This window comes from Misgurnus anguillicaudatus, chromosome 21 (assembly GCF_027580225.2).
Source record: "Misgurnus anguillicaudatus chromosome 21, ASM2758022v2, whole genome shotgun sequence".
Taxonomy (NCBI): domain Eukaryota; kingdom Metazoa; phylum Chordata; class Actinopteri; order Cypriniformes; family Cobitidae; genus Misgurnus; species Misgurnus anguillicaudatus.
This window is the reverse complement of record NC_073357.2, coordinates 35,432,784-35,551,711: the sequence shown is the minus strand read 5'-3', so window position 1 is coordinate 35,551,711 and position 118,928 is coordinate 35,432,784. Positions and strand designations below refer to the sequence as shown.

At 38.1% G+C, this 118,928-nt stretch overlaps 4 protein-coding genes across 10 annotated transcripts; 1 reads left to right on the top strand and 3 right to left on the bottom strand.

The window, feature by feature from the left end:
* The first annotated feature begins 698 nt into the window (after positions 1 to 698).
* Positions 699 to 83,423, top strand: nfatc3a (nuclear factor of activated T cells 3a). 2 transcript variants are annotated; one of them, XM_055205203.2, is made up of 10 exons: positions 699 to 1,125; positions 26,506 to 27,679; positions 33,093 to 33,255; positions 48,277 to 48,476; positions 49,256 to 49,428; positions 49,531 to 49,671; positions 59,322 to 59,377; positions 59,638 to 59,764; positions 67,964 to 68,965; positions 81,102 to 83,423. In XM_055205203.2, the coding sequence occupies exons 1-10, from the start codon at positions 1,035 to 1,037 to the stop codon at positions 81,179 to 81,181; spliced, it is 3,207 nt and encodes a 1,068-aa protein (XP_055061178.2). In that variant the 5' UTR covers positions 699 to 1,034; the 3' UTR covers positions 81,182 to 83,423. The 2 variants fall into 2 exon arrangements, with proteins under 2 accessions (XP_055061178.2, XP_055061183.2); XM_055205208.2 differs by lacking the exon at positions 699 to 1,125 and adding an exon at positions 6,121 to 6,298.
* A 3,459-nt stretch (positions 83,424 to 86,882) lies between these two features.
* esrp2 (epithelial splicing regulatory protein 2) lies at positions 86,883 to 111,692 on the bottom strand. 6 transcript variants are annotated; one of them, XM_055205189.2, is made up of 17 exons: positions 111,520 to 111,691; positions 111,204 to 111,356; positions 110,565 to 110,693; positions 101,870 to 101,983; positions 101,389 to 101,503; positions 98,954 to 99,049; positions 98,809 to 98,863; positions 98,502 to 98,612; positions 98,106 to 98,238; positions 97,931 to 97,973; positions 97,102 to 97,403; positions 95,511 to 95,744; positions 92,842 to 93,040; positions 91,977 to 92,181; positions 91,713 to 91,893; positions 88,592 to 88,693; positions 87,949 to 88,088 (listed from the first exon to the last, which is right to left on the bottom strand). In XM_055205189.2, the coding sequence occupies exons 2-16, from the start codon at positions 111,333 to 111,335 to the stop codon at positions 88,607 to 88,609; spliced, it is 2,136 nt and encodes a 711-aa protein (XP_055061164.2). In that variant the 5' UTR covers positions 111,336 to 111,356; positions 111,520 to 111,691; the 3' UTR covers positions 87,949 to 88,088; positions 88,592 to 88,606. The 6 variants fall into 6 exon arrangements, with proteins under 6 accessions (XP_055061161.2, XP_055061156.2, XP_055061159.2 ...); XM_055205196.2 differs by lacking the exon at positions 88,592 to 88,693 and adding an exon at positions 91,417 to 91,450 and having other exon boundaries at positions 87,967 to 88,088; XM_055205198.2 differs by lacking the exon at positions 87,949 to 88,088 and adding an exon at positions 91,417 to 91,450.
* Positions 111,693 to 114,717: 3,025 nt separating this feature from the next.
* LOC129444457 (leukotriene B4 receptor 1) lies at positions 114,718 to 116,619 on the bottom strand. Its single transcript, XM_055205171.2, has one exon. It carries the CDS (start codon positions 116,200 to 116,202, stop codon positions 115,147 to 115,149), a length of 1,056 nt encoding a protein of 351 aa, XP_055061146.2. The 5' UTR covers positions 116,203 to 116,619; the 3' UTR covers positions 114,718 to 115,146.
* A 663-nt stretch (positions 116,620 to 117,282) lies between these two features.
* LOC129446850 (leukotriene B4 receptor 1) lies at positions 117,283 to 118,558 on the bottom strand. The gene has a single exon (XM_055208270.2). It carries the CDS (start codon positions 118,368 to 118,370, stop codon positions 117,336 to 117,338), a length of 1,035 nt encoding a protein of 344 aa, XP_055064245.2. The 5' UTR covers positions 118,371 to 118,558; the 3' UTR covers positions 117,283 to 117,335.
* Positions 118,559 to 118,928: the final 370 nt, after the last annotated feature.

Sequence of the window (118,928 nt, the reverse complement as noted above, 5' to 3'; positions counted from 1 at the left end):
TTTTCATTAGCTTGGCTTCTTTTGTGTATTTTAACATACATTTTGTGTTGTTTAAACAATGATAAAACAAATATCAACAGGTAAAATAGAAACAAAATTAAAAAAAAAAGGTTTTGAGTAGACTATCAAAAATGTAGCCCTCCACGTTTTATCAAAAAGGTTGGAGACACCTGCTCTATATAATATTACTAATAATATTATTACCAAAATGTAGGATTTATGCTTTTGTTGTTTTATTGTGTTTACCCTGTGTTACTATTACAAAATATAATAATTATTTTATTAGAATTTAAAAAAAAAACCCTCAGAAACATTATTCTAATGTTAGAGTTTTTGAACCATCTGAGCTTTAAAACCAAATCTAGAACCACCGAGAAGAAAAAGCACATGTTTTATCTCACTTTTTGTATAGTTGCAAAGATAGTCTATAGCCCTTGTGTCAACTTTCTCTTGTGACAACTACCCCGGTTTGGGTTTCTTTATTTATTTATTTTTATTACCTGCATTGAATTCACACATTTATATTTTAATTACATTTACAACAAACGTGGCTATACGTTATTAAGTACAGTACGACCGGCACAAACTAGAACTACAAAACCCATAAACCCTATCCAAAATATACTAACAGCCGTGTTTGTGTGTTTTACGTGTGCGCGGGAGCGCGCGCTTGTGTTGTCTGCCGACTCTTCTGACGTCATCGCTGGAACAGCCCTGTCACGCGCTGTTAGTAAAAGTTGGGATAGGAGGCTCGAGACGGAGAACCGCGGCGAACTCGATCAACGGTCTTGCTGACGCACGAGGCTCACCTCCCCTTTCACACCACAGGCGAAAACCCTAAAACTCTGTGTAAGCTCGAGCGGTGTGGATTATTTTAAGAGTGAAGCTTCATGCAATAATATTATTCTGCTCGGAGTTAGAGAGATATAGCTCGGAGGAAAAGTTAAAAAGTTTTACATTTATCTTTAGTCAATGTAGTGAGTTTATTCAAGAGTCGGCGTACGTAGACGGGTGAGCCCGAGCTGTCAAACCCGATGACTACTGCAAACTGCCCCGGGAATGAAGAGCTGGATTTCAGACTGATCTTCGGGGAAGACGGGCAGCAGCCGCCGCTAGGCCCCGCAGGTTAGTGCTTTACTCCGGGATACTTACACACACTTCATCGGTATAGATTAACTCATGAATAATGCATCAAAAAGTGATGAGGTCGATAACAAATGCAAAACAAGTATACACAAATGCATTAGAGACCGCGCTGTGTAATTGACAGTGTTCGCCGGCTTTTTGCTTTACAACAACTGCTGTATTTGTGGTTTCATGTGTAGTCGTGAATTCAGCCAATGGAAGCGAGAAGCGGTAAGTTTAGGCGATGTGGCGGTGTGTGTGTGCGTTAACCGGCGAGTTAATGTAATCAATGAGATTCGCACCGCAAATTTACTGAAGAGTTTAAACCTAACAGCGGCTATGAACCTAGTGAGCTGTCTAGGCAGACTTTTCGGGTTAAAGTTGTTTGAGTCAGAGCCACCATGTCTTATGCAGCTGAATCTGACAGCTGGTGCACAGAGAGAAATGCTATAAAAGTTTCTGAAATCCCTTGCCCATGCTTTCAACTTTAGCACATGGAAAAGGTTTCAGCCCAAAAGTTTCCATTAATACTTTGTGTTGTTACAAAGTTAATCAGCCATAGTTAGTTTTGTTACTGACCTTTGTTGTGCTTTAAATAATTATATTGTTGTATGTGAAGAAATAAATGACTCTTAAAAGAGATAACTGTAACTGTTTTTTTTTTACTAAATAGTATTCCTGTATAGCTCAGTGGTAGTGCATTGCGTTTGTTGCGTAAAAGGTTGTGGGTTCAAACCCAGGGAATACACATACTGATTAAAACGTATACCTTGTAATGCACTGTAATTTGCTTTGGATAAAAGTGTCTGTCAAATGCATAAATAAAAGTAAATAAATAAAATTGCACATTCTTGGGTTACCATAACATTCATTAGCATATCGACAAATCTGAAATTGAAAATATAAACATCCCTGTTATGTACAACTCAACCAACATTTTATAACTTAATTCATTTTGCTTTGCTTATACATGCTGTATTGGTATTTGCTAATATTGAATACTAACAGCTCTTATAATGCTCTCACAAAGAGTTAAAAAAAGTTAAAGTGGATTGTGAATAGTAATTTGATAAGTCTGTTCTTAAACTTATGTATGTATTAATTGTGAAATCAGCTGCACAATCGGCACTGCAGATCCAGAGTTTGAGACTACCAGACATGGCAACAAGCATGGCTTGTGTATATGTGTGTGTGTGTGTGTGTGTGTGTGTGTGTGTGTGTGTGTGTGTGTGTGTGTGTGTGTGTGTGTGTGTGTGTGTGTGTGTGTGTGTGTGTGTGTGTGTAATGGCCTAATGAAAAATGTGTGTGAGAAGTAGCAACCATATCTGCATCTGTCAGTGTGCTCGAGTGTGTCGTGAAGGAAAGAGATTTGGGTATAGTGAAAGCAGAATGCCTGTGTGGGTGGACCTCTGTGTTTTTTGTTTAAGTTTTGCATGAGTTTTTTTTTTGTATTGCATAGTCAGGAATTGAGTTCTCTGGTATATTTACAAAATGCCCACCATGTTTTGTTTTATGTTTTGAAACCTAATAAAGACAGGAGGCTTTGCTAGTTTATAAACTACAGGAATCCGTTTAACCATAACTGCTGTGCTGGCATTGAAGCACAAAAGCGATTTCATGTCTAACGTGACAACCACCTGAGAGTCTTTACGTAAATCAACAAAACAAATAGAAAAAGCATAATTTGAGACAGAAGGTGGGTGGATATATTTGGACGAACAGTTGGAAATAAAAGATCTTCTGTGTGCAAGTGTTGTTTTTAGCGTATTGCGCTGCATAACTCACCCCATGTGTATAGGGTTTGCACACGCTCATACGTCAGGTGTTATGAATCATAATACGCAGAATTATATGAATTTATATTGTCATTGTGTGATTTCTTATTCCCCCTTATTGATAGAAATTTAGAGAATGAAATATAAAAAATAATAGAACTGAAGCTTGATGAAAAAGTAATGAATAAAATTGTTTCATTTCTGACCTGCAACTCAGTGTTTTGCGTTATTAAAGGCCTTGGCTAAAAATGAAACAATGTTTTATTAGAAAGAAATTGGAAATGCTTTCTAAATGTCTTTGTCAAATCCTAATAAAGCAGCAGTATTTCAGGTAGATAATTGAATTAGTTTTTTGGTTGTTTAGCAGGTTTGTTTTTAAGTCATGTTTTGAGTCATCATGATTTTAATGCAGTAAGAGGGCAGGGCTGTTGTTACTATACACACACATCACATGTCTCTCAATGCTGCCTTAATCTCTGGCTGTTAACAGTCACAAAAATAAGATGACTGGCCAGTTTTTGTGATTTTTATGTACACAAGACAAGGCAAAATTAATAACTGATTTTTCGTTTCCAAAGCACAAAATCACATATCAACTTTTTTAGGGATGCACCGATATGAAAATTTTGGCCGATAACTCTTTATATTTGGGGGCCGATAACCGATATATATCGGCCGATAAATATTCAGATTATTTTCACAATGAAAAACTCCCAGACCGCGGACATCTTGTCTTTGCGCTAGACTAGCATACTCTTCTTAAGCCCGCAACACGTGTCATCTTTGTGCTATGTCACAGAAAGCACCAATCAAAACTTCACATGGCCAGCAATGAGCAAGTGAAGTGGTTCAACAAACCAAAATAATCCATCATTTACCGGCTTTCATTTATCTGCCTAATTTTGCTATCAGACCGATAATATTAAAAATAAGCAGTTATCGGCCGATAACGATATGTCGGCCGATATATTGTGCATCTCTAAACTTTTTGTATAATTCTGTTATGTTGTTAGCACTGATCTATATAAATGACTGCATTGCTCATGATGTCACAATTGTGAAGCCACCGCGCTGCCATATTGGTATGCCCAAACATTCTATTAAATCAATGGACGTTATCAGATTTTAATTACAAAACATCACTTTACTAGTCTCCGTTTTTATATCTGAAGCCTCCCTGTACATTATTACGACGCAAACGTCCTACACATACATACATATTTACTGAAAGTTGTACATTTTGCTTTTTAAACAGTAAGTTAATATACATTCATCTTCTTTACAGTATCAGATCAGCGGACAGACCGCAGCATATTTAGTATTAATGACAAATGTGCTCATTCTGAAATCTAAATAAATAATCATGCTTTGTAGTGTAGACTAAGTGCATGCAATAATTAGGTGGTTTTGTAATTATGTTACAAGTTACCTAAACTTAGGTTTAGATTTAAAAGAAGAACTATATTTTATGGCGTAATAGCACTTTATGAGAGTGAGAAGGGGAGCGGACTTTTCAGAGGAGTCGAAGTACTCCCAAAAGTGCTATTACGCCATAAAATATAGTTATTCTTTTAAATCCGCTTAGAAAAGCGCTACATTTTTATTTTGTACCACCAAACTTGCTCGTATAACTACTCGTCTTAAATAGGAAAAACGTTGATGTGTTTGGTCACTTCTAACTTTATCTCTAAATGGTACCATTGAATGAATGGGGCTAAGCTAAATGCTATCGAAGTGTCGCAGCGCGCTCCGGTGCTTACGTGCACGCACACAGATGATAGAGGGATGTATCAACAATTCTTAGTTAAGGTAATAACATATTTTAATATTGAAAATGAGTAGACTATTTCTTTAACAGAAAATGCAGCAGACACACTCACCTTAACGTTTTTTATAAATCCTTTATCCTGCATGATTAAAACATAAATATTGCAAATAACATCAGAAGTAACAATTAATCTACGTACACACATCCTAAAAATTAATCTTGTCTGATACGCTGTAAACTGGGTGAATTTAGATCATGATTTTGAATGTTAGTCAATGATACCCTCTGCCGGTTGGGCATACCAAGATGGCCGCTCGAACTCTGCGATGGATTCACCTCACGCTGTTACGTTAAGCGTTCTATGTGCAATCCAGTCATTTATATAGATCAATGGTTGTTACCCACTATTTAACATTCAGCTAGTAAATGCCACTCATTTGATAGATGATGTAGAAAGTTAATTTTAAACTCCATAACATTCCAGTGACTTTTTTATTGAAATGGTCAAAATGAATATGGTGGTCCCATAAGACTGTAGCCAATTTATATAACAATATAACTTTTATATAATATTTGACATGTTTCTACAGGATTCTTCAGTGTACCAAAATAAATGGTGGTAGTTGATATTCTTGTTAGCGATCAGTAGTTCACAGTCAACTTCACTTTAAACAACACTGAACAAACAAAACCAAATCCTCGCTGAATTCTTGCAGCATGACGGTCTGTTCGTTTGGTTAACCTGTGAATATTTGCATAATTGTCATCGTCACCTTGGATGACCCACGTCAGACTTAAGCACATGTGCTGCGGCAACTTTCATTTGTGACATTTTTACTCATGAAGAGAAATGACACAATTTGTGTATTAATCTTGTATGGAGCTTAATAGGAACCAAATACATTTACTACAAATGTTTAGTTCCTTAATTTCATACCTGTATACAACCGAGGTTGAGTGTGCAGCAAAAGTGGCCTCTTCCCCTTGTAGAGGTGACTGTAGTAGGGGCAGAAGGTGCTCTCTCAGGACTGTGTAGAGTCAGATAGTATGGAGCTGTCTGGCATAGTGCCCAGGCACAGCATGTGGTTTTGAGATGGCAGTGGAATTCAATGGGAGGGGCACAGGACCCTGCTGCCTAAACAGAAACAGGAAAGACGGTACTCTCTTTTTCTCTTTTTTAGTTTTCTTCTCTTGATCTTTTTTATCAGGATGGAACTGGCAGCGTTGATCAGTACAATCTGTCTCATCCCATGGCTCTGAAAATTTAGGTCAGCAGAGTCCATGAAGCCAGCGTAGAGTTAGTATACAAGTCAGTTGCCAAATGTTGATGAAAAAATCAGAGGATGCAGTGTTTAGCATCTGCTAGCTTGTGTCTGCTCATCTGGCTGGCTGGCTGTCTCGGTCGTGGGAACGACTGAAATTACATCGCTCTCAGGGTGGGTTATTTTGAGCCACGGCAAAAGTGGCAGGGGGCAGGCTGCAGGTTCGCTGGTCTCGTCAGAGACGGACTCCCCCTTAGCCAGCAAGTGCCACCAGACGAATTGTTGGACTATTCAGCCGCACGCTGCCTCGCTCTGTGTGTCCCGAGATCAGAGGAAAACTGTTACAATGCTGTGTGCTACGTCCCCAGGTGAGGTCACAGACTCAGGTGTAGCAGGCCTAGCTGCTTGTAGGTCAGCGGATGGTTGTTGGTGTAGCTCAGACAGGGAGCTTTATTTAGAGCACAACAGCTAACAGCAAGCCATGCTAGTGTGAAGAGACGGTGACCATGGCCGATCCTCCAATAGGCCTAATAACTATTTAAAATATTGTTTTTGCTGTAAAAATTCTTGGGGGGTTTTATTTTAGTGGTAAATGCCAATGTGTAACTCATCCTGCACCAATAAAGAAGTGATACCGCACATCGTGTGACTTGTTGAGGAGAGCTATGCTATTACGTTTCTAAGCAGTTAGACCTAAAAGGGCGAAAAAATCCCAGACTTGTAGGAACCTAGGACAGGATTATGGGGTAGACTTGACTTGGGTCTGTAACACCTTTGCAACCACCTAGAACATTATAGAAATCATATAGCAGTGCATTATAAGCACTTAGAACCATTTTATCAACCTATCTGAAACATGAAACTTTTAAAAGGTTGCTCAAACATGCACGTGTTTACTGGTGTTCATGAAGTCCTACACCGAGCAGAAAATATACTGAAGAGCGATTTGTCAGTGATGCCGTCTATGGTCAATGATACATTCAAAATTTCCGGTTCTGCTTGGGGTTTGAGGAAAGGCCAAAGTGCTGACTCTTGAATCTACAGTACCGTGTCAACATACAACGTCAGTGTGTGATTAGCTACTTATGGGCAATCCATGAGGCCATATTCCATGAGGAGATATTCTGCACAATGTAGCTAAAGAAAGTTGTTGAACTCCAGCATGAATGTGTAAACGGAATTGCCATAAGATGGGGCACACTGAATTGGTCCATGCATAAAAAAAAAATGCTGGATTGTTTCAATACATGCTTGGGTAAAATATGGACCTATGCTGGGTTGTTTTTTCCCAAAATTCCAAATAGTTTAAACCTATGGTTGGGTCAAATACAGACATTTTCAAGGTTAACCATTTCAGCCATGAGTTTTGAGTTTTCTTTGCACGTGTCAGAAGTAGGAAGAGCATGCTGCTTCGGGGAGCTGAAAAATGTAGCGCTGATAACATTATATCCATCAGGACATGTTTTAGAAACAAGTTGATATAGCGTTGATAATCTGTTCTAACAGTTCGTGGCAGTAAGTGTGCTGTTTAGATTGCTCTATTTAACTAAATAAAACTATGAACAGATAAGCCAAGTTGTTTTGACAATCTGGTTCTGGTCCAACCAATTTATTTTTTCAAATCAGTATTGTAAAAACTACAGCAAAATTGTTGTCTATGGTGATTCTGTTCTTATTTTGCCATGTGCCATCTTCATTTGCTGGGAATATTGATTGATCTTGACAGAGAATTAGCTTTACATGCATTCTTGGGACTTGGGACAAAAAGCTGTCATAGGTTCATGTCTCAAAGGTGGTTTCCAGGGCTTAGGTACGATGTGTACCCATTAGCTGTCTCAAGTGATTGGGCCACAGAGAAGGTGTATTTTCTTGTTAGAGGATATGAACAATGTGTTCAAGGGCTCTGAATGTGAGAGAAGGTCTTTAAGGTGGTGGGTGCTAGGGGCTTGTTTCCTGGGGCGAGGCACGAGCAGATAGAGTATGTGTGGCATTTGTCTAGTTTAAATTTAGTGTAACTGAAACCAGTAAACAGGCGTATGCGGCTATTAAACAGGGAGCATTCTTAAACTTTCATATAGTTTGGCATTAGTGCCAGATAGTGACCGACGCATCGTGTATCAGACACAGGTGGGAGTTGTGTCTGAGTTGAGTCTTAGCTGTCTCAGTCAGAACGGATGAGCTTCTGTATGATGCTTTAATGAAAAACAACATTGATTGAGTGAGCACTTTAACGCCGTGCATAGTTTTTTAACTGGTAAACAGCTTCCCACATATTTCTGTAAAATTTATTTGTGATCCTACAAGTTTTCATTTGTGTACTTTTATTTTGTATTATTTAAAACTAGAAATAACCAGAAATAGTCCATAATTAAGCATAAGTAAACTAAAAGTGTTTTAGCAGTGCTTTTCACGCCTCTGATTGAAAAGGGGCTTTGCTCACTGGGTAGTGGCGTAACGATACCAATGTCATGGTTTGGTTCACATGATGGTTTTAGAGCCACGGTTTGGTTCAGGAAGTTTATATAACCAAGGATGCAGATTGTATAACTTTGTTTTATTTGTTTCTCTGAGGGTGATGATGAGAGATCAGTACAGGATGCGAGTGACACCAAGATGCAATCTTTTTTCCATCACACATGCAATATAGCATTAACATGATGTTTATTTTGTGGTTTAATGATAAAATATGTTTTTAGGATAAAATCATTCCAATAATGTCTTTAAATATTTAACAAATGCTTTTATTGTAAACCTTTTTTTAAAGCGTTAATCAATGTATATTTTGGCCAGTAACAATGCACTGTCACTTTCACTGAAGCCCTTTTCACTCCGAGATTATGGAAAATACAGGGAAAATGCATCCGGGATTTGTCCGGGATCGTTTGATTTTGGTTCATTCACACTGCCAATGATTTGTGATTGATTTGGAGTCTGTGGATGCATTCACACACATTCCGTAAATTTAAATTCCTGCACTTAGTAGTTTTTTTTCACAGCATCTAAAATTTGCTTATAATCCGTCATTTTCTTTCGCTAAACCACATGTGTGCATCTTTGTTCAAGTTAGATAAGATCATAAGAAGCATGTGATGGGCTAGTATGCTGGTGAATGATCTTGGCTTCAGCGCGGACAGTAAGGAGCTCCTGAAACTCGGCTTCAGTCCAGTTTGCAGACATTTCTTGTTGTAAATGTTAATTTTATTTAATTCCCCCCATGTGTCAAAGAGCTGAACGATAACTTCGTGTTACGGTTACACGACACCCTCACTACAGCACGCCCCTTACGGCATTTTTTTTTGTTGCCATTTGATCACACAGCATTGTTCCTGCCATTTCTTCCCACCGAATGTTTTCCATAAATGTTATGGCAATTTTACTAGGTCCCCTTTACAGAAGCGATCCCAGAACATATACGTAATGTATTTGTGTTCACACAGAAGGTTCTCTGCCAATTTTACGGAAATTTTCTGGGACCAAAGTGCTGTGTAAATGAGGTTTGAGCATGGCCGGGCCAGCAGGGGCATTCGGTATGCCTGAGAATATAGCAAAACATAGCAAGGGGATTGTATTATGGGTTTTCAGCTCGGTTCTGAGTATTGTTACACCCCTTGCCCATTGGCCTACTAATCATCCCTCATACTAATTGGTTATATCACTCTGTCTCCTCTCCACTAATAAGCTGGTGTGTGGTGGGCGTTCTGCCGCAATATGGCTGCCATCGCATCATCCAGGTGGATGCTGCACATTGGTGGTGGTTGAGGAGAATCCCCCTTTCATATGTAAAGCGCTTTGAGTACTGAGAAAAGCGCTATAAATGTAACAAATTATTATTATTATTATTATTATTATAACTGGTGGAAAGGTGTGATGGTGTGAAAAAAGGCAGATATTGTATAAAAGGGTGTTCCAATAAGTGAATAAGTACTGCTAATTTGCACACCAACAATGTTAACATACACACACACATAGATGGACAGCGATGCAGAGAACAGCAGCTACACCAGTACTGGCAGCTATGAAAAAGTGGAGGACTTCCTCACCAGAATTACAGAACACTTATTAAACAGTTTATCAATACAAACTTCAAAAGAAGACTATTTGCGAAACCGGATTGAACTAGTCACCAATTCACAAAACTGTCCAGTAAAAATAATTTCCTTACAAACATACTTTTTGTGTGCGTTTGTAGGCCACCGCAAACTAGCAGCATGCACCCAAACTTCAGCTCTGGCTGCGTTGTGGGAAAACTAAAACAACACTTTTGTGTTGTTGCTCTGAACAATGCACACAAACATGAGCCATGACCCTAAACAGCAACGAGTGATCAAAAAGCAGTGATGTGCATTCATAATTAGAGCTGCAAAACGATGAATCGTGACTAATCGTTTACAGAATAAATGTTTTTGTTTACATATATGTGTTTGTACTATGTATAATAATTACCTGAGGTTCGCCGTTGGAAGTCAACAGACATTGGACTGAAATGGTCACAATGTAGAAATGATGATAAAAGGCAAAACTGAAGTGGTCTCTTAATTTTTCTGGTGGCTGTATTAAAAAAGATTTTTACTTGTACACATGCACTGCAGTGAATTAAAATGCATCTTTATTTGACACATAAGTCAAACAACTAAAAGTTTCTTGCATGTCAAAAAATTATTTGAAAGGGGGAAACCCGAGCCTCAAAAAGTGATGCAAAATGCTCGTCAAAAAGTGTCGGTACAGTAGGGAATACCGTCCTGTGTGCGTTTAAAATTTACCAAGGGGTAAAGATTTTTCTTCTTTTCGGTATTGTACACCAGAGTCACAGCGGAGTGCTGTTGGCAGCTATTGTAAATGCCGCCAGTGTGTTCGACTTTTAAATGATGCACAACGCGGACGTGCTGTTTACGACCTCCTTCACATAGTGTTACTGCATCTAAATGAACATACGTTCTATCTAGGGGTGTGCATTGGCACTGCCCTCACAATTCGATTCAATTTCGATTCACCAGGTAACGATTTAATTTAATTCGATTCTACTATGCATTGCGGAAGTAATTGAAACTTCACAACTTTATTGTCCACTCAAGGCCTGAAAATAAACAGTGACATAATCGATTATGGCACTTTGGTGAATCGATGCTGAATCGTGCATGCGTGCATTGCGATGCATCGCCTAATCGATTATTGTTGGCACCCCTAGTTCTATCTGATGTGACTGGTGTTGCGATATTCAAACATAAATTGGCTTTTAGATCATGCATCTTGAATGAGCATTTTTATTCGTATAAATTCATAAGAAAAATTTGATACGAATATCAAGATTTATAAAAAAAAACTATTGTCAGTAGTCTACCACTGCCTAGACAGCACACCAGATGATGCTCCGAGGACCACTGGTGGGCCATGGCAAACCGGTTGAGAATCATTGGTGTAGTTGACGAAAAGAGTATACAAATATTTGTGTCATAAGGGTCAATTTTTTAAATTGAGATTTATACATCATCTAAAAGCTAAATTAATAAACTTTCCATTGATATATAGTTAGGATAGGACAATATTTTGCCACGATACAACGGTTTAAAAATCTGGAGTCTGTGCAAAAATCTAAATATTGAGAAAATCGCATTTAAAGATCAAGGTCCAAATGAAGTCTTAGCAACACATTTTATAAACAAAAAAGTTTGTTTTAGCACTCTCTACTTAATTACAACTGTAATGGCATTGTGGACCCAATTGGGAAATTGGAAGCTTGACTGGAAACCAAACTTGAATGGGAAGTCCCTAAAGAGCGGTAGGAACGAGTGCAAGTTTGTAGGCGGGTTTCTGGCCAATTTTGTTAGATTTTGCAGCATCCACTCATAAAGTTTTGATATATTTATGGTAGAAAAAATTTACAAAATATTTTCATGGAACATGGTCTTTAAATAATATACTAATGATTTTTGGCATAAAAAACAGTCAATCATTTAACCCATCCAGTGTATATATTTTTTTCTTTTTCTACAAATATACCCAAACGGCTTATAACTGATTTTGTTGTCCAGGGTCACATTTTGTATAAAGTATCACAGATTTTTAAAAATCCCATACAGAATTAATGGATGTTTCTTTTTATGTTTCTTTACCTTACACTTGTTTATTAGCTTGTACCTAAGGTCCTCTTGTTCTCCTTTGGGTCACTGCTTTACTTCCTTCCCCTTATTTCAGTCCTCAGGGCATTGTTACACAATTTACCCTCTGGGCCGTTGTGTAATTAAAAGTGTGTCTGACAGCTGGATGGTTAAAGGTGTGTGTGTGCGTGTGTTAGTTGTGGTATATTGCAGATGAGGCTCTGAGACTTTTGGTGGCCAAGTTGATGAGTGTATTTTGATTAACCGCAACAATTTAGTTTCATTCATCCATAACAGGTTTAATGCCTGCTTCCTCTACTTATAAAATGCAGTTTGAGCTGCAAAAACTCAGCCAGTGCAAATGTCGACTAAGTTTGCTGTTGATTCTGCCTGATTCATGTTCTTGCTTCATCTTTTTCTTGCAATTATTTTTGTCAAGACTTTGTTTGCAAATTTTTAAGGCACAACAGTAAGTTTCTGGCCAGTCGATGAAAGTCTTGTTTTAATGTGTTAATAAACTTTCTAGAATAAATTGATTATGTTGGTAACATTGTCTTGCTTGCTGACAGGTTTTTACAAAAATGCAAGCATGACTTGTCTTTGTAAGAATGTACTGAAAATTACAAACCAATTAGTAATGTCTTCTAGTTAAATACAGGTACATGATCAAGATGGAAAGACATGTCACTTTGTAAGCGCACTGTGCTTCTGCATGCAGCATATCACCCTGTAGCCCAAGACTGGTTGCCCACTGAAGCAAGTAGGGTTGAACCTGGTCAGTACTTGGATGGGAGACCTTGTAGGAAAACCAAGTTGCTGCTGGTTGAGGTATTAGTGAAACGAGCAGAAGGTGCTCACCCTGTGGTCTGTGTGGGTCCTCCTAACACCCCAGAAAAGTGATGGTGACACCATACTGTCAAAAAGCAAAATAATTTTGGATGATACGTTAAACCGAGGTCCTGACTCTTTGTGGTCGTTAAAAATCCCAGGATTTAGGGGTGTGCCCTGGCATCCTGGCCAAACTTGCCCATTGGCCTACTAATCATCCCCTCATATACTGATTGGCTAAATTACTCTGTGTCTCTCCATTACTAGGCTGATGTGTGGTGGGCTATCTGGCGCAATTTGGCTGCTGTCGCATCATCTAGGTGGATGCTGCCCATTGGTGGTGGATGAGAAGAATCCCCCTTTCATATGTAAAGTGCTTTGAGTGCTGCAAAATAACACCAAAGCAATCAGCCAGATCAAACACGGAGACGTGTATCAGTGTATATGTATAAATTTTTTATTGTATTGGCGTTTCATCCACACGGATCCGGCGTTTTGGGAGACTGAAACCGCTATTTTTTGAAACCGGGTCCTAAAGTGGATAAATCTGAAATCGACACCCTTGTGGTTTCGTGTGTACAGCCAATCTGTATATTTTGTGAAGCGAAAACGTCATCACATCACGTGTCGGAAGCGTCACATGTAACAGCAACAACAATAATGGCGGACTACGTGATTGTGTTCGTGCTACAGAAGCTACTAAGCCTACTAGCTTTATTACAGCAAAATCTATTGCTTCTATGCAATTGTGGTGAGCAACAAGCGATAATGGACGAAACCATACGTTGGTTATGCGCATGCTCAAAGTCTTCTTCTCCGTTTATAGTGTATACAGTATCTGTGGCAGAATTACAGCGCCCCATTCTGGTCCGGCATATACTTCACTGCTTTCAGTCGGTTTCAGTGGTTTCGTGTGTGCGCAGATATTTCTTGAGACGACGCCGTGTTTACGGATTATTTTTTTAGAACAAGGAAAAAATGATCGGATAGGGAATGCACCGGCTTCGTGTGGACAAAGCCTAAAAGTCTGCAAGTCTAATGGGGGGCTTCTCTGACAGGGTACGTCCGTGCAAGGTGTTTTTAAATGTTTTTTCAAACGTGCATTTTAGTCTGGCACTAGGTTAAGCCCTGTCCAGGAAACCGCCCTAAAAGTTTAATAAGCCAATAAATAAAATATACAATTATATGTTCATTCAATGATTCAGAGATCACACGTTGGTGTCTGCTACTACCAGAGTTGTTCCATTGTTCATTTACTACCTGGTAAAATCACCTTTCATTCCAGGTAAGTATGAGCAGACAGCAACACTAAGCAATATTTAGGATTCATTATGATTCAGAGGTTGCCGATAAGTTTAAGGGAATTGTAAGCCTTTCTGTAGCATGAATGGGCCAGACATAAGATCTGAAACCAGCTCTATGGCATTGGCAATTTCAGCAGTGATAGACAAGGTTGGGACTAAATGAACCTGAGGCGTTCCCTCTGCCGGCTGAGCTTTGTTTATCCTGTAATGTTATCACAGCGTGAGATGGTTTAATTAGCGAGCTTTATTTAGAAAGCAAACATACGTTCATGTTGGCTTAGGCTCCCATCACCTAGCACAGCGGACATCCGCAGCTTGTTGGTGATGTAACTGGCTAAAAAACTGGAGGCAGTGCAGTGCCTCCCCTGGACTGGGAAAAGTTGCACTATATCCAGAAAATTGTCGTTAAGGGGAATAACGGATGTTGTTTGGAGCTGTAAAAACTAGAAAATATATTATGCTTTGTTAGTAGATTAATAGGCCAGTTATTAAACTATGATTATAACAAAGCAAAGCCTTGGCGGTTTCTTTTTTTATTAAAGACAGGCTTTGCATTAAAGCCTATAAATACATCACCAGCAGGCACAGTAAGGGAGGCAGAGCAGGCTATTTCATCATTTTAAAGCCTTCATGGTATAATCTGGGAACAAAGGATGTTAGTCATGTTTAATATTTAGGCTACTTTTTTTCTCACTAGGGCTGTGTAGTGGCAAGGGCCTGACAAAGAAAAAACATATTGCGATAAATTGGTCAGGATACAATATAACCTGGTATATTACAGTGCAATACATATGTTGATATATTCCACTGCTTTGAATAAAAACGTAAAAAGAGCTTAAAATACAGAGTGCTGTGTAGCACATGAAGTATTCGGGTGTGTATCACATTATATTGATAACTGAAAAAATAAAAACTTTCTATCTATTCTTTTAATCTTTCAATTTATAAGCAAATGTTATTTGCATTGCACAGTGTCACTGAACAGTGAACAGAATAACTAATAAAAAATAAATAATTATAACAATCAGTACATTCTTGTCTTAAACCAGAAAAGTGATTTTCTCTTTCCGTTTAGTTGTTTGATTGCCATTAGGGTGCACCGATAAATGCTGATATACACTAATAGTACGTGACCATAACTGTTCTGAATCGCACAACCAATATTATTCACAGCTATTTTATGTACAACGGCTTTTATCACCGTAATTAATTGAGAAGCATAGCAAGCATCATCGGCCGATATATTGGTGCACCCCATTTGCCATTATTGAAACAGACTGCAGCAGGTTACAGGTTAATGTCGCTTTAAGACTTAATGCACCAATCCATTATATTAATACACATCCTGTTTCTTTCACAGCTGTTTTGTTCATTACGTAAAGAATTGTGTTCATGACTTATGAGTAAACTTGCTGACACCGTGATATTTTGAGGTAATTTTGTGTTTATGTGTCTGGTCAAGCACAGGGAGATATAAAAGATAATTATATTTTGTCTGAAACGGGTCTCTCTGTGTGCACGCTTTGACAAGTGTGTGCAGCTGCGTGTGCATGCTTTTAGTGTGCGTGCACTTATAAAGCTGCTAGTACAGAACTGTACTCAATCCAAACATCTGATATCAGGGTTATATTTGTTGTAGCAATCATTGACAATCATATTTGAGTTTAGCGGTCCAAACATTTGGAGCAGAATCCAGCTCATAAAATGTATTGATACTGGAGTTTGAAATATCTCTAAATATTCTGTCAGGATAGTCAGTGGTTGCAAAACCATGAAGTGGTTTATCAATTTTAGGTATTTTACAGATGTATAGTACACACTTGCTTCTTAGAAGGATGACTATTCACTGTCTCTTATACGTCCTAAAGTGACAGTCTAATATCTTAATCTGTTTTTTAAAGTAATCTATGCTTTGAAAAGACTTTGAAGTGCTATACAAAAAAAAAAAACAGTAGGCTACTTATATGTGATAACAAATTTTGCTGGACAGTATATCTGTTCATTGATATAATTATCAAGTTTTCAATTACTTTCAAGATCTGTCCATATAATATTTTATTTGTACGCTCTCATAAATAAAAGTACAAAGGTTGTCACAGTGCCCTTTTAAAAAGGTACACATTTGTACCCAAAGAGTGCATATTAGTACTTCAAATGTACATTTTGGCACCTAAATGTACTTAAGTGTATTTTAATTTCTATATGTATAGCATTTTTTCACATGTTGCATGGCTGCAACATGTTGGATACATTTTTACGTGTTAAAAACAAAACCTAAAAAAATCATATTTTGCTTAAAAAAAGAAAAGTCTTAAAATCCTGTAGCAATTTCAAAGTAATAAACAGAGTAAATAAGCTCTGATTTAAAAATAAGTTTAAAAAGGGGTCACCGTGAGTGTGAGAAAAATGACCCTCGATCCCAGCTGCCCTCATTTAGCTCTGTGTGGTTGACTGAGAGCATCCAGTATATCGACTAATGAGACACACATATGCACACACACACACGTACTGTATGCAAGCTTAGGTTGAAGCGTGCAGCCACAAGCATTCACACACACACACACACACACTTTTTGTTATCCGCACGGCAGCAGTTGTGCACTACAGCGATTGTGGTGCTACAGGTGTGGGCTGAACTATGCGGCTTACGTCAAAGACTCAGTCTTTAGTCGTGACGGCACACTGCCAACAGTTCTTAGAAACAAACAGCTTGTTCAGTTAATCTAAATCTCTATTTTATTATCATGTGTGCAGTCAACTGTATTAATTGCTTATATTATTAGCATTTAAATCTCAATCATTCACTTTTGTTGTGCTCTGAATTATATTTGAGTTGTTATTTCTGCTGGTTGTTGCAAATGGAGGCGTTTGTTGTGTTTGAACTGTAAGATAAGCCTGCAGCTCATGAGAGTGCATTTTACATAGGGAACTCCGGATTAGGTTACACCCGTCTCTACAGACGATATGCACGTGGTTCAGGATATTGTGTAAGCAAGTCAGAAATTTACCCTTTTTGAGGAAGGTACACAGGCACATCTTATAGCACAGAGTTCACACAGTCTGTGCAGTGAATGAAGCTGGGGAGAGGAATGATTTTGTAATGTTTTTTTTTATGATGGTGCATGCTTTTCACACAGCATCAGCAAAACAAATTATTTGGCAAAAAAACTGAGGAAAGCCAAACATCACGTGTATGTATAGGAAAATGATGTGACGCAAGACATGAAAATCAGTTCAAAGTGGAAAGGCAAAAAATCCAAGCTCTTAAATTGAGCTTGAGTGTTTCTGTTATTGGTACATCCTTAAGTTATCTCCTCTAAAATACTACACACATTGTCACATGTGATTGTAGGTAGTGTTGGGTGATATTCCTCATACTGAGGTCCTCCAATCATCTGCCTGTATGATCACCAGTACACGATAGTATCAAAGGGTAGGGCAACAGTTTCTCTTGCTCATATTTTTACTCACGTATGCATGACAAGCCACTGAATTTGGTGGACAAAAACAGGAGCTGCTTCACTTTGGGCAGCTGGCAACACTGTAATGACAGCGTAACCTTCTTAAACATCATGCCATAATTCAAGCACGTCTTTGATGCCCAGGCACGCTGTAAATAATTTGTGTGCCAGGGAAGGTGAACAACTACGTCACTGATTTCAAACACCTGCATGCATAACAACCTCTTTAGTGCGAGGAAAAATCAAAGCCGCTTGCAGTGCAGGTTATGCGTGAATGTGAAACTGAAAATACTGCTGACATAATAATTTAAAACATTCATGGGCAAAATAGCCAACTATTGTTATGAAGGCTGTCGCTATCTGCCATAGGTCTAATTATCGACACAATCTTAGTTGTAAGTACATTCCTCAATCAATTACCCAGACATCAATGCTAAATTGAACTCAAAGCATAGCAGAAATAATTGCAGTTTGATTCATCTACCGCAGGGACAAGGCCATCCCTGGCTTATAGATCCTTACTACAGCATCTGCTCATCTTTCATCAGTGGTCGATGGGTTCAAACAGTTGTTGTGTACAACAGGTGTCTGTCGAAAATATGTTCTGGATGTTTGGAGAGGTCCATCCTGCTTCTGTGCTTAATCGAATTATGTGGACGTCATTACTAATGGAATAATGTGTTGTTGACTGTAATAATTTTTTCATGAATTTGAGTTCCTGTTGACTATTTTAATCCTGATTTAGCTCATGCAACAACAACAGTTTAACTGTGTGTGTGCGTGCGTGCGTGCGTGTGTGCTTGTGTATATACGTGCATGCTGACACACAACCACACACTCCTTCACAACTGTTGTTTCATACTCCGCACTGCCTGATCCGATAACCAGAACCATTGTGTGATGTAACACACACAGATGCACTGGACCAGGTGGAGACCAGGAGAGTTGGTTTCACCTGTGGGTCACTTTACCAAGTATTACTAGGCCCATGTATTACTATTGTCATGGACCGGGTAAGGTATTGAGTGCTTCTCAGCACACTGCAGCGATTTCCCACTATTATTAGCTTAGGCACAGCAAAGCCTCTTAGGGCTCTTTATTTAACCAGATAGCCAGTCTGATGTGAAGCTGAACTGTGTCTGATGTAAACAGGCAGACACTGGGACTCCATGCTGCATACGATCGGTTTTACTTTGCTCATCATAGATTATAACGCTAAAGTATTACTGACCCAGGATCGGTGGCCCTTCTCTGCTTTGGTGCTTTGAAGCTGGATAAAAGGTTTCTGTTAACCACAACCACTTATAGAGGGCTGCAACATTGTTTAAGTGGTAAATTAGAACTTGCTTCAGTAACTAAACCGTATAGTACTGTATATTAAGCTTTTATAGCTCGCTGAATCCTTCAGCAGATGATTCTGGTCACAGAGTCAGGCTTTCTCTTACCGATGCTTTTAGCAGACATAAGGTAACAAGAACTTAAAAATCTGCTTTATAATAATTTTCGTTTATGAGGCAGAGATGAAAGGAAATGATGCACAAAATGAACTGTAAATATATGATTTGAAAAATATATCACCAGCAATACGTTAAAACACTTCTGCTAGTCTTTAACAAGTCCTTATTTTTTTATTTCCACTTTTATTAAAGATGAGGCAGAAGTCACATCACAATAATTGCTTTTCATCATGTGAACTAATGGCCATTAGATGGCCAACCTGCTTCCAACATGGCAGTATAGGTGATTTTTTTTAGGGGAACAGGCTGTTCTTGGAGAGCTTGCTGTGGTAATCTAACCTCATTTTCTGTTTTCCATTCTTTCTTTCTTTCTTTCTCTCATGGTATCATTCTGTTTTTCCATTCCTTATTTCATTTCTTTATTCTGTGCGTTAAAGCTGCAGTATGTCATTTCTGCAGTGTTAGTGGGACCAGACAGCACTGCGAGACTAATTATAAAGATAGTGTGTGTGGTTCCAGTCTGCCATTGTTTGGACAAACATATGCACTGTTGTGTCCTCATGCACACCGTTCTCATTTTCAGTAACAATGTGAGGGCGTTTGTATGCTTCTTTACACTAACTACTTAAAGGACATAAAGTGTACTTTGAGGCATTTGTTGTTACCTGCAACCCATGAGTGTCCCACTGCCAAGGGGGTCTCACTGAGGTTACCCTTAGCATTAGGGCTGTGATGATGCATCACATTTCCCATTAAAAATAACTGTCTGAAATCGATTCTGAATCGCAAGACTCCGATTCTGTGTTTTATGCTCAGCTTGTGCGTGTGCTACAGGTCTTTGATCATTAGAAAGTCCTTATCAGTCTAAAATCATTATGAGTCTGAGTCGTTTATAACGTGCATTTAAAAAAGCAACACTCGTCAAACACAATCATTCAAAATATTCATAATATTATTATTATGAAAATACCTAAAACTATTTGAAGAATAGATATGTAAATATATGCTCATAGACATTTCCTGGAATAGTGGCTGCCTTAGGGGCCAGTCACACCAAAAGCGCTTTAAACGATTGCAAACGCAAGGCGCGACGCACTGCCTTTTTTAAAAAAAGAGCAGTGCGACGCGGCTTTTCATATTGCTAAGCAACCACAGAGTCAGCTGTCTTGTCAATCAAATATTGAAGCGTGAGCGCTTTTTTGCTGTTAACTGTCATATTAGCAGAAACTTTAAAAAGAGGGCGCTGGCTCTGACCTTGTTTGAGGGGGAGAGGTGCACAAACACGCAGGAGAGAGTGAGCGAGTGGCGTCCGGTTCTTCAAAGCAACTGTAAACTTCCCTCGCCACAACGTAAGGCCGCCTCTCCCCTCATTCGATTGGACAATGGAAAGACAAGAATGACATCGGGCGCTTCTCTGCTCTCAGCGCTCCTTCAAAAACGCGTGCGCGACAGGCGGCAAAAACCCGCACGGCGCTCGGCGCACATAACCCGCGCCCAACCGCGCCCCGCCCATATAATATCATTAAAAAAAGGCGCGGGCAACTGCCATAAACGCTTTGGGTGTGACTGGCCCCTTATGCGGTAACATTCCAAGGCAGGAAGGCATCAAGGCATGTCTGAATCCAATGTTAGGTTTACTTCCTGACTCCTGAGATCTTGTCCCACAATTCTTTGCGTGTGCACTCATGGGGAATGTGATTGGTCGAGCCTGGCCAAGAAAGCGGCTGGAGCACAAATTTGGTGTAAATAAATGTATATTTTCACTTTTTACAAATTTTAATTGCATTTCTAGTGAGAAATTAGTATTGTAGTTTTCAAATATGTGATTAGCTATCACAAAGGCGCTCTCTGTTTATATTTCAAACACGCTGCCTTTGAAATATGTCCGAAAGTGTTTCTCTTAGCTGCCTTCATGCCTCCGAAGTCATTGCCTCATGAGGCAGTGAGGCAAGAGGTCAGCTGCCTAATGCTGCTTCCGAAACTGACTTTTTCCATACTATATAGTAGGCGAAAAGCAGTAGGCAAGGCGAGTACTATGTCAGAATACGTAGTATTCCAAAAACAGTATGGGAAAAGTACCCGGATGACCTACTAGTTCCGGTTAGATTTCGGAGTGTGCATACGATGGACACTTCACTATCCCACGATGCCCCAGGAGCGGAGTTATGAAACAAAGAAGAAAGGCGAAAGCAGCGATGCGGCCGTTTCCGCGCTGGTATGACATGACGTGATGACGACGTATGTCACGTGATGTATCAACATGGCTGATGTAGTATGTCTGAATCGCATTCATACACTAGCATTCATACTATACAGTACCTACTGTTTTAACAGTCAGCAAGTACTTAATCTCATTCAGTACCTACTGAACAGTATGCAGTTTCGGACGCAGCCTAAGTTTTCAGACGCAGCCAATATTTGTAATGGTTGTTCTTCTGTGGCACAAGTGGAGTTTCTGCACGAGAGCGCCCTCTGGCTTTTGGATGTGGTGGCATTTCACCGTAATTCATTAAAATTCATTAATTCAGAAAACGTGCATTTGCACGATTAATCGTCCCAGCCTTACTTAGCATTACACTGGGTGTCTGAATATAGCCTGAAATCATTAGGATTCAAAATATCAGCAGTGCTTTTCCTGTCTCTCATCTGTGCCTTTATTCTTTCTCACCATCATTGTATTTATTCATAGCTCTATGCTAATGTGCTGACAGCGAGTGTTTTAATCAAGTCTTCTTCTGCCTTATTAATGAAGTAATCCATGGAATTGTGGGTAAAAAACAAAACAGCGTCTTTGTCCTACCCGATTAAGGGCAGCTACACACTAGAGAAAACTCCTAGGAAAAAAGGAACCCCTAAGATCGGTGTAGACATCACGCCAGTTTGACATTTCTGGCAAGACAGTGATTTGTGCTGCAAAGTTACTGTATTAAAAGAGTGTGTGAGAGAGAGAAAGTGAGTCAAACTGATTGTGTGCATGCTCATGGTCTTTTTCCTTGGGGTCAGAGTTCACATTTGGTTTGACATGTTGAGTCTTGTGGGATGTAGGTTAAGTTTGTCTCTCTTCCTGTCTGTCAAGCTCTGTCGTCACGCATAGGCATGTCTTATGACAGGGAGTGCGTGGCGCATCGAAATGAAGCAATCAGCATAAGATGAGGACAGAGAGATAAAAATAGAAAGCAAGCAATGATGGAGAGAATGACTAAGATTAATTAAAGCTGAAGAATTCAGTCAGAGGAGATTTAATGAGAGAGAAGCAGTTCATTCTGTCTTTTTGTCATACAGATGCTTTTACAAAAAAAGAGTATTATAAAATCACAATATTGTTCTTTTAGTCCTTTACTATAGGTGTGATTTCATAAATTGTCCAGTTCATGCAAAAATTTACAGGGGAATTTAAGTTTACATTCAAGGTCAGTGTATGCCCTGGGAATCAAACTCATGACCTCACATACACAAAAAGCAACACTCGTCAAACACAATCATTCAAAATATTCTTTATTATTATGAAAATACCTGAAACTATTTGAAGAACAGTGATGTAAATATTCTTATAGACATTTCCTGGAATAGAGGGTATGCACGTGACGTCACCTTCTGCGAAATTGACTGTGGTTACGCCCACCGAGTGGCAAAAGAGAGACCTCTGTCCTCTCTTCTGTCTTTCCTGTCTAAGTGAGGAATTAAATAGGAGTTTCCTCTAAGTATTTAACCTGTTAGGGTGCACTCACCCTAAACCAAACTGTGCCCCAGCGCGATTGTTCCCCCTCCCTACTCAACCAGAAGTGTACACTCACTCTGTACTTGAGTGATCCAAGCCCAGGGGCGCTTTCGTCATTAGGATGCGATTGTTTTGAAGAAAACAGGAAGTAAAGTCAGTGTTTTTTTATTCTGAGTTGTTGGGATGCGATTTCCCGCAGCCCTCTCATATCATATTGCCGAGTTGATCTGTTGCGTGTGCAGCTCAGACATTCACCTAACCCTGCTGCGCACATCAGAAGGTTTTTACAAGGCAGATGAAGGTGAGTGGTCGCGCAATTGATATCTCTCCTTTTGGACCACGCTGTGGCGCGATTTACGATCACACCTGAGCCCAAGTGAACCACGCTCGAGTCAAGCCGGCCAGGGCATGATTAACCAAACCGCACCCAGGCACGGTACAGAGCAATCACACTAGTCAAACGAACCAGGCTTGGGAGGTCAAACGTCCAGTGGCGGCTTGTGACTGCTCATCCTAGGGTTGCAAATTCAAAATAAGTGTTCAGAGTGTCATGTGTCTTGCTTGTGTTTTCAAAATATGTGTTTGCTGCGTCATGTGAACCATGTGCATCACGTATTTTGTCACAGTAAGTGCCTGCTGCACACGTGTCAAAACCGTTTATGATAAAAGAGACGCTCACGTTCGCAAAATACATGCAAGACACTCCCTTAACAGTAAACTCTGATTACACATGAGATTATGCGAGTATCTGGCAAACGCGAGTGTCTCTTTCATCATAAACCCTATAGACGCGTCTGCAGCAGGCACTTATTTTGACAAGATACATGATGCACATAGGATCACTCTACGCGCAGAACACATATTTTGAAATTACGAACCACACACATGACGGGTTGTGACAACTTCACATCGAGCGCCCTCGAAAAAAGAAGTCACCGGCTGCCACTGCAAACGTGCCTGGCCGCGGTTTGGTTTGGATAGTGCGAGTGCGCTCTTTGTTTTCAAAGCTGGAGGGCATTTCTTCACCCTAACTTCTACTAGGTGGTTGTTCAGGACAGTTCATGGTTGCACAGGCTGGGTGCAATCTTCCTCCGTGACTTTAAAATCATGGTTAAGCTGTTACCTACCAAACTGTGTTTGAGTGTGATCGTATTTAACATTGTCTGCTGCCTCTGCCCAGTCACTGGAAGCTCATCAATAACCTTTAATAGAGCACAGCCAAAAATCCTCTGTGGGTGTGTCTGTATACTGTATTAGTTTATAATAGCCATCTGTGTGTCTGTGAGTGTGAGTTTCTTTATTAATAGGGTCGGTCTCTATGTGGTGACAGGATAAAGCATGTGCGTAAGTGCAAATTTGTTTCCCGTTTTTTCGGACGTCTTGAGAAGGATGTGCGCGGGATATTCTTATCTGGATTTGAGCCCATCTGTTGCCCCACCCATTGACTAACCCACCGGTTCGGTCTCATTATATCCTCTTGTCTCTCTCTCTCTCTCTCACTTTGAGATATCATACTGAGATATCAGTATTGTTTGTGCTATATTGCTTCTGTTGTTAACCTGTTGCTATTGTTATAGCATCTACAGATTCCCCAGTGGCTTGTTTGAAGCCAGTCTTTCCTATTCATGGCTATCAGAACAGCTCTCCAATAAAGGAGAGAGCGAGAACAGAGAGAATTGCCTGTTCTCATTCATCTCTTTTATCAGTGGACCAAGACACAGACCTTGAATTGCATGACAGTAATTATTTATGTATTATTTATATAGTGCAAGCAATTATGCTATGAACTTTATTGTGTGGTTTACAGTTTCTATAAATGACTGATTGTATGCACCTGTTCTCTCTATCATTTCACTTAACCTTATAAACTGATTTTACGCACAGTCGTCCTTGGAAATCAAGCTATTCCAGAATGCCCAGGCGTTTTGAAGTTTCTCAAACACGTGTTTACTGTCACACTAGATCTTGCCACTCTGATTCATTGATAGTATATGGAAATAAGCTTTTTATTCATTCCGATGTTGCAAATGCGAAGTAACAAATGAAGTAATCTTGTAACTGCCAAGTAGTACCATTACTTGATTTAGTATTTTGTGATCAGTGAATATTCATTGCACACATTATTATGAAAGATGGTCAGATTTTTGTTATCTCTCTAACAGACAAGAATTAACACTCAGGGTAAATGCATCTTCACATTATCTTGTTATTTATGGCGACTAGGGCTGGGATAAACAATTATTTTTTAAACGATTAATCTAGCGAGTACTTTTTCGACGCATCGATTAATCTAACGATTCATTTTATCAGTCCGATACGACTTCGATTGGATTCTCGATTATCTCCCCATTAATTAACTTATAGTAATTCATGTTGATTTACATATCTGAATGTATACATTTCAATATATGTTTATTGCTCTTAAAATTTCTAAATAAAAAAGACAATACAAGTGCAAAATAATGCATTCTTAGTCAGATGTAGCATTTAATAAAGTGTGTGCAATTTAGTAACAGTATAAAAATTTCAAGTTCAAATTACTTTATTTTACATGCATTTATGAGCAAAATCTCTTTAATGTGCCTTTTGATGGTCAGTGTATTTATAACTTGATTGGTTTAACCCACATTGTTTTCCTGCTGTTCAAGTCCATTTAATGACAGATATAAACACAATTATAGACTTAAGAAGCACATACATTATTAAATCTCTTTCTCTTACATTTGTTAAGATAGATTAGGACTCATTTACTCCTGGACAGAGAGTGAATGCGCAGTCTTCTGGCAACAGTGACATATTTCATTGCTTTCTGTTAAATTGCTCCAAGTCATGACTGTTTAAAACACACTTGGCAATCACATTCATGATTTTATGATAAAATGACACTTTTTCGCATCAATCCACGAGCATTTAAACCATAAACAAAGCACTTTCACTTTAATTGAGCGTGAGCAGCGCAGCAGAAACGATTGCAGCACTGTTGCTACAGAGCCGCGAGCTCGCGCTGTTTATGTGGCAGGGTGCATGCTTGTTAACATGGGCGCTGAAAAAAACATGAGCCGCTTACCCACTTCTCATACTTGCTGTGTGAAACCGGCGTGGACTGAAGCCACTCGCGTTGCTACTACTATACCTTTTTTTGGCTCTGACGAATCGACGCGTATATTTTTCTGATAGCAGGTAGGGCTGGAAAATGATTCAGATGATCCCGATCAATTCGATTTCGATTCATAAGCTATCGATTCGATTCCGATTCTCTGTTCGATTCCGATTTTCGGACCGATTTTTATACTCGATTCTTGATTCAACTACTTAACAAATACTTTAATTAATAAAAAAAAAAAAATTAAGAGCCACCAACCTGTATATTACACTTTTTTATTTTAGGTACACTTGGGTGCATTAAAACAGAACCCATCTCTAATTTTCAAATGCATTCAATTATGTTAAATACAATACAATTTTGATGCAAGATGAAAAATGTATGCTGAAAGAAGTCAAAACAGTCGCTTGATCAAACAGGATCAGGTTATTTCATAAAAAAATCGAGAGAATAGATTTTTAATCGTCCACGTAAAAAAAACGATTAATCGAAAAATCTATTTTTTTGCCCAGCCCTAATAGCATGCTGAAAGTATTTAGGAATTCTGTTATGTGCTTTGTAAATGCTTATTCTCTCTTCCTAAATTTTCTGTCCTTGTTTTGTTTTTAGATCTAGAACCGGATGATAACACCTCATTTTACATCTTAAATTTGGGCCAGACTCCATCAGTGGTCAGCCAATCACACAGTCTTCAACGGCATGGAGGTCCACCCCCAGCCCAACTCATTGCCACCTCTCCCTCCCTGCAGGGCCACCACAAGGCCTATGAGCCCAGCTACCAACCTCAGGACTCTAAATACACACCCACAGGGGTGGGGGGAGGAGGGAGCGGCCCACCTAAAGCCTTTGAATGTCCCAGCATCCAGATAACCTCCATCTCTCCAAGCTGCCAGCAGGAAATGGAAACCAGTGAGGAAGAGATGAGAGCGAAGGGTCCGGACAGAGACTACCATGACAGACCCCTGTCCCGCGATCACCTGTACCTGCCTCTGGATCACTCATACCGGGATTCGTCCCTGAGCCCAAGTCCATGCAGCAGCCTATCCTCTCGTAGCTGGTTCTCCGACGCGTCATCATGCGAGTCCATCTCCCATGTGTACGATGACGTGGAATCTGAGCTAAACGAAGCAGCGGCCCGATTTACCCTTGGTTCACCGCTCACCTCGCCAGGCTGTTCTCCGCAGGCCGGAGCGCAGGAGGACGTATGGCAACAGCAGCAGCATCATCACCCCGCCTTTACACACTCTTTGTCTCATTCACACGCCCATTCGCTCTCTCCCCGACAATCACCATGCCACTCACCCCGTACGAGCATCACAGATGAAAACTGGCTGAGCCCTCGCTCACCCTCTCGTCCCTCTTCGCGCCCGACATCACCCTGTGGGAAGAGACGCCATTCCAGCGCTGACATATGCTACCTGGGCTCTTTATCACCCCATCACTCCCCAACCGCAACACCCGGTCCCTCACCCAGGGGCAGCGTGACCGAAGACACCTGGATAGGAAGCCCATCGATGGGTATGTCACCTTTCCAGTGTTGTCCCTCCGAGGCCGACATACCCTCCAAAACAAGGAAGACCTCCCAGGACTGTACAGCAGCAATCCAGCCAGCGAAGGGCGACCTTGGCATGGATGATCCTGGGAATGTATCTCCCTTACTAGACTCTCCTGTTGAGGATGGCATGCATGGATTAAAGAAGGACGGACCTGGAGAACAGTTTCTCTCTGTCCCATCACACTTTACATGGAACAAACCCAAACCAGGACACACACCTATTTTCAGGTAAACCCTCGCTTCAGCAGCAACTATAGAACTGAATTACTAGCCACATTATTGGTTCATTATTTGTCCAAGGTGTACATGTGGGTAAAGTTCTGTAATACTTCTCATTAAACTGTTTAATACAAGGGTTCATGCCTGCGTAAAATACAATAAAAAGTGAGGTTCCTAGAAGCAGAATAGCGGCATAGCAATACAGTACAGTTTTTATTACATTTTGCTATGTTCATTTTAATTTTTGCTAGGCAGTAAAAAACATGCACCATCTTTAAGTTTCTGTAGCTCAACTTTGATCACAGGAAAAACACATACTGATAAAACATTCAGCTTGAATGCCTTGTAAGTGGCCTTGGATAAAAGCAAATGTCAAATGCATAAATGTGAATATTAATCTGATACTGTCTAGGTAGGTAGCTCATTTGGTTTTGAAACACAGATACTAATGTGTATTGAGTGAGCTGGTGAACAGAAAAGGTTAAAAGTGTGTCTGCTCTCCATATCTGTGTATCAGATAGTATGTATGTATGTGTGTGTGTGTGTATGTGTGTGTCCTGGTCTCTATCACCATAAATCTGTAAAGAGAGCGTGTGGCTGTGGGCCACAAACATTTCCCTACCCACAGTGATTCTGTTATGGGCCTCACCAGCACACACACACTTCAAGTCTGTCAGGCCCTATTAATAATCCACAATATATATTTAGCACATTTGCTTCTTTACTTGTCACATAAGAAATAAACACAATTCCCCTTTTAACCATCTCACACTCTTTCTAACAAACACATCAAGAAACCTTCAGCACAAACAACATGCAGCAGTGTTGACTAACATCTTTACAGCCGTACCCTAATACAACAGAGACATGATACCTGATCCCTGTTATATGATCCTACAGCTCCTGCTGTCTGCCATCGGACCTGCGTGTGTGTGTGTGTGTGTGTGTGTGTGTGTGTGTGTGTGTGTGTGTGTGTGTGTGTGTGTGTGTGCGTGTGTGTGCGTGTGTGTGTGCGTGTGCTGTGTTATCTATCAACAGCAACAGAAAGAACTAGAAGCTTGTCTGGTTTGACAGATGTGTGTGCCATGACAGGGTGGGTAAAGTATTGGCTCTGCAAAATGCTGTAATGTATAGTGGGTAGAGCCAGCTAAACATAACACACTTTCAGATGAAGGCACATCGACAGGCTGGACGATATCAAATATTCATGATGTGTTTGCTATGATTTTACTGGGATGTCAAGCTAAGCAATAATCGCAATGGTTTTAAAGTGCCCATATTATGACTGCTTTTTCACAAGTTAAATAGGTGTATGAGTTCCATAAAACATGTTTCAAAAGTTGTTTGCTTGAAATAGCTTCTGTAGGAAAAGATTGTTACCTATCTCTAGTAGCCTCTGTTTCCGTGCATTTCAGATTGTGCCGTTTTGAGGTGGTATTACATATTTATGAGCTGCTGCTCCTTTGATCACGCCCCACTACTAACGTCATGTGCGCGTGCTCAGTGGTATCGTGAGCAGTACAGACCATACTGTGTTATTATTTTATATATTATTATTATTATTAACGGTTTATGTTGCCAACAGACCAATCAAGCAAAAAAGTATCACTAATAAGTATACTCCAGGATAAGAAACCCATGACACACAATGATTCCAGAGTAAATTGTGATGACGCAGTCTCAACAATACACTCGTTTTCCCTGGACAATGCTAACATATTCCCGTTATAAAACTTTTTCAAACGCATTATATTCGCTAATGACAGAAATTTAGACCCGGCGGGGGATGTATACTGCTTGTGGACCGCGTGCTAATTGCTATAAGCTAGCGGGAGGTCCGGACCGTAAAGTTATAAGAGACTTGGGGGGGGGTACGTAAGCCTCGTCAGAAAAGCCGGGTCGGTAAGGCTCGGTTTCAGTTAGTTTGGCAAAACACTTAGTTTGGCAAAGCACTATTACTTAGTTCATGTAGAATTGTAAAATAAAGCCGTTACATTTTTTTTTTTACTTTCGTAACCACGCTGTAAACTATCTAGCCTGCAAAAAAGTATCTATATAGGCTACGGTCTACATTACAAACAATTATTCACGTTACTATACATTTAAAAGGTATAATTTAAGGGATTAGCATCAATGTATGGTCTCTGTTTTGAGATACAGATGCTCTAGCATCGTAAATGTAGTATTTTGTGACAGAAAACCTTTTGTGTTTGACATAACGATCGCGAATCAAGTCTGTTTCAGATGTGTGAATGATCCATGAAAGTCCAATAAAATCCAATGACCATTTTTGTCCACAGATGCGTATAATCCATGAAATATAGATACATAGTCTTACATTAGATTTTGCATGAACGTCTTCTCGCCTACAATCTGATGACTATTTGCATCGTTACACACTGTATATTACTTTTTAGGTTCCAATAAACACGCGTTTAAACTTTGTTTTTAAAAAAGTAGGCGGGAGTATAATCCGTAATATCCAAATAGCGCTGTTATTTCCGTGAGACATGATAACAGCATAGAGGGTATCAGCGAAGTGACTGCTCTGTGCTTTCTAGCTACCTGGTGGGTGGAGACCTGCGAGTGGGGTGGTGGGCGGGAAAATTCAAACGGAATGTGACGAAATGGCTAGTTACAACACAACGGCGCTGAGAAAAATAATGTCAGGAAAACATAAAGGCACATTGTCCAAATAATGTAAATGCATTTTGTGTTCATAATTGTGTTTTGGTGGCTACATGTAAGATCTATTCCAACCCATGAAGTTTGGGAGATAAAACTAGGTATCCTAAATAAATGTCTGATAGTAAATTTTAAAGGTCATGTTCTTTCTGATCTCATGTTTTAAACTCTAGTTAGTGTGTAATGTTGCTATAATAGCATAAATGAAGAGTTTGGTTCCAAAACGCAATAAATCCATTTTGACAAATTTTGGTAAAAACGTGTTTTCTATACCAAGAAAGTGACAAGATGAAAACAACTATTTTCTGTTACAAACTTTCACATAGCATCTTTAGGTTATAAAAACATAAAAAATTCAAATCCATAACTTGATTTTCAAAGATTTATTATAAAAACGGATAATTTTTTCCACAAAATGCAATAAATCCATGACAAGTTTTTATTCAAAATGCTATATATCTATTGAATCAATAGCCTATATAAATGTGCATTCATCTTTGCCATGTTATATTCATTTAGTTGACTAGTTGTACACACTAATTAAAAATATAAACATTAATGTCATTAATCAAAACACTTACTTTGTCATATTAAGATCACTGTCATTGCGGTTACTTGACGTCCTCGCTTAACGTCTTTCACAGAGATCAGCTGTAAAATGTTTTTGGTCCTGCTCGATTTTCGTTGACTTTGAGTAAAATAATGTAAAGTTTTTCATAAGATCCTCTGGGGTCAATGTGTTAGCATTAGAGAAGCTTGATGCTGTCGGGAGAACAAGCACCCGTCTCCCGAGTGCCTCTCAGGAAATAATAGATGCTGATGGCTTACGTTTCTTTCCCATCACAGAAAACCATCACAGGTTTAGCAATGCAATTAAAGTATTATTTTGTTTTGTTTGTTGATCACGAAGTACAAAGTAGATGAGGAAAACTAGGACTCCGTGGACTCAGCGCGTCCGCCATTGTTTGTTTACATTGTGTGAATGGTCCGCTGTAATATCAGAAATGGATTTATTGCGTTCTGTAAACAAGCAGGAGTGGCGTTTGTCGCATTTTGGGAAAAAAGGGAGAAAAGATGACAGAATAACACGGCGGATATTGGATTTTGCGTAAAATTAAGAATTTACTTATAACTACTGACCTGATATAATACTGATTTTGGCAGTAACCCATTTTTTTTAAAAATGGCGTTTATCGCGTTTTGGAACCAAACTCTTCAAATAATACCTGTAAAATGATAAAGCTCAAAGTTCACTGCCAGGCGATATGTTTTCTATAACAGAATTCGCCTTGCAAAGCCTACAGCGAACGTCAGGTTTGGACTACAGCCCTCTACTTCGTGCTTTAATGACTTCAGTAGAACAGTTTTCTGACAAAACTCCACCCACAGGAATACGTCAGTCGCCAAGCTAAGCTAATGGCAAGCTAAGCTGCTATCTAATCACAACACGCTAAACAAACTACACAATCAGAACTCGATACTTATTTCTGAAGGAGGGACTTCATAGAACAAGGAAGACATCATCCTGTTTTGAGGACAGTGAAAACAGTGCTATAGAAATAAGTCAATTGTGTGAAAAATACAGCGTTTTTTTTTACACGTGAAACATGAACACATGTCAAAGCTTCAAAAACACAGAAAGAACGGGACCTTTAAGATAGATCTTTCGCTGGTAGATGTTTTTATATTTGATTTGGTCACGTCATTTAATCTACATCAGCTAGATTCAGATTAGCCTCCTTATTTAAAGTTCATATTGTACCATGTATTATGTTGCAGTTCCTATTCCTAATAAAGTTACCAGCCAGTAAGCAAAGTAACATAATATTTTAAGAACAAGCCGACGCCTCTAACATTCGGTTGCTTCTGTAGTTAACTAAACAAATGTACAGGCAGTGAATGTTGTGTGGCTATCATGTGTGTGGTGCCTCCCTTTGTGCCACCTTAAAAGAAATTGAAAGACATATAAGCCATTCCAAAACTTAAAATTTGAATGAAACAAAACATATTAAATTATACAATGTAGTGCTGTTGGATAGTACCCTTATTTTTTTAGGTTTAATTACAAAGACTTTATGATAAAATCATGTATTTTTTTAAAAATTGCATCAAACTAGGGTCCCCCTGGCATCATCTAAGGGCCCCCCATAGTATAGAATCACTATACTATGGTATTAATTTTCTGGCTTTTAGCAAGGATTAATTGTTGACGTTACGTCACATAATACTTATGCTTAACGTAATACTAATTAATATTAATGAGCCAAGGTTAATTTTGTACAAATGTTCTGTGCATTCATTTGCCCTGTAAGGTAAGCATACAAAGCCACCAAATAAAGCAATTGGATGTTGTCAGACTTAGGCCACAAGGTGACAAAGGTCTCAGATTCAACTATCTCAGGTTTCTCCTGGTGATACTGTTCATGTCACTGTGACAGCAGGGCATGTATATGTCACCTCCAGGAAAAGTAGAGGAAGCTTTAAAAAATTAAGAAAATAAAACCGATCAGATGTGACACTGAAGTATAGTTCACCTAAAATTTGGCCTGTATTATCCTGTCTGAGCGGATGCATAGTTGTTTTTCGCAATTTTAACATCTTTGTCTTAAGGTAAGGTACAACAAGGTAATCTAGGATCTACATTTCTAAATAAAATGACAGCGCTTCACAATTCTGTGCTTTTCACTATGCACTGTGTATTTGCTCTCTGTTTATGTTGTTTCTGGTTTACACACAGGGCATCATCTCTGCCTCCTCTGGACTGGCCCTTGCCAAGTCAGTATGGACAGTACGAGCTAAAGATCGAAGTTCACCCAAAAGCTCATCACAGAGCCCATTATGAGACCGAAGGTAGCCGAGGGGCCATAAAAGCTACTTCCGGTGGACACCCTATTGTCAAGGTGAGCAGGCCCTTCTACTAATAGTACTGCCTGTGTTTCTATATACTTGACCAAACATGCTTGTTTTACAGTACTACCCTGATGGTACAAGATGTTTAACTTGGTTTAGCTTATAGTTGAAATTTTTATGGCCTTGATTTCTCAGTACCTATTATGCTGGCCACAAAAAGCAGGAACGGAGCATAAGGCCACACGTTCCTTCACAGGAAGCAAAACTTGACGAAAGACCACACAGAAAGAGTCTGCCGTGTGGCCTAGTAACCTCATTACTGGTCGTAAAAATTCTTTTTACTGGTTGAACGAGTGTTATGGCGTCAGCTAGGTCTAAGTAAACAGTGTAGCAATCTGATTAAAGATTTATATGGTACTGACTGCTTCTGTGCAACTTGCCCCAGTGGGTTACCTGTGTGCTTCAGTGATGGTGATGCCATCATTTATGTAAAATGAAGCCCAATTAGTGTGTTGCTGTATCATGTGGTTGTCCTGATCAGATAGGTAAGCTTACCTGGCACTCTGCTGAGTCTAGTTCTCTTATAGAGCCTGAGAGAGAAAGAGCTTGTTGATAAATATTTCATGGTCTTGGAGGCAGTGGCCTCTTTTGTGGAGACCGTAATGAAGCACATGCACAACTTTGAAACCGAGATCAATATACAGGTAAGGAAGAAAAGGCCTTTCCTCTAAATCGTAACCTTTGGCTTTGAATGGTCCAGTAGACAATCACAATTACACTCTCAGAAATAAAGGTACAAAAGTTGTCACTGGGACAGTACCCTTTCAAAAAGGTACACCTTTGCACCCAAAGAGTGCATATTGGTGTTCAAAGATACATATTTGTACCTAAATGGTACATATTAGGACCTTTTTTAAAGTGAACTGCCCCAGTGACAGCTTATTTTTGACAGTGTACTGCAACTTCTGCCACATCACTCAGCGTAGCATCTGGGGAGGCATTCATTGGCCATCATTTTTGTTTAAGACCTTAAGGTTACCTATGTTATCAGTTTTTGTGACTGGCTTTATAGTGTCTATTTTGTCTTGCCTGATCAATGGTTCTTGATTAGCATTTGTGGGTTTTTTGGACTTCAACTATTCCACTACATAGCCAGGAATATGAAAATTATCTCAGCAAATCACATCAGCAGCACTATCCACAATTTTATTAAAGTATTCCAAATGTTGGAGTGATACAAATCTCTCTATTGTAGTCTGTTATTTGTTTGTGGTTGGCATGTTTTTAAATGTGCACACTGTGCTATAGTACTGTAGAATTAAAAGTAGTACATTATATTGTTCAATAATTATAATAATCAATTATTGAATTTTTATTATTGTTAATAATAATAATGTTAATCAGTGCATTATTAGATTACACTGGAATTTTAACTGGTGTTTTATATTTATATATAATATTTGTTTAGATAGCTGATTATGTAAAGGTTGTTATGGTGATCCATGATATATTTAAATATGCATATAAAATACAAGAATTGTTCTTAGAAACAAAACCACAGGATGTTGAATTAGAATGGCAGGAAGTGAAATTTACTGAATTGCAAAAAATAAAGTCATACAACAGAGACAAAAATTATAATTATACTGAATAAAAATGAAATATAATGAAATCATTATAATTTAATATGAATCTTTAGATTTTTTTTACATTTCTTTTTACAGCTAATATGCTGTGTAATTAACATTTGTGGATAATTTTAGCTGAAAATTGTCATTTTTTAAAAAACACCGTAGACTGAGGTTTTCTGTGTTTGTCAAGTGTTTATTCTGCTTAAATTCGTTTTTCTAAGAAATAGGTAAAATGTAAAACTTCAGAATAGAGCCAAAAGTTTCATATCAAAGATGTTTTATGCTCAATCATTAAGTACACAAAAACATGAAAAGCATTAGATGGTTACTAGGAAGTTTTTTAATAAGATGTTTTTTTTTTCAGAAGCTTATATGTAAAAAATATTTGTATGCACATATTATAAAGGAATGTTGCCATATTTATAAAAATATTATATAAAATCTATAAAAGTTTATTGATATATTTTTTTTGTAAAATATTCTAATTTAATTTTTAATTTTAATTTCTCTTTGTGAAAAATATTTTTTAAAATCCTCTTATGAACTGGAAGCAACTTGTTTTAATTTCAGTATGGTTTGTCAGAGTGAGTTTTATTTTTAAGAGACAGGTGTTGATGTTCTAAAAAAATCCTTATTAATATGCTTAGTCAGATGCTTGATTTTAGTAAACTAATTAAAATAAATATGTCAGATGTTTTATTTAAAAATCTATATATTTCTGCATATTAACAGAATAAATGTTGCTTCATGGTCAATTATGGAAAAAATGTTATAAGATTCAGGAAAAAAATGTGTTGTCATTTCCAAAAAATATTTTTTAAGTCTAGTTCGCTTTGAGTTTTTCCCAATCTTTCATGCATCAAACCATGAGAACCAATGTTGTGTAAGCGTGCCTTCTTTTTATAACTTCAGAGTATTAATGACTAACTCTTTAACATTGTGGCCCCACTTCCCCTCACACTATGACTGAGGATGCATAATTGCCTTGCATCAATGATGTCTGCTCTGCATTACACACACTAACCAATCTACATAAAAATACTTAGCTAGAAAACCTGGATATTGCTGTAGACATAGACAGGAGTGTACATACAGTAGTTGACTTGGGTACAGAAATAAAGGTTCAGCCAAAGTACTGCTATCCCATGATTGCAGCAAGAAGAATCAGCTGACCAGTCTAAATTTGTGTCCCAATTTGAATATCCAGTCGATACAGGCGCGCAATGGTTAAACGTGCATATTTTAAAAAAGATCCTTTTGTAACTGTTTTACTACTTATGCTGTTTTAGCCTGAGGAAAGAATGACGCATTTAAGGCTGCATTTTGAGGAGCCTTCAAATTGGACCGACCTTACTAACCTTTAGTCGCACTGCGGTGACAGTCGGTCTTGGAATGCAGCCTTCGGAGGATGCAGCTATTTAATTCGTACGCAGCTTATGAGTATGTGATCTTCACACAATGTGAATTTTTGCAGCCCCAAAATATTTCAAATGCTAGATTTAGCTGCGTTGTTCACTTTGGTTGCACTCATTTTGACTACTTTAATTTTTCGATAGCTGCAACCACCTAATTCAATTTGGAAAAATCTGTGCACATAAAATCTTCCAAACCTTCAGATCTTTTAGCTAACAGCTGTTTACCATAATGTTTCCCATGATGCTTCCTGGAGCTAGTGCTGCTGGAGCCCTAAGCTGCTACTGTGGAGTATCTGTTGTTAGTGACGTCAGTGGGCGACACCACAGACTCCATCTGTCCCGGGAGTGGGGCTCTCTGCGGTGACTGGATCTAAGAGACAGAGAACAGACTCATCGAGCCATAATGCCGTCAGCAGCACTTAACGCTGCCAATTAGCCGAGACTCATACACCTGTATGTCAGGTGTTTTTATGTGTCTGTAACTATGTAACTCTGTGAGAAAGAATCACACGAAGAGGTCATTTTTTATGGACGTGTATTATCTCTCTTTTTTTATCTAGTACATGCAATGGGATAAAATTGGGGTCGAATATTGATATTGACTGAGGTGGCGTTTGTATTTGTGATATTGACTGAGGCGGGGTTTGTATTTGTACACTTAGTGAGAAATACCTCAAGCCGGTTAAGCCGTTTACATGTGACCTGAAATCGGGGTAATGAAGAGCAAGAAACTACCTGTGTCAATCGTTTTTTGCTAATGCTGTGTAAGGCTTTCCCTGATGAAAGAAAATCACTTTACACATTTACATGACCTTACACATTGTCAAGTTAAGTAATCATAAACGCGCACTGTGGCTGGTTGTGTTTCAGCTGTTCTGCATGTGTTCATGATGGAGAAATGATACTTATCCCACATGCTTGTTTGCTAAAACAGTTAAATGCTTTACTTTTGACATTTAGTGGATAGATCTGAAATAAAGATAACTCTTTACGCTACTTATTTATTTACTCTACTAGGCATCTGAAACTCCTGAATAGTTTTTTTCAAATTTTCAGCCTCAGTTTCAGTAAATTCATTGACTACTTTAGTACTTTTAATTTAAACTACATTTTATTGCAACTTGTTTCGTGGTGGGTTGATAAAAGTCTGCACATGGCTGCCTAAATTGCATAAAGCCAGCCAATCAGATTTGATCTTATTGTTTTTAAGATGGTATTTTTGTGGGCAGTGTGTATCAGACAGTTTGTGGGTGGTCCGTAGGTGGTTTGTCTTATAGTGATCCCGCAGACAGAGCGTTACATGCGAAAAACGTGTGTTTGCTTGAGTAAAAGCGAGCAAGTGTGTGAGAGTGTGCATGGGGGTGTTGTGACTGGATGCATTTGTCTTGTTCACCTGCAGCTTATTTGCTGTTATTTGTTGAAGTGTACCAATCTTCATCCTAGAGCAAAAGAATCTGCCCCAGTTGGCACAGTGTCTACACTTTCTTTAACTGCGTAATGTTTGTGTGTATAATAAAGAATGGGTCAGTTAAGCGCATGGTGGATCAAACACAGCAAGGTCATAAGGTTGAGTTGAGGGAAGGTCATGGAATTTGTAATGAAAGGGGCATAAACAACCTATTCTTACAACTAGAAACACACACACACACACACACACCAGCACTTCACCACTCCAGGTAATACATAAGATGTGAGAGAGAGAAAGCATACGATAAAAATACGAGGAACGTGTGTATGTGTCAGTGGATTGTAAGTCAAGCTGCCATAACAGAAGACTGAGGTTTGAAGTGTACAGTAGCCAGACAAACACCAGCAAAACAATGTGACAGTGTTTACTGCTAGTGTTTGGACTGGGCTTATTCACAGAACGGAGATCTGCGAGCAAGGCAATGCCCTACAAACCTTGCTCCGGCCTCTCTCTCTCAGTACACCTGTTGTTGTTGCTGGGAGACATGCACGTTCTGAGCCCATCTGGCATAAACTTTCTAAATGTGTGTATGTGTGTTTATTTGCCGTAGGATCTGTTCATGTATTTTATTGTTAGAGAAAGTGACTCGTACGTGGATTAAATGGCTCAGTGTGTTCAACACAAGGTGAAAAATAAATTAGGATGTTTTTAAAAGAGAGATGTTAAAAAATATATTCTAGGTTAGGTGCAGCTTAATCTTTGTCGAAAGCATCTGTGGCTTGCTGTTAGTTACCGAAAAAAGGTAGGGGGTAATACCCTTTAAGAGGGGCTAAAGCCAACTTTCAAAACAAGTGAAGTAGAATTTTTACTTTCAAAATTAGAAATGCAACATAAAAAGCAGACTAACATGCAGTGTTAAGTAATATCATATCATGCTTTGCAAAGTGAAGCCATTTAGTTTCTATTTGACACGTACATGGCTCACAAGTTTATAATGGATGTGTCTGAAGGGCTCCCGCGGTGGTGAATCAGTATACCGTGTATGCAGGTTCGGGACCCTATCTCATTTCACATTGGAACACTGTTCACTTATTTTCCTGTGATGAAGCTGCTTAAGTGCGTTGTGATAATTCACAGCTGTTATTCATCAACAACCAACATCTCTCTGACTTGATTTTTAAACACTTGTTAAAGTATATTGTGAAAAATGCTTTCATTATTCTCTTACATATCTGTGCATAAATTTGAAGGGCACATTTAAATATTAAGAAGATTGTGGTCCTTTCCTGTCTAGCGATGTGTGTTTATTTTAAAACTAAAACAAATGCATTTCGATTTCATGCAGTTTATTGAGCTGGCTCGCACAATTTTCGGTTGGAGAGCTTCATAAAATGTCACGTCATTTCCAGTAAGGGAACATAGGGACCGTCAATGCTGACTGGTTTTTGTGTTTCATTGTGGGAATTTTAGGGAATGAATGCCTTATTGCACTGTAAGGATTATGCAATTGAGACATTAAAATGAGTCCCTGATCAGTGCCCAGTAGGGCTGGGTAAAAATGTCGATTCATCAATGCATTGCAATTATTTGTTTCTCAATTCAATATCGATTCATCAAATCCTATGAATCGAATCCAAGCCTCAAGAATCGAATCCAATTGTGAAATTCCTAACAATACCCAGCCCTAGTGCCCAGACTACTGAACAAGGGAGCTGATTGAGACACAGCCAATGTTTATATTTGTGCCACTGTGAGATTTGCAAACTGTGAGCAGTGATTTTAAATGGAGTTCTCATGACAAACAGCATGAGAAACTTTACCTGTCGAGTAGAAACTTTGCGTGGGAAGCTCAACCTGTGCTTTTATAGTAGCGCACCCCAGCATGTGAAATAGTCTCCCAAAAACACTCTTGTCTTGTTTCTTTCTTCAGAGACCTTTCTCTTCTTGTCATACAATTCATAGACACTTTTTCTCTTGCGACCCTCAGACATTTTGAAAAAACACTGAAAGTGCGCATGTGCAGAAAGCGAACCTAGGGACGAGCACGTACGACAGCCTTGCGTCAACATATCATCAGAATGATCGACAACTGGGGTGACCAATAGTCTAGATCAGTGGTTTTCAAACTGGGGGCCCAGGGGGGCCGGGAGATGGTGCCAGGTGGCCCCAGTTTTATGACATTTTATGAAATACATTAATTTATCATGAATTCTGTGTAATTAAACCTAAAGAAATAAGGCTACTAACCAAAAGCACTACTTTTTTGTATAATTATAATTTTTTAATTAAAATGTTGAGTTTTAGAACAGTTTTTGTCACAAATTTTCTTTGAGGGGCCGCAAAGGAATGCGCCGTACACAAGGGGGGCCACACGCTGAAAAAGTTTGGGAACCACTGGTCTAGATGATCCACCCGGAAAAAGAAAATCTTCCACTATACCTTTAATAAAATAAGAAGAAATAATTAAATTATGAGCAATAGCACAAATAAATATAATTCAACAGTCTTCACTGTATAAATTAAATTTAGATAGATCCTTATTAAGATACAAAAGTTAATCAGTCACCTTAAGTGTGTGGCTAGTTGTTTTTTTTCTGTGTCAGTTATTGTTTGATTAACAATTAAAAAGGCAAGTTTATTTGTGCAGCTACCCGGTTTATATGGGGTCCTGTCACTATAAGACCTTATGCAGGGATTATATGTATTTTTATTATATTTGTTTCATTTCAGAACTATTTACATTTATTTAAGACATAACAGACTATGTTTTTATGAAGGTTTTATGCTGTCTAAACTTTTGTAAGATAAATATATATAAATATTAACATTTGAATATTTTTTAACACATACCGGTACATCCTTACCAACAAAGAACAACAACCTTTTATCCTGAATTATGTGTGTTGTCATCAAATGCAAAAGCAATGGATCAAACTGATACTACACATTCTCTGCTTTTTATGTGTAAAGAGTTAATGCGTCAGGACACAGCTCATCACAACACTTTTTAGTCAATTGTCTCAATATGACCACATTAGATAGAAGTATTAAAATCTAAATGTGTTGCTTCGTTGAGTTGGTAAAATTATGTTTAGACATTTCTGGATTCCACAGCAAAACTTGTTGTTTTTTTGTACTTTTTATTTGCGTGCTTTTTGAATCATTGTGTGTAATTGATCGCTGTCTAAAGCATTAGATGTGGCTTTCCCAGTGCAGCTTCAGAAGTGCACACATGTAAAGCTTCTCAAAAAGCCTGAGAGTAGCTCATTGGGATCACTTGTGCTTAAATATTTAAATTGGCAATGTCCAAAACACGTGCAAATAAAAAAAATCCCAAACAGTCAAGTCACATTTCTTTCAAATGTCCTAAGCATCGCTCACACTTGCTCACGGCCATCAGGCACTGCTTATTGTCGAGCCTTATTTATAGTAATAAGCAGCTAAAAACAATAGTAATAAATTCCAAATGATGTTGAAGACGTTGTCAGAGTGATCTCCTCTTTGATTGTTTTGGTCAGCCTCCGGAATGAACGGTGCTCTCGCGGTTCACGTAGCAACTGCTGGTGAACATATGAGCTGTCCCTTATGATGTCCTGGGTCTTCCTCCTGGCCTGCTGCTCACAGTGTGAGAACAGACTTGCAGAACAGATGCTTACAATGGCTTTGCGTCTCTGTTTTTGATCTTGTAACAAGCAGATGATGGAGAAAGATTGTCAAAAGAAGTGCTACAGTTAAAACAGAACTGTACGGCTCATTGACTCACTGAATGGGACGCGTTCTTTTTGGTTTTGTAGTGCCGGGTGTTATCCTAGTGCATGTTTAATCATGTTCTTCATTTCGTAAAAACAAAGTATGAATACATTGAACTTAAAATAATAGTCTATTGTAATATACAGCATGTCACAGATGCTGCCCAGAGCGTAATTGTGTTTAATCTGGAATATTACAGTGCGCGTCTCACTTGGATAGTAGCTTTATTGTTTTGCACAAAGTAGAAAAAACATCAGAATCTTGATGACCCTCAGACCTCATTGTGACTGATTTTCTGTGCTGATCCGAAGTGTTTAGACTTGATGAAGTCATGGTGGCATGCTAAGTGTTTTTGTAGTTATTAAAGATAAAGGTCTGCTGTAATTGTTTTTTTCCGGAATAGCAGCCCTGGTGGCTTTATACCCTAATGTGTGTGTGTGTGTGTGTGTGTGTGTGTGTGTGTGTGTGTGTGTGTGTGTGTGTGTGTGTGTGTGTGTGTGTGTGTGTGTGGCTTTTGATGTACAGTAGCCTGAGGCTGTATCTGATGTGGATCTGAGGCAGACAGTACTGGAGTGAGCAGCAGCTCTGTAGTGTATATGTGTGTTTATGTCTTTGTGTTTGTGTGAGTTTTAGTTTCGGCTTTTACTCTGACAGGGAGATAGAGACGTGTACTGACCTTATTTAAACAACTGCCCAGGCTCCTGGGTCCGAGTGCACTCTGACTATATACCCGTATTTATTCTTGTCTCTCTCTCTTTCTCTCTCTCTCTCACACACACACACAAATACACACACAGGCATAAGTTGTGTAAACATTACATGAGTGAACAGAGCTTTCACTGTGTCCAGTAAGCACAAACGGGTCCACGTTTCGAGGCCAGGGGCCAATGTGTGTGTGTGTTTGTGTGTGTGTGACCTTGAGTCTCTGCCCCTCCCCCTCAGGCTCGGGTTTACCCACACACAACATCATACACGTGCATGCACACACATGCACCGGCTGGCCTCACCATAGCAACCATAGAGCAACACAGAGAAACAACTTGCCAGCAGTGGGTAGGAAAGAGAGGGATGGGGAAAGAGGGAGGAGGGGTAAATGAAAGAAAGAGTCTGAAAAATAAAATGGAAGGAAGATTTTCAAGGAAGAAATTCAAGGTGCTCTTTAAAACATGTAGACTTAAATACAACAACAAGAAAACGCGCTTCTCCACACCAAAATGCTCACCCTACAGTACATGCACTTGTTGTACATGTTTGTTTTTTGTATTTAAAATCTCACCAAATCTTTTAGCCCAGCAGCGCAGCAAGAAACCGTCGGAACGAGACGTCTTTATTTAGTTCTCGATATGAAAGGCAACCCAGGGAGGCTATTTTCACCCCTGTTAGTTTTATTCCAGCTATGGGACATGTGACCGTTCTTAATGTCAGCAGTTTAATATAACCAGTGTCAGGGAAAGGAGGTTACAGGAGTGCAGAGACCGTCCTCTTGTGAAATTTCACACAAACACACGCTGTGGATTTCATCAGGTATGTCGGCGTGACGTGAGCTAATGAGAGGATAAATGAAAGGATGGCTGCTGATGCCAACATCACCTCTCCTGCTCTTGATTTTCAGCTTGTTTGTTTGTTGTTATTTCTTCCTTTCATTTTTTTCTCACAGCATGAAGCTTTTAAGCTTTTCTATGGGATTAGTAAGAAGAAATAAAGTGGGAATGGAAGAGGCCTGAGATTTTGGTCTTGGCTCTCTATCTAAGTATCAGAGGAATAGCCAGAGAGGTGTGGAGTTCAAGAGTTTAAAGAGCACCTATTTCATTGCTGAAAAACAACGTTATTTTGTGTATTTGGTATAATACAATGTGTTCGCGTGGTTTATGGTTAAAAACACATTATTTTTTCCACATACCATACATTTTTGTAGCTCTCTTTCTGAAGCGCACGGATTTGAAAGCTCTTGTGTTCATGATTGGCCACCTAATCTGTACGTTGTGATTGGTCTGAATACCTCTGATGTCAGCCGGAAATGTGAAGCTCCTTACAATGTTTGAAAGATTTGCTTACAATGCAATGCTAACAGTAGTTAACTTACCGGCTGTGAGTCAAAGCAGGAGGAATTATGATAATGTTGGTCTTGTCTACATCACCAATCGCAGGAAGTAAACTGTTGCTTACAATCTGTCTGTTTGTTAAAGTCCAAGAAAAGAGATTTACGCTGGAGACGATAACTCGCATCATCATTTACTTTGGGGTTTGTTCCTTTTGCATATCGTTAAAGGAACACGGCCAGATTTTGGGAGTTTGGCTTGTTCACTGTGTCCCCCAGAGTTGGATGGGTCCATGCATGCCTTTTCTCATCTCCGTGCGTGCTGTGGCTCTGTCTGACGCAGCCCCTGCTATAGCTTAGCTTAGCACAAAGTCTGGAGGTGAATGGCTCCAGCTGGCGTACTGCTCCCAATGGGTGACAGGATGACGCGAACGTTTTCCTATTTGTGTGTTGTGGTTTGTGTAGTCGCACCGTGTACAAATAACAAGGTGGTATGAGAGACAGCGATCTTTTGGCAGTATACATACTGGGAACTATATTCTCAGAAGGTGCAGCACTGCAACATGGGCAGAGTGATTTGCTCGCAGCACCCGAGAAGCCCCCTGGTGAGGAGCAGAGAGTTCGGTCAGAGTTGTACAAATCACTCCGCCCATGTAGCAGTGCTTCGTCTTCTGAGAATAAAGTTCCCAGTATGTATACTGTTAAAAGAGCGCTGTGTCTCATATGACCTTGTTATTTGTACACGGTGTGACTATACAATCACAACACATAAATAGGAAAATGTTCGCGTTATTTTGTCACTTATTGGGAACAGTATGCTAGCTGGAGCTATTCACTTCCAAACTTTGTGCTAAGCTAAGCTAGTGGGGGCTGCGTCAGACAGAGTTACAGCACGCACGGAGATGAGAAAGGTATGTATGTACTTATCTAACTCTGGGGTATACGGTGAATAAGCTAAATTCCCAAAATCTGTCCGTGTTCCTTTAACGTACTAATACACATTTACACACCAAAGGAAATGTAAAATTGTGAATCGGACCATTAGTGTTCTTTAAATCACATACATTACATCTGATTTAAAGGGATAGTTTATTCAAAAATGAAAATTCTATCATTTACTAAACCTTTATGAGTTTCATTATTCTGTTGAATACAAAAGAAGATACTTTGATAAATGATGGTAACGCAGTTGACTGCACACATTGACTTCCATAGTAGGAAAAACAAATACTATGGAAGTCAATGTGTACGTCAATCATGTGCTTACCATAATTATCAAAATATTTTCTTTTGTTTTCAACAGAATAAAGAAACTCATGCAGGTTTAGAATAATATGAGAGTGAGTTAATGATGACAGCCTTTCATTTTTTTATTTTTGGGTAAACTTTCATATTAAGTAGATCTATAAGTATATTAGTAACATTGGCATGTTGAATTTTATTTGTATGTTGTGGTTTCACTGGAACAGAGAGTGTTCAGATGAGAAACCAAGCCAGATGTGTCTAGATCAAAGCTTTATGCTAAACATTGCTGCCTCTACAGTATGAACAGGTTCATCACATATTTATCACTAAAAAGTAAAGGATTATCTAACAAACATTTAATGGCTTTTTGATGAACAGTAATAAGGTGATTCAGAGTAAAATAACCTCAGATGTTGTTTTATATATGCCTGTTATTTTTAGCAATAGTATTGGATGACACAGATAATTAACAGCTGAATTAAAGTGATTTTCGGTGGAAGACAGGCAGAAGGTATAAAGCCTCCCTGAATACGGTCTAGCAACACCTGTGAATGTGAAAAATTCTCTCATAACAAATAGTGTTATTATAAAAACCCAAATGGCTTCTCTTGAAGAGTTAATGAACATGAATTCACTAAAACTTGTAAAGACTAATTGCCACAGCTAATGCATCATGTGAAAACCTTTTTAACATTTAAAAACTGAGATCTTCCACAAAAATGTGCACTGCAGTCTTTCTTACTGGAGCTGCTTAAACATGCTCTAAATCTGAAGCTGAAACATGTTCTTGGAATTTATTACAGACATAAAATGTTCATGGCTTGATGTATCACATGCGATTTTTCATTCAGTACTGTGCAAAAGTCTTAGGCTACCACCACCACCAGACTTGTTGTTTTAAAAGGTTTAATTTCCATCCATATTTATTTTTCAATCTATTTAATTAAGATACAAACAGAAAATACAGGAATTATGTAAAAAAAATAATTAATTAATAAAATTTTCTGGACAAAATGTCGTCTTTAGGCATTGTTGGTTTTTAGTGTGACCTTTCTTGGCACTAAACATATCTTGAGCGTTTTTAAGCAGAATGAAGTAAAAAGACTAATTTCTTTCAAATCAGAAATTATGATATAATTTTATTTAGGTTTAAGAGATCCTGCAGTTTCCTACTATTGCTCAAGTTGAAGGGGAGTTTACCCTAAAAACCTAACACATCAGTTTACATTTTTATACAGTTTTTAATACTACAGTACATACACATTTTCTGTATTTTCTGGATGTATTCTATTTAAGAGACTGAAAAACAATTATATATGATCACTATAACATTGCAGAAACAACAAATCTAATTCTGGCATGGTGGCCTAATACTTTTGCACAGTATCACATCATTCGGACAAATGGAGTGTTCCTTTAAAAGTTTTTTACATTAAAATTAAAGCTTTTGGTGACCTTTAAGCCAACATGAAAACAACATGTTCTTCTGTAATTCAAATTCATGATTCATTATTGTGGATATTCTGAAGAAAACATTATAATTGCCTCAGTTAAGCTATGGACTACTCAGGTTTACAGCAAAATTAATTGCTAATGAATAAAATTAAGTGTTGCCTCGCCATATGTTTTTATTGAATACTCTAATTAAAGTGTATTTTACATAATTCAAAATATTGTTGGTTGTGTATGCTGTTTAATTGGCTTTGAACTACGTAGCTTAATCTTAACTACATACCTTTTGAAAAAGCATTGATAATATGTGTTGGACTAAAATAAAGTATTGGAATCCAAAAGGTTTGAGACTGTAAAACGTCTTGCATGAACCTGGCAGCCCACTGTACATGCACACCAATGGCTCATTTTGTTTTCTCTCTCTGTCTCTCCTTCTCTTCCAAACACACACGATGACAATTAATTGTCCGGTATAGTTTGCTGCTGTTACCAAGGGTAGCAGGAGTCCCATTGCTGAAATAAATTCCACATGGACATGATGTTGGTGAGGTCATGGCTCATCTCTACCTTCTTCAGGTCTTTCAGCATAAACATGGCCTCTGCTCCTGAATTCCCCAGTGCCTGCCTGGCTGCCCTAAACAATAGCGAGTTTAACAATGAGTACACTATATTCATCCCCGACCCCTGTGCCAGGAGGTCACTGTCTGCAGAGTGCTTGATTGAAGATCATTAGAAAAAGATGAGGCAGCGCTTCCATGAAAAGCACAATCATTTTTAGTTTTTGGAAAGTGAACGTCTACTCTTACTCATGCCATTTTCTTTGCCATTTAATTTCGAAGCACAATTCATATTTCGAAACATAGCATGCCTTTTCGTATTTTTATTTTTTATTTCTTCTGTTCATTTAGATTTCCTTACCATCTACTTCTCTTTTCCCTTCACAAACATATCTGTCTCTGATGTCAAGACGTGTCAGTTTATATGTAAAGTAAACACATGCTTTTCTCATTATAGCGTTGCTCTTGGTCTTTCTGTTACCTGTGAATAGTTTCTCCCACTCTTTCTTCCTTTCTTTTCCTTTGCTCTCTTTCTTATTCTGTCTCTCTTTCACTGCATTAAGTCATATATTATTTGCCAACCATAACATTTCAACAGTGGAGGGATTGTTGGTAGCTTGTGTGCCCCACCTAAAGTAGGTAACACCCACCCACACATGCGTGTCAGTGGAAAAGCTCCCCTTTAGTTGTGAACTCCTCACCTGTCCAGGAAGCTTTTTGGCAGGTCAGATATATTGTACTTACATAGGCAGGATGTTGCCATACCGGCTTGCTGTGGATCAGTTGACATCATTTATAATAACTTAATTTCTTAACTTAAAGTAACATAAAAATATATGTTGACTTGACATCATTTTCTACAGTGCAGGAAGTAAAAAGCTTCAGTGAAAGCTTTTTTGTTCTGGATAAAGCTTTAATGACCTCGCAGAATTACATTTAATTATTCATATTTTAATGGATTTCACTTCCCATTTCCATTTTCAGATGTTTAAAGTCATAATGTATAATTTCATTTTAGCCGAAGAAATTCTTTCATGATTTTGTTTTTCTTTTCTCACTTTTTTCCCACTCATTTTTTCTTTCAATTCTGTTTTTATACTTTTTCCTTTCTCGTGGCTCAAAACGTGTCTATGTTTCCGTCTGGATTTTAGTTACTAACTGTGTTTTGGATTCGTCTTGGAAAAAGTAGGCTACGTCTGATATTAACATTTACAGAGGACGATTTGGGAAGTAATTGCACACGTGCAGTATTTTTCTGATGGAAACGCATAAGGGAAAAATATTGTAATTTAAATGAAGAATATTCCCTTCTGACCTGGTAGGATGTTCAATGCTTCCAAAAATATCTGAGATCACGTTTTGGGTCCACTCTCTCACTGTGTGACATTCAAATGAGAGATACTGTAGAGGTATACCATATTGTTTCAAGTGTTTACAGTACTAAATTTGACCAGAATGAATGTGAACAAGCACTACTGTATATATGATGTCATATGTATCTCTGCTTGTCATGCAACAATAAACCCTTTATATATTTCATGAATATAAAAGCTGATTATGAATCTCTCCCAACAGCTCACTGGCTACAATGAGAAGCCTGTAAATCTACAGATGTTCATCGGGACGGCGGATGATCGCTATTTGAGGCCGCACGCTTTCTACCAAGTTCATCGCATCACAGGAAAAACAGTCGCTACGGCAAGCCAGGAAATTATCATCTCCTGCACGAAGGTTCTGGAGATTCCTCTCCTTCCTGAAAACAGCATGTCTGCCAGGTACCTGCTGGAATTACTTTATCATCAATCCAAATTCTCATAGATGTGTTCACACAAACACCCTGAACCCATATTCTTCACCCTGAAGGACCTATCAAAGACCTAACACTCCTGCCCGTCACACAAAACTGCATTACATTGTTATATTTAAAGTCTGTGTAAATTTATCACAACACTGAAAATTATTATTAAGCACAGAATTTGAATGATTAAAAAACACCTAGTAAATAAAATAAGTTATCAATATTTTCGAAGAACAAGCAGGATTCTCTGCTCTCAAATGACTAAGTGTTTCAGCAATACATTTCTAACATTTACAATGTGTACACACAGACTTTAAACCTATCAGTCAATATTAAATATTGAATAAATTAATTTTGTATTTTCACAGAGAGCTATTTACATTGTTATCACAAAAAATTACTTTCACAAACTGGATCACATATTTGCGCCCCATGCACAGAAATCTTTAAAGCTGTATTAGTATTATTTTAACATATTTACTATGCTATACAACTGAACCTAACGCTTACAGAAATCAGTTGATGTTATTAGACTTGTTTTGGCTGATAACCCACAGTACAGATTTTTATTTCTGTGCCAGCATTAAATATGCGACTTTTTTGGTTAAACAATGCCCATATGCTTTCATCGTGTGTTATCAGTCATTTATTAACTCCACGAATACATAAACATATCTTGTTTCAAATGGTGAATGATGAAATAATTTTGGATAATATCTCCTTCCTGAGTGTTTTGTGCTGCTGTGTGTTGGTTAGTATTGATTGTGCTGGAATCCTGAAGTTGAGGAACTCCGACATCGAGCTGAGGAAAGGAGAGACGGACATTGGACGGAAAAACACTCGGGTCCGCGTGGTCTTTCGGGTTCACATCCCACAACCCAACGGAAAAGTCATCTCGCTGCAAGCTGCTTCAATTCCAGTGGAGTGCTGTACGTTTCACACTTGCAAGCACACACAACCTTAAAAGCTCAGAACCCACACATATCAAAATATCCCATGTGTATATTTGATTTTCTCATGTGATTATATAGCTCAGCGCTCAGCACAGGAGTTACCTCAGGTTGAAAAGGCCAGTATTAGCAGCTGTACTGTGAGTGGAGGAGAGGAAATGGTCATCACTGGCTCCAACTTTTTCCCGGAGTCAAAGGTCATCTTTCTGGAGAAAGGTCTTGGTAAGAATTGACTCTTTCTACTAATAGCAGGAATATTATTAGCAGCATATTATTATTTTACATGCTTATTTTGCACCATGTTTTGGTCAAATGATTGTGTATAATGATAGGTTGTTGCTTTCCTACAACTAGGCGTGTGACAGTATTCATTTTGCATGTTACATAATTGCTAGGACTTTATTCACGGTCAACTATTATGGTCTTGGATTGGACTTTATTATATTTTTACTTGTTGATTTTAAATACCAATTAAAAAAAATAAATAAATTATATATATATATATATATATATATATATATATATATATATATATATATATATATATATATATATATATATATATATATATTTATACAACAGTTCTTTCTGGTTCTCGAATCTGATTGGCTAAGAGCTATACGATATTGTACTGATAACGGCACTGTAACCGCTTCACCTTTTGTATTATTCCGCCACCTAGTGAATGGAGGTCCTAAGCAGGCTCATCTCTGAATGGAAAAACACAGACGTGCTGTGTGAATCACTCTCCGTGTGTGTGTCTCATTAGTTTACTAGCTCATAAATCAGTCTGTGAATCCCCAATCAGAAGTATTATTCCGTCAAAGATCAGCGCTCTTGGATGTTATGTTAAAGTTAATGGGAGAAATGTCTTGTCACATCGTGTGGACGATTAACACTTGGAAAGAGGAATATAAACACTCGTTTTTTTCTGGAGCTATATCTTTTATCAGAACGCGAAAACACCGTGGAACTGCAGGTAAGCCCCGCAGCTTTTAAATGTGGACATTGATCATTTACTTTATCGTGACGTGACTATTAAAACATATTATGAGATATCGCCACTGGTATATTTATAAGCAGCATGCAAAAACATCTCTCTGACACTTATAAAAAACCGTTTTGTATAGTACTGACAAGAACAAAGTTTAATAATAATAATCGAGTGCTCGTATCGCGTTAAGAATAAATGAGAAAGCAATAGTAACTAAGGCTGTCACGATTTCGATTTTAAATCGAAATCGATCGAAATTAAGTCACAACCTCGAACTTCGAATTAAAAAATTGGATCGTCGATGCTGGCACGCCCCCATGTCACGTCCGGTCGGCTTGCCAAGCGGGGGAAAATAAACTCTCAGAAGTGCCTTTAAAAACATCCATCCAGCGGAACGCGGTTTATATTTTAAACACGAGGGATGTATTGCTCCTTGAAATGCATATCATAAACAGGATTACTACCTAGTGATCTGCCTTCGGACAGAGCGCAGCTCTCTGCACGTGCACGAGAGAGCCGCCAAGATGCAGCGGGTTTACTTTTAAACAAAAGGTATAGTTTGCCTCAGCTCGCATGAAACGCATAAAACTGAACAAATACGTAAGGATTATTACTTTAGTTTATGTTTAGACTTTGGACAGATGCGAGATGCGCATGCACGTGAGACGGAGAGAAGCGCAGCTGCTTATGACGCACCGGTTTTAGTTCAGATAATAGGAGTCCAAGACGCGCGCATTGGTCTATCTGCGTGCAAGAAGGAATTCTCTCTCTACAAGCTCTCTCGCGTAAAGTAAAGCCCACAAACCCCCATGCGAGGAAAAGCACGCAATGTGCATGTTAATGTGAAACTATAATAATAATAATAATAATAATAATAATAAAGGCATATCATTTTTTGTCTTAAAAAAAATCATTTAAAAATCGAGAATCGAATTGAATCGTGACATCAGAATCGAAAATGTAATCGAATCGAGGATTTGGAGAATCGTGACACCCCTAATAGTAACGTTTCACAAGTATAGTTTTATTAACTTTTACCTCGCGCCAAAACAATAACAACACAAAAGACACTATATATGAAAAAAAAAACAAGTACAAGTTTGATCATGACACCAAATACTGCTGATTTGATCTCATTTTGACGATCATAAACAAACAAGGCCAACATGAGAGCCAGGGAATCCCTTTCAGGAATGTAGCCCAGAGAGGGCGGTGGTCAGCGGGGCGAGTGAACACTGATGTCCGCTCATGCTTTGGTTCTCAATCTCACTAAGCAAACGTTCAAACAGGCGCTATCTTTACTAATCGACTGCAGATTTAAATATAATACAGATACATTCTCGACTGAACTAATCTTAAAACTACACTTTGTGACCAAGAAACGGTAATATAAAGAAACGGCTTTTCCGTCTATTGAGTTGTTATGAGCTTCAAAGCAGCCGAAAGTTTTACCTGTCATTCTGGCCGCCCTCAAATCCGTGGCGGAAGAAGTAGTTCTCAAACAAAGAGGCTTTTAAAATAACTCCGTTGTTGTTTTCTAGTTTTCGTTCATTACAGAACATTTACTGATAAAATATAAATGACAATGATAGCAACACTGTTTCAAATAATATCAGCATAATAAAAAGATTATGAGAAGGTTTCTCACTGTAGTTTTTGTTACACTCGCCCTCAATTATATGAGGCACGGACTAAATATTGTTTTACATAAGCGAGGATAGCATTATACATATTGATTAAAGTAAGCTACTGTGATTTCAGAGAAATATAAAGAAATTATGCTAATATGTTATATAGAGTTATTACAGTATTAAGAATTGCCCTTAATGAAAATATTGTGTAAATTATTTATCACAATAAACCGTGTAATTGAGTATAAGCACAAGTCTAACTACAACACCTTTATTACTTTTAACTGTCTCTGGTATTACACTGGGCGCTCTTTCTTCTCACATTATAATTTTTAAACTTAAATCAGTATTTTTGTCTATTTATTTAGTATAAAGCACAGTTATTAATTTTAGTTTAAAGCACAATTATTTTACATTCATTATTGTTAACTAAACCCCTCTGAAGTGGGATTGTTTGAGAGAAAATGGTGAGATTAACTTTTGCACATCAATAATTAAAAAATATATTTGACTCTGATACTGTCAAATTTATCGTTGCAGTTATTCACAACAACATACAACTGATAATATGGTGCATTATAAGGTGTTTTGTGTGCATTGTGATGTATTACAATAAATAAATTCTGTATTACAGGTCCTAAAAACATGCAGTAAAGTATTACCTTAATTCAGTTTATTCTCTGTCTTGTTTTGGCTAAAACAGTCTTATTGTTAAAGAGACGAGGGTCATGTAATTTACTGTTTATTTTATAGTCTGTTTTGTGTGGGTTGAGTGTTGATTTCTCACTTCACGTTTCAGAGCAGGATTTGATTGTTTTTCGTTAACCAAATTGATTTATCTTTGCTTTATCTGCATCTTGACCTCCCACGATTTCCCTTCTCCTTTGGGGACAATATGTGTGTACGTGTATGTATGTGCAATTCAGCATGAACACACCTGCACACCTACACACACAAACACCAACTGCGCTCAAATACACACTTTTGCACTCACTCCGTACACACACACACACACACACACACACACAAGCACTGACATACACGCAAATGCAGTCTGCACACACCTACATCAACAATGTGCTCACCCTATGAAAACATATACATGTGCAAGAATTTAAACTCGTTTGTTTTTCTGTCTTGTCCACATAGACACACAAACACAGAGTGGATTTATGTTTGGTCGTGTAGCTGCGAGTCGGTGATCTTCTAGAGATCCTGTAGTCCTCGTCATCTGCTGTTAGGATGACTCAGAGGTCAGCGCAACTGCTGCGTCTGCAGGACGGCCGCCGATCGTTCGTTGGCTAATACAATGTCTTGCCTTTTTCTTTTCTCCTGAAAAAAAAACTATTTGATAGTGCTTGAAATATTCTGCATTATACACATATTCTCAATAAATTGTGAGAGAATCCATAATTTTTATATAGCACTTTTCAGTGTAGTTTTGTTTTTATTAACATTTGCAAGTACAGTTTATAAAACCAATTATTTAATACAGATTGTAATACTTTTCAAAACAATTCATTAACAGCTGTCACTGTGGCGGTACTCTTCTAAAAGGTACACTTGTTACCTTATTCACCCCTAAAAGATGCATACTTGTTATCGAACACATCATTGCACTTAGAATGACAAGGCTGCTTAAGAATAAGAAGTTTTATTTGGTATTGTTTAATCTGTTTGTGGTTTAACCCTATCTTAGTTATCTCTCAGTTTTTCAAATATAAATGCTACATACTCTGTTCAAGTAATTTGTTACATCTTAATGTTCCTTGGGTTCGGCCGGATCTAGTAAAAAAAGTTTTAAGTAAAATGCTTCTTCTGCTTGGAATAATTTAGAAAACAATTAAGCTGCCCATGCATTCGTCAATAAATTTGTAGTTTGAACAAATGATGTGGTCTATCTTCTGGCAAGATGTTGTTGTGTTGGTTTTTGATTTGTGTTATTGTGAAATAGTTTTTTGTTGCTGCCTTCTTGGCCAGGTGACTCTTGTAAAATAGATTTTAATCTCAATGAGTTTTTAACCTGGTTAAATAAAGAAATGAATAAGCTCCCAGCAGTGCTCTGTCTGCGTAGATTTATGTTGATCCTCTGGGTCTCAGTATAAGCTGAAATCAATCGTACACACTATAAAAAAACCATTAGAGACAGTTTATGATCTCCACCAGACTGCTTCTCTTTTTGACTTTGTGTGTTATTTCTCTCACTCTTCTACTTCTCACATTGGTACCAAGGAGGATTAGGGCCAAGCTGAAATAAAATAATAAAACCATCTCGATATTAAAGTCATTATAATGCGATATTTAACTAGTAGGGGTTTTTTGTTGCTGTTTTTTTTAAGTCAAAACAAGTAAAATATAGAAAATAAAGTCAATTAGAATGAAGTTGTATAATTTTGAGAATAAAGCCAATATATAACGAGAATAAAGTCGTAATATTTTGATAATACAGTCATATTTTTACATTAACGTGTTTGAAGTGATGTGAACAAGCAGATACCAAATGACATACCTGACTTTTTCATAAAACAGGCAAATAAAAGGGATACGCTCAGAATCTGTTTCAGAATAAATATTTTCAATTTAGGCATACTCCCCATGTGGTTTAAACCATTAAGACCACTGATATTAATACACTAAATTCACTTTACACTAAAGAAATATTATTAATAAGCATGTACGGTCAAGCAGAAAAGCCCAAAATGTGCTCGTTTTCATTGAAGAAAGCGAACATGGCCTTTAGCATTTATTTTCAAAATTTTACAACTTTATTCTCGTTATATATTGACTTTATTCTCAAAATTTTACGACTTTATTCTCGTTATATATTGACTTTATTCTCACAATTTTATGACTTTATTCTCGTTATATATTGACTTTATTCTCAAAATTGTTTGACTTTATTCTTGTTATATATTGACTTTATCTCAAATTTTATGACTTTATTCTCATTAAATATTGACTTTATTCTCTAAATTTTACAACTTTATTCTCTAAATTTTACAACTTTATTCTCGTTATATATTGACTTTATTCTCAAAATTTTATGACTTTATTCTCGTTATATATTGACTTTATTCTCGAAATTTTACGGCTTTATTCTTGTTATATATTGACTTTATTCTAAAAATTGTACGACTTTATTCTCGTTATATATTGACTTTATTCTCAAAATTGTACGACTTTATTCTCGTTATATATTGACTTTATTCTCAAAATTTTACGTCTTTATTCTCGTTATATATTGACTTTATTCTTGAAATTTTACGACTTTATTCTCTAAATTTTATGTCTTTATTCTCAAAATTTTATGACTTTCTCGTTCTATATTGACTTTATTCTCAAAATTTTACAGCTTTATTCTCGTTATATATTGATTTTATTTTCAAAATTTTATGACTTTATTCTCGTTACATATTGACTTTATTCTCGAAATTTTACGACTTTATTCTCGTTATATATTGACTTTATTCCTGAAATTTTACGACTTTATTTTCAAAATTTTTCGACTTGATTCTCGTTATATATTGACTTTATTCCTGAAATTTTACGACTTTATTTTCAAAATTTTACGACTTTATTCTCGAAATTTTACGACTTTATTCTCGTTATATATTGACTTTATTCCCGAAATTTTACGACTTTATTCTCGGAATTGTATGACTTTATTCTCAAAATTTAATGACTTTCTCGTTCTATATTGACTTTATTCTCAAAATTTTACGACTTTATTCTCGTTATATATTGACTTTATTCCTGAAATTTTACGACTTTATTCTCGAAATTGTACCACTTTATTCTTGTAATATATATCCACTTTATTCTCAAAATTTCACGACTTTATTCTCTTATATATTGACTTTATTCCTGAAATTGTACTACTTTTTTCTCGAATTTTACAACTTCATTCTCATTATATATTGACTTTATTCTGTATATTTTACTTATTTTGACTTTTCTTTAAAAATTACAAGTTAAATCTCGCATTTTAATGACTTTTATCTCAAGATGGTTTTATTTTTTTTATTTTAGCTTGGCCCTTATCCCCCTTGGTACATTGGACAGATCTGGTAGAGAAATATCACTTTTTCTTGCACTGTACTTTTTTATCTACTGAAATTCTTTGATACTGTAAGCAACTTAAAGAATCTCTCTCTCTCTTTCTCTCTCTTTCTCTCTCTTTTCCCTTCTCTCTTTTTCTTTTCTCTTTTCTTTCTGTCTCTCTTGCTGTGCTCATTTTTTCCTTTGCTCATGGATTCATTCGTTCTTCAATAATGAACCACAAGTTAAGACCAGCCTCAAATGAAGACAATGAATGAAAGGCATTCTGGGAATACGAGTCTTGGCCTGCCTCAAGTGTGTATGTGTGTGTTTCCAGTTTGAGACATTGACACACTGTCTCACTCAATAGAAGTTTACACATGCACACAAACTGACTCAGTCAGAAAGACACTCTTTATAACTCACCTCTCCTCTAATTGGCAAAGTGTGAAGCATGCCAACAGGAAAGTGCTCAAGGGAACCTGTACGGTGTTTGCCCACGCTTTTGTTGAGAAGTACAAAAATGGAAATTTCTGAAACGTTAGAACAAGCAGGCTGGAAAATTGGCCCTCACGTCTTGCTCTGAGTAACTCAAGGAAAAGTTCATATCTTTTTGAGTAGGAGATGATCACATAGTGTCAGTTTGATTTGTGAGAACTAATTGTAGATGATGTGATCTAGATTTTCCACCGCTCATCCTGTTGTGTTTTATATAAATGGAATATGGTAGTTAAAGGTGCTTTGTGTAATTTTTGTGCTGTTTGATAGTGGTGTGGATACAGCTTTAAAAAAATAGATCATCTTCACTTACCAGTGTTATTGTAGCTATGTCCTATTTGTAATGTCATGATTAATTTATTATATGAACAAAAGTGTTCAATTACAGAATGGTTGTCAGCATAAGAAAAGTGGGTATGTTTTTATAATCAAATATATTGTGAGCACGGAGCAGAAAGTATTATTTTATGTACATGTATACCCTTTAAATAAGAAGACAAAAACAGTGGATTGAGGGCCTTTTTTATTTGTGATCACATAAGTATGAATGAAGTATTATGTTTTGAGTGGGTCTGTTTTCCTTACCATTAACTGTGATTGGTCAGAATAACCCATGCTGAGACATGTCAGTGTTTTATGGAGATTGGAAAATAAGTATAATCTGGTGTAAATTCTCTGGCTGAGAGTTGATTTAGTCTGGAGTACATAAAGTTATATCCACAAATCACTCCAAGCTGCTAGAGGGAGAAGGTCGGGTTTTTTGTGGACTGGCACGGGGCCGTGCGTTTGGGAGGCATTTGTCCCTAGGGACCGCTCTAGTGGTAGGGGACAAAAGAGGACATATGAGAAGGCGACTGATAATTTTGGGTATCATTTTGACAGATTGTATCTAATCTAATTGAATGACTTCGTAATTAGATAGGTTACTTATGTCCAACTGTGGACTCCATGTGGTAAACCTGAGGCTTTGTACATTTATTTGTGAGCTGTTGAATTGGGAAAGATGGATAGAAAAACTGCGAATAGGTCAAAGGACCTTTTATTTAAATAAAAGAAATAAATGTTTCAGTTAATGTCAGGACCACTTACATTATTTTGTGTGAATGTAAGTGCCCATGTTCATTTAACTCTATCAGTGCCAAAAACATCAGCCTAAATTCTCTCAAAGTTCCCAAAGATTAATTTATTTGTTCTAGTTGTAGTGAGACAATACAGTTGACAGATATGAAAAGAACAGTGTTTACAGCAAACAAAAATCAAACTCATGAAAGAAGCACAAAATAAAAGTTTTCTTATTATAATTAATGATTCATGCCATTATAAGAGAGGAAGTGAAGAGTAACATTAAACATCTGTTTCAGGTGATGCCAATTTACGCTTGCCAGAAGGACGTTTAATTTCCATATAATTGCATAAATAGCATCATATGATTTTTTTAGAAAGTTTATTTTTCTTAAGTTTGTTTTTCATAAAATTAATAACAGAACAGCTGAATTTCTGTGTGTGGGGGGTTGCAGGCATGCTTGCCGGCAGGCCGTAATGTCTGTTTCTTGTTTGAACCTGCCCTCATGATGTGCATGTGGGCCTTCTCTGGTGTCTCTCAAGTGTGTGTTGAATGTCAACATGTGCTGCAATACTACTACTGCTGAAGTCAGAAGCATTCAAGGTCATTTTGGCATTAGAAGAACGGGGTGGTGAGACATTACACAGTAACCTTGTGTAAACACAAACCGTCTTTGGAGAGTAATACTCTAGGTGATAATGAAAACTGTTCATGGCAGTATTCAGTATACTCTTCATATTCCTTTTTTAAATTTTAGTAAATGTATATATGGGTAATGTTGTTGCAATACCCATTGTTGATGGTGGTGGTGATTTAAACTATGTAAACAAGGAAATGTACTTTGAAAGATATTCTGTGCACACACATTAACTTTATTACAAGTGCAATGTTACTCATAGACTTATTTTACTTGGAATATATTTAGATAATTTTTCGGTTTGACTGCATCAGACTCCTAATGTATCCTCTGTACAGTTAAGTTTATAACACACATCCCTCATCTCTGGTTGTAACAGGCCTCATATGGCATCTCTACATAATATTTAAGAGTTAAGTGTCTTTTTTCTTTGTCAGCGAGGGTGGAAACACTGTATAAAAATGATCAGATTTTTTCATTAATGAGGCTCTCTTGTTGCCCATTATAAAGAAATCAGTTCCCTTTATAATGTTTCCCAACTAGCTTTTTTTTTCTTTGGAATGTTTAAAAAAAATGTTTTTGTAGTCAGCACAGTTTTGTACGCACTCCCTGACATTTTGATCTATTTGAACGATTGGGGCTCATTCCATGTGTGTATAAAGACTTGTAGTTTGCAAGCTAAAACAATTTCTCATTGTATTCTCGATGCGATGCACAATTTGTCAAGTGTCTCTGTGGATTCAGTGAAAGGAGCACCTGTAGAAACATGCTACTTCATGCTCCCTGTCAACCTTGTGAAACTTAATGCTGATTTGCTGTTCGTAACCTACATTTCTAGTTTAAAAGCTCCCATCTGTAACTACAGTAAAGTACTCAAAGACATGATGGGGATGATGATTATGATGGTGGTGATGATAAGATGGTTTGGCATAGAGTTTAGTTCAAGTCAGATCAGTTTGTGTGCTACAGTATCTGCCATAAGAAGTCATGCTAATGCTTTTCTTTCTTCAGATGGACGACCACAGTGGGAGGTTGAGGCGAAGGTCATCCGAGAGAAGAGTCAAGGAGTGAGTGTCTGTTTTTATGCATATCTTGGAAAATATTTGCCAGCTAAAGCACAGACCGTACACAAAACACAAATATGTGTACAGACCCTACTGAGTACAATCCTTTTAGTCTCTCGGCTATCATAGGATATCGTCCATTAACAATCCTTGTTGTTACTTTTGGAAGTTAAGACGAATACAGTGAATATGTTATTTCTGCTTGTTTTAACTGGCACAAAAAGTCAAATGGTAGATTACAGAAAATTATGTTTCATCTGCAGTCGAACATCGTGGTAGAGGCGCCTCCATATCACAGCAAGACGGTCAGTGCAGCCGTGCAGGTGCAGTTCTATGTGTGCAATGGCAAACGGAAAAGAAGCCAATCACAGCGCTTCACCTATCTACCAGGTACATTATTAGTATACAGCACACATTTCCTGAATAAAATAACTAATGCTTTTGCTCTTATGTGCTGTTATGCATTGTTATGAAATAATATTAATTGAAATACTGTAAGGAATATTTGGAGTTTTAGAAAAGTATTGTGAACTGCAAAATGGTGATTTAAAATTGTGGGGAAAGTAAGAAATGGAGACCAGTCCCAGCTGCTAAAAGTACACTGTCCCTTATACTATACATTCTAATGCATTATTACCATAAAAATTTATTTTCATTTTATTTGCTGGTTACTTAAATGTAATTTGCCTGGCACACAGTCTAAAAGGGTTCATCCTATTTTCGTAATGAGTAATGGGTGTGTTTTGGGTGTAACGTGCAATAGGGCTGCACGATTAATCGAAAAATAACCGAAAACGAAATTCAGAAACGTTAACCGACCCTATTTTATCATGTCGGTTATTTCGGTTTTTGGAGGAGAACTCAAACACTGTGTTAACTGAACAGATCATTTAGTGCCAAAGAAATACGAAGTAGTCGCGCATGTGCGGGCCGCGTGATAAAACTACGGAATGCGCAAACGGGTTTTTACCGCAAATTTGCATGACGTGTTAAAGTTTTATGTCATCTTGCTCTCGGTTGAATCTACCGATGAGTCTACGCAGCCCGAGAAAAGTCAACACATGCCTCAGAACCGCGAGAAGACGCGGGAGCACACGCGCATGTTTAATTAGACATGGCAGAGATGAGAGAGAGAGAGAGAGAGAGAGAGAGAACGGGAGAACTTCTAATCTACATTAACACCAAATCATTATAGATGAGAGTAAAGGTATTGTATAGCAGTGCCCAGTTAAGGAACACTGAATAGAAGACAAGAAACGTGTAAAGGATACAATAGGGCTTTTCACACCTGAAATTGTTAACCCTGGGTTATTCTAAACCCAGGATTAATGGAATCCTGGGTTATTTTTTCATGTTTTACACTGTTCAAACTTAACCAGGGGTTAAGAGATAACCCTGGGTATTCATAATTTGACGTTTCACACTGTGCATTCCTAAACCCTGGGTCAGGAGTCTCCAACCCAGTTTCAACACACCTGTCTGTAATTATCAAGCCTTGATTGGTGTTTAATTAGGGTCATAACATTCTAACCCTGCTTCGTTTCACACTGCATGCGTTTGGCACCACAATGCGGGAGCAGGGTTTCATAACCCTGGGTAAAAAGCGGTGCTAACACCGCTTTCAAATTACAGGTGTGAAACGCTCCTTAACCCAGGGTTAAAAGCGGGGTTTAGAATGAAGATAACCCAGGGTTAAGCGCAGTGTGAAAACCCCTATAGACAGCCACTCATCTCAGGATATAACTTGTATATGTACCTTATGGCTAGAATTAGTATGTGGGTTGTATAATTCTTTGGTTCATAAGTTCCTATTCTGAAAGTTTCATCAGTTGTGCATAATAAAATGTGCAGCAACTGCATATGGTCAAGTTTGAAATTTCAAATTTAGTATTTTTCAGTAATGCAGTTATTTTGGGGGGAAATGTAAATAATTGCATTGCAGGCTGATTTAAGTTGTGCTCTAAATTTTCTGCTTGTGCTCCTTAAATTTTCAGTCAGGGGGTACAGTTCTCCTAATGACAAAAAAGTTAGCCTGGAGCCCTGAAGTACTTGACTTAAAAATTGTTAGTTATTTATTTTCTACTTTTTCTTTAGGAAACTTGCAGTATACAGTAAACTAAAATGTGACATGTGTGAAATGTGTGTTTTCATTTCAAGCAATGTGTGCTTTGATTTCAGTTGAAGTCAAAAGGTTAAATAAATAACCTTCACACAAAATACTTTCCTCTTCACTTAATTCTTTTAAAATCACAAAGATAACAACAAATGCCCTTTCAATAGAAAATGAGCATATTTAAAATACAAACCTTGCCAGCGAACTATGAGGCAAAAAATAATAATAATCGCTCATTAATCGTAACCGATGTCAAATGTTAAATTAACCGAGGTTTTGATTTTAGGTCAAATCGTTCAGCCCTAACGTGCAATAAACCAATAAGAATCTCATCTCTTATCCCCTTTGAAAGCCAGTTGTGCCCACGCCAAGGCTGGTTGCTTATTTACATGGCAGAGTTTGTAAGCGAAAAAAACGGTAAGCAGAGGAAGAAGACAACCAGTTTAAGATTGGTGTTAAAAATTGAGTTGTGTTTTATTCATTATAATGGTTATTTGTGTAATCAGGCTTTGGTTCTCTTTAAACTAGGGATGTCCCGATCAGGGTTTTTTGCCCTCGAGTCCGAGTCCGAGTCATTTGATTTTGAGTATCTGCCGATACCGAGTCCCGATCCGATACTTCTATAATACATAAAAAAATAAGGAAGAGCGAAAAAACAGATCCAGGATGTTCCTTATGTCATGCCGCACGCGTTGCTGTTTCTGTGTGGAGTCAAAAGGGTCTAACTCTGTGCCAGCGCATAACTACAGATGTGTTAAAAAATAATGAGAATATATATAGTATATGTACAGGGGTTAAATTGGGATTTGTTTTGTGGGGAGGCTTTGTTGGGAGGGAGGGTTCGAGGGGTAACATGTTTAATCCTGATGACAGCAAAGCCACTGGTGTGTTTCAATGCCATTTTGTACCTCTGATATGATTTTAAGTTTCAGTTTTAAAGCTGTGCCACATGTTGACCCAAACTTTAAAACCTGAACTTTAAAAATTATGCAAATCTATGAGTCTGACATCCTATATGCATTTGTTGCACATGTCATTATGCACAATTGATCAAACTTTGAAGGAAGTTATAAGACTTAACCTCCTTGACTAATTCTATGCATAAGATAGGCTACCCAAAAAGACTCAATTAACAAGAAAAACAACACACTGATTCAGCAATATGTCTTATAAAATAGCCATAGAGAATCCCTAAGCTGGTCAGCAGTTAGTTAAAAAAATACCTATAGTTAGGTCGTAATTAACTTGTATAATCAAAATACATTATTTTATTAAACTATACAATACGTTGTATCCAGTTAACTAGTGTAATGAGATGAGTGACATGGCTATACATACTTTAATACTTTGTTTCTAGACTTCTATTACGTTTTTTCGACGTGGGAACCATTCTTACCTCTCTCTATCTCTCATCTCTCCAGTAATGTCAAATGATCCTGCGCGAATGCGCGTTCTTGAGGTTCTGAGTGAGACGCGGAGCTGCGTCTGAGCACATGATGACAAAAACGATCAACGCGTCGTTTAAATGAGCGGTAAAAACCCGGTTTTGTCGTAGGTTCCCTGCCCGCACGAGCGTGAAGCCTATGAATGAAAACACGTCAATAGGCTTGTTTGACTTCATGCAGCGCCGCAACAATCGACAGCCGGGTGACGTCAAACTACCGCGAGAGCGACCCGCAAAATCATATGGAGGAGTTTGCTTTTAAATCGCTCTCGCGAAACTCTGACGTCATCCGGCTGCCGGTTCCCGCGGCGCCGCATGAAGTCGAACAAGCCCATTCTCTTCTCGTCAGTTCACACGCAGCAGCGCAGCGCGTACACTGGCGCGGAGCAGAGCGAGACCTTGATGCCGGATTTTAAACCCTGCATATGAATCCGAGTCCTGATCGGGAGGTAACGTCCGATTCCGATCGAGTCTGAAACCACGTGATCGGGGCCGATTTCCGATCACGTGATCGGATCGGGACATCCCTACTTTAAACATCGTTATTTCGGTCATGGAGTATTAAGTAAAATAAGATGGTAAAGTATGAAGCATAATTACTGTAATGTCAAAAAGGTTTTTATGAAAAGAATTTAAAAATATTCTAAAAAAGGGTTTGCTTGAATAAAAATACTTTATTTGTAACAAACAGGAGATAAATAATTTACAAACGTGTGGAGAATTCAGTGTTTTAAAAAATATATCTTAAAAATGGTTCTCATCTCACCATATCCAGAGGTACAAAATCATCATATACAATAAATCCATGGTAGTATTTAAAAAAAACTAAATAAATGCAATATATTTGCACTTTTTTAAAAGCAAAAAAAGCAGCTTACTTTCCAAGCTACAGGCGAAGCAGCTCTTCTGCCAGCTGATCTCAGCTTCACGCCTTCTAAAGTCCTGTAATCGGTCCTCGTTTATGTCCAAGAGACTCAATAATAATCTTTTACATTTGAATCCTTTAATTTGTCATATTCAAAAACATCAGTTTGCTGCTGCGCATCCATGTGTGTGATAAGCAAAAGCACGTTGCCGTCCCTTTATAGGCGCGTATTACAAATGTAGTCTTTAACAAAAACAATATTGGGCCATTGATTTTAGACTTTAGACCAGGTTTTAGTTGGCCGTTGGCGTGTCTCTTTAAGTTGCCTCTAGGGATGGGACGATTACCGGTTTCACGATTAACCATGATAAAATGTCCTGACGGTTAGTATTATCGTTTAAAATGTAATTATCATTACAACCGTTTTTGATTACCGTGATTTTGAAAACTTGCGGTAACTCCTGTCCAGCCAGAATCAGCTTGACGCAGGCGCTCGCATGCAAGTTTTTGTGCGAGAAGGCGTGGCGGATGCAGTAACAGGTGCACTGTGTTTTAATGCGTAGCTTATGTGTGCATTTGATGTTCTTATTTAAGGTACTGTTCATTAAAACAGGTTCATACATCTCAGGGCTCCATGTTAATGTTCATTTAATGCAGGGGTGTCCAATACAACCAGTCGATCGCAAATGCAATGCCGGTAGATCGCCTATAAGTTAATAACTGTGTATGCTGCTCCACGCCTCCACGAGCTTCGGAAAGCAAAGCGCCAAATTGGCATTATGGTCTTAGAAGTCTTTTTGAGTTGATGCTCATTTCTTCTCAAGTGTGTTTTTAAATCTTATGCCTGCCCGCTGCAGCGGAGTCGTCTAACTTCCGAAATTTGGATGCACATACATGCTGGAGTTGATCCACACGTACGGTGTACGTGCGTGCGATCGATCGACCTACCGAACGAGAGAGAGATGCTTCTGATAATGTTGTCAGTTTATTTCATCAAAACCGCATCTCCGCTATTCCGCTATAAGGACTCAGCATGTACTCAAGGATTTTTTTTAACTCCTCAAAAAGAATGGAGTTATGATGACAGCCCTAAATTCAACGTAGAGATAGTCCTCCTAACACACATTTAAAGTGTTATTAAAAAATGTAACAGTGTTTTGTTAAAAAAAAATTTTAGCAGGTAGGTCTTGTCAGCTTTATCATTTTAAAAGTAGATTGCCACACAAAAAAAGGCTGGACACCCCTAATTTAATGTTTATGCTTTAAAAAATAAAACTTGTTAAAATGTTTTCAGTGTGTGTATCAGTTCTTTTTAAACATTTCCATCTCAATTTAAAGCAACACTAGGTAGTTTTTTTACTTTTAAATAATGTCTCTAAAATTATTTCAGTGATAGAACAACTTTTAACTGGACAAATCGTACTGTTGCAGCAACCTGAGCAGCCTCCTAGCTGCTACAAGCACACTCTGAATGTGGCGGTGGAGAGTAGAGCACACAGCCCCACCCCTCCCCCTGCCAGCAGAAGAGTGTCTGATACCAGGCACTGTTGCGCTTTTCAACCACATGGGGGAGCTGTAAGTCATTTTTACATGGAAACTACATAGTGTTGCTTTAAGAAAACTATGATAATATTGATAACCGTGATAACTTTGGTCACTATAATCATGATATGAAATTTTCTAACTGTCCCATCCCTAGTTGCCTCAAAATAGCAACACGCGAACAATGCACCTGAACACACCTCGTTTTCAAGCCAGCACGCCCATGGGCGCACAAATGGGTGCAAATGCATTTTTTATTTAAACAATGTGAAGCTGGACATGAAAATGATAACTGCACCGCGCTGAAACTAGCAAAAAACACTTGCATTGCGCCGGGTGTATGATAGGGCCCTTTAACTAATTCATCTTTCAACATTTTTACAGTATTATAGTCCATTTTTTACTGTAATACAGTGAGTTTGATTGAACATTTAATTGTTTTTCTGTGTACAGTAAACTGCTTAAACTGTAACAAAAAAATGTTTTTTTCTAATTTTAACCTTTACCTTCCACTCATTCCTCATTACCAGCTTGAGATGTTAGTGTTTTTAATTAATTTCACCAGTGTTTTCTAGGCTGTGTATTTGTTAGGTTTATGCATCATCTGAGAAAAAAAGTTTGATTTTGACAGAAGACAATATGATTTTGACTTGAATATTTGGTTTTGACCTGAAAGTTTGAGGTTTGTGCAGGTTGGTGTATAGTTTTGATTGTGTTTTTTTGTTTTATAGTTGTAAGAAAATGGTCAATTGTTTCATAAATAGTGTATTAGCAATTGAGAAAGACTGTAATATTCCTGATGCATGGAGTTGACATTGAACCTGGCTTTAAAGCAGTTCTGTGACTCAATTTTATGCAAACTAGTTTTCGTACTAAGTTTACTTAACAGTAACAAGAATGGCACACGTGTGGCTTCTCAAAACAAAGTTACCCGTTTGATGATGCCCGTGTTCCTCTGCACACTGCACCAGTGTGGTTAGGGATGAGGTTGTTCCAGTAACAGTTGAGCACCTGGTAACCGCTCATGTAAAACACCTTAAAACAAGATTCAGCATAATTTACGTGTGGCTGGAGGCATGCAAAACAGGTGTATTCAAGAACCGGACCCCCTCTATCTCTTTCTATCTTAACATTTAGATTTTTCTCTCCTTTTGTTTACGCATTTATAGTCATACAGAATTATTTTGCAAAGATTTTCCGTTTGATAGGTCATGAGGTTGAATAATAATTTATCTGACAGGTTGGGTTGACATGCATACATCAAAGCATGTAATTGCTCCACTATTGATACTATTGATATTAACATACAATGAAAAAGGCCAGCATCCGGAGCGCAGTAAAAAGCGACGTCTAAGTGCCGCATAGTAGAGAGTTGTAAGAAAGTGCAGTCGTGTGTGGTTCTCATAGGCATGAGCTGGTTTGTTATTATTTTCCCAAAGTGAGTCAAACCGAAAACAGCGTTGGCGTAATTAAATCACACGTGAGCATTTTTTTTTCTGTTTCTATCAGTGAGTTGCATGCTAACCTGAGTTTACTTTTGTAGAGATAAAGACAAAACGAGAGGGAGAGCGAGACTGTTTGAGGCCAGCCTCCCGCCCACCCTCTTCGCTCCACAAAGCACCCACTCAAATTAGGGTTTCCTGTTTTCCACACTAACCCGTCGGGCCTCAGCCAATCAGACAGCAGCACATGCAGCCAATATTCTGAACAGGCCGTAGCGACTGCGGTTGCCATAGCATCGGCCTGCTGAGAAAGTGTCATGACAGGGGGAAGTGCTGAGGTGCGATGTGTTTAGAGTAAAGCCGTACACTTTATGAGTTATGAATAAGACCTGAAGTGATAAACAAAAGATAGTCTTAGTTTATATTCAGACTATTGGCTATGTAATGCCAATTCATAATAAACTTTACTTAAAGTCTTTTTACAGAAAAATCCACATGTCTTCTTCCAAACTGCATGTGCTCTTACCTTAAGCTTGTTATTTATTAAAGCTGAACTTGTGCTTGTGAACTTATTTTTCCGAGTACGTTAAGGATATACAGTTAGTAACGTTAAACTGAAACACACTTGTAGTCTCTCCCACACATGTCCGCCACTCGCTCTTGATATGAGGAGGCTATGATTTTATTGCAGTAATGGCCTGGGCCGTGAACTGGATTCTGGTTTTCGTTTGGAGCAGTGCTGGAGGGCAGACAGCATTTTTTAGCTCCCAAACTCAGCACTAGTTTACATGGCACTCATGCAGGCAACATATGCTCACTCAGAGTCCACAGCAAGTAAAAATAACCCCCATACGTGCGGGCCAGGGAAACGGCAGATCGGGAAATGGGTTACTGAACACTATGTGGCTGTTACTCATTGTTTGCGCATGTTGAATTGCAATTTGGATATAATTCGGAAGCAGAGAATATGGGTCAGGAGTACATCAGCAATTTGAAATTTTAAGAAATTACCAAACCTAAATAGACAAAGTGTTGCTATTATTAAATGACTTAATCTCAAAAGAAGTACTAAAAATTATTTAAAAATTTTAATTTCCCTCCGTTACAATTATTGCACATTTCAATGTCAAGTTTTTGCACCTTTTTCTTATTTTTTTCATCCTCACTTTCTCCACCCTTCCAGTCCTGGTCAAGCAAGAACATAGAGATGATCTGGACTCCCCGGCCGTGCCACCCATGTCTATGCCCCTGGTCCATGCTGCCAGTTTGGTTTGTGCTCAGCCGCTGTCCTCACCAGAGCACTCCCACCCACCAGACGGCCTTCTGTCCAGCTCCCCACGTGGCCTGGCTCCAGGCCTGCACCCGCTCCAGGCCCCCTGCGCCCCAATGGGCTCTCCCACTCTACCCCACCTGCCCCATCTTCAGGCTCAAGGGCTGAATGCCCCTCCTGAATGCCAGATGCCCTTCCACCCAGGCCCTGCTGCCACTGCCAGATCGTCATACACACCTCTACAGCACAACATGCCCTTCAATGGCCAGCACAGTCTTCCTATGACTGCAGGCTCCCCACAGGCCTATGAGCGGATGCCCTTTCAGCCTGATGGGTGTCACGCCCTGGGTTTGGGGATGGTGTACGGCCCATCTTCTTCAGCACCCAACTCTGGAATGGCGGCGGGCCCGGCATCGAGCCCCGGCCATTCGAGTAGCGGCCAGCTCATGGGACACTCTGCCCCGCATCTGCACTCTCTAGGTTATCACTGCCCCACTCCAGGGCAGGTTCCCTCACCCACTCACACACTGGGACAGACAGCACCGCAACTCCAGCATCCATTGGTGTACCATCCGGCAGGACAGCGGTCTGCTTCCTGCCCAACGCCATCCAGCGCTCCTGTCCATATGGTGCCATCCCCACACTCTGGGCCCTCCTCACCCCAGCTCCATTCGCTTCCCTATCATTCACCCACCTCACCTTCTCCAACATCCAACAGCCCCTTAGGGCCTTTACCGCTTTCTGGACAGCCTTCCCCCCAGGCTAGCAGCCCTGTCCTGGCTGGATTGTCCCCAACAGGGTCTTTGGTGAACCCACTTACCCAACAGGGAGAGAGGCTGAGCATCAAACAGGAGCCAGATGATAAAGAGCCCACCTTCCGTACCATCGGCTTGCAGGACATTACACTTGATGATGGTGAGTACTTTTTGTATGTCTGTGACTTCCACGTGCACTCACAAGGATAATAATGTGTGCATGTTTTTTAGAATTTTTGCAGTTTTTACTTTAACAAGAGATCACTATGTCACAACTGAGTAATTCACGTTATGCTTTATGTATAAAATTATTTGTGTAAACAAGTTTTAAGTGTTTTAAGTTTTTTATGTAGAAGTTGCTTGGGACCTTTACAGTGTTTGGCAAGTTGTTAAAAGTGTCACCATGACACAGTCGTGTATTTCTGCAATGTATAGCATGTGTACTTTGTGACTTTCAGTATGCATAAAACTAATACGCACTGTACTTTAGTGTGATATGCAGTAATGTACACTACAGTGTACAACACAGCATACCACAATGCAATAGTTTCAATTTGACATTTCCATTGTGACAATGAACCTTTCGAAGTAACATCCATCGCAAATTACATTTTTATTTTTCTCATGATTCTTTCTCGTGACTGCTAATGAATTTTTTTCATAAGATTACATTCAAATTCTGAATATTTTTTTAAAGAGATGAGTCAACCGAATTCATACAATAAAATGTGCTTAATGTAATCATGCAATAACCTAAATCATACAGAAGCATGGTTGAAGCATACAGTCGAATAGGTTAAATACAGTGCAGTGCATTCAGAGAGAGAGAGAGACTCTCAACAACTATAGTTACAACAGTGACATGTTACTTCAGTGTTTATGTGAATATTTCTTGCTGACGGTATGTTTATATGAGAAGTACAGAGAACAGACCACATTGGTTTCCTTATAAAAATCTCAGCAATCTGCTGCATAATCAGTATTATATTGATTTTGATGCCTGGCACTGCACCATAGTAGATTCATGTTATTGTTAAATTATAGAATTAAGTTCAGCAGCATAGATTCCAGCAATGTTGTCATGTTTGTAAGATACAGATCCTGGATCAGAGTTTGATCATGGGGAGTCACTTCTGGTTTCTCTTTTACTGCAGTTACGTATTCAAATGTGCAGTGAGAAGGAGTTAATGAACAGCTTGAGTTTCTCAAATTAGACGTGTGTGTGTGTGTGTGTGTGTGTGTGTGTGTGTGTGTGTGTGTGTGTGTGTGTGTGTGTGTGTGTGTGTGTGTGTGTGTGTGTGTGTGTGTGTGTAGTGAAGTGAAGTGTGAGTCCAGAAGGATCCAGTATTTGTTTGAGAAATTAATACTGCCTCCACTGAATGTAGTCATGTGTAAAATACACACAAAACCACACTCTTGGGTGGCCACATGCTACTTTAGGACTTGTAGGGACTATTTCACTAATACATTCAAAACTTGGAAACATTGACAGAGGTCACGATGTACACAAGAATAGACATGTTCAGCTACAGGGTGTTTTCTCAGCTTTGGGCAGTGTTATGGTCGAGGGTGTTTTTTACATTTCAAAAGCCTTTTATGTATAGATTTTAACAATCTGATGCATTTCATTAGTTATTGTGAAATATTACATTTAAAAACAAATTATTAACCTTAATTGTTACATAATAATTTTTCATACAACCAATAAGCTCCCCAGAATAAAGGTTTTTGTAAAAAATTATATTAAATCAACATATATTTTTTTGTTACTTTAAAGTTGAGTGTGTAATTTTTAGCAGCATCTAGTGGTGAGGTTGTGAATTGCAACCAACGCCTCAGTTCACTGCTCACCCCTCGCTTTTAAAACGCATAGAGAAGCTACTGTATCCACCACCGGACAAACATGTCATCTTCGGAGACAACTTAGTAAAAAAGCTTGTCCGTTAAGGGCTTCTGTAGAAACATGGCGGCCCAAAATGGCGACTTTCATGTAAGGGTGTATGTAGATAAAAACGTCTCATTCTAAAGTAATAAACACACAACGGTTCATTATGAAAGGTCTTTATACACCCATGATAAAATAGTTTTATATATTATTTTGCATTTCTTTCAAAAGATCCTTCTAAAAATCACACACTGCACCTTTAAGTTAACAAATTAAAGGAATAGTCAATTTTCTTAAAAGAAAAATCCAGATAATTTACTCACCACCATGTCATCCAAAATGTTGATGTCTTTTTTTTTTCAGTCGAGAAGAAATTATGTTTTTTGAGGAAAACATTGCAGGATTTTTCTCATTTTAATAGACTGTAATAGAGCCCAACACTTAATACTTAACTCAACACTTAACAGTTTTTTTCAACTGAGTTTCAAAGGACTATAAACGATCCCAAACGAGGCATAAGGGTCTTATATAGCGAAACGATTGTCATTTTTGACAAGAAAAATAAAAAAAATGCACTTTTAAACCACAACTTCTCGTCTAGGTCCGGTCCAGCACAACCTAACGTAAATGCGTAGTGACGTAGAGAGGTCACGTGTTACATATATAAAACACACATTTGCGGACCATTTTAAACAATAAACTGACACAAAGACATTAATTAGTATCATTCCACATACAACAACGTCGGAACGGTCCTCTTTCAACACACTTGTAAACACTGGGGCGGAGTTTCGCGTTTGTCCTCTGTGACGTCATGACGTATTGCGTGAGGTCAAACTGACGCTTTCAGGACCGGATCTAGACGAGAAGTTGTGGTTTAAAAGTGCATCTTTTTTATTTTTCTTGTCAAAAATTACAATCGTTTTGCTAGATAAGACCCTTATGCCTCGTTTGGGATCGTTTATAGTCCTTTGAACCTCCGTTGAAAAAAACGTGTTGAGTTAAGTGTTGGTGTCTATTAAAGTCCATTAAAATGAGAAAAATCCTGCAATGTTTTCCTCAAAAAACATAATTTCTTCTGGACTGAACAAAGAAAGACATCAACATTTTGGATGACATGGTGGTGAGTAAATTATCTGGATTTTTCTTTTAAGAAAATTGACTATTCCTCTAAGTTAAACAATTTCAAAAAAAAATTAAGTCAACAAGTCAAAACTTAAATTAGTAGGTTATATTGACTTGCAAAACCAAGTTGTATCAACTTGCATTTTTTTACAGTATACTTCAAAAAGTGTACTTCAAATATCAATCGTGTGAGGACAAATTATGTCAGAATATTTCTGTTCTTTTTTATTTATGAAACTGTACCAAGCTGGAATTAGTTTTGCAAGCTTGCATAAAGTGTGGAAATATTTTGTATGTATTTAAATGTAATAGCATTAGCAAAAATTATATAAAATATTTTATAATAATAAATTAAAATAGAAATTTCTCCTGTACTGTACTGCTTGTCCATTGTTAGTGGACAAATGTAAATAGACTAGTGCATGTGAGAAAGTGGTTTTAGCTAGTTTATGTTCTCAAGTACACAAGACTAAAGGTGCCTAGGGTTAAAGATACACCCACACACAGAGCGGTGCATAACTGAGCTCTTACAGCCTTCATCCTGCACACATTAATGCAGTATTAAACCCATGCATGCATCCTCATGCGTTCAGCGATTGGATGGATTTGAGCCTGTTTAAAAGTGAAGTTCCAGCAGGGACTGTAGCGCACGCACTATAAATAGGGTCTGTGTCACTTTCTGACTGAAGCTCTTCAGCTTTGTGAGTTTTTAAGGAGGTCAGAAATGAACTACAAATAGAACAGAACACAGCTCCAGTATTTCACATGAACGTACAGTACAGCTGTCAGTGACCAGTACGCATCACCACATGCTGCGATGGTATTTTATCATCATAATAAAAATCCTAGTGGTCATTAGTAGTTATTACATTTAAATATAAACTCCTATGTGTGAAGTGTCTTACTTTTTCTCTTCATGAGAGAATCATGAATCACTCTTCATCACGGTTAACTGTCTCTGCAGCTGGCAGAAAGTTTCACTACCTATACATTTAAATATAAGTCAATGTATCAGTCAGACTGCAGTTCTTAATCACACTTTTCCGGCACTTTTATAGCCCCAGATACTTCAGTTCCATTTGATGAATCACTTTTCAGCAGAATTCAGTGGTTCTCAGGCTGTCCGTTGCACTGCATGCTGGGAGTTTTATTTGAGCGTAGATGTGTGTAGTAGTAGATATTTACAGATCGTCTGGGCTTTCTTTTCAGTAGCAGTTATGATGCAGGTTAAACTGGTTTTAATGGTGCTGACTAGCAGGCAGCAGGTGGTAGGTGGAGAACCCACCTGATATTCCTGTCCTTTTGTTTTTATTTAAGGTCAGCATGGAGCGGTGCGCTGATTAAAGCTTGTTTATTCGGAGAGATTATGTACCGGGCTGTCATATAGTGTAGTGGAGCGCCATGAAACCTCATGGATCTGTTTCAGGGTTTTTAAGATTGAACCGTATGGTGTTGTATATTTGTGTATGTGTGAACAGATGGCACAGGTGATGTCAAAGACTCTCTTTGCAGGAGGTGTTGAGGAGGGGCTACAGACAGACTGACAGATGGATGACAAATACAACAGGGAACCGGCACAAACATACAGAAAGGTCAAAGCAGGAGTAGACAAGCAAAGGATTTAAGGAGTGTGAAGAATAAAGATATAGAGTTGTCTAATTGTTAGATGTAGACTAGTTATTTGTCTAGTGAGTAGCGTGTGTGTGTTAAATGAGTGTGCCATATTTTCCCTGATGAGTTTTGGATCGGTTCCCTTGTGCCGAGCAGAAGGAGCAGTGTGTCGGGAGTCTTAAGTCTCCAATGTCCTCTCTTCTTGTATCATCTCCAATCTTCGTGTTTCCTCTTTTTATCTCAATTTGACTCGGCTGCTTTCATCTCTCTTTTCTTCTCTCGTGTCCTCACTTGTCATTCTGATCGTCACTCTTCTCCTTGTCGTCATGTCAGTTGCTTTAATGAATGTTGTCTCAGAGGTCTGTGTTTAAGATCAGGCCTACCGTGTGTACACAGACGTGCGCTTGTGCTCCTTTGTTCTCCATGTCTGTGTGCAGCTGCCACGCCGGCGTGAGTGCACTGATCTGGGTTAATAATAGGCAAAGCCTGCTGTCTTTGAGTCCCGTATCTCATCTTGCTGTACACACACAAACACCGTTGCTCGGTCGTAGAGCTTTTTATCTTGGCTTGAATCATTTTCCCACAGGGAATGATAGAGTCTTGTGTTTGGATGTGTGGACCTTGCCAGGGAAACGATCCGATTTGTCGGTGACGTGATAATCAGACTTTTCTGCGCCAATCCAATACGTCTGTTTCTGTGTGGTTTCGACGTTCCTTTTGTGGGTCCGTCATGCAACTTCCAGATCTGTAGTCTTTAGCCAGTGCTAAACAACTGTGTCAATTAAATAACACAACCGCTCTCATCCCTGGGGGATAAAAGAGCACGGAAGGAAGAAAACAAAGAGCTCTGGGTCCAATGAACAATCAACAGACTCAACTGAAACTCGTGGAAACCTGGTTTTGTGTCATCTTTCCATACAATTAGAGACTGTGGAACATTTTGAGTTTTGAGGTCTTGGCGGAGACAGGCAGTGGCGCTGTGGTCTGTCCAGTTTGCATTGCTGTGGTGTTTGGCTGTAGATATGTGGCGTAGTGCAAAGATCTCTGGGAACTGATGTGACAGGACCGTACTCTCTTACCAGGAAACTCTAACTCACAGTTATTCATTCTCTGTCTTTTTTTCCATGTTGTGTGTTTTTGTGTAAGGAAAAAAGTATTATTTTTCTTTAACTCTTTTTTTGTACTTTTCCACAGTTATACACTTCTCCTTCTGGTTTCTTTTGTAATTCGGTATTACTGTTAATATAATAGGCATAAATAGCTTGTTTTACTATTTTTTAATCACTTAAGTGATTGCAGAAGACGTAATGTAAATATTATGTAATGGATATGTTTGTTTTACATCCCAAAATTAGAATTTTGCAATAATTTTTTTTTTTTGTAAAAGCATATTCAGCCTCCCCTTACTGATTTTCTTCGTTATTTCTTTGTTTAGTAAATAGTGTTGTGCCGGATCACAGTTGATCCAGGGTTCGGCTTAGTTTCCCCATGGTGCCTTGCACGCAAATTTATTCACGCTGCAAGTCTAGCATGGAAACTATGCACCAATTTTGCCCCTGGGCCTGAAATAGGGAACCAATCACAGAACGGGGAGGAAGCAGCATGATGATGATGACGTCTATGTGACACACCGAAGCAGTTTTGTTTATCCAACATGGCAGCAGACGCGAAGTTACTTTTCAATGCAGCCTTAAACGCAAGTTTATTTATTAAAAAAAAACGATTGGCTATGAGCTACGTAGAGACGCATTTGATAGACATTCGTAGCGCCCAATAAACGGCTCTGGGCATTCGCCTCAAATACGAGAAAATGAGAATAGGGTTCCCAGACCACGTCTCATTCTCTATGAGACTGGTCTGGTGTTAGCCAGGCTAGGTTCGGCTTGCATCCGATTCGCGGATAAATCCGCAAATTTAAATAGGGAAAATGTATAATTTACACGTGTTTCAAAAGCTTGCAAATGTTAACACTCAAGTGATTTTAAACAATTTAACTGCAAAAAGGCACAAAAGTGAGCACTTTGCTGCCATAACATGGCTGCAGGAGGGGCAATGATATTACGCAGCACCTGAAATAGTATAGACCCCTTGTTAACTTTCAATAGCCCGAAAATAGTCTGTTGGGAGTTACCAAGGGGACTTTTTCGGGCGCTGCGTGGTGTCGTTGCGCCTCCTGCTGCCATGTTACGGCAGCAAAGTCCTTGATTATTACACCACAATGAGAGTTTAGTTCCTAGCCATATCTGCCTAGAAAATCACAACTTTTAATTTTCCGTCGATCTTAGTACACGATGTAACTACAGAAGAAGCTTTTCACAGGAAAAATATTGAAACCATTTGGGGGTTTTTTGAGTGAGCGCAATGCTAAATGGTCTAATCAGATTCAATGGATTATGCTAAGCTATGCTAAAAGTGGTACCGCCAGACCCGGAGATCAGCTGAATGAATTCCAAAACTGAAAAAAAACCAAATGTTTAACTCTATGGGAGCTGGAAAATTAGTATATTTTCAAAAAAGTGGAGTGTCTCTTTAATCAGTGTTATTAATGTTAATCAAACAACCCAAGACAGAAAGAAAATCCCTTCTGTAGCTCTAAAAAATAATATTTATATTATACTATAAAGTCTTATTCATTTAATGAACCAATGCTAATTTTTGACCTTACTTAATGTGCAACTTTGTTCTTTTTTTATAAATGTTTATAATTACTTTATTTGTTCTTCTTAGATTTGTTCTTCTTAGATTTTAACCACCCCTTTTTTTGCTGATCCGAAAAATGCTCGATCCGTGCCTCAAAACCCGTAATGTTTTGTGATCCGTCACACCCCTATTAGTAAACATGAACAAAAACACGTCAGGCCTGAGTTTGAAGATGTCGATTTAACAGGTTAAGTTTTATATTCAAATGAGTGCCCCTAATATGCAAATAAAAAGTTAAGTTGGTGAGGTTAGCGCAGTAAACCCTATATCTTAATGATTCAGACACAAAACAATAAGAACCTCCTTAGTGTTTTATGACGACTGAATTACCGTAAAGTTTTGCAAAAAAATCCCATCGCCCCAGGGCTATGTTGTGTTGGCTATTAAAGCCAGTGACTAAACATGTTAAAAAGGTAACTTATACCTAAGGTTAAAGATTAGGGGATGAATCACTGACTGACTCTTTTTAAAGGGGAATCCACATATATGATTCACAGACTAACTAACTGCTCCCTTGTGCTCACTTTGCCCCTTTTTTGAAGTTATTTGAAACGAGTATATTGTTGTTTGTCTGCATAGCGTTGCTGGGTTTGTAGAGGCTAAGCACTGCTAATAACATCAATAAAAAATAAATCAAGAGAGCACTTGTCATTGCTTTTATCATTAAAGATAAGAAGAGTATAAGAGTCCTGAACTAGATTTGACATATTGCGCTTTGTTGTTCAGAAGTAACCGATAAGTTCATATTAAACTGAATGTGAATGTTGGGGTTTTTGTGTGCGTGTGTGTGATGGAAACAAATGTTCTGTATATATCGTCTGATGAGGTCAGTCTTGCCTTGCTATAAAATTTTCCATCATAACACAATTCACCCGCTGCTTGTGTCATATTATCAGGATCTCACCTACAATGGAATAAAGTTTTATACTTAATGTTGGGGACACAACCCTAATGTTTGTGTGCCTTATTTTTTCTTATTAATAAAAATGTTAAGCTTTTTACCTTTACGTGTTAATCCAACAGTTATAAAGCGGTAAAAAATATGATTCCCGACCACCCTAATGAAGCAGTGAGGACTGACGGTAATCTCTTAGTCATTGTTGACGACGGTTGTCCGACCCTTTCTGTCTCAGTTAACGGTCAGTCGGCCTGCGGGTAGTCCAGTGATTCACAAACTCGGGGCAGCACCGTAAAACAATATCATTGACTCTCAACTTTCAGGCTCAATCTCTGTGTATTATATGTAAATTAGGGATGCCCCCTTCACTCATCCAGAGAGGATCCCCTGTTTAAAGACTCTGCTCTGGGTCTCTCAGGCATTATACGAAAGAGATCGAGATGAATCATGCTTTCTTACATGTGGGGTAGGACGACGCTGAAACCTCTGAAGTCTCTTACTGCTATATTGCGATATATTGCACAGCAACTTCCCGTATTCAAGTGAGTCAGATGAATCGCTAATATCGACAAAGTGATAGTCTCAGTTTGGACACCCGCTCTCTGAATATACTCTGTATTGTTTAGATTTGTCCTATATCGTTTATAATAAGCTTCTGTGATGTGAACTGTGCTGAGGTGACTGACTCACTGTTAATCCGATCCAAATGACGACTGGAAGAGGGCATGCATTTTACAGCTATGTATGTTTCTGTTTCAACGAACGTGAAAATTACAGTAGGCTACGTTTAATGTCATGTGAAATTGTCAAAAGTAAAACAGTAAAAACTTTCAATCCAAGAGGAGAAAGGACATCATTTTGGAAAAAAGCCCCCTTAAAAAATGAACAGAGTGGCAGACAGCATACTGTATTAGACTTGACGTGATGAAAAATATCACAGGCACGCAGATACTTTTTAAATACCTGTCTGTGTTTATATTGACGTGCTATGCATTTGAACTGTGCTATAAATATAAAATGTTTGTGTTCGCGGGGTTGTTTTTATGTTAGTCCAATGTTTTGTTTGCACCCATATTATTTAGCTTTACCATTGTTTTAATATATATGTATGTATGTATGTATGTATATATATATAAAATAATAAAATATATAAAAATAAAAATAATAAAAAATAATATATATGTATATATATATGGGCAAAGATTAATATATATATATATATATATATATATATATATATATATATATATATATAATAATAAAATATATAAAAATAATAAAAAAAATAATATATATGTATATATAAAATAATAAAATATATAAAAATAATAAAAAATTATATATATATATATATATATATATATATATATATATATATATATATATATATATATATATATATATATATATATATATATATATATATATATATATAATGTATATATATATATATATATATGTATATATATTTTATATATTCTATATGATATATAAATGTAAAAAAAATTATATAAATAATAGGTTCTGAAATGAATATATATATATATATGTATGTGTGTGGTTAAATATACATAATACTTAAACACAGTACACACGCATATATTATGCAAAAAAATCACTTTTATTTTGTAAGCGATTAATCGCGATTAATCTTTGTCCAGCACTAGTACGTATATATATATTTTTAATAACATTTTAGTTTACTTGAGCTTCAATTATGCTTATGCAAAGACTGCACTTCCACTTCACTTTTGTCCCATCTGTGTTTGATTTAATCTACACATAAATTACCCATGAAGAGTGTTTCTCCATCCTTTACTTTCGTTTGTTTTAGTTTTACTTTTACATTGATCTGTAAAGGAAAAGTAGAAGTGAACCAAAATATAACGTCCCATGATCTCCAACAAGTTTTATACTCCTATCTCCAGATCTCCTATTGCTCTACACACACTTAGGTTGTTTGTGCGAGTGGCACATTGTGTAAATTGAATAATGTGTGCAGGAGGTGCTGCGAAGTTTTGCAACGCAGGTTCGCGCCGAGTTGTGCGTGTGTAAATAGTTTAGCGTACGTTGATGAAGTGCGATGGGTCGGGCGGTTCATTGAGTGGGTTTTAAAGCAGAAGTCACAATCAGCACAGTGCAGGTCTGTATGTGTGAAGTGTCTTCATGCAAGAGGAAGAGCCGCCTACGCCAACAGGATGATCTGTCACAGCGGCTGGGCATTTGAAACATACATACACGCACTCAAACATCCAGCTTTTGCACACAAATAATAACATCAACCACAACACAATGTACCAAAACAAGTCTAAACTACGAACACATGAAGACAAACAATACCACATGAAGCTCGGGCACGTACACAAACTGCAAACAAAGAAAACCTAACAAACATGCTTATAAATATTACACACTGATTGCAAAACAGCAAAAGATATCATCTATAAAGAAACACAAATAGCCGCAATCTTTCTATAAATATGAAACGTGTAGGAAGGTCTTAACCGAAATGATACTGGCGCAAAATCGTGTCACAATTTGATTTTTTTTTTTTTCGTGTGTAATACCCGTCAAGCGTTCGGTTATGTTATGTTTACAGTCTTAGTTACTCTAAACAGTTTAAATAAATGGAGGTACTCAAGACTTTGATTTAAAGAGTCTAACAGTATAGTTCTTTATAAGGTATTGTGCCCCTTTTAGCACCCCTGCCATCATTCTCATGTAAACACGGATTTTTTAATTTACCTTTAATGCTATTTTTAGTATCGTTCAGCTTCCTGCCTTTTAAAGTTTTGTAAGCAAATGATTATGATATTATATCTGGCTATTGAAGCAAGGTTTTTTTTTAAACTCCGCTTTAATCCTGTGTTGAATGGGAACAGACCAGCTGCTTTGTTCTCTTTGACTGAACTCACCTGCTTTTAGTTCGACTGGAAAATGTGAAGCTCGTCCATCCCAGTCGGGCTCCTCATTGGCTCAGTTTGAGAGTTCGTCTGTATGAGGAATGCAGGGATTATTAACTCACTTGCACAGGCAGGTACACATTTTACATGAAGATACCCGAGGCCCCAGGTTTTCCTTTTTTTTTTTTATCCAACCAGCTCTTCAGCTTTTTCCTTACTCTTACATGTCTTATTTATCATCACCTTTCATAGATGTTTTTTTTTTAATGACATGCTTTAAAATCTGATGATTGAATGTAGCGGTGTGTCAAAACCTGCCATGTGTTTAGCATTTTTACTGTGAGGAATTATCTCTATTTTACCAGTTTTAGGCCCGGCTGCTTTGTGAAGCGTGATTTGTTTTTAATTGAATTGATTTGATCATATCAGTACGTTACGATTAAGCTGTTGTCCTATAATATCATCATTACCCAGCTTTGAGGATTTTCATTTCATTAATTAGGGTCCTGCTGGGGAGTCCTGTTAAAATAATGTTTGCTGAGTGTTTAACATCAGTTTCCGGCCTGCTAAAGTAATTACAACACTCGCTCCAGTGCGTTCTGGAACATACGTTTTTACAATAGATCAATTTTATACTAAGCTTTATAGTGCTTAAAAACCCAAGCCAACAAGGCTTAAGGAAATGTAGTCGAAGACCATTAAACATAATAGACCTGCCTGCACCAAACTAAGCCTAGTTTTGTGCAAAAAAACCTTTTTTAAAGCCTTGCGTTGTACTCTGTAAGACTGCCTTTGTCAGATTTGGCATTGTCACGTTCCCAAAACACTAACTCAAGTACGGTACGCTTGTCCCAGATGACATCCTGCTGCACTCCTGTAGCCACAGTAAATCTCTCTCTTTCCATTGGCTGTGTCACATACCAAAGTCTTGAGTTTATTTATTTTTGTCTTTTCTTTCTTCCCACCACTATCTGTGTTTTATTTTCATCAGCTCTTGAGGATAATGTCGATGGTAACGCAGCTCAACACTGCCCTTCAATGGTTACATACAGAATAGGAAATTGCAAAGTGCACTTTAATGACAAATAAAAACTTATGCATGCCTACACTGTTGCCACTGTTGTGAATGCTAAAATATTTTTTAATCTCAGACTGTTTCATGTTTGTGTTTCAGTGAATGAGATCATAGGCAGAGACATGTCTCAGACCCCCGGAGCTCATGGAGGCGCCCCGGCTGCACACAGTCAGTCCTAGCCAAAATCAGACTTGGAGGACCCGAGCGACAGGCTTACACCCCGACCTCCTGCCTAACGTCCAGAAATCAATAGTGTGGATCCAGAAGCAAACAGAAACCTGCTTCATACAGCTGGAGAAGATGACAACAAAGTTGGGCTGTATATGCATGCACACATAATAACAAAACCGTGCATATTTTCGCACGCGGTTATGTAAGACTTGGATTGAAATTGTCAGGCTCACAAGGTTCTCCTGGAAATAAAAACAATAATTCAGGGCTCTCTGACAGCATAATGTATTATTTGTGGCTTGCGGATTAACCCTTGCGTTGGCTAGCTATGCAGTGCCCTCATCCCTGAACAGAATATGCAATTCTGCAGTCACTTTTGTTCGAGATGCCCAGCGCAATGTCGCCTGTCAGTGCACATTCTCCCAGTGCTGCCCCCTAGTGGACGGACCACTGAGTCTGTAGTAATATGCAACATTCCACGTGTCTAGTGACCTTTCTGAACTGTAGATAATCTGTTTAATGATTGACCCGTTTCCTCTTCAGGTTGAACAAAAATGCCTTATGTGCTAGCTAGTGATTGTGATTAATAAAGCTTTCCGCTGAGAACTTACATTAGATATCTGTTTTCGACGAGGACACTGTCGAATTCAGTTTTGTGTATTTTATACTTAGAAGTAGCAGACCTTGTGTTCTTGAGTGCTGTGAATTGTGTTTGTCAAATATTTCACAGTGCTGTGCTTTCCAGTTAAAGGAATTGTTCTCAGAGTCTAAAGACAAAATAGATGTACAGATGCATGGGTAGATGAACTCGGAGATGACTGAAAACTGATACGGGCTGTACGTGCATTGAACTAAATGATACGTTGACTATGCTGAGACTCGCTATGTGCCTTCGATTAGACAAACAGTTATGCATGAACATATGCATTGGACAACTTAACATTGAAAGGTGAAAGTCTTGAAAATAACTTTTTTTTGCATTCTGACAATCAGCGAGTAGACTTTAGGTATCTTCCAATATTGATGTCTGTTCCTCGAATCAAAATCCAAACCCATCAAATCTTCTTAGACTTGCAGTGGGTCGTTTTGTTCATTATCTGGGAGATTTTGTTCACAAAAACCCAGTTTAGTGCAAAGTGGTCCTGACACGCGAATAGACGCTGCAAAAACAAATGCTGTTTTTTTATTTGTATTTTGCAAATCGATGAATTTTTACTCCTTGCCTTGAATTTTTGGATTTAAAATTTGTGTGAATATTTTTCTAATTCTTAAAAACAGGCGCAGTCAAAACATTTTTTTCAAGACTTGCAGCTGTTACAATGACTGTTATGTCAAGTTTGATGCTATGCACTATAAACCTGCCTTTTGCCTTTAAGAAAAAAGTACAAAAAAAGACAACCTTGATGCCTCTAGACTAGATGCTGTAGAGATGCTTATTCATAGATTAGTATTTTAGTGTTGTGTGAGTCTGTTTATGCACAGAGCAAGCATCTTAATGTTTTGTGCGTATGCGCTTATGTCAATGAATTGTAGATATTTGTTTTTGTATCTTTCAAAAACCTCTGAATCTGAATGGTAAACAAGCACATTGATATATGCAAGGATAGACAAAATGGTGGTGTGACTTTTCAAACATACAAATAGCAGGTTTGTTTGTTACTCTTGATCTATACAGTATGTAAGTATATATACAAATATATATATTTTGTTGTATGTAAACCCTTACATATAATGACAGGTGTTTTCAATGCCACTTTTTTGACTATTTAATTTAAACTATCGGATATACAATAGGAGAAGCCTTAACTTGTGCTCGAATACAATTTTAGAGAATGTGTGTCGTCCGACTTGTGGGTTTGATTTAGGAGTAGCTCAAACTAAATAAAATAAATAAATAAATACGTTAAGGCAGAGCCGGTGGGTACGCACCTATTTTTGTTCTCTTCTAGAAACCAAAGATCGAACAATCTGTTCCCATTTTACATACGTATGACGACAGACACCAGAACTCTATTTTTGATACTTTGAAATGGATGTCATTCCTAAAGTTTGAGTATGTTGATGGTTTGTAAAATAGAAGTACAGGTTCAAATGATGTTTACGGAGCCTTGTATTATTGTTTCATGTACATTTTGTATTTAACATTTTGTAATTTTTAAGACTGCAGTGCTTTGAAATGATTCAAAGGGAACAGCGTGCGGCGTAGGCTCTTCTGAGGTAGTGTATCAAATAAACTGAATAAATGCCCAACTGTCTCTCGCCTTTCATTGTGTTTTGGATTATGATGAAACAAATGCCCACTATTCCTGAATGATCTACACAACAACAGCCATGACCGTTTACTCCTAACAGCACGCATGGAAAGTAGGCTTTCAAATACACATAAAGAACATTTATTTTACATGAGGCTTTTTTATGAATGCAGAAGAGCTATTTTAAAAATACAATAGTTAATCGTGGTATACAAAAGCACTTTGCTTTACATCAGGGTATTGATCAACTGTCAGGGTTTGGTTTGTGATAATGGCTGGCTGACTGTACATTATCTCTGCATAACAGATATAATATACTGCTGCTATAGACGGGGGGCATTAACTAGTGCCAGGGTAAACTGGTCTTCTAAGGTTTCTATTTTGTAAGCTGCTTAATGTTGTTCTGCCTCATTGGAGAGAGTAAGGTAGAGAATTCTAGGAAATATGGAGGCAATTTCTCAGACAGGGATTAGACTAGTCCTAGACTAAATGTAAGTGCTGTCCAAACTGAAAACAACTTGCACTGACATATCTTAAAATACATCAGTGCCGTTTGTTTTGCCTCAAAATGTCTTTAGTAAGGCATGTCTGTTAAAACTAGTTATATTTCCTAATTAAACTAAGGCTAGGTCCTGGCTTAACCCTTTAACTGCCACACCAAGAAAAAGGCATTTCATTTTTTCATTTCTTATCTCCTTATGTCGCTAGTTAACACACTCAATGTATTTTTTTCCAACACATTCCATCATTTTTTTAAATATCGGCCTCTACCAAATGGTTGATATGTCACTTAAAGGAATTCATACTATGGAAATCAGAAAATATGAACTTTAATACTATTTTTTAAACATAATCAAAATAAAATTGTATATTAAATCTAATTTATTTATGGAAGTATAACATTAAAATATTTCATGTTTTAATTTCAACACAGGAAATGAAATGTTTTCTTGTTTTTTTACAATAAAAAATAACTAAAAGTAACAAAAATAAACACATTATATTCTTTCTGCACAAGAAGGCAAAAGATAGTAAACAATGGCATTTTAGGCTTTTATGATTCAAGTGTAGTAGTGCAACAGTATTTTTTCTTTCTTTTTAAGATATATTAACGTTTCTTTGTAAACCAGCAATGCTGTGTTAGAGTAAGCCAACATTAGCAACAATCCTTTAAACAATATAGTTAATTTTTGGTTAATTAATCAGTGATTATGATTTCCATACATTAATCATACGAATTCATTATATTTATTTAAAAAAAATATCCAAAAGTGGCAAAAACTTAAATTATCTCAATTATTCAATAGGAAATAACAATAGCTGTGTCATATTTATAGCTGTAAATGATCAGAAATGCATACTTTTCAGCAAATAGTTCATTCAGACTGCAGAAATGGATGATCTGAAAACATTAGCTTAGCTTTTCTACATTTACCATAAGTGGCAAATCAACCGTTTGGTTGAGTATGTTTTTGAAAAATTATTAAAAACCTATGAACATTTTTTCATGGCATTAAGTAACATAATTTCCTACAGTGTAATAAGTTAAAAAATATGCTTTCCTTGCAAAATTTCAATTTCAACAAGAACAGTTCACATGGCATGAGTGATTTCTTTCTCTCTGACATCCAACTAAGAAGATGTGTTTTGACAAGTGCTGTTGATTGACACACTGACATAACATATAGGTCAACCAAATAGTAGAGATGGCTCAAATCAGCTTGAGTTAAGTACTAATCTCAATAAGATATAGGGACTCAAAATGTGCTCAACCATTTGGTCGAGCCAATCCCTGTTTAGGAAACCACCACAAAGTTTTCAAAAGTGAAAAATGTATAATTTGTTTATATGTAATTCAGACTGCATAGACATGCTTTTGCATGTCCAGTACACCTGTAGCAGTTTCATGGACATTTCATTTTAATTCTACTTAATTCTGCATCCACTTTCCTACCAAACACTGTAAGCCCGGATAAGTTGAGATTACTTAAAAAAAAATGGTAACTCGTTGCCTTAAAAAATTAAAGTAATGATTACTTAAAAAGTTTTCTTAAACATATAAGTTGTTCTAACAACAATTTTAAGTTGAATAGACTTAATGTTTTAATTTCTTCCAATATTCCTGCACTCTTAACACGAATTTGTTGACATTGCTAGAAATTTGTGAGGAAACCTGTTGCATATAACTTTAGTTTTTATCACTTTATATTACTTTTGATGTTATAAATTGTATTATAACACAAAATTAATGACTGACTTTAAGTCAATCATTGAATAAACGAGATTCTCCGCAGAAACACACACAAAACTGTGTTTTTGACATGCATTGTCAATATTGTGGAGAAAAGTACAATAAAATGTGCTGAAGAGGGTTCATGTACAGAAACACTGATCACCTGAACGGTGACTTCACAAAATTATAATTTACAACAAAACAACATCAATAATATAAGAGCTTGAACCTATATGTCATTTTATTAACAAATATTTGAGTAGTGCAAGTTCTTATCAGTTTTTATTCTGTGAAAAAGCAAAAAATAATCAAAATATTCAGTTGTAAAGGATTATGGGTATTCCTCACAACATGAACTAATACTTTTAAGTTCATTTTACTTGAATGTTTTAGTTTAATGGATTTGTAAGCTTAAAAGTTATATCAACTAAACTTTTTAAGCTTTGGCTTCAAAACAGAAAATATTAAGTGATGTTTAAGTAAAGATTCTGGGTTAACAGTGAAATAGAGCTTGAATTCAAAAGTTTGTCCAAATTTACCCAGGTAAAAATAAACAAATATATTAAAAATATCCTTAAATACCAGAAAAAAATTTTAGGACGTTGTTATTTTGTTCTGAATAATAGTGTAAAAGTTATATACTACAAATTTACTAATTTAAAGGGCACATCCACTTTTGTCTGGATGCGTGTTGGCTGTGTTGTGTTCACACACAGCCAACACACATCCAGACAAAAGTGGATATGCATAATACGTGCATTTTAAATTAATAAATTTGTACAATGAAAAAAATCCACCTGCTCTTACCATTTTTCTAAATCCCAATTAAACCAAAGCGGTCTTAATATACATGCTGTTTTGAATCTTTTGTTAATGTGACATCACACAAACAAAGCCCTGCCCACAGCCACTGGGTTCATTTCACCCAAAAAATTTTCTAAAGATACTTACTATTATTTATCCTGGCCAGAGATGAGTTCCTACAACTTATATAATAGAATTGACTAAGTTCAAGTTATAACAACTCCTCTCTATAGACTTATAAATCGGAGTTGATTAAACAAAAACAAAAAATAAGGCAGCAAAGAATTTTATACAGTGTGGGCAATTTTGAAAGAGCTGTGAACTCTTCCTACTACACACTGAAACAATAATTAAAACTAAAGCTACTTTATGCAGTGCGTGACTAAATAAAAAGCTATTATGCTTTAAGTGAACACTCACGATTTCACACGCTTATGTCAGCGCAATATCAATTTATTTGTTGCATATAAGAGTCACATTTACACATACATACATATTTCAGAAAAAGGAAAACAACAAAAAATGCCCCCTCTTTCGCTAGAGAGGTGTGCCTGTTTGTCCAGCCTGTATTGCACTCTGGGTAATGTAGTCATGAAAGAAAAAGACTTTGATTCTAGCAGCCTGCTATCAGTAGAAAAGAACTGAAGTAGATTGCAAGTCCAAAACAAGGTGAGACCATGGCATAGTTCAGACTGCACATCTCTAATGGGGGCAACAGAACGCACACCTCCTTTCTATAAACAAGCATGAAAGCATGCAGATCACACAAACAACTCATTTCTCTTTACTTTAAATAAAAATGGTCCCTTTTTGACTGGATTAAACTAAAAATCAGTTCATGCAAGTCTACGGAGTACACACTTGGTCTGAGCTCTATTAAATAAAGAAGGTCGTTTCAACCATTATGCCCTCTTTAGGTTGTATGCAGCATAACAGCCCTGGAGTATTTAAAGCAAATATTTGTCTTCTCTTACAATCACACTCCACTTCCAATGTATCTTACAACAATCCTTTTTTTTCTTATAATGGCAATATGAAGTATTGCGTTGCGTTTTGGTTTCCTAGTGCAAGGCAAAGGCCTAACGTTAGTATACTACACAGCCTAGTGCTTCAGAAATATTAATACACAAGAGCTTCTGCTGATGTTGCAATGTTACAATGTGGCCCGAAACAGGATAAAAGATTTCTTCACATCAAAAGACATAAAGGAACAAGTTAAGCATGCATGCAATCGCTCTCTATTTCTCACGCTCACACACATATACTCTCATGTACACAAGGAGCAAGGCACTGTAACTTGGATGTTATGCTTGCGTGTATATAAACATATATACATAGTGTCAGGTCCCCTACTGCTTTGCATCAGAAACAGAAGGACTGTCTGCCAAAGACAGGTCATGAGGGAGAAAAAGGTGAGAGATCAAGTGCGGTCCTTCCTCGATGGGTGTAGCGGTCCGTGTTTGGTCACTCACAGCAGACCAGGCGGATGGGGTGGCCGGAAAGGGGAAGATTGGAGCGTTCGGCAACAGCCTGTCTCGCCGCCTTCTCACTGGGGAAGGTCACAAGTGCCTCCCCGCTACGCTGACCACTCCAGTTATACAGCACGAGCACAGAGTCCGCCTGGAGCTACACACACACACACATAAGTGCAATTATTACAAAAATGCATGCATTGGATTGTAATGGATCAAGAGCCCTCCACATGCTTAGACACCGGAGTGCTGCGAAGATAAAGGATTAGAGCTATTATTGAAGCAATCCAATAAACCCTTCACACACATAAATAAAGTCAGCCTAAAATGATTCAAATAAACGTAATGACTTTACACAGAGGTTTTTTAAGAACCCCCATGAAGGCAGAAAAGAAGACCCGCAATAAGTTAAGAGCAGTGATGCTGCCCAATCCCAAACCGATCAGAGAGAAACAGCATGATTACAACCCAAAGCTCATTAAAAAGGCATACAGTTAACTGAAAGCAGAGTAAAACCATTTAAACTATTAAAATACACTCAAACAAAAGAGAAGAGAGCGTTAATGGATTCAACATCTGATTGGAGTTAGAGGGGTTAGAATTTTAGTCCATGCACAAGCAACAGGTTTCGAGTTGGGGGGCATCGTGGGACCTTACCTGAAGGAGCTCCCCCTACAGACACAGCCATTCTTTAGACTGAATCAGACTCCGGCCCTGATCACTCACTCCAACCAAGCTGCTGTAGTCTTCAGGAACATACTACAGCACAATGAGCCACAGTCAGTACTAAAGGCCTTACTTTACACCCAAACACTCATCACTTGTCTCAACACTGTTCATATATTTAGAGAGAATGGTACAGCAGTTCTAGTAGGGGTGTACTATTGATCAATCCAACACGAAATTTTGTGTAATACGATTATAATTACTATAACATACCATTATGCTTTAGCTTAAAGGAAAACACCAGTTTTTCAATATTTTACTATGTTCCCACCTCAACCTAGACAAATGAATACATCCCTATCTTTTTCAATGCGTGCCACCAACACTTCCATGTTTTCCCTATTAAAAGACTGTTACATGAGTAATTACACGAGTAAGTAAGGTGACACAAAATAAAACCTCTTGAAAAGCACCCCCACTCTGGCCCAAACCATGAAAATACCTACTTTCACTAAAAGGGCTGTTTTTACTAAACCATTTAGAGTATAAGCATAAGGTATCATTAGAAAGATAAAAATTTAAAAAAAGTTAGAGAGGCTGAAGTACATTGTAATAAAACATTTTTTGCATAACATCTTTTTTAATACTAAAAAATCTTAATGATAAATGTGTGTGTGAAACCTAGAAATGCAATGATCCCAAAGCCACAAGTCTAAAGTTGTTATGTTTCACGTTTGAGGTCAATAGGCCCAAAAAAGACTAGTGCCTTTTCTAAGTGCCAGTTAGCCCCAAAATAAAAGTCTTTTGTTTACATGCATACACGTTCGTTCTTATTATTATTTATCCTTATGTAAGCGTATAAAATGCCGTTTCCACACCAGGAAATAAAACGTCACAAAAAGATTGTTGGATTTGTTATCTAATTGGCTACACGTTCTGTTTATCAATATTTTCCATGAAGTCATTGGAGAAACGAGCGAGTCAGATGACGTCACGATATTTGACAGCACTGTTTGGATATTATGTATTATACTCCCGCCTACTTTTAGAAACAATGTTTGACTGCGGGTTTAAACGCGAGTGTAATCACATTTACAATGTTACGACGTACATAGCCCTCAGATTGTATATTATATTCTATTACAAGACGTTTATGCGAAATCTGATGTAAACAATGAACAATAAATCTATATTTCATGGATTATACACATTTGTGGACAAAAATGGTCATTGGATGTATTTTATTGGAGAGTTTTTATGGGTTATTCACACATCTGAAACAGACTGGATTCGATTCGCGATCGTTATATCAACACAAAGGTAAGGAGTCCCGTTTATATTTTGCATGTTGTCATCTAGACTTCTGTAACAAAATACTATATTTATGATGCAAGAGCATCTGTATCTCAAAACAGAGACCATACACTGATGCAAAACCCGTAGACCTTTTAAACGATGTATAGTAATGTTAATATTATTATTGTTTGTAGACAGTAGGCTATATTGATATTGTTAGCAGCGTTAAAAAAAACTGACGTCTTTCCGCCCCCGAGCTAGTGCGCGTCGAGAGGTTAAATAGGGAAAACATGGGAGTGTTGGTGGCTTCTAAATTCATCCCTGTTTGGATCCTAACAAATAAATGGGGCTAGGCTAAATGCTAACACATTCACAACACGCTGTAGAAAGATTAAGTGCACGCATTGAAAAATGATAGGTGTGCATTAATTTCTCCAAGCCGATGCAAGAACATAGTCAAATATTGAAAAATGGTGGTGTTTTCCTTTAATTATTCTTATGTAAGAGATATGGGGGTGGTTTTCCAGACAGGTCTTATCCTAGTGCCAGACTAAAATGCATGTTGGAGGTGCCTTCATTTAAAAACATCTTGCACTGACATATCTTAACATATATCAGTGCCATTGCATCTTAAGACAAAACACACCAGTATTGTTTTTTTGTAAGGTATGTTTGTAAAAACTACTTAAATGTCCTAATATAACTATAAGGCCTAGTTCTGGATTAACCTAAACTCTGTCCGGAAAACTGCCCCATGAAGTCTGCAAGGGCTACTGAGGATACTGAAATACAAGACACTAAAGTTACAAAGATATTTACACTTTTATAATCAAGATTTATAAATGATCTTTAAACAAATGTCAGATGCATGTCCCCCTACAGCACAACACAAGAAGTGACACCAATATATCCCCAAAAATATCTATTGAAACAGCACACAGAACACACAGCACCCAAAATACACTGCACAACAAGAAAAAAAAGTATGCGTTATAACAAGGTTGCACATTAAGAGTCTGAGTTTGCTATAGATAAAGAGAGAATGGGAGGGGGTTCAGAGAGCACCTGCCAAAAAGAAACACTTCCCACACACAGAGAGCCATAGTGTGCATTGTGTCTCTTAAGTTAAAAGCACACTTGGAGTGTGGACTGGGCTTGGATCCATTTCATCAGTTCAGCCAGAAGTCAAACCTGAATTCAGCTTTTCACACACGCGTCGCTGCGATACGCTTTTTGAACAGCGTCGCGCACGCACAGATCAGATACACGCACAGATGGGAGTGCCGCGCACCTCAGAGGGCAGGGCGGGGCAGACAAACTGCATGCTGGAGACAGTTTCACCTTCATTCCCACAAAAATAAATAATATAGATGCTACTAGAAAAATCTCCTTGACTAGATGTGACAGAGGAAGCAAACACAGACCCGTGCCCACAACAAAGCATCAATTACGTCCATCTAACCATCCCTCAATCTTTAATAACCCGCTTCCCTCCTCTGAGTGTACAGTAGGTATCATACCGTCCTCTGAAGACTCCGACTACTCAGGTGTCAGCTAATGAGAGGTGAGGAACAGGAGGGACAAAATGTACAAAATGATTGAGCACAATGCTACGCTATACAACTATGGTATAAAACACAGCGCTGAGTCTCAAAACATTTTCAGACTTAATTAAAACACGGTATGCTGACATTATTTGACGTGTATTCCATAGTTTATTCTTAAACTTGTACTCTCAGAAGCAGATCAAATCCCACTTTAACTGTACAAAATCTTCTTTTTCATTTAAGTAGATGAATGTGAATGAGTTAGTCACCTGATATCCCTGAAAGAAGCTGAGGATGTCTTTGACCCCGGCATTGTATGGCAGGCCCTGCATTCGCACCAGCGCTCCATGCTGAGGGGACAGGATGGTAGGGGCCGGCTGAGCGGCCATGGTTGCCATTGAACCCGGAGGGGCCGCAAAATAACTCACGGTTGAGGGAGAGACTGGTGGACTGGAAAGAAGAGTGGGGAAAGACTTTGTTAGTCAATTTATTGTATTTGGTTCTCGATTGTGCCATAAATGTATTTGTTGTACCTAGGGTAGTAGGCTGTGTAGTTCATATTCATATTCATGTAAAGCTGTGGGTGTGGGGAATAATAGGCTAAAGTGGGTCCAGGGCTGTGTGTTGGGGGCTGTGGAGTTCTTGGAGTGGCCAGCAGGGGGGGCTGATACAAAGCTGCCTCAGTGGGAAGCATGGCTGTAGTGGCAGGAAAAGCAGCGTAGGTTGGTGGAGAAAGACCTGAGAGAGATTAAACAAAAGCACAGACGGACACCTTACTTCAAGAGTTAACGCAGAAGGCACCCCCTAAATAAAAATCCAAGTAGTTCTAAACGGGTCATTTGGGCATGCAAATCTTTCTCCCTTACACACAAAGTATGTGAATGTCATGTATACTTAGCTCAGCTGGCAAAGTGACACTAGTGTCTCCACTACATCAGTCTCCTCTACATCAGTCTCCTCTGGTGTGCCATGAGCACATACGACCCTTTCTCAAGCCAAGGTCAGACTAAGCAGATCAAATCGCAGTAAACAGACTTCCCTTTAGTGCTGCTAGACGCCTGCTCTTTCTAAATGCCAAAATGTTACACCTTTAGATCAGTGACAGAGGCGATCGCGCTGCTTTCTTGCAGATAAATTGCAATCTGATCTCAAGTGGTCGATCTGATAGCTGAAGACTAGAACAGTGCAGGCACACAAACACAAATATTCATCTCTTGAAACAGGTACAGATTACAGCTACTGGCTCACGCTGAATACTAACTATTTTTACCATAGTTCACCTTATCTGTTTTCTACAAGGACTTGACATAACCCAAGGGCCCGGGTGTTTATTACCAAGCAGGTTTGGATAACAGCAGTAAAGGTTTAAGGTTGGACGAGGGGTGGAGTGTCTCTTACAGGGCAGTTTGCAGGGAGGTGGTGACAGGCCGCTGCGGTTCAGGGTCCCCCCCATCAGCACGAAGCTCATCTCCTCGGTAGAGCACTGGAACACCTCTACGTAACGGTCCTTCATCATCTTCTTATGACACTTCTGAGCCACCATAAAAGCACGGTCGGCCGACTTCATCTGAATAAAGGCATCGCCGGATGGACGACCCTGCAAGAAGACCAAAGAAAAGTAGGGTTAAGGTAAAAGATCATTTCTAGTTTCATTAAAAATGACAGGGATGTTGAAAACTACATATTTAGGTGGTGACCCAGCGGCTACATGCAGTATAGGCCCTCCAACCAAAGTCATTTTTTGTGATTTACTGTTTTTTTATCATCCTATATAATGTAAAGAACATTTTGTGAAAATATAACCTTGATATTTTTGTATAGGATATTTTGTATAGTACGGACATGTCAAAGATTGAAATCAATGTGAAATCACGGAGTAAAAACAAACTTTGATGCTTCTAATGTTATGATAAAAGTTTAGCCTGGATTTCACACACAGCACATACATAAAAAGAGGTAAAAATGTACAGTAACAATACCAACCATGAAAATAATTGTCTTTAGGTTCGCAATCTGACCGTTACATTTATAGCGCTATCGAACAGCATGTGTATTAAAATTTTTATAAGATGTACAGTAATATGCAAAAGTCTTAGGCCACCATCACCAGCTTTGTTGTTTTAGCAAAGTTTTAATTGTCCATCCATATTTATTTCTCACTATTTTTAAGATACGAACTGAAAATACAGTACGTACACAAAATTAAAAACAAAAAATTTTCAGAACTAAATGTCTTCTTCAGGCATCAGTCAGCATTTAGTGTGACCTCTCTCAGGGGAGTCATGCACCAATTTGTTTTAAGGGGGCACAGTGTGCACAGCTCACAGAAATTTGTGCATACACAGACATCAAACGAAATTTTATAGAGCTTTCAGTCTTTCAATGGTACTTACATTTCTAATAATCTGAACACTTTCATGCAAAATCCTCCAAAATAAAAGTGTTGACTAACTTTCATATCAAATACTATTCAATTGGAATAATGACATATTGGTTTCATATTTACATCTGAAACGACATGTTTTATTTAAGTTTTAATAAATTACTTGTTTAATTGTGTCATTAATGCATTTTGCACTTGCATGATTATCCGAGCCGTAAAACCCAGCTTTTAAGGAGAATAAAGTGGATTGCCGACTACGTTTCCCCCTAGTGGACGCAGTTCTACTAATGTGAGTACTATGAAAAGTTGCCTGTTTCCACTTTTGTGTCATTAAACGCTCGTTTTTTGAGCTCGACAGGTTATAAAAACTTATTTCTGGGTTTTTTGGCTTGTTAGCTGTACATATTGTCACACAGCAGCTTTTAGGCATTATTCAGTTTTTTGTTATAAGCCAGAAATGACAAGTAGGCGGCCTCTCACAATACAAAGTCAATGGAGACGGTTGGATTGTTTTCCCCCCCGGTGGGCGTGGTTTTCAGGTTATGACGCCCTGCGCTCTGTCTCTATAGCCACGTGATTGATTTTAATGTTCAATAATGATTTTAAATTTTTTTAGATAAAATTATTATGGAATGCATTATTGCATCAAATTTTACCATATATGTGAGCATGTGTGATTCCACACCCCGTGAACTCTGGCAAACTTTGGCGTACCAAGATGAATCTAGAAGTCTACCAATAACGTCGAGACTGTCGCATTTTAAACTATACATTTTCTACACAGAGGAGATTTACTGCACATTACCGTACTGGGGTTTGGAAATGTTGTGAGCGTTTCTAACACGTTTTAATACCTCAGATAGCCAAATGCAGCAGCAACAGCAAAGCTCGTGAGCACGCTCAGACGCTGATGACGTCTGCGACTGCGCTGTCTGTAGCGCCTGCCGCCAGAATAAAGTAATGTAAAACGATCAAAACACTATCAAAATGGCAAAAATCTCCAAAAAGTGACAAGAGTGCATCACAGAATTTATAATATTGTGCATATTAAACAGATTAAAAGACAAATAACAGATTAAGTGACGCTTCTTTGATTTTGAGATTGCATACAAAATCCATTTGGCTATAAAAAAAAACAAGGGGGCACGTGCCCCCTCAGTTTGAATGGGCATGACGCCTCTGACCTCTCTTGGCACGAAATACATCTTGAGCTTTTTTGAGGAGACTGAAGTCTTGAAGTTATTCGATTAGAATTAGAAATTTGGATTTAATTTTATTTACGTTTAAGAGATCCTGCAGTTTCCTGCTAATGCTCAAGTGGAAGGGGAGTTTACCCTAAATACTTAACACCCTTCAGCTTATACGTTTATTGTTTTTAATACTACATACACATTTTCTGTATTTTCTGGTTGTATTCTAAAAAAGAGACTGAGAAATAATTATATATGATCACTACACCATTGCAAAAACAACTAATCTAATGGTAGCATGGTGGCCTAAGACTTTTTGCACAGTACTGTATATGTATATAAAATATATATAACTGTAAGAACAGATATCACACTGAAGAGCCCTTAAAAACATCAAAAGTAACAATAAAACTAGTCAACTTCACTTAACTAGTCCACTCTTGTTACGCATGCCCAGTGTCTGAAAAAGTTATGTCCCTCTGCATCTTTATCACCTGTTGATTAAGGACCATGTGCACTCCGTGTGGTTTGATGTCAATGGTGTGTTCCCCCATAAAATCCAGTATATCTTCGATGGCAGCAGTGTAGGGCAGACCTCTCAGCCTGATGCAGTCTCGTGTGCTGCCTGTGGCGATGAAGGGAGGCGTGGCCAGTACAGGCAGAGACACAATGGGAGGAGGAGGAGGAAGAGTGGAGATGAGTGGAGTGGACATGTAGCGGTTCAATACCTGGTTTAAAAAAATAATAAAACACACAAATAGAAAGCAACAATGACATTAATGATTGATAAGAGAACTATTACAACATCCCCTGCACTGACAGACTAGTTGCCATTTATTCCAACCTAACTTATCTGTTAACAACATCCCAAAGAAAACCACTATAGCACTATATACACTCTCAGAAAAAAAGGTACAAAAGTTGTGACTGGGACAGGTTCCTTTCAAAAAGGTACACCTTTGTACCCAAAGAATGCATATTAGTACTTAAATGGTACATGCTGGCAGTTCAAAGATACATATTTGTACATAAATGGTATAAATTATGACCTTTTTTAAAGGGTACTGCCCCAGTGACAGCTTTGTACCTTTATTTTTGACAGTGAGTGTATACAGAAATCTCTATTTGTGACCCAGTCTGTGAAAACCCAGCTGAAGTCATGTTTTGTGATTTATTGTTCATAAAATCATTCTGCATAATGTTAAAAACATTCTGTGAAAATATAATCTTTATCTCTTTAATAGTAACTGAGTAAGGCACATGTAAATTGATATCAAACTTTGATGCTACAAATCTCATAATACAGTGCTGCCAGGGATGGCGTATTTTTGTAGGCAAAACCCGGAAGTTAGCAGGACACTGGTTCTCTTGCTAAAAAGCCCACTATTTTTTCCACAGACCTTCGAATTGGTGCAAAAAATAAGCTCTGTGTGTAACAAAAGTTTATGACACTTAAACTTATTTTTTGCAATAATTCAAAAGTCTATGGGAAAAATAAATGGGCTTTTTAGCAAGGTAACAGTGTCCCACTAACTTCCAAAGTTGGCATACCAAAATACGTAATCTCTTCAGCACTCTATTAGAGACTTTAGCTCCTATTTCATATCACATTTTTGCAACTGATGCATTATATGTAGTCAATCATGCTAGCAAACGTCCAAGAAGGAACCACATTGTCATGAAAATCTGACTTTTCTAAGTGCTATAATTGGGTCCCCAGTGCTTCTATCAACCTAGAAAATGTGAAAAAGATCAACCCAGTAACTTAGTTTTGGTAAACCATTCTCTGCAAGCATGTGAAAAAATAGGTCATTAAAATTTGACTCCCCTTGTGATGTCAGAGGGGGATAATACCGCCCCTTAAACTGCACTATCCAACCACAGCCCTGCCATTTAGTGCAGAGACCAACTCATTTGCATTTAAAAGGACACACCCACAAACCTCACACCTACAAAGTGGCAATTTTAACGTTATAATAAATAATCTATGGGGTATTTTGAGCTAAAACTTCACTCTGGGGACACCAAAGATTTATTTTAAGTTCAGTGAAATGTCCCTTTTAATATACATTGTCATGCTTGTACCTGTTGGACCTCTGCCGCGGTGCTTCGGAACAGCTCGATGTATCTCTTGCCCAGGATTTGTTTGTGCTTCTTTAGGGCATTTTGGGCATATTCCTCACAGGCAAAGAGAACGAACGCATCACCCGTGGGACGTCCATCCGGGTACTTTACAAAGAGAAGCCCTTCCATTCCATCAGTCACAGGGCTCTCCGGACCCAAAAAGCCCAGAACGTCCTGGGGAGTGGCAGTGAAGGGAAGCCCCCGCATTCGAATAATCACCTGGTTCTCCTTTGAAAGAAACTGAGCGACCTCATTGGACGTCCCTGTCAGAAAGGAGTAATATTATCGGCATGATAACAGAATAAACGTTAAGTGATTGCTATTTTCTTCGCCACACGCAAGCAATGTAACTGGATTTGAGGGCAACAAAAGGTGCAGAATGTCAGAAGGTCCACACTGGATGCTTTCAGGTACTCTAAAAGCTTTCAGCAGACCCATCAACACACGCTGTGTAATTATATCTAGGCAAGCCGCTGTTCTTTTACACCTGCTGTGTGTGTGAGGCTTTTCAAAGGCACCTGACCCATCTTTCTCCCTAAGGGAAGAGCTCGCTTTTTTGGCCTGGCCAAAACGGGGAAAGGAGGGAAGGCGAGTTGAGTTTCTCCCTCTACCTGCCCAACATGAGTCAGCAAGGGGAAGAGACTGACAAAGAGCCTTTTATTCCCAAAGCAGGAAAAAGTGACACACACACACACACCTGGAAATAACAAATGGAGATTTGCTTCTAAAATGGAGTACTGTCTATTTATACCGTCTCTATAAATGTATTCAAACTTTGAATAAGTCTCACCTCCAGCGATTTTCAAAAATTCCTCTCCTGTGGCTTTATATACCTGAAAGAAGATTAACAAAGTATTTTGGATCAATGGACTGAACAACGACTCTCACTATTCCCCAATCAATATATATATCTGGCTGATCGGAGTAAAGTACATGGCTTGGATGATAAGAGGAGGTGAACTTACTTCAATGTATCTGTTGCCCATGTGGTGTTTATGTCTGTCCAGTGCCATGTCCCTGTGCTCGGAGTTTATGAAGCGCACCAGAGCTTCTCCGTTCCTCCTGCCCTGAGCGTTCAGACACAACGCGACCCCTCCTCTGCCACACACAGATATAAGAATATACACATTTAGACAAAGGTGAGATGCAACGCAGCATTTAAAAAACACCTGTATGTTTTGACACTGCATGCAAATCTACTTTTCCATCAGTTCTGATGTGACATTTGGCTGAATTCGCATTCACAGAGTCTCAGTGAGGTTTTGTGTTACACTCTTAATGTGTACTTAATGGTCAGTTCAGAGCACGCTCGGTATCGTTGCGAGTGTGTGTTTCGGTGATGTGCGGAGTTTTAATCTCACTTGGCAATATTGAGGCCCTTGAAGAAGCGAGCAATGTCCTGATCAGACGACTGCCATGGCAACCCACGAGCTCTGATGACCGTCTCGCTGTCCACAGCTTCTGTTTTACTGCTGGAAGCCGGGCACACATGCAGACACACGAGTAACAGTCACTCATTCTCAGCAGTCCTTACAGTGTTTAATTGAATATTCATAACAGAATGCCAAAAAACAACATGATACTACAGGTTAAAGCTTATGCAAATGCAAAAGCTTATGCATGCTTGCGTTGTTCACCATTGCATTTATACTAGTATCGAGTACGTACCACGCTCCAGATTCGAACTTATAGTTGACAACCTCAAAATCGGGGAATGTGTGATCTACAAAAAATGATTTGGATATCAAAATTAAAATACATTAACAAAAAGACAAATATATAAAGGATCAATCTTTTATGTAGTATAACTCACTGTAAGGCTCAGCCAGGAGGTGTAGCAATAGCAGGACCATGTTCTTCACCTCCATCACTCCTGCCTCCTGATCCACCACCGTGGAAACACACACATCTGGGAATAGGGTCAAGGCACATACACTGCTATATGCGCACACAGGCATGTAATACACATTGATACCGAAGGAGCTTAAATGATATTTTGATGCATCATCATATAGACATTTAATGATGACGATGTTAAAATGATGAAGACGAGCATCTATACTAGTGAAGAATCTAGATCAGTGGTTCTCAAACTTTTTTGGCATGCGGCCCCCCTTGTGTACGGTGCATCCCTTTTTGGCCCCCAAAGAAAATTTTGCGACATAAAATATTTTAATTAAACAAAACATTAAATTATACAATGTAGTGCTGTTGGTTAGTAGCCTTATTTTAGGTTAAATTACACAGAATTTATGATAAATTAATGTATCTTATAAAATTTCATTAAACTGGGGCCCCCCTGACACCATCTCAGGGGCCCCCAGTTTGAGAACCACTGATCTAGATAACAATTTTTGGCCCTGTTGAGATTATCAGCACTGGCCTATACAATAAAATGTATTCATTTAGCAAACACTTATCCAAAATGACTTACAAATGAAAGAGTATTTAAATGGGCGGGGGGTTAAAGCTATTTTATGCATTCTAACTTATTAACACAGTTTAAAAGTTGGATTCCTAACGCTAAACATGCAGTTGGATGGATTATTTCTGTGCCAAGTGACTTCACCAGGGTTCGGTTCAGAAACATTAAAGATGCCAAAGAATGCCTTGAAATATGATGTTAAATTGTTATATGCTATTTACACAGAAGGTATGTTACTTTATTAAGTGCAAAAATGATCCAAAAATGGTTTTACATGTCCATTTACAACCCAACCCTAGGATTTGTCATTTGAAGGAAATTGTCTAATTTTGCCCTAATTGGAAGGGTCATGAATAATAATGCTGAGCTCTGCTCTGATTGCTCTGCGGCTCATGTCAGTAGCTCACATTAATTAACAACTTTGTACTTAATTTAATGTGTAATTTATTGTTGGGGGCGTACATCTCGACTATGACATCACAGTCTGTGTTATGTTGAGATTGGCCTGTTTTCCAGCAGTCTGGAAAGGTTTCCATAAAAATCAGGACACAAGCGCGTTTGAGGCTCACGATATGTCATTTCCATGCTCTCATTATTCATCTATGTCTAGGTAAATACAGTTTTTATTCATACATAACAATCTTGCTTTATTTCTTTTATGGGGAATTTCAGTGCCAGAAGTACAGTGAAAGTCCTTATATGGGCACTTTAACCAAAATAGCACGTGCACACACACACCAACAAAATCAACATCACTGAAGAAGTGTGTTATTGTTTGTGATTGAAATTTAAGCTTGTTCAGCTTCCCAAAGAACCCAACAATATGGAAACAATGGATAGTTAGTTTATCTGGGGAAGCAGCAGAGTAAAACTGCATTAAATGCCTGTGTTTTGTTGGCAATTGGCACGTAAGTGCATATAATGCAAACTTCATGATCATGTCGTGAATCATAAGTTATTCAGAGATAGTGAGATGTTTTGTGTGCGTTGCCTATTCGTGACTCGCTTGGCTGCGGTACGCCTCGAGGGGGTCAGGCTTATTCTGAAAGAATCTGTACAGCTGATCTGTCTTTTATTTATCAGATAAAACTAAAGACTCTTTGGATATATGAAGGATGTAATACTACTCTGTAGGTACTTGAGATGAAAAAAAACAGCATGTGTTATATGCAGTGTTGGGGAAAGTTACTTTTAAAAGTACTGCATTACAATATTAAGTTACTTCCCAATAAAGTAACTAAATGCGTTACTTAGTTACTTTTTATGGAAAGTAATACTTACATTACTCTTAAGTTAATTTTGCTTTACTTTTTCTTACTTGGCTGAGGCTTGATCTCTTTCAGGCTTTGCAGGTGTTTTTTATGACTGAGAAGTTCTGCATTTAGAAATTGCATTTTCCATCGCAAAAAATGTCAAGCTCTGGCCTGCCATTTTTGTTTCTTACGCAAAATGTTCCTGCTTAGGCTCGCACATACAGAGTGCGTAATTCTACTTGACAATGTTCAGTTTAAATTAGTACATTATTTTTTTTAAACGAATTAATTAAAATGAAAAGTAACCCGCACTACTTTTTTTTTAAAAAAAGGTAATTTAAATATTAATGTGTACATTTATAAAGTAAAGCGTTACTTCAGAAAAGTAATATTTTTACGTAATACACATTACTTGTAAAGCGTTACCCCAACACTGGTTACGTGAGCTTTAACTTATATCTAAGGAGCTAATAAATAGTATTCTACAAAGCTGTGTTTACAAGTAAGAATAGAGTTGTAGCTAGGAAAAAAATAAACAGCCAGTGCCATTTAGTTTCAGAGACAGGATACAGTCCAGCATGGAGAGCAGAGTGAGATCTTTGACAGGACCTGCATTGGGGCAGCATTTGTGAAACTCTTTCTTCAAGTCCACAAACGAGTAGAAACACTCCGGCAAGACCAGATTCTACAACACACAGAGACAAATGATGAGGATTCGAGCAGGAAAATATGTTCATGAGGAGCCCAAGGGATGGGCAGGGAACAGTGAAAATTAATAAAGGAGGATTGAAAGTACTTTAATGTCCTCTGGAGATGCCAGCATTCCTGTGAGGATTAAAACATGTTTCTACTGAACACACGACACCACAACTGACAGCTCATTTGAAAACGTCACAATGAATAAAAGCAGAAATGACAGTCAAACTCAAAAAAGTGCCGAACATGCACTTTTATGTTATTAAAAAAACTATACATTTTTGCACCATCTTAATTGCGGGTGGAGATATTAGAAAAATACAATTATCCTAATTTGAAGCGTTAAAGGATTTACCTTTTTGGAGGCCTCAGGGTGCAGCACCTGTCGAATAAGCAGTGGGCCGTCTACACACAGCGTGTATGAGCTTCTGCCCAGAGATTTGAGTTCAGCTGATACTGACTGATGAAACTAGAGAAACACAGAGAGAAAAAAAACGAATAAACAATTCGATTTCCATTTTTAGCAAAAGAAAAATCACAACATCAGATGCAGCTCCAGGCAACAGATTCACTTCCCTTTATACTTTGGTTCTCAAATCAAAACATTCGTTGAAATAACCAATTGTGCAGGCAGTACATACTGTAGTTATGGTTGAGAATTGTACATTTGATGTTTTTTTTAATTTGCATCTGATCATGTCATTATTTACTTTAAAGCTCAGAAATGCAAAAATGTGCTTCACAAAGTCACCAGCCAATGGCTGAAAGTGAAAGAAGTGTTATTAATACTGAAAGGTTGTTAAACTATCTTCTAATCATCAAACACATAAATTAACTGCCAAACGAGTTTAAAGCTGAAGCTCACGGACTTTCAACTACAACGTCAAGGACACTATGGAGGTCACCCTCAGTATGTTGTAAGACACGCACATGTTGTTACCCGTCTGTGCGCATGCGTGTGCTTGTTTTGCAGATTAAGCAGCAGGTCGAACCGGTTTGGTGAAAATACAGGAAGCGAGTCGTAGCCATCGTCGTCATTATTTCAGATAAAATATTTCATGTGACAACAGCTATAGATGACAAAACACATGCAAAGTTCTAAAAAAAACACCACTTGCTCATTCCCAGTTATAAGGGCTCCCACATACACACCAATGTTTAGCAGGAAACATGGAGCCTATAATGAACCGCTACAGATGTTTAGTAAACTTAGCCATCTCATCTCTGCATCAGTCAACAACAAGTTGTTAACCACAAACTAGGACCTGACAATTCAACTTTTCAACTGACAGACCTCTCAGATACACGGGTCACTGCAAACATACTCATTCCACAGCAGAGACTAATGCTTAAAACAAACAAGGCACCGCTATATGATGTTTATCGCAGTAGATATACTTGCTGTTATCAGTGGGCAGGGCTGCTTTGTGTCATTTACATGAGAGTTTGAAACATGAAATGTAATACAGAGCGACTAGGTCAAGAAATATTTGCTATTCAGTAGTTTTGTCATGTTTGGTTGTTTAGAGAATTAATTTTGCCCCATGCCATTATTATTGAATTCAATTGCAGTCACAATTATACACATATTAGCTGTTTTACAATGTCTTTGGCCCACATTCACAGACAAGGTTTATCTAAAGCTAGGACTGGGCCTTTGTTAAATTAAGATGTTTGAGCATATTTTATAAATAAAGATGTTACTGGTGTGTAGACAAATCAATGGCTTTGGCATATTTTAAAATCTGTGCAAGTTATTTACAGTTAAGACAGCTCAAACATGTGTTTTAGGACTAGCCTTAAGCCTTGTCTGTGAAACCGGGGGTTAATATTTAGAGTTTTAGAACTTTCTTAAACCTTTAGATGTTTCACGAACACATAACATATTAAATAAACATAATAACGTAAAATAATGTCAAAAAAGTGACTGCATAAAGAAACCAAAGAATATAGGAGAAAGAAGTTCAATTAAATCATAAAAATTATTGGTTACAATTGCAATAGAAAAATAATAATTACAATAGTACAAAGTACATCTTGAGTTTTGGAAAAAGCTGAAATGTCGCAGACACATTGGGGGAAGATATTTCTACCACATGGCCATTTAACACAACCATTTTTTAAGACAAAAAATATGTTGTTTTTTTCAGTGATATACATTTTAGGTGATATTGCTACTTCTACATTATCCAAGAAACCAAGATCTAAGTAGATCAAGTCCCTGCAAAGTCAGATATTAAATGTGTTCTGAATGAGAAAAATGTGTTATTAACCACCCAGCCAAATTCAAATGATTTAAAAACACCAAATAAATGGTAAATAGTAAATGGACTGCATTTATATAGCGCTTTTAACAGACCTATGGCCATCCAAAGCGCTTTACAATTTTGCCTCACATTCACCCATTCACTCTCTCATTCATACACCGACGGCGGTATCAGCCATGTAAGGCACCATCCAGCTCGTAAGGAGCAGCTGTGGTTAGGTGTCTTGCTCAAGGACACCTCGACACTTGGTCAGGTGGAGCCGGAGATTGAACCACCAACCTTCCGGTTTGTAGAAAACCTACATGAACCACTGAGCCACTGTCGCCTCATTCTGATAAATAATCAGAATCTTGGAAAAACAGGTAGTTTCTCTGCTCTCAAATGCTGGTGGCGTGTCTGATGTCATCACTGAAACCACACCCATTCCCAGGAAAGGTGCCATCCCTCTTCATTTTTAAACACCGCTACAACCTTAATGGATGCTCGCAATTGTGTTAGGAGTGGGGCCATGGCATGCGCAGTGGCTCAAGTTCATCAGTGAGCCATCATTTTAGGCCCTTCTAAAAAATCCTGAACTCAGAACTGGTGATGATCTAACTCTGCTATTCAGTACTAAATAGTTCACAGTCTTTGTGGTGTGTTTCGGCAATGCATTTCTAACATTAATAATGTGTTTAAAAACAATTTTCTAAATTTTAAGCAGGGGGACTTTAAGCAGATATGATAATTGAGACATGACACCAATCTGCAGTAAATTAAAGGCGGAGTGCACAATGTTTGAAAAACGTTTTGGAAAAGGACACGGGCCGACTACCAAAACACACTTATAGCCAATCAGCAGTAAGGAGGGTGTCTACTAACCGACATCCTTGCCTTTTAAAAGAAGGTCCAGATTCTATTGGGGTAGGGGCGTGTTTGTTTAGGTGATTTCAAATATCCACATTGGCTTTTAAACATTGTGCACTCCGCCTTTAAGTGACAAAACTATTACTCTGTTAGAACAAGGACATTTTTGCACTTTTATGACCCAATTTAAATTTCATACCATAACAATCGTAAAACCTCCGTTCATTGAAAGTATTCTGTTTTGTGCATATTTCAAGCAAACAAACATGAGAGTATGCATTTTTGGAAACACAGTTTAATATGTTTAGGATTTAGTCCGAGAGCTTGTTGACCCTCCATTAAAAATCTATGTACGGTATACTGTCCATGTCCAGAAAGGTAATAAAAACATCATCAAAGTAGACCATGTGACATCAGTGGGTCAGTTAGAATGTGTTGAAGCATCGAAAATACATTTTGGTCCAAAAAAATACGACTTTATTCAGAATTGTCTTCACTTCCGGATCTGTTGTGAACAGCGTGCATAACACTGCATTGATGCTGCTCATGTAAGATGCTGCTGACGTGTTATCTGGTGCGCCACAGCATTTTTTTGCACCCAAGCTTTGTTTACAGTCTGAGGGAGACACACGCTGTAAGTTTGAAAAAAAATCTTCGCAAACATGTCTGAGGATAACGCGTCAGCAGCGTCACTGCAGTGTCGTGCACGTGGTTCACAACAGACCTGGAAGAGAAGACAATTCTGAATAAAATAATTTTTGTTATTTTTGAACCAAAATGTATTTTCAATGCTTCAACAAATTCTAACTGACCCACTGATGTCACATGGACTTCTTTGATGATGTTATTTTTACCTTTCTGGACATGGACAGTATACCACTTCAATGGAGAGTCAGAAAGATTTCGAAATATATCTAAAATATCTTAAACTGTGTTTCCAAAGATGAACGGAGGTCTTACGAGTTTGGAGTCATTAATGACATTATTTTCACTTTTCATTTTTAAATGACTTAAAAAATGCTGTTATGTAAAACCTATAAATTTAAAAATCTATCTAAAGGCTGGGAAAAAAACAACAAATATCAGCCGTGTAAATCAACCAATATCTGCAGTTCATTCAGTTAAATTCCACTCATGTTCCTGAACGGTGTTTTGTTTATGACATAACCTGCCCATCCTCAAACCACATACTAATACAGAGCTTCACATCAGTCATTAAGGGCTTAAACCAGTGTCTTGGAATTGTACGGAATTTACAAAAACAACTGTTGATGTATACAGTGCCTCTCGTGCATTTTAACACTGATAAAATCCTTTTTGCGTGTTTTTACTAACAGCCCTACCTTGCGCAAATTAGCAACTGCAAAACATTACGCTACACAAACATTCTCCTAAAACAGAAGGCACACCCTGGTGACAGCAGCACACGGCCAAAGAGAAGATCAAACTCCAAGAGAAAGCAAAGCACACAAAGCAGAGGAAAATAAAGACAAATATTTTGCAGGCTGAAAGGCACAAAAAAGGTTTTAGAATGAAACGCATGCTAACTGAGCTTCATTAGAGTTTCAGTTTCACATTGCCCAATACAATGTTTTCAGTGAGAGTGAGGGAGAAATTCGATCTTTGGTTCACATGATGATCAATCAATCGCACCTGTTGAGACTGTTTGCACTCTCTGTGTGTGTAGGAAGAGTGCAATCCAAATGCCATTTTGGTCATTTTAAATGCAGAGGAACAGTAATCCTTTTCTCAAGAGGAGACAATCAGCAAACAGGCCACTTTAGGAAAAAACATGATTATAAATCTCTAGAAACTTGCACAAAATCCTGTAATGCCCCTCATTTAATCAAACACTCGAAAGGACGATCAGCTGAAAGTATCCTGTTCTGTACATATTTTTAAGCGACAAACATAAGAGTATGCATTTGTAATTTGTAATTTATTTATTTAAATGTAGACAATTTTTTATATCTTAATAATAGCAATACACACAATGTTTGGCTGTTATTGGTTAACATTTAAATACGCAAAATAAAGCGCTAAATAATAATGTAATGCTTTTTCCTTCAGTTAAAGTGGGAATTTGGTGAAGCGCACTTTTAAATGGAATTCACCCCGAATGCCCACGACGCACCACAGTGGGAGTGTGCCGAGATAAGGTAACAGGATGTGCCTGCAGCAGCACCGCTCCGATGTTTAAGCAACATTCACATTAAAGCTCTTTCATCAAATCTATTCTGTATTGACTTAAAAATTATGTCGGTACAGGCATCACATCTAATCTCTATAAACTGCACTAATGGCAAGTCTGTTTCTTTCTGCTCTGATGCTGAATGAAAGAACGGATGAAAGCGTCACTCATCTTCTCATACATTCTAGCGGCTGTGTGTATTTCCCAGAATCCTCCCTGGGCACTGACGGTCTGTGGAGAAATAAAACGCTTTGGCTCATCGCAAACACACAGGTACTGACATGCATCTGCCAGGCTGCTCTGCTGTCTCAGATAAAACACACATATACACACCCTTTCTCTTATACACACCCAAGCTGACTTTCTGACAAACATCTTATGAACAAATAAATCCTACATAAAGACTTAATAAAATCCCCTCCCTCGCCCACATATTCTTGGCGACACACAAATATACACACAGGTGTGTTAGCTTCACATTATTCCCACAGCATCAGCCTCCAAAAGCAGGTGTACAGCCAAAACAAGAAGTCTTTTTTCATAGGTTTTTTTTTCATTGGTTTCACACAACCACCAAAGCTCTAAAAAACACTAAATCCTCCAAAATACCTGCCGTTAACCTGAGACATAATTCAATGGTTTCAATGACTCACAGTGTAAATGGCCCTGAAAATAGTAGTTTATTCGTTTTAGTTATAACTGAACTAGACAATATCAAAAAATCTCAGTGAGAATCACTCGTGATGTCACAGTTCCTTTTACTAAAACATCTGATGCAGATGACTGTAGACGTATTTGTACAGATTAAAGATTAAAACAACCACACCAGTATAGCAACCAACTTGAGAGTTTTTATCTTTCTATCTCTCTGAAAGGCAGGCCAGGGGAAATTGATTTCACTGGTTAATATTTACAGAGCCCCTTAGGGATAGGCTACAACTAAAATGCGATAGCATGCAAATACCACCAAGTGAATGGAACAAGTGTGCAATACAACACAAATGCAAGAAAGTACATTTGTCTAGAATAACAATTAATGTCCATTCATTTCAAATCAACAAATATAGATCTATGAGTTAATGCATGACTACAACAAATATCCAAAACAGTCCCACACCTGAGCTTTAAATTCCTTTGTGTTGGACAGTAGTGATAGGGTGTCCATTATAAAAACAGTTGGGGGTGGGAACAGGTTTACCAAGCACAAACAAATTCTCTTTGCGTCAGGGCTGAGAAACGTGTTTGGCAACACCCGCCCTTTGTCATAACATACCTGCAGAACTCAGTAGGAACCTGAAACTATCCATATCCTGCTAACACGGATATAGAGGAACTGGCTGTATTTTTTATTTTCTCTATTGTTGTTTTGCTCGTGCTTTTTTGTAATCCATTGACGTTTATGGCTTTCAGGTAGGAGCATTCACAGGTAAACATTCCGTGTTCCAGATGTCTGCTGAACACATCAGTTCAAAAACAAGACTAGACCTGCACTCTCCCCCCGAGCAACGGGCTTGTGCCTTCCTTACCACACCCAAACCACACACACATTATTAGACACACAATGATAACGCCAGCAAAACAATTTTAAAAATTGACATATAGGGGTGATTCTCACAAAACCATTGAAACACCACGGCACTTATGATTTAAGTTTTAAAATGTGTAATATAGTAACATTAAAAAGCATCAGAATTAACACAATACTGTGTTCTACCTTGCACAATGTGTGATTTCAACATAAGAATTTATAATGGGAAATTTTATCTCATTTTCTGCTGAAATTCTCATTACCGCAATGTGTCCGGCTGTGTTTGAACATGCGTTATGTTGTAATTTAATCAAATTAACACACAAATATTAAGACAAAAAATAAATGGATGTTTTGCCAGACTACTTTAGATGATAGAAAAAATATTTACTGAATATTCATGTATAATAATAATGAAGAAAAATTAGGAAAATGATGTGTCCATGCCTGATGTTCTCATCCTCCGCAACACTTTTTGAGAACAGTTTAAGCACACATACAGAATTTTAATAAAGTTTGATTTTGAGTGATCAAGCACATGGACCAGTTACTTCAAGATGGCTACAAGGTAAGTTCATTTTTTTACAGTTAATTTGAAATATTGTCTTGTCAGAATGCTTACACGACATTTTGATTATCATTACCGCAACAGATGCTTATTAAATGTTAATTTAATTAATAGAAGCATAATACTTTGATTTTAAATGCATGTGCAGAATCTCCAAATTATGTTCTTTCAGGTTTGTCATGTCATTTTGAAAATATGTCAGTGTTGATGTTTTCTGACTAATTTTTTAAATTATGTTACAAAAGTGTTAAATGATAAGTAAAAGTTTTTAAATTAATGTTCCCATTTACTCCAGACTTTGTTTTTCAATGTCTGGTGGGAAAAAAAGTAAATTTAAGCAATTTTTACATTTTCATGCTTGACATTTTTAAAACCAAGTTTTCGTGAGAATCACCCATATTTTCAGCAGTAACAACATAAACAAACAGCTTTCGTGGAACATACCTAACTTGTTCAAAGAATAATAACAGAGTCGTTTCATTCTGATAAGATGCAAAATAAATAACAAGTAGTTGAAATCATAGCTAAAGCGTCTGAAAAACTACACTGAGCTAACGTTCTGGTGTAAAATGTGTACTATATAACGTATACAATGATAACTACAGATCAGCAGCCAAACCTCCCTTCACATAGCGGTGATGCATGATTGCAATCTTTCCTTATCCTTAGGAAACCAAAACATTTGTTATTTTTCTACAAGGTAGGGATCGACCGACATGGATTTTTTTTTAGTGCCAATACCGATCTTTGTTTCATCAGCCTTAGCCGATGACCGATACAGGTGAGGGTGCTATGGAACCATAAACTGCACTCTCCACAATGACGAGGAACTATCAGCAAAGGATATTGATTTCTAGCACTTTACTACTAAAAATATATAAAGAGATGAGAAATAAAACCCCGCTTTGTCCAGCTATGATCAGCTGTTAGGCCGAGCTTTCGATGTTGTTATGGAAAGGTTGGTTGTTTTTAGACACATGACCTGCAATCGCTTGCGGCTTCCAGCACTCTGTCTGTAAATAATGCCGGAAGAAATCGGCGAACACAGCAGCCACGTATCGGACGATTCCGATACACATAAAACTTGCAAAAACCGGCCGGTCGGACGATATATCGGTCAATCACTACGAAAAGGTACTTGTTTCAGAGTTCAGTTTAGCCACTAGCCAGACCATTAAACAAACGGAGACCGGAAATTAAGTTCTGTCCAGACGCGTAACCGCGGCAACGCATGTGTCTCAGATGAATTCGTCTATACTACAGTTATGTAGGCACAAACAATTAACAAATGGGAAACCGAGCTTGTTTATATGTAAAAAAAGAGTGCATGAAATATTGGCTAGGATTTTTTCCTTTTTCAAAAAATATTAATTATTATTTAAAATGAACAATATATAATCTGTTTACGCATTGATCCTTTAAACAAGTGCACTTAAACTGTATACACTTTCAGTATGTATGATCCTGGAATCAAACCCATGACCTTTGCATTGCTCATTTACCAAGTGAGCCACAGCATGTGTTAATGAGCAGTTTGTTAAAATGAAATACAGCCTTTGACTCATACATATAACACATACACTGTATACATGTTGTGGGCAAGTGTAAGGATGCGTGCAAAGGATGTCATTTGGGATGAAGGTCTCTCACCTGCTGTAGGATGTCCTCCAGCGGCTCTGCTTTACACAGCTCCTCTGATGTGAGTCTGGTCTCCTCCTTACATTGATCTGTGAGATCCACACTGTCTGGCTTCACTAGACGCCGATGAAGTTTGCCCACCTGTTAACAATATCATCTCTTTCAATGCAACTTTCCTGAGAGATCTGTGTCTGTTCCCCATGCGCATGGATGCACATAAATGCTGTTTACGTGGACAGCTCACAGAAGGGTTGAAATCCAGTTGTGGGTCACTATAATGATGTTATAAGGCGGTGTGTATTTGTTTGTGTGTGCGTGTGTGTGTGTAAATGCAAAGCAGACACGGCAGGGTTACTGACCTACAGGCGATGACATGCACCAAACAAGGCACGCTTTCGTCGTCTCGTGGCTTTAAAAGGCCTTATTTTATTATAATGCTTACATGAAGTAAGCAAATAATTTAAATAAACCTTGACTGTAACGACAGCATAACCTAACGCTGGATATAAAACAGGTAACATCATAACTTTCGGAAAGCGCACCTTGTTGGTTAATGTCAGCTGTCAAGGTGATTTCTAAAACAAGACTAGTGTAACCATGACTAGGTGGCTAGTTTAGAGAGACCTTACAACATGGTGAAAAGGTCCGTACCTTCTTCTCACGTAGATCCACAATTTGCCACACCAAGAGAATTAATTCCCTTTCATCCGACCCCAGTTTACCCCCATTTGCACCAGCTGTTGCCCCAAAGAACACCACCAGAGTATCACTGTGCGAAGCCATCAGGGACCACAAAGGTAAAAACTACAAGTAAGAGCAAAGATCAAATAAAAACAGTAACACGAGGGTCCACCTTACTCCAAGAGAAGCAAACAAAAGAAATGGAAATTCAATTGTAGTACACGAGAAAGGACAGAGGATTACTCCAGGAGAAGGACACGAGAGAGTATGCGGCACGAGACTCTACCTGTTGCTGTACTTGTGTGTTCTCTATCCAGAGTTACTGGTTTGACTGGTAAAGAAGGCAGAAAAAATCCTGGTTCGTCTCACGCTAACCCCATAACAAGCCCTGAAGGCTTTCTCGCTGTCTCTTTTTTTCTTGGTTACCTGGCTTTGGTTCGGCCTCCCTGTTGGGAGTCAATCTCCCGAGGGACCGACGCGATTGGCTGGTTTGTAAAGGTGAGGGTAGGGCGTATGCTATGTAACGCGCGCTGATTGGTCTATTCTGCGATAGGAAGTTGTGGAAAAGAATAGAATTTACTTTGTCGTGGTTAACAGCAGCTTACCTATGTAGAGTGTGTCTACTTTGTATAATATAAAAAAATGTTAGATAAGACGAAAACTTTTTTATAAAGATATAAAAATATCTGTTAAGTCTCCCCCACTTATCTTTGATATTAAATGTCTTTAATTTAGCATGTTAAATAAAATAAAAAAAACTACGCTAGTGATCTTTGTGTTGTTTAACACTTTCCTTTTTTAATCCAAGTTTATGCATATTATGTTTTGACGTGTATATAAATAAATGTTATGGTGTGGTTTATTTAGATTATTAAAACAAACTCAAGGCTTCTGTGTGAAAATGTTTCATTAAATTGTGAAACCCAATTTCGATATACATACAATATAGTTTATGATGACACGAATGTTGTTGTTGATTTATAGAACAGTGGTTATAAGTTATACAATAACTAATAGAAAAGATTTCTTTTTATAAATAAGCAATCTGTACTTTTGTTTGTGCCTGTTTGTCAGTAATAATAAAATTGGACAAAGAGGCAGTCAGTGCTTGTCGGCAGACCTCTCACTTTACCAGCTGTGTGCCAACCTAATGTGAAGAATGTATGTCTTTTGAAAGGCTCAGGATGCAACTCTCTGGTTTAATCTTTAGAAAAGGTCGTCTAATTGTTGAAGTCATGAAATTTGTGTTATAAAAGAAAGAGAGAGAGAAAGAGAGAGATAAAAACTACAGGTCTAGACATGAGCACCTGTCATATATTGTGTCAATAGTGCAGATGTCTCTCCTTTACACCTTAGCAATACAAATTTCATATATTTTTGTGTAGCTACACTGAAAAAAAAGATTAATTCATTTCACTAAATTTTTTCGAGGTAAGTGGTCGCAATCAATCCATTTAAGCTACATTCAAACAAAACAAAAAATAGAAATACAAAACAAAACAAAAAACTTTTGTTTAAATATAACCCAAATAAATTGACTGCAACCACTTACCTTAAAAAATGGAGTAAATTGAATGAATAATTTTTTTTTCAGTGTACCATTAGTAATCAAAATGATTGTTGTTTCAAAATTATAATTTGTGTAACATTTAAAGGGGCAATTAGGATTTACCCCCATCTAGTGGTGAAATTGTATTTTGCATTCAAACGAACAGTGCTCTCTAGCGCCTCCCCTTTCCAAATGTGTGTTGCAACTACGGTAGCCGTTATGTAATCGCTGATCTCCTTGTCCGTTACAGCTGATTCACGTGTTCTGAATGAAAACGCATTGTGGTAAGGCGTTGGTAGGCTAGTGCTTTTTGTCCCTCTCTGCTATAATAGTTTATCAATACGGCAGAACGATATGGATGCCTCCTTGGACTTACCCGTTCAATGTAAGTAAGGAGAAGAAATTCTAAGCTTACAAAGAAAAGTCAGATCACTGGCAGAGGTCATTTGACACCAACGAGGACATATTTATGAATAAAGACATTGATTTTGATTAATAAAACACTTAAAATCCTACTTACAGTCCCTTTAAAGGAATAGTATGTAGGATTGTGGCCAAAACTGGTATTGCAATCACAAAACTTGTGGCTAAAACTGGTACTGCAATCACACAACTGATGACCAATACACAAAATGACAACATAAACATCAGCTGAGGGCTGCAACTCCACTTTTTAAATGACAATATCCTGGCCATACCTCTGTTGTCAGTGATATAAGTATTTGAAATGAAAATGATTTCTTAAAGTTAGTTTATTCAGCTTTATAAAAGAAAGTTTAGCTTTACCGATTCTTTCCGATAACATACGAAGAAATGAAGAACGCATGCAACTTATGACCCGGTTGGGACTTTTCAATGAAATCCAGCGCATCAAACACACACGCAAAACTCCGCTGCTACCCCAGATAATAAACTATATCCATTGTTTCCATAAGGCTGACTTTCTTCTCCTTACATCCAAAAACACACTTCATCATTCGTGCCATTGTTGAGTTTTGAAATTAAACAAAACTGTGTCGCGTGATGTGATGTTTGTAAGTTCTAGCGTCTCCCGCTAATTGACGGGTGGCCGGGGTTTTCTGGGGGAAGTGCCCATATAAAGAAGTGATACGTATAGAAACCCCTGATGCAATAGGTGTGCCTAAAATGTGTTTGTAAAGTTTCAGCTCAAAATATCCCACAAGTCAATTGTTATAGCATGTCCAAAATTACCCTATTTGGATGGGAGCGATAAAAGCGCTGTTTTCATGTGTGTACCTTTAAATGCAAATAAAATACAGCTCCTCACTTCCTTACCAACAGACAGTGAGCAAATTTGGTTAAAAACAGATCTGATTCCCATGAATAAAGTCTGAGGCAATAGGGCAGTCATAGCCTAGTGGTTAGAGAGTCGGGCTTGTAACCTGAGAGTTGCTGGTTTAAGTCTCATGGCCAGCAGGATAAGATTGAGGTGCCCTTGAGCAAGGCACCTGTCCCCCACTGCTCCCCAGGTGCTGCAATGTATGGTAACCCAAATATGGGTACTGCTAAAGGTTCTTATGCCACAATGATGATATGCCTCAATAGCAGAACCATTTGAAGAACCTAGGCATCCTTTCAGTCTTCTGAGAAAAATACTTAGTTCTGCAAAAACTCTGATCTTTCTGTAAGCCCATCATAAAGGAAGTGGAATTAAAGTTCCTAGAGACTTCTTCATAGTGTACAGCAGAAAAGTAAATGAAACAATGATATTCATGCTACTGGAAAGAGGTGTTATGCACCTACTGTATATTACAATTTTGATTCCCTAAAAGTAGAGTAAATGGTCATTCACACTGATCTGGCTTTCTTTGGCTGGCTGTTCAATTGGCAAGGAACATGTTTGTTGGCGTTTCTCAGATTGGTGTGTGTGAATTAACCATAAAACAAAAAACAAATGACAGATAGATTCTTCTGAACTGACCTCTGTTTTTATTAATGCACACTTCCTCTTTCACATGCCGACTGGAGTCACAAACACACATGTTGCAATATAAGGAAAAGAGATGTGTTGAAATAACGCACCACAAATAAAAGACCATTCCTGAATCAAAGAATTTGCAGTTTATATATTGTACTACAAAATCACATCACACAGACAAAACTATTAAATAAGTGATTTAATATCATAGAAACTGGGTTGTAATCTAAGCAACAATGTCCTAGTGAGTATTAAAATATAAATGAAATGTATCAGAAATTGCACTTAAGAAGCATTTATCTCTCACACACACACAAAAAAAAACATTTAACTTAAAATTATAATTTGGCTAAAATACAAAAATTAATCAAAATCAAAACATCTTTACAGATATGCACTTTTATGAGAGTATTGTTGGTTGGTAATTACAGAGCTTCCATAGTCAGATCTACAGGCAATTTTGTCTCTGTGAGACACTGTGAGGTACTGGTGTGTGAATTTTGTCTTTTAGAAACAAATGATAACTCTTTATTCCCATGAGCCGAGGCTGTACTGGATATATGCTGAAACAACTTCTGTATTCCAGTTTCTCGAAGTGAGCTGCGGAAGGTACGTGCGGCAAACATATAAAGAATTGGGTTCACTGAGCTACTAATGAACACCAGGGCTCCTGTTATCAAGGTCATGGTCGTATGGGCATCCTCCAAGTTTTCTGTCACTTTAGGATATGTAGTCTTTAGAGCGATTGCAGCGAGGGAAAGAAGGTTCATCACATGATGTGGGATCCAGCAGAGTCCAAACATCACCACTACACTGCAGATGAGAACCGTCGATTTACGCTTGGACTTGAAGTTCATGAGCGCTATGCGACTGAAGAGGCAGCCGTAACAGACCACCAATGTAATAAAAGGTATAACAAAGCCTATAAGAGTTTCTAAAGTAAGCAAAACGACCTCCTGCGTGTCAGACGTGTACTCCCTGAAAGTACACTGAACGTTTTCTGGAGGACCATCCAAAGTATGAGTTACAATAACCGGAATGCTCAAGGCAAACGAAGCCATCCACAACACTACCAGTAGCTTATTCAGGGCTTGCTTCCTTCTCCAGCCCGCTGACGCAAAGGGGTACCTGACAGCCACGAAACGTTCCACGCTCATAATGGTGATGAGAAAGACGCTGCTGTACATGCAGGCATTGATAATGTACACCATAGCTTTGCAGACAGCCTCGCTGAACACCCAGGAGTGAGCCAATGAGTAGATCCACAGAGGAAGAGTGATCAACACCAGAAGGTCTGCGATTGCTAGGTGAAGAATGAGGAGAACTGTGTGCGAGCGCTGTTTCACGTGTTTCAAGATGGTCCACACCACCAAGAGGTTCCCAGGTGTGCCCACGAGAAAGCACAGACCCAGAATCACACAGGCACCCACCAGGCCTACATCAGTCTCCTCTTCTCCCTCAAGAAACTTCGTACCGTTCATGTTTTCCTCGCTGGTGTACTTTAGTCTTTTAAACTGAAGCTGGAAAATAAGTCTGCTTCAGCAAGAACTTACTTCCCTTTTGAGAAACAAAGAAACTGAATCTCCAAAACACAGAAAGAAAAACAGTTGCAAAGAGAAAGAAAATGTCTGTGGGAGGAGCAATAATAACAACCACAAAATCAACCATAAATGTCATTTTTATAAGTAATTTTAAAGCATTTTTCCATTCAATTCAATTTATATAGCGCTCTTCATAGTTTACATTCATGGGTTTATAATTTGGTCAAATTTGGTCTTGTTTGATAAAAAAAAATCATGTCTGTTGTTACATTTCTATCACATTTGATTTGCTTTGTTAAAGGACAAGTTTGGTATTTTACACCTAAAGCCCTGTTCTCAGGTTTTGACTGAAATTTCGACACATGCGGCTGCCCCGAGAACTTTCAAGTGCCTGCCGCCTCACCTCCCACCTCTACAATGGGTGTATAGGCGCACAGGAACAATCCCTCCCAAAATGCACCAAACCCTCGTCCACAAAGACGTGAAACCCACCGAGTGGCCAGGGGCGCTCACCGACATGCCCACACAAAACTCGCCGCAAAAGACGCCCTCCAACAGGTGTTTTACCATTCGTTGTAAACTTGTGGACCTATTTTTCCAAACGCCTCACACCCTTATATTCTTCCGTTGAGAGCTTGAATAATAGACACTCAAGCTCAGTTGGTGGCGATAATCCGCCTTTGCCAATTGCAAGAATACAAACAAAGTTCCCGGCGCGTACCTCACAGCACATCTAATACAAGTCAATGGAGTTGGACAAAACTACGATAAAACCTGTTGGAATGCGTCTTTTGCAGCGATTCCCGTGTGAGCACACCAGTGAACACCCCCGACCACTCGGTGAGTTTCATGTCTTTGCAAACGAAAGTTCAATGCATTTTGGGAAGGATTGTTCCTGTGCACCCACAGAGCCACTATAGAGGTGGGAAGTGACAAAACAAACACCCGAAAACCCCCGGGCCAACACCACATGTCCAAATTTCAGTCAAAACTGTTCTATTTCATCATAAACAATCTGAAAACAGGGTTTTAAGTGTAAAATACCAAACCTGTCCCTCAAGCATTTTGTGTGTCTAACAACAATTCGTGAGCTCTTTATGTTCACTAACATTTGGATCTTCCAGGTTCATGTCATGCTGCAGTCCAGGATCTTGTAAAAAGTCATCTTTTGTCTGGGGAGTCTGGGATGCTAAATCTTGAAATAGCCTCACTATTCCTGACTTCCTTAGATTTCCATGGAAGTTTTTGGAAGCAAACACATATAGCACAGGGTTCACTGAGCTACTAATAAAAGCCAGAGCTCCGGAAATGAACACAGCACCATCAATGATATGGGACGGTTCATCTGATTTGCCTACTAGAATTTGCACCGTCTCTGAGATATTGAGAGTGTGATGAGGTAACCAACACAAAATGAAGGCTACTACCACTCCACCAATCAGGAAGACAGATTTCCGTTTATTCCTAAATCGGACCTTTCGGAGCTGTGTGGCAACCTGGCAGTAGCAGATTGCAAGGATGATAAAGGGAATAATAAACCCAAGCACAGTCTCTAAACACATACAGAAAACTTCGAAAGACACAGAGCTGTAATCTCGATACAGGCAGTGTTTCCCTCCATGATCATCTTCATCTACGTATTGTGTCAGGATAACTGGAATTCCCAAGACGAATGACAAGATCCAGGTCACTGCCAGTATTTTCGACAAGGATGTCCGTTTTTGCCAATATAGCATCTTTAAGGGGTACCTGACAGCCAGAAAGCGTTCCACGCTCATTATGGTGATGAGAAAGACGCTGCTGTACATGCAAACATTGATCATGTATACCATGGCTTTGCATGCAGCCTCACCAAACACCCAGGAATGAGCCAGTGAATAAATCCATAGAGGAAGTGTGATCAGCACCAGAAGGTCTGCGACTGCTAGATGAATGATGAGCTGGACAGTATGCGAGTGCTGTTTCACGTACTTCAAAATGGTCCATACCACCAGCAGGTTTCCAGGTGTGCCAACCAGGAAGCACAGACCCAGGATCACACAGGCTACGGTGTTCCCCGTAGTTGACCGGTTGTCCGACATTGTATCATTGCCGCTAGACGTGTTCATATTTGTCTGGTTTCAGTTATTCTGTCTGGTAAATGCGAAACTCTTTGGCTTAACTTCCTTATGATTTAGCTTACATAGCAAATCAGTTGCCCATATTATTCATGCAACAAAAATAGGGACTAAGAAAGGAAGAAAGAAATCCCCATGCAATGTAGAATAGAGATTACACTTTATATATGGTACAGTAGACACCAATATGCATGCCTATTTTATAAAACCATAAAGCACTTTTTATGTCACATTTAATTTAACAGTTGATTTACAGTTGGAGGGGTCGGAGTTAGCAGATGCTCCTATCAGGAGCAGACTTACTGTCATTTGAGAATGAGTGCGAAAGTTTATATGCAGGTTTTGATTGACGTTTGTGAGGGAACATGAATTTAAAAAATAATAATTACACGGATAAATTGTTATAATAAACAATGCAAAATTACACCAAAATATAAGAATTGCATTTATAAGAATTTTAAGTTTTGATTTCATTGCTTTTATAAGAAGAATATTGGGGTGTCACCTTTTGTGGTTTGATTTGATTTAATTTAATGGACAAAAAGTGAA

What these genes read in the sequence shown, in the direction of transcription:
- nfatc3a (XM_055205203.2), top strand. Translation starts at nt 1,035, where the DNA reads ATGACTACTGCAAACTGCCCCGGGAATGAAGAGCTGGATTTCAGACTG. An exon ending in GCCGCCGCTAGGCCCCGCAG is followed by an intron (nt 1,126 to 26,505) that starts GTTAGTGCTTTA and finishes TTTTGTTTTTAG; the next exon opens with ATCTAGAACCGGATGATAAC. An exon ending in CTTTCTGGAGAAAGGTCTTG is followed by an intron (nt 49,672 to 59,321) that starts GTAAGAATTGAC and finishes TTCTTTCTTCAG; the next exon opens with ATGGACGACCACAGTGGGAG.
- esrp2 (XM_055205181.2), bottom strand. Translation starts at nt 111,335, where the DNA reads ATGGCTTCGCACAGTGATACTCTGGTGGTGTTCTTTGGGGCAACAGCT. An exon ending in TGGAGGACATCCTACAGCAG is followed by an intron (nt 101,984 to 110,564) that starts GTGAGAGACCTT and finishes GTGTTTCTCTAG; the next exon opens with TTTCATCAGTCAGTATCAGC. An exon ending in TGGGCAACAGATACATTGAA is followed by an intron (nt 97,974 to 98,105) that starts GTAAGTTCACCT and finishes ATCTTCTTTCAG; the next exon opens with GTATATAAAGCCACAGGAGA.
- LOC129444457 (XM_055205171.2), bottom strand. Translation starts at nt 116,202, where the DNA reads ATGAACGGTACGAAGTTTCTTGAGGGAGAAGAGGAGACTGATGTAGGC.
- LOC129446850 (XM_055208270.2), bottom strand. Translation starts at nt 118,370, where the DNA reads ATGAACACGTCTAGCGGCAATGATACAATGTCGGACAACCGGTCAACT.